General features: G+C 48.0%; 1 protein-coding gene across 1 annotated transcript; it reads right to left on the bottom strand.

Annotated features, from left to right (window-relative positions):
- Positions 1-19,888: 19,888 nt before the first annotated feature.
- On the bottom strand, positions 19,889-100,620 carry LOC142245470 (uncharacterized). The gene is given in 5 exon segments (XM_075318196.1): positions 19,889-21,335; positions 43,232-43,238; positions 68,063-70,012; positions 88,725-88,833; positions 100,495-100,620. Coding segments are annotated over 4 exon segments (2,913 nt in total). The 5' UTR covers positions 88,786-88,833; positions 100,495-100,620; the 3' UTR covers positions 19,889-20,440.
- Positions 100,621-105,463: the final 4,843 nt, after the last annotated feature.

Here is a 105,463-nt window from a genome sequence, read left to right as displayed (position 1 = left end):
CAGTATTATTGATGTTCTGGACGGACCGTTCAAATAAGGTGTATATAGTGTGAACAGAGGTTGCTGGTACATGAAGTAAGAGATAGTGAGGGTGAATTTAGTATCTATCACCCACGTGACACCTCTTCCTGGTAGGACAACCTGGTCTGTGGACTGAGATGGAAATTCTGTGTATTCTGTGGATGTGTAAAATCGCTGGTCCAGAAGAGGAAGTGGATTACGGCATAGCAGACATCCAGATTGACGTGTTAGTTTTGGGTTGTATACCCTTGAAGCATGGGGTCTAATCAGTCCACACCTGTCAAGTTTTGTTAAATAAGCGAGGGATCTTGAAAGATAAAGATCTCCTTATGGATGCTGAGGCATGGTATAGAACGTCAAAAGATGTTAGAAAATTGGCATAGTAGATATTTCTATATTGCACCAGATCAGAAAATGGCATCTCAGGAAGTGGCCAAGCCCATTAGGAAACAACGCCCCCCTCCTTATAAGTCGTCCCCAGAGGGTTGGACTTGTGTAGTTTGTCCCCCTGCCCACCAAACGCCCTCCCTAGCCTGCCCAGACGTCATTTCAGGTTGGGCCACACCTAGTTCCCTTTTCCGGCCATCTTAAGTCCCAAGGCCACTGGCCTATTTGTTGCTGGAGCAGCAGAAGACACCGAGGGGTGTCAGGAAGATGACAATGATTTAACAATGATCCACCCCACCACCAACACTGTCCCTAGTAGAGGTAAACCACAGGTGCTGTCCTATTTGAGGACGTCAGGCCACACATGGCATCGCACCATTATTCCGATAGTCCCAGACAAGAACGCCCTAAATATGTGACATGGAAGCCCCAAGAGGCTGCAGTCCTTGTGAAGGAACACTGAGATATATACACCTATGAGTGACGTGTCATCAAGAATTGATGTTTGATACCTTGGACCTGATGTACAGGTGCAGTGTTAAGGAAAAAGTGGGTGAAAGAGCCCTGACTGTTAGACTGTTACCTGGTACGGTTTTCCTGCTAAGCAGTGAGTTGAACGTTGTATGCGTACTCACTGGTCTTGTTTTAGTGGATGTCAATGTATTCTTACCTAGAATTGAATACATTGGGGAAGACCCCTAAACTTTGGTCTTAATCGGAATTATTGAGTATTCGATAGACCGTTCTCATGGAGGTGTATGTATATCGTGAATTCTCTCTCTGACATAATATCTCATATATAGTTTTCCCTGAAAGATGTTTTCACCCAGATTAAAGCTGGGGATTCTTTCTGGCCAGTAATGGAGCCAGGTTTGCAGTGAGGGTGTATGTACCTTATCACCCAAGTGACACTGGAAGATGTTTTATGTATAATGTACGCAGTTTTTGGTGTGAAACACCGTAGGAGAGTTGAAAAGAAAGAAGGAAAAAAAAAAACAGGGAAGTGTTAGTTTCCATTTCAGTCCTGTGAATGAAATTCGGTGAAGTTTAGTTGTAAATGACACACGTATGTTGAAATGGAGAATTCTAGATGTGAATTGATGAGTAATTCTGAATCTAGCAACTGCACTATGTGTATTTTACCTGTCTGTGAAAATAAGAAATATAAGCTGATATATAGGGTGGACTTGTGTCCACGTAAGCCCACCCCATTATTTCCTGTTCTGAATGTAGATTTCTTTCTGTCACTCAGCCCTGGGTGGGGTATGGTATGGGGATAGTTATTGCAGGGGCTGACAGGAGATAGGGATACGCTGGAGGCTCGGCCCTGACCACCATCAGGTCTACCGTCGAGATGAGGGCGAGTACAGGGTCCCTAGTTACAGGGTCAGCCCAGGGGTCCCTATATAATCCATATTCCCGGTGACAGATTGAATACCTCCTGAATGTAGATGTCACAATACATGACATCTTTCTTTTCACTCCCTCCCAGGACTCTTCAGACGCCATTTTTGGCCAACACCTACTTCCTCTTTTAGCGGCTGTTTCTTATCGGTAATTATCTTTAGTGGACGTTTTAACTCAGACACTACATAGTTCATTTTTAGACGCCATTTTAGTCCAGCCGACACCCAGTTCCCCATTTTTGTTTTAGCAGCCACAGCCACTGCTCTGTTTATTGCTGATGTAGCAGGGACTGCAGAGGGGGGAGACAGGGACCTGAAACACACACTCCGTTTTTGGTCATATATGCAGTTGTTCCCCATTGTGTTCCCACTAATGAACCTTAGCAGAGGTTATTGCTGATAGTCCTGTGGAAACTTTTCCCTTCACTTTTGCATGTTTGTTTTTGCTGTATGTTATACAATTTAGTAGACCATATAGACTGCTCACTATTAGTCCTGGTGGACAGTGAATATTTTTCTGCCTATGGCAGTTGCTGCTTAGCCTGGTTTGAGATATTCTCACTTGTATGTTATCCTGCCTGATATCTTGCACAATCTCAGTTCCCTGATAGAGAGGGTGGAGGTTCATGTGGTCCCAAGGGGACATTGATCATCAGGAGTTGACATATATTAAAGTTTTCGTTGGCAGCACCCAGTAATCCTTTGTGTCTTAGTTTGCAGGGTCTGACAGGAGATAGGGATACGCTGGAGGCTCGGCCCTGACCACCATCAGGTCTACCGTCGGGATGAGGGAGAGTGCAGGGCCCCGAGTTACAGGGTCAGCACAGGAGAGGTAGAGTAGATACGCTCCACTGCTTTTTCCTAGTTGTGTAGATGTAGTCAGGGGGTGCTGCTTGGTAGTTTCCAAACCCTCTTGTGCTCTTTTCTCTTTCCCCGGGATTTTAGGGGATTTTAGTTTTTAGAATTTCAATGTTCTCCTGACCCCAAAGTTACACCTATTGCTCTTTCTTACAAATCTGGGTATAGTCCTTTGTATCAGGTCTCCGAGAGCCCATATGCAAACAACTACAGCTGGTAACACCTGAGTTACAGTCAGTCACCTGAGTTACAGTTACAGTCACCTGAAGAGTATAATCATGTCATCTCCAGCCCAGAAGTCATTCTACATGTTTGCAATAAAAACCTACCTAAAGCACCAGTTGAAGATCAGTGCCCGTATGACATCACTGCTCCCTGACAAAGTCACCAACTCCCGGTGTGCGGTCCTTAATCCTGCTGAACTTCTCCCTCTTCCAAGGGGGGAGTGTCCCACCTCTGACACCTTGGTGGAAGAGGTAGTCGACTCTGGCATAGCTGAAACTCTGGATTCGATACCGTGACGGATACACCTTTGGACCCTGACTTAACATCTTTGCGGATGGATCAAGATGTGCATCAAGAAGACGGTTCCACATGGGTATGGTGCTGGTAGCAGAAGACGCTGTGCTGATAGAGCAGTCGCTACCCGCATGCCTGTCTGTGAAGAAGCAGATGTATGTGCTCTCGCTGAAGCCTGCAAGATGGCAGCCAGCATCTACTCTGTGGAGGATAAGAGACTTGATCACTGACAATGGAACTGTACGCCGCCATGAGGCCATAGAAGAACGGATGGAAGCTTTGCTATTGCCAGACAGAGTCGCGGTGAGCAGGGTTGAGGCCTACATTGGAGGAGTCAAGGGAAGCAGTAAGAAGTGCCCTCACTGACAGAACATCCAAAGAAGCCCCAAGACCACTTACGAGAGAAACAGTCAGTCAATCTGTGCTTTTCGAATGACCCAGATGTGAAGAAGAAAGGAAGGATGGAAAGTCTTGAGAAAACGTTGTCCTGACCCTACAAGAGCAAGTCCCAGAAGAAGAGGACTGAGATAGGGTGCAGCTGTGGGCTCCCGGAGACCATAGAAAGTGGCTAGTGACCTGCTTTCACTGCCAGCCAAAGAGAGATGGCAGGCCTTAGACACAGAACTGACTCTACACACCCCATACCAGCCACAGAATAGAGGGAAGGTTGGGAGGATGGGGCAGTGTAGAAGGCAAGGGCATGAGAGTCTTCGCTTGCATTGTTCAGTGTCAGACACACCACAGCAGGGATCACTAGGTTGAGACCCTATGAAATCCTGTTTAGAAGTACCCCCAGATACTTCAACTAAGCTTGTTGTTTGTTTAAACATGTGCCTAATACACGTTTTTGAGTTTTCTCCTCCAGATCCAACCAGATCTAGATTTCTCTCTCTTTTCTTTTTCTCTCTCCTCTTTTCCTCTCTCTTTTCTCTTTTCCTCTCTCTCTCTCCCTCTCTTCTCAATCTTTCTCTCTCTCTTTCTCTCTCTCTTCTCTCACTCTTTTTCTTTCGGACGAAGATCCATGCATTCCACTACAAAGAGATGTCGGACCTGCCTGAGACCAGGAGATGGCTGTCTTCCCTCTTCTACCCGATACTTTGTGCCAGGATGATGATATCTAAGCATGTGGACTGGAAGACGACTCTACATCCCACCTTTGATGTCCCACCATTACCGCCTGAGGACTGAGGATCATGAGACTCTGAGTGAACCCAACCCTGATAAATATTAGCCAATTAAAGGACTACTGCCACGTTCCTGAATAACGTGGGCCAGCGGAACATAGCCATGAGGACAGTCTAGAGAATACGATCAGGATCTGGCTTCCTATGCATAGTCTGTTGGGTGGGGAGATTCATCCACAAGGGATGGGGTATCTCGTATGTGAGTGAGGTAACCATCGGCAGTAGGACAGATCAATAGACTCGGGAAAAGTAAGGAAAGACTTTTTGGCTATCTCCAAAGGGGGGACTGTTATGGACAAGATTATCATTATTATGAGTATATAGGAGTTACATGGAGATATCCATAAAGAACAAGATTTAAGATGTTGTTTGAACTGTACCCCACATATCTCTTGGCATAAGACTCAGACAGACAGTCTGGGCTATTCTTGTGACCAGTGAATCATGCTGACATTGCTTAATATAAATGAGGAACCAAGCACATTACAGTAAATTGTATATCACAGAATAAGCTGTATCTAGTTTATCCAATAGGAGACGTGTTACGTATTCTTGGCACCTAGCCAATAAGGTTATATATATTTGTAACACTTCCGGAAATAAATCAGTCTTACTTTCTATTCATATCTGAGTACGTCTCTCTGGTGTGAGTGAAAGAGAGGGTAATGCATGCTACCACGAGTGACTCATAATTTGGACTGCAGACAGTTTAAGAGGGATGCATGATTAGATTGCATCAACCTAAATTACGGCCTTATCACAGGGTGTCAGTGTCTGCCTGCGCTGCCGCGTGACAAGCTGCTGATACTGCGGGCAGACACTGACACGCTGCAGTGCAGTGTCAGTGTCTGCCTGTGTCAGTGTCTGCCTGCGCTGCAGGGTGACAAGCTGCTGACACTGCGGGCAGACACTGACATACTGCAGGCAGGCAGCGGCGGGGCCGGAGCGGGACACAGACTGCACGGGCACCCGCCGGACGTCACACGGAAGCGCTTCTGTGCGGCGTCCAGGGAGTGTGACGTCTGTGTTTACTCTGCTCCGCTTCCTCTTCCTGGCAGAATGACATCCCTCCCTGCAAAACCGCAGGGAGCGGTGAGCATTACCTCAGGTAAATCGCGGCTATACCGGGGGTATACCGCACATCATTTGCTACCTGCGGTATACCCCCGGAATTTCGCGATTACATTACAGTGAATGGAGTGAAATTCCGGGGGTAATCCGCAGGTACCTGCGGAAAATAATGGACATGCACATTTTCTCAAGAAAGTTTCTCGAGAAAATTTTCTCAAGAAATTTTCTTGAGAAAAATCCGCACAGTGCGCACAGCTATTTTTTTTTCTCATAGGATTTGCTGGGAAATGTCTGCACAAAGATTGCAGACATTTCTCAAGAAATTTCCGCAGCAAATCCGCGGGTAAATCCGCGGGTAAAACGGCCTAGTGCGCACAGGGCCTAAATCTACCCTCAGGATCCACCAAAGAGTCGATCACGGAGAACACCAATGACTTATGGAGAGCAATGGAGACCCCCCCGGATTTAGCAGTCGGGTTAGGGCTGTGAAACCATGTTGTGTAAAATCTATCCCTAAGAACTGGGACCTGGCCTGCTTTAAAATGGGTCTCTTGTAATAATAACACCTGAGTCCTCTGTTTATGCATAGCATAAAATATTTGCGATCTCTTTTGCGGCACATTCAACCCTTTACAATTAAGGGAGCCAAAATTAAGTTGCGTCATGCCGAGCACTGGGGTCCCACACCTAAGGATAGGGGTGAAGAAGGGGAAAGAGAGATGACCAGAGTAAGGAGCAAGAAATGCAGCAAGAATCAAGAAAAGATTAGGCTGTGAAATAGAGAAAAAGAAAAGGGAAAACAAAGATTACAAACTGTAAGCCCAACAAATGCGGTAATTCCTGGGTATTGCTTTCAAGCGTCACTCAATCCGCGACGCGTAAACCCAAACCAGGCGTGTACTTTCCAGGACGGAAGCCCCCCCCTCCCAGGCCTCATTATAAAACCCAAACCACAGACAAACCCCAGCTCAGATGCGCACCCTGCAATCCCCCCCCCCCACGACCCACCCCCCTCTGGGGAAGGAAGGGAAAGAGAGGAGAGAGGTAGAAAGAGAAAAAAAAACAAAAAAAAAAAACAGGGGGAAAGGAAAAAAGGGGGGAAGAAGGGGAGGGGAAGGAGAGAGAAAAAAAAAAAAAAAAGGGGGAAAGGAAAAAAGGGGGGGAGGAGGGAAAAAAAAAAGAGGGGGGAAAGGGAAAAAAAAAAAAGAGGGAGGAAGGGGGGGGAAGGAGAGAAAAAAAAAAAGGGGGGGGGGTACGGGGGGGGGGAACAGAGGGCCACAGGGGGCAAGAAGAAAGGAGGAAGAGAGAGGTCGAGGAGCACGGGCCCGAAAAGAGGCGATAAAAGGCCAAAGGGGACACAGAAGGAGGAAGCGGAAGGAAACATGAAAAACGGGGGGGTGTTAATCATAACCATACATGTCCTATATGAAACTGCTAGGAATTCTGTAAAAGCATGAAACTACAAGAATCGGGGGCAGGAGGGCAAAATTGTAGCGGCAGAGAGAGGGAACCGTTTCGACTCACGTCAGTTATTATATCTAGCGTTAAACCTCTCCCATGACTTCATTAACTTAAACTTAGCCCCTCAATCAGCCCTCCGCATCCAACCCCCAAATAACAATACTACTCAAGTACAGTATAAAGTGTGAGAAGCATACAAGCCCCGTCTTGACGAACATCAGTCCTTGGTAGATGGACGACCTCCTCCTCCCATCTTCCTCTCCCCGCGATAACTTCTTGGAGGACGCTGAGGAAGTCCCCGCGAGAATTCTCTTGGAATAGAAGGCCAGTCCTCGATTTCAACTCTGGGGAGATTCAAGGCCTCCGAAAAGGGTGTCAGATCCTCTGGTGAATAAAGAACGTGCATTCGGCCGCCACTGCGGACTTGAAGGCGAAAAGGGAAGCCCCAGCTGTACACCAAGTCCCGTGACCGAAGGAGCTCCAACAGAGGCCGTAGTTCTCTCCTCCTCTGGAGAGTAAGACGAGAGAGGTCGGGTAGGATTTGCAACTTAATCTTTTGGAAAAGGATCGGTACCCCTTCCCGGAGCGTCAGCAGAATAGACTCTTTTTGTAAATAATGGTGGACCCGACAGATCACGTCCCGCGGGAACTCCGAGTCCGCTGGTTTGGGTCCCAAGGATCTGTGTGCTCTATCAAGTTCGATCTCTGTGGCTGGAGGGAGCCCCAATATCTTGTTGAAGATTCTTTGGAGGACACGTGGGAGTTCCCTGGAATCAACGGACTCTGGCATACCCCGTACTCTTAAGTTGTTGCGTCGTCCTCTGTTCTCTGCATCGTCCAGTGCTTCAGTCAGGTAGTGGAGCTGGCGAGATTGGATCTCTAGCAACTCTTTATGAGAGGATAAGTCCTTCTGCATTTCTTGTAATTGGGTCTCCTGAGACAGGACCCTTGCATCTAGATTCTGCACACTGGAACGCACTTCTGTCAGCTCTGACCTGCACGCCTTCTCCAATCTGGAGATATAGCCTTCCATGTCCTCTCTGGATGGGATGCTGATGATTCTTGCTCTGAGCTCCTTTAGCTCCCTCATGACACCGGAACCTTCCTGTCCCAGCCCCAGAGTGCTGACATGTTGAGAAATCTGGCTGGTGGAGTGCTCCATACTCTCCATATCTTCTATATTAGCTCTGACCTCTGTGCCTGTCACAGCAGCTGCAGTGCCACTGAGTAGCAAAGGGCTGGAGGTCCAGGGAGCCCCATCCTCCTGTCCCTCCTGGAGCTTCATTAACAGTGAAGGGCTCAGGGGCAAAGTCAGATCCCTCTCCCCTCCTCCAGGAGAAGCTGCAGTCTGCAAGGCCCAGAACTCTCACCTGCCGCCCGTCCACCTCCTCTGCCAGGACCTGCTCCCCATGCTGTGAAGACACCAGAGCCTGCTCCCTCCGAGTACCTGGCTCCTCAAACCCCAATTCTCCAGCTGCACAGGATCTGTCACCGTCTGGATTCCTGCCTCCACCTTCTGCTCCTCGGGCTGTTCTCTGCTGTGGGCCTCTGACATGTACTCTGTGCGCCCCCTCCCCCGCTGCATAGCTGACAAGGCCAGTGGCCATCTTACTTCCCTCCTGCTCCATCTGTGCCACTGTTGGTTTAGCCAGATATCGCTGGATGATGCCTCGATTCTGCCTGGAAAGGTGTCCCTGAGCTCCCCTCCACCTCCTTGTGCTCATAGTCCAGATAGAGGGTCGAAAAAATTAATGTAGTAGCTGATTTCCTGGGAGATAAGGGGGAGCTGAGGCAAAAGCACAACCTCACTCCCTCATGGCCAGGACACGCCCCCCCGCTCAGTTAAATTTTAATAAATTTTCAACATAAAAGTGTGGGTCAATTATTATTCAACCCCTAGGTTTAATATTTTGTGGAATAACCCTTGTTTGCAATTACTGCTAATAATCTTCTTTTATAAGACCTGATCAGGCTGGCACAGGTCTCTGGAGTTATCTTGGCCCACTCCTCCATGCAGATCTTCTCCAAGTTATCTAGGTTCTTTGGGTGTCTCATGTGGACTTTAACCCCTTCACGACCATGGACGGATATATCCGTGATGGAGCATGTCCCGTTAAGCCCCGCCCCCTGCCGCGGGCAGGCGGCGGGGATCGGCGCACATATCAGCTGTTATCAACAGCTGACATGTGTGCCTACATGTTCCGAGTGGAATCGCATTCCACCCGGAACATTAACCCCTTACATATCGCTGCCAAAGTCTGGCAGCGATATGTATATGCGCGCGGCCATGTTTTTTACTTACCGCCGCCCCCACCGGAAGTCATGTGAGCGATCACGTGACTTTCAGGGGTTGCCATCGTAGCACAGGGTCATGTGTTGACGCCTGCAGCTATGACGTTTTACTTTCGTTTTCACCCGGCTGGGAGCAGGGTGAAAACAAAAGTGACTGTATCTGCTGGTTACAGCTGTATAGCTGTGATCAGCAGATAGATAAGAGCGATCGGATTGCTGATCGCTATAGCCCCCTAGGGGGACTAGTAAAATAAAAAAAAAAAAAGTAAAAAAAAGTTTTAAAAAATAAAAAAAAAACAAAAAACCTAAAAGTTCAAATCACCCCCCTTTCTCCCCATTGAAAATTAAAGGGTTAAAAAAAAATAAAATATACACATATTTGGTATCGCCGCGTTCAGAAATGCCCGATCTATCAAAATATAAAATCAATTAATCTGATTGGTAAACGGCGTAGTGGCAAAAAAATTCCAAACGCCAAAATTAAGTTTTTTGGTCACCGCAAGTTTTACGCAAAATGCAATAACAGGCGATCAAAATGTAGCATCTGCGCAAAAATGGTACCATTAGAAACATCAGCTCGAGACGCAAAAAATAAGTTGTCACTGAGCCATAGATCCCAAAAAATGAGAACACTATGGGTTTCGGAAAATGGCGCAAAACGTACGCCACTTTTATTGGACAAACTTCTGATTTTTTTTAACCCCTTAGATACAAGTAAACCTATACATGTTTGGTGTCTACAAACTCGCACCGACCTCAGGCATCATACCCACACATCAGTTTTACCATATAGTGAACACGGTGAATAAAACATCCCAAAAACTATTGTGCCATCACACTTTTTTTGCAGTTTTTCCCCACTTGGAATTTGTTTGCTGTTTTCCAGTACACCATATGGTAAAACTTATGGTTTCATTTAAAAGTACAACTTGTCCCCCAAAAAACAAGCCCTCATATGGCAAGATTGACAGAAAAATAAACAAGTTACGGCTCTCGGAAGAAGGGGAGCAAAAACAAAAACGCAAAAAAGGAAAGTGCCCAGGGGCTGAAGGGGTTAATCTTGAGCTCCTTCCACAAGTTTTCAATTGGGTTAAGGTCAGGAGACTGACTAGGCCACTGCAACACCTTGATTTTTTCCCTCTGGAACCAGGTCTTGGTTTTCTTGGCTGTGTGCTTTGGGTCGTTGTCTTGTTGGAAGATGAAATGACGACCCATCTTAAGATCCATGATGGAGGTGCGGAGGTTCTTGGCCAAAATCTCCAGGTAGGCCGTGCTATCCATCTTCCCATGGATGCGGACAAGATGGCCAGGCCCCTTGGCTGAGAAACAGCCCCACAGCATGATGCTGCCACCACCATGCTTGACTGTAGGGATGGTATTCTTGGGGTCGTATGCAGTGCCATTCAGTCTCCAAATGTCACGTGTGTGGTTGGCACCAAAGATCTCGATCTTGGTCTCATCAGACCAGAGATCCTTGAACCAGTCTGTCTCAGAGTCCTCCAAGTGATCATGAGCAAACTGTAGACGAGCCTTAACATGACGCTTTGAAAGTAAAGGTATCTCACGGGCTTGTCTGGAACGGAGACCACTGCGGTGGAGTACGTTACTTATGGTATTGACTGAAACCAATGTCCCCACTGCCATGAGATCTTCCCGGAGCTCCTTCCTTGTTGTCCTTGGGTTAGCCTTGACTCTTCGGACAAGCCTGGCCTCGGCACGGGTGGAAACTTTCAAAGGCTGTCCAGGCCGTGGAAGGCTAACAGTAGTTCCATAAGCCTTCCACTTCCGGATGATGCTCCCAACAGTGGAGACAGGTAGGCCCAACTTCTTGGAAAGGGTTTTGTACCCCTTGCCAGCCTTGTGACCCTCCACGATCTTGTCTCTGATGGCCTTGGAATGCTGCTTTGTCTTTCCCATGTTGACCAAGTATGAGTGCTGTTCACAAGTTTGGAGAGGGTCTAAATTAGTCAGAAAAGGCTGGAAAAAGAGATAATTAATCCAAACATGTGAAGCTCATTGTTCTTTGTGCCTGAAATACTTCTTAATACTTTAGGGGAACCAAACAGAATTCTTGTGGTTTGAGGGGTTGAATAATAAATGACCCTCTGAATAAACTTTTCACAATTAAAAAAAAAAAAAAAAAGAAAAGAAATAACATTCTTTTTTGCTGCATTTCACACTTCCAGGCTGATCTACAGTCCAAATGTCACAATGCCAAGTTATTCCGAATGTGTAAACCTGCTAAATCTGCAGGGGGTTGAATACTACTTGTAGGCACTGTATAATAGATACAAGATAGATAGATGGATAGCTATATAGAGGGATAGATAGATACATGATAGATAATAAAGATACATGATAGAGAGAAAAATATATAGATACATGATAAATAGATTCAGACATGATACATACATGATTGATATATGGATAGATACATGATAGACAGATACATGATAGAGAGAACGATATATAGATACATAAATAGATACATGATAGATGATACATGATAGATAATAGAGGGATAGATATATAATAGATACATGATAGATAAATACTGCATCTCTTTGTAGGTGAAGGAAAGAGATTAATTTGTTCCCATAAAACTACTATAAAGAAATGAGAAAAAAATACAAATAAAAAATAAATAAAAAAACATTATATATATATATATATATTTCTTTATTTTCACTACCTTGGATTAACCCCTTCACGACCGGCCGATTTTTCGTTTTCGCCATTCTTTTTCTGAGACGTAACTTTTTTATTTTTCAGTCAATATGGTCATGTGAGGGCTCATTTTTTGCGGAACGAGCTGTACTTTTCAATGAAACCATAGGTTTTACCATATATTGTACTGGAAAATGGCAAAAAAAATTCCAAATGCAGAAAAATTGCAAAAAAAGTGCGATAGCACTAGTGTTTTTGAGATATTTTATTCACTGTGTTCACTATATGGTAAAACTGATGTGTGGGTGTGATGCCTCATGTCAGTGCGAGTTCGTAGACACCAAACATGTATAGGTTTACTTTTATATAAGGGGTTAAAAAAAAAACGGAAGTTTGTCCGAAAAAAGTGGCGCACGTTTTACGCCATATTCCGTGACCCGTAGCGTTCTCATTTTTCGGGAACTATGGCTCAGTGACGGCTTATTTTTTGCGTCTCGAGCTGACGTTTTTAACGGTATCATTTTTGCACAGATGCTACGTTTTGATCGCCTCTTATAGCATTTTGCGCAAAAGTTGTGGCGACAAAATAAAAACGTCGTTTTGGCGTTTGGAATTTTTTTGCCGCTACACCGTATACTGATCAGATTAATTGATTTTATATTTTGATAGATTGGGCGTTTCTGAACGCGGCGATACCAAATGTGTGTATATGTTTTATTTTTTTAACCCTTTAATTTTCAATGGGGCGAATGGTGGGTGATTAAAACTTTTAGGTTTTTTTTTATTTTTTAAAACTTTTTTTTTTATTTTACTAGTCCCCCTAGGGGGCTATTGCGATCAGTAATCCGATCGCTCTGCACTATCTGCTGATCACAGCTACACAGCTGTAAACAGCAGATACGCTCTCTTTCTTTTTCACTGTGTCATCACATGACCCTGTGCTACCATGACAACTACCGGAAATCACGTGATCACGTCACGTGACGTTGGGCTGCCGCCTGCAGACCGCGGGCAATAACGTTATGACCGCTAGGACGTAATTTTACGGCCCGCGGTCGTTAAGGGGTTAAACCAGGAACTTTCAAACATGTGTCCAGCAGCCCTTCTAGCTTTTTTCTTTGCTGTTCTAGCTGTTGAGCCACTAGGATTGATGATGGCAGAAGGAGGATTTTAGATATATGAACCTAGAATGTAGCCTCTGATTACACAGCAGATTACACAGGACATAGAGCTCCACTGTACAGAGCAGCATCTCTGTGTCCTGTATTCTAGAGGGATAGGAAAATTATTTTTTTTCTTCTAATAAAATTACTAAAAATAATAAAAAAAAAAAATAGAATGTCATTTTATTACACTTTTTTTGTAAAATAATAAACATCACAAATCAGCAAATAACATGGACAAATTTGGTGTCCCTGTAATTGTAACAAGAGCAACACAGCGATCAGATTATTTATGAGGATCGGTAAATGGCATAAAAAAATAGCACAATTTATTATTTTTCTTTATTAACCCCTTCACGACCATGGACGGATATATCCGTCATGGAGCGTGTCTCGTTAAGCCCCGCCCCCGCCGCGAGCAGGCGGCGGTCGGCACACATATCAGCTGTTTTCAACAGCTGACATGTGTGCCTGCATGTTGCGAGTGGAATCGCTTCCACTCGCAACATTTAACCCCTTAAATCTCGCTGCCAAAGTCTGGCAGCGAGATCTATATGCGCGCGGCCATGATTTTTACTTACCGCCGCCCCCACCGGAAGTCACGTGCGTGATCACGTGACTTTCGGTGGTTGCCATCGTAGCACAGGATCATGTGATGACGCCTGCAGCTATGAAGTTTCACTTTCGTTTTCCCTCGGCCGAGAGAAACAGGAGGTGACTGAATCTGCTGTTTACAGCTGTATAGCTGTGATCAGCAGATAGATAAGAGCGATCAGATTGCTGATCGCTATAGCCCCCTAGGGGGACTAGTAAAATAAAAAAAAAAGTAAAAAAAGTTTTAAAAAAACCCTAAAAGTTCAAATCACCCCCTTTCCCCCCATTGAAAATTAAAGGGTTAAAAAATAAATAAATATACACATATTTGGTATCGCCGTGTTCAGAAATGCCCGATTTATCAAAATATAAAATCAATTAATCTGATTGGTAAACGGCGTAGTGGCAAAAAAATTCCAAACGACAAAATTACGTTTTTTAGTCACCGCAAGTTTTACGCAAAATGCAATAACAGGTGATCAAAACGTAGCATCTGCGCAAAAATGGTACCATTAGAAACGACAGCTCGAGACGCAAAAAATAAGCCATCACTGAGCCATAGATCCCAAAAAAATGAGAACTCTACGGTTTTCAGAAAATGGCGCAAAACGTACGCCGCTTTTATTGGACAAGCTTGTGAATTTTTTTTTAACCCCTTAGATACAAGTAAACCTATACATGTTTGGTGTCTACAAACTCGCACCGACCTCAGGCATCATGCCCACACATCGGTTTTACCATATAGTGAACACCGTGAATAAAACATCCCAAAAACTATTGTGCCATCACACTTTTTTTGCAGTTTTTCCACACTTGGAATTTTTTTGCTGTTTTCCAGTACCATATGGTAAAACTTATGGTTTCATTTAAAAGTACAACTTGTCCCGCAAAAAACAAGCCCTCATATGGCAAGATTGAAAAAAATAAAAAAAGTTACGGCTCTCGGAAGAAGGGGAACAAAAACGCAAAAACGGAAAGTGCCCCGGGGCTGAAGGGGTTAAAACCCATACATTTTTTTTTTTAAAAATGTATTGTTGAGGCCGTGTTCACACGTAGTGTAAATGCTGCATTTTTTTCTGCAGGAGTCCGCACCACGAGCACAATAGCAATCTTCTCTGATTATTGGGTGTTTGCAGTATTTTTTATGCATTGTTCCCCTTATTTGATACATGTTTGTTGCAGATGTGAATCCTGAAGCTTATAACGAATAAAAAACACCAAAACCGCAGAGTTTAGCAATGTCTTTAGACGCAAAAGACGTCTCATCCACTTTGCTTGGACAGTTAGTCCATGTTCACATGTAGTGTAAATGCTGCATTTTTTTTCTGCTGTTTTTTTGCACATTTATTCTGCTGTGTTTATCTCTCCAAGCAAAGTGGATGTGATTCTATGAGAAGATGCCGCTGAACTCTGCGGTTTTATTGTTTGTTTTTTTTCCTCTACAGGTTTCTATGTGGAGCTTAAAAAAATGCAACAAAAAGCTTCTCTGTACTATAAAAACACTTAAAAACGCAGATTCACATCTGAACCAAAAACACATTAAATAATGGAGAAAAGGCATAAAAAATCCGCAGCAAAAATGGAATAACCAGAGAAGATTGTTATTGTGTAGTTTGGTGCAGACAGCGGCAGAAACAAAAAGAAACAGAATTTATGCAGCGTGTGAACACGGCTTTATAGGCACAAATAAGCAACAAGTCACATAGTGACACACATAAATATAAGAAAATTCTGGCTGCTATGACTATGAATAAACAGTCCGAGGCACCTGCTGAATGACCCTTACTGGCAAATGGGTGTGGCTAGTGGCGTGGTCAAAATTTGCTGCGACGCGTGTAGCGCACCGCAGACTTTATCCCACTTTCCTTTCTTCAAAAGTTGGGAGGTATGTCTAAGGTGTTTGATACTTCAACTTTCGAATTGGTAACACACGTAAGGGATGGATTGAAAGTCTGTTAGACGGTGCTTCAATCCCGCAGTCGACCCGAGAAATTCTGACCTGCCTAGTAAAGATCTACTTATTTATCCATGAAAGGACCTGAATGCTGATCCAGCCTTCAATCAAGATTTCAGTAGAAGTGTCTGAAGAAAGTCGTGCCTCTGCTGAAAGATGCCATTCCATGAGTGATCGTACTCCAAGAAGGAGGTGCTCAAAGAGACTACAGATTATGACATCCGGAAAGTCCCATCATGCCAGATGTACCCAAAGCCCTGTAGAAGCAAGGTGCAGAAAAAGAACAGAAATGCTGGCAGGTTAAGGGGTGTATAAAAGTCGTGAGCTGTTAAACTGGAGCCACTCCAGAGTCTGACCAGTCAAATTTGGAAGAAGACTATTTTGGGAGAGGCGGATATTGGCAACGGCAAAAGAGAAGATTCAGAAAGACAGACTGTATTCTGTGGATAGAGACTGTAGATTCCGGTGAACGACAGGAAAAAGATGAGATGGGTGATATCTATATACCTAAGTGCCATATTTTACTTCATTCCATCATGAACGGTTATCAAGAATAGAGTTGAGTAGACAAATATGTCCCTACACTTCCCTCATGTGATTCTTTTCGGGTCAACAATACCGGCAAGGGGATTGTAGATGGTAGTGTCACCCAATAATATCAATGTATATGTGTGTGTATATATCTAAAAAATATAATTATATATATATATATATATATATATATATATACCGTTTCCCCAAAAATAAGACATCTCCTGAAAATAAGACCTAGTAGAGGTTTTGCTGAATTGCTACCGTGTTTCCCCGAAAGTAGGACCCCCCCGAAAGTAAGGCAGGGTGGGGGTTTCGGGGGGGTCCGCCAATGTAGGGCACCCCCCGATTGTAAGGCAGGGTAGCGGGGGGGGGGCCGGGGAATGTAAGGCCGCCTATGGGTGGTGGTCGCGGCGTAATGTAAGGCCGCATATGGGTGGGGGTCCCTGGGGAAAGTACAGGAACTTACCGCTGCCGCTGTTCCCTCGCTCCATCCAGGCCTTCTCCAGTCTCGTGCCACCCGTGGTCCGCCTCCGGTGAATGGCCCCCGCAAGGCTCCCTGCTGGCCATCAGCTCGAGCTGTGATTGGCCAGTCAGCCGGCTCGCAGCTGATTGGCCCTCAGCTCGAGCTGCGATTGGCCAGTCAGCCGGCTCGCAGCTGATTGGCCCTCAGCTCGAGCTGCGATTGGCCAGTCAGCCGGCTCGCAGCTGATTGGCCCTCAGCTCGAGCTGCGATTGGCCAGTCAGCCGGCTCGCAGCTGATTGGCCGAAATCAGCCGCGACGTCACCGCCTGCAGGCTCGCTCCGATTTCGGTAAGTTCCGAAACTCTGTGTGTGTGTGTGTGTGTACGTGTACGGTATGTGTATGGGTGCCGTATGGGGCTGTATGTGTCAGTGTGTGTGTGTGTGTGTGTGTACGGTACCGGTACGATATGTGTGTGGGTGCCGTGTGGGGCTGTACCGGTACCGTATGTGTCAGTGTGTGTGGTGGCAGAGTGGGGGGCAGAACCACTGTATGGGGAGGCTGCAGGGGGGAGGATGGGGTGGATGCCGGATCTCAAACAATGGGGAGGCTGCAGGGGGGAGGAAGGGGTGGATGCCGGATCTCAAACAATGGGGAGGCTGCAGGGGGGAGGAAGGGGTGGATGCCGGATCTCAAACAATGGGGAGGCTGCAGGGGGGAGGAATGGGTGGATGCCGGATCTCAAACAATGGGGAGGCTGCAGGGGGGAGGAAGGGGTGGATGCCGGATCTCAAACAATGGGGAGGCTGCAGGGGGGAGGATTGTCATTTTTTTTCCAATGTAAGGCCTCCCCCGAAAGTAAGGCAGGGTGGGACTTTTGGGGGTAAAATTAATGTAAGACAGGGCCTTACTTTCGGGGAAACACGGTAAATAAGGCCTCCCCCGAAAGTAAGACCTAGCAAAGTTTTTGTTTGGAAGCATGCCTGCCGAACAGAACACCAGGGCATGTTGTAAATGGAAATAATGGTAGTTACAAGAAATTCTTGATAGGATTCACAGCTAGTCTGTTTATGCTGGTTTGTGATGACAACTACTGTACAGTATATAATAGATGTTAATTTATTTTTTTTTGTTCAACAATAAATGTGAATTCTTCTTCATGGAAAAATGAGACATACACCGAAAATAAGACCTAGCTCATCTGTGGGAGCAAAAATTAATATAAGAGTGTCCTATTTTCGGGGAAACAGGGTATATACAGTGTAACATATAAATACAGTTAGGTCCAGAAATATTTGGACAGTGACACAAGTTTTGTTATTTGAGCTGTTTACAAAAACATGTTCAGAAATACAATTATATATATAATATGGGCTGAAAGTGCACACTCCCAGCTGCAATATGAGAGTTTTCACATCCAAATCGGAGAAAGGGTTTAGGAATCATAGCTCTGTAATGCATAGCCTCCTCTTTTTCAAGGGACCAAAAGTAATTGGACAAGGGACTCTAAGGGCTGCAATTAACTCTGAAGGCGTCTCCCTCGTTAACCTGTAATCAATGAAGTAGTTAAAAGGTCTGGGGTTGATTACAGGTGTGTGGTTTTGCATTTGGAAGCTGTTGCTGTGACCAGACAACATGCGGTTTAAGGAACTCTCAATTGAAGTGAAGCAGAACATCCTGAGGCTGAAAAAAAAGAAAAAATCCATCAGAGAGATAGCAGACATGCTTGGAGTAGCAAAATCAACAGTCGGGTACATTCTGAGAAAAAAGGAATTGACTGGTGAGCTTGGGAACTCAAAAAGGCCTGGGCGTCCACGGATGACAACAGTGGTGGATGATCGCCGCATACTTTCTTTGGTGAAGAAGAACCCGTTCACAACATCAACTGAAGTCCAGAACACTCTCAGTGAAGTAGGTGTATCTGGCTCTAAGTCAACAGTAAAGAGAAGACTCCATGAAAGTAAATACAAAGGGTTCACATCTAGATGCAAACCATTCATCAATTCCAAAAATAGACAGGCCAGAGTTAAATTTGCTGAAAAACACCTCATGAAGCCAGCTTAGTTCTGGAAAAATATTCTATGGACAGATGAGACAAAGATCAACCTGTACCAGAATGATGGGAAGAAAAAAGTTTGGAGAAGAAAGGGAACGGCACATGATCCAAGGCACACCACATCCTCTGTAAAACATGGTGGAGGCAACGTGATGGCATGGGCATGCATGGCTTTCAATGGCACTGGGTCACTTGTGTTTATTGATGACATAACAGCAGACTAGAGTAGCCGGATGAATTCTGAAGTGTACCGGGATATACTTTCAGCCCAGATTCAGCCAAATGCCGCAAAGTTGATCGGACGGCGCTTCATAGTACAGATGGACAATGACCCCAAGCATACAGCCAAAGCTACCCAGGAGTTCATGAGTGCAAAAAAGTGGAACATTCTGCAATGACCAAGTCAATCACCAGATCTTAACCCAATTGAGCATGCATTTCACTTGCTCAAATCCAGACTTAAGACGGAAAGACCCACAAACAAGCAAGACCTGAAGGCTGCGGCTGTAAAGGCCTGGCAAAGCATTAAGAAGGAGGAAACCCAGCGTTTGGTGATGTCCATGGGTTCCAGACTTAAGGCAGTGATTGCCTCCAAAGGATTCGCAACAAAATATTGAAAATAAAAATATTTTGTTTGGGTTTGGTTTATTTGTCCAATTACTTTTGACCTCCTAAAATATGGAGTGTTTGTAAAGAAATGTGTACAATTCCTACAATTTCTATCAGATATTTTTGTTCAAACCTTCAAATTAAACGTTACAATCTGCACTTGAATTCTGTTGTAGAGGTTTCATTTCAAATCCAATGTGGTGGCATGCAGAGCCCAACTCGCGAAAATTGTGTCACTGTCCAAATATTTCTGGACCTAACTGTATATATATGTTATATATACACACACACACACACACACACACTGTAAACTGGTTGTTCCCTGCGGTTTTTGACCATTATCTATGGCAAAACCCGCAGGTACCTACAGAAAAGAAGTGACATTTACATTCTTTTTGCTGCAGAAATCCAGCAGCAAAAGCTGTAGGTGAAAAAAAACGCACTGTGCGCACAGCATTTTTTTTTTTACCATAGATTTTGCTGGGGAAGGACTGCAGCAACCTTATGAACATTTTCTGCAGCAAAACTGCAGTAAAAAATGCAGTGTGCACACAGGGCCTTATACATGCTCTGTGCATGGTCTGAAGCGCAGGAGCCTTCAGATCATGCGCAGTGCGCTTGTGAATCTGACAGGCGTACAGCCGGATAAAGCTGCGCAAATGAGAAGTGCGCACGATTTTCAGGAGCTGGCGTTGACGTTGCTCATGTAAATCCATGGTATCATGCCTACAGGGGCGGGTTACTACAGAAAGAGGGAAAAAAAAAGACGGGGTGAAGCGATGCCCAGGGGACTAGTCATTCTGCTTATTTACATATGCAACATGCAAGTTATAAAACTTTTTTCTTTTTTACAAATTCATTTTACACAAAATTACAATACAGGGATGGGTAGGAAGGGGTTTCTAGGCCACACATCACCCTGCTTGTAGGTTACAAGGCATATGGGACCGGATAGGTTCCCTTTAATTAATTGCTTGATCAAATATAGGAGGGTAATTTTCACATTGATAATTTTGTGCTGCTGCCGAAGGTTAGTAGAAATTTACAAATGGTCCCCGGCAGTAAAAAGGTTCCCCACCCCTGGTTTATACATAAAAGTCAAAACATATAGACTTAAATGTATGGCTAGCATAAAATAGAACACGGCAGGTAAAAAAAAAACATTGTCAGAAAACAAAAAAAAATGGGTTTTGTCACCAAAGAGTTAAAATAGCTTCTTCCCAGTGTGAGTTCTTTGATGTCTAGCAAAGTGTAATTTCCTAATAAAACATTTCCCACATTCTGAACATGAAAATGACTTCTCTGTGTGAATCTTCTCATGTGTACGAAGGTTACTTTTCATATTAAAACATTTCCCACATTCGGAGCAAGAAAATGGCTTCTACCCTGTGTGAATTCTCTCATGTGTAAGAAGATTAGATCTATTCTGAAAACATTTCCCACATTCTGAACATGAAAATGGCTTCTCTCCTGTGTGAATTCTTTCATGAGTAAGAAGATTACTTTTGAGATTAAAACATTTCCCACATTCTGAACATGGAAATCGCTTCTCCCCTGTGTGAATTCTTTCATGAGTAAGCAGATTACATTTGACATTAAAACATTTCCCACATTCTGAACATGAAAATGGCTTCTCCCCTGTGTGAATTCTCTCATGTATAAGAACAGAAGGTCTATTTGTAAAACATTTCCCACATTCTGAACATGAAAATGGCTTCTCTCCTGTGTGAATTCGCTCATGTTTAAGAAGATGTGATTTGATATTAAAACATTTCCCACATTCTGAACATGAAAATAGCTTCTCTCCTGTGTGAATTTTTTCATGAGTAAGAAGAGAAGGTCTATCTTTAAAACATTTCCCACATTCCGAGCATGAAAATGGCTTCACCCCTGTGTGAATTCTCTCATGTCTAAGAAGAGAAGGTCTATCTTTAAAACATTTCCCACATTCTGAGCATGAAAATGGCTTCTCCCCTGTGTGAATTTTCTTATGTGTAAGAAGAGAAGATTTGTCACTAAAACATTTCCCACATTCTGAACATGAAAATGGCTTCTCCCCTGTGTGAATTCTCTCATGTGAAAGAAGATAAAATTTGGTACTAAAACATTTCCCACATTCTGAACATGAAAATGACTTCTCCCCTTTGTGAATTCGCTTATGTTTAAGAAGATTAGATTTGATATTAAAACATTTCCCACATTCTGAACATGAAAATGGCTTCTCCCCTGTGTGACATATCTCATGTCTATGAAGATGAGATTTGCTATTAAAACATTTCCCACATTCTGAGCATGAAAACGGCTTCTCCCCTGTGTGAGTTCTCTCATGTGTAACAAGAGAAGATTTCCTAATAAAACATTTCCCACATTCTGAGCATGAAAATGCCTTCACTCCTATGTGAACGCTCCAATGATTAGCAAATTTCTTTTTATCTGTAAAACATTTATCACATTCTGAGCATGAAATTGTTTTCAACCTTGTGTGCGCTCTTTGATCTTTCACATTTCTGACACTATTATTTTTCTTAACAGTATGTGGTGGATTAGGAGATAGTTCTTTAACAGGATCAGATGATCGTTCTTTCCCTTGATGGACTGAGAGTATATTTGAGATGTTTCCATGCTCTTCATATGTATCTTGTGTGATGCTACAATCATCTGCTTTACAATATGAAGGTATCAGATGTCCTTCGGAGCTGCTGGTAAAGTCATCTGCCAAGAAGAAAACGTATTTCATTTTTAAACAAAATAAACTTAAAAATTATAGTACTCTAAATATGAAAATTACAAATATAAGAAAGTAAAAAAAATGTCATAGAAATTGTAACATTCTATTAACTGTCTAAAGTGTCATTAAGAAAATGTGATGATTGCCTAAGGAATAGATTGTAATAATGTGGATTTACTGATCACTGCTCAGTGCAAACATCACATGTCAAAGAATAAAACATTTGTCATTGATCGAATATTTAATACGAGCGTAACATTTATCGTTGTTGGCAACATATCTTTGTGTAAATAGAGAATGTTCTGCTATATAAAAATGCATAAGGGAACAGAAAAACCATCAGTATACATCAAAATGAAAGTTAATGAGCCATAATAAACTTCTTATATAATCAGTTACCGTATTTTTCGGACTATAAGACGCACCGGACCATAAGACGCACCCTGGTTTTTGAGAAGGAAAATAGGAAAATAAAATTTTAAGCAAAAAAATGTGATGATGACACACTGTTATGGGGCGAGGATCTGCTGCTGACACTGTTATGGGTGTAATGTCCCCAAATTCTCTACTAAGGTACCCCATCCTGGTAATGATCCTCCTGCCTTGTATGTATACGTCCCTCATCCCGGTATAGCCCCCTTCCTGCTATGTACTGCCATCCTGGTATGTGCTCCCATCCTGCTATATACCCCATCCTGGCATATGGCCGCATCCAGCTATATACCCCCCATCCTGGTATATGGCTGCATCCTGCTATATACCCCCATCCTGGTATATGGCCGCATCCTGCTATATACCCCCATCCTGGTATATGGCCGCATCCTGTCCTGCTATATTCCCCATCCTTGCATATGGCCACATCCTGCTATATACCCCATCCTGGCATATGGCCACATCCTGCTATATACCCCCATCCTGGTATATGGCCGCATTCTGCTATATACCCCCATCCTGGCATATGGCCGCATCCTGTCTTGCTATATTCCCCATCCTTGCATATGGCCGCAACCTGCTATATACCCCATCCTGGCATATGGCCGCATCCTGCTATATACTCCCCATCCTGCTATATACCCCCATCCTGCTATATACTGCCATCCTGGTATATGCCCTTATCCTGATATATACCTTCATCCATCCTGCTATATACCCCTATCCTGCTATACGTCCCGCATCCTGTGGCACACACACAAAAAAAACCCAACACGTTCATACTCACCTTTCCTTGCTCCACGCAGCATCGCTCTTCCTCCTTTCTGTGCCGGCAGCAGCGCTGCTGACCTGTGTGGAGCTGTCCACGATCCCTGCAGCATCTCTCATCTTCCTGTCTGTGGCGGCCGCGGCTGTGTGTGGACATGTGCATGACGTCATCGCTGTGAGCACCGCTAGTCTCCACACAGCCACGGCCGACACAGACAGGAGGACATCGCGGTGCTGCAGGGGAACGGTGAGTACACTGATTCACTGCACTCCACACTGATGATGATGTGCGGGGGGCAGTGAATACAGCAGCACATGATCACTCCAGGCTGTAGTTGCCAGGGGTGATCATGCGGGCTGGCTGTTTACTATGCGCGCACCCCCCCGCACATCATCCCGCCCACCTGTCAGCGCCGGCTTCAGCGCTGAGAGATGGGCGGGAGGATGGGTGTGCATATGAAATGAGCTGGCCCACGTGGTCACGGCAGACGCCGCTGCAGCCTGATCGTGCCCCCGATGACCTGCTCCACCGCAGCACTCTCATTCCCCGCAGCCCTACATTCAGACTATAAGATGCACCCCCCCACACTTTCCCCCAACATTTGGGGGGGGGAAAGTGCGTCTTATAGTCCGAAAAATACGGTATATTCTCCCTGCAGCCGGTCGCTTTCAGTCTTCAGGGACTGAATCCCCATGATGTCTGCTATAACTTTAGCTGAAATTCGTGGATTCTCCAGTATGAGGTTGTGTACAGCATCGACGATCTCCAAAACAACAACCACTCTCAGTTGTGCAGGACGTTCCTCATCATTGGTGCTGTAGTGACCCATTTTAAATTTGGCAACCCAGTTCTTAACTGTGGAACATGAAGGGCATTGATCCTCAAAAGTCTGCGACATATCACCATGAATATCCTTCGCGGACTTCCTTTGCAGAAACAAGAATTTTATCGCTCCTCTGCTCTCAGTTGCTGTGATTATCGCATTAGACTCCGCATGTGTAGGACACTGTTGCCATAAGCAACAAACACAAAATTTTGAAAACATATTAGACACATAAGGCTTTCATGTGATGTAACATTCGCTACCATGGAAACGGAAAAAGATCACATAGCCAAAGACTTATCAGCAGCCCCTTGTATCAGACGTCTCTCTCTGAGCAGTGACTGTTACAGCTCCTTGCACCGCCTCGGTGACTACCTCAAGTTGCACAGTGCAGGGTGGAGGAGCCATATGTTCATGTATTAGGAAGCGATGGCATTGCAGCACACATACGGCTGGATAAACCCAGGGAATTTTCTGCTTTCTCTTATAATCTACTCCTGGCTGTGACTATGTCACGAGTGGTTCACAGCCTGATGTGACCTCAGAGGGGATCTGGGACCAGAAGGTCACAGTGTGTTGTTGATCGCAGATCCGCTTCTGCCTGCTTGTCGTTTACAGAGTTGGAAAGTATTTAATTCCTTCTGGCAGTGAAAAGGTTAAGGTTGACTTATATGCTACAGTGATCTAACAGATATTTGTAATCTCAGCTGCAACCACTCCCTTTTACTACAAGTATCCTTTTCCTCACTCTTTCCTATGTCGGCTATAGCTCATACCTATACTGTCTACTTGGAAGGAGCCAGTCCCTGAAGAAAGCTGAGGTGTCACTTCAGTTGCAGCTGAAGTTCCTGCTGGAGTGTTATTTGTTGTGTCTTTCCTCCCGTTTGTCTTTCCTACCTCATGTTGTCTTATTGCAGTAGCAAGACTAGTGTCTTATTGGCCTTCACTTATCAGGGTGATTTCAGGGTCAGCGAGAGCTTAGGCACGTGATCATCATGCGGAGGGAAGGACTTGTCGAGAGACGGTAGGAAGGGCAGTGATCAGCCTCACGTAAATGCTGGGAGGTGACCCCATTCCCCTCTTCCTAGCACCAGGGCCCTCCATTGCAGCGTTAATTTGGTGTTCTCCCTGTGCTAAGCAGCTCGCAAGGTGAATTCCCGGATAAGGCGCAACAGGTGAAGTCATGCCGTGACAAACTATGAGGCAATTACCTTAACCCCTTCAAGACCCATGAGAGATCTATCAGTCATGGATCGTGTGAGGTTAATCCCCGCCCCCTGCTGTGGGCAGGTCGCGGCGATCCGCGCACATATCAGCTATTTTCAACAGCTGACATGTGCCTGCATGTTACGAGTGGAATCGCATTCCATCCGCAACATTTAACCCCTTACATCTCGCTGCCAAAGTCTGGCAGCGAGATGTATATGCGCGCGGCCATTATTTTCACTTACCGCTGCCGCCACCGGAAGTCACGTGCGTGATCATGCAACTTTCGGTGGTTGCCATGGTAGCACAGGGTCATGTGATGACGCCTGTAGCTATCATGAGTCACTTTCGGTTGAATCAGAAAGTGAGCATATCTGCCGTTTACAGCTGTGTAGCTGTGATCAGCAGATAGGGCAGAGCGATCGGATTGCTGATCGCTATAGCCCCCTAGGAGGACTAGTAAAATAAAAATAAAGTAAAAAAAAAAAGTTTTAAAAAATAAAAAAACCTAAAAGTTCAAATCACCCCCCCCCTTTAACCCCATTGAAAATTAAAGGGTTAAAATAAAATAAAAAAATGTACCCATATTTGGTATTGCCGCATTCAGAAATGACCGATGTATGAAAATATAAAATCAATTAACCTGATTGGCAAATGGCATAGCGGCAAAAAAATTCCAAACGCCAAAATTACATTTTTTGGTTGCCGCAAGTTTTACGCAAAATGCAATAACAGGCGATCAAAACGTAGCATCTGCGCAAAAATGGTACCAAAAAAATGTCAGCTCGAGACGCAAAAAATAAGCAGTCACTGAGCCATAGATCCCAAAAAATTAGAACGCTGCGGGTTTTGGAAAATGGCGCAAAACATACGCCACTTTTATTGGACAATCTTGTGAATTTTTTTAACCCCTTAGATACAAGTAAACCTATACATGTTTGGTGTCTACAAACTCGCACCGACCTCAGGCATCAGAGTGACATCAGTTTTACCATATAGTGAATACTGTGAATAAATCATCCCAAAAAACTACTGTGCGATCACACTTTTTTTTGCTTTTTTTCCAGTACACTAGATGGTAAAACTTATGGTTTCATTTAAAGTACAACTCGTCCCGCAAAAAACAAGCGCTCATATGGCAAGATTGACGGAAAAATAACAAAGTTACGGCTCTCGGAATAAGGGGAGCAAAAACGGAAAACGCTCTGGGGCTGAAGGGGTAAAACTGTTTTTTTGTTTTTTTAAGAGAACCAACCAGCAGGATTTTGCTATATCAGGTAAAGGCAGTACCATGCAGGCACTAAGATGCTGAATCCAGGCATACCTGTTATAGAAAGGTCCGAGGGTTGGTTGATAAATATCTTTAATCAAAGTTGCAGAAAAGCAGTGCACTTAGATTGACGTGTGCAACATGGGGGGGTCTTTGTGGGTCGGGTCTTCGGCGTTAGATTCCTCCTCCGTCATCCTCCTGAATTGACCCCTTTTCTTTGCTGTTGTTGGCGGTGCGTGCGCAGTGCCACAGTACTCAGGTCTTCATTAAAATGGCACCGGAGTCCGCACATGCGCGTACCGCGATCTGTAGCACCATTTTCTTGAACACACTGTGATTAAGACTATGAGAAGCTTTGGCGCATACACAGATTTTTTTATTATACATCTGTGTACGCGCCCCTGCTACTCAGTCTTCACCGCAGTGTGTTCAATAAAGTGGCGCCGAAAATCATGATACGCGCATGCGAGGACTGTAGCGCCATTTTAATGAAGACCTAAGTACAGTGGCACTGCGCACGCACCGCCAACAACAGCAATGGCAGCACAATATTCAAATAAAGAAAAGGGGGCATGCCAGGTCACCGTCAATCAAAGTGCAGTGCTTTTCTGTGACTTTGATTAAAGATATTTAATCAACCAACCATCGGATCTTTCTATAACAGGTATGCCTAGATTCAGCATCTTACTGCCTGTATGTCACTGCCTTTACCTGATATAGCAAAATCCTGCTGGTTGGTTCTCTTTAAAGGGGTTATCCGGCTTATTTTGACTTTTATTATTTCTCTATTGGACTACATTGGGGCAGGTAAGTAGAGATCACTTACCTTCCCTGCTGTCAGTCCCTCTACCCCGGCTCAGAGTGGTCATGTGACCGCTCCTGCCACGATTTTGCCGCTTCCGGTCATTTCATGTCAACATGGGCAGGACCATGTTGACATGCAAATCTGGGAACAGCTTGTTGCCGCCCTGCTGGGCGGGTACAGTGCGTGAGTCCCCGCCCCCTTCCCTGCATCCTCCCCCGACACTGCTGTGGGACCCATGAACTGAGGGCAGGGGCCTGGCGGCAGCTGCCCACGGTGTGACCGCCAGCATCGGGCCCCCTGCTCAGGATCGCACATTGAGAGGGAGCGCAGCGCTTCTTCTCATCACTGTCCCGGTGTCTGTGTCTGACAGTTCAGGACAGCGGTGACGTCACTACTGTGCTGATATGTCCAGACCAGACAGCGGACGAACGTGCAGGAGCGGCGGGGACCGAGGAGGGGTGAGTATGTATTCCCTACATGCGTTCCCTATGGGGGTGGGGGGTGGGGGGGTCGGTACAGAGCGCCTTGTGTGGGGGGAGGGTTGCAGAGCCCTGTGTGTGTGTGCGGTGCAGAGCCCTATGTGTGTGTGCGGTACAGAGCCCTATGCGTGTGTGCGGTGCAGAGCCCTATGCGTGTGTGCGGTGCAGAGCCCTATGCGTGTGTGTGGGGAGTGCAGAGCCCTGTGTGTGTGTGTGGGGAGTGCAGAGCCCTGTGTGTGTGTGGGGGGGGTGCAGAGCCCTGTGTGTGTGTGTGGGGGGTGCAGAGCCCTGTGTGTGTGTTTGCGGTGCAGAGCCCTGTGTGTGTGTTTGCAGTGCAGAGCCCTGTGTGTGTGTTTGCGGTGCAGAGCCCTGTGTGTGTGTTTGCGTTGCAGAGCCCTGTGTGTGTGTTTGCGTTGCAGAGCCCTGTGTGTGTGTTTGCGGTGCAGAGCCCTGTGTGTGTGTTTGCGGTGCAGAGCCCTGTGTGTGTGTTTGCGGTGCAGAGCCCTGTGTGTGTGGGGAGTGCAGAGCCCGATGTGTGTGTGGGGAGTGCAGAGCCCGATGTGTGTGTGGGGAGTGCAGAGCCCGATGTGTGTGTGGGGAGTGCAGAGCCCGATGTGTGTGTGGGGAGTGCAGAGCCCGATGTGTGTGTGGGGAGTGCAGAGCCCGATGTGTGTGTGGGGAGTGCAGAGCCCGATGTGTGTGTGGGGAGTGCAGAGCCCGATGTGTGTGTGGGGAGTGCAGAGCCCGATGTGTGTGTGGGGAGTGCAGAGCCCGATGTGTGTGTGGGGAGTGCAGAGCCCGATGTGTGTGTGGGGAGTGCAGAGCCCGATGTGTGTGTGGGGAGTGCAGAGCCCGATGTGGTGGGGAGTGCAGAGCCCGATGTGTGTGGGGAGTGCAGAGCCCGATGTGTGTGGGGAGTGCAGATCCCGATGTGTGTGGGGAGTGCAGAGCCCAATGTGTGTGTGGGGCACAGAGCCTGATGTGGTGGGGAGTGCAGAGCCCGATGTGGGGCTGTTATTTCCAATGCTGTAGTGATAACAGGTCAGTGCTGGGGAAGAATACTGACAGGGAATGTGTGTGCAGAGGGCGAGGCTGGACACTGAGGCAGGGATGGACACTGAGGCCGGGCAGGGGGTGGGGCTGGATACTGAGGCCGGGCGGTGCCAGCTGTGACTGGGAGGTTTGGCACAGAAGAGTTCAGTCTGCTGGAGCTGAATGTAAACAAAGAGCTGCAGAGAATAAAGGGTGAATTCAAGAGGAACAAAAGTTAGAAAACAAAAAATAACAATGTAGGGGTGATTTATATGACAATACAGCACAGATTAGCTTACCAAAAATTTTAGAGTTTATGTCGGACAACCCCTTTAAGCTCTGCCCAGTTCAGTATATCAAATTACTACTGCTACATACGTTACATATTAATCCTGGAGCCATGATGGATATCATAGAAAAAACTAAATAAGGTTTCTTGTGTCATTGATGATCTATCATCTCAGTTTATTCTTAAATCCATATGGTAGATGCACAGCCAGGGTTATCACACATACCGCTTTCACACTGTCAGCCATATATAATCCGTATTTTAGCTGAATGAGAGAAATTATGGCAACAAAAATTGAGAAAAAAAAAAAAACACAAAACAACTGCTTCTGGGGCTGCTCATGTTACTTCAGGGGCCGCTCAATAGCCTTCATACATATGCACTTCTTTCCCTGCCCACCGACAGTTGTGGCGTCTCTGATTGGTAGCAGTCAGACCGCGCCCCACCCTATGTGACAGCGTGTCTGACTGCTTTCAATCACAGACGCTGTGTGTGTCTAGATTAGTATCAAAATTAATTTAAAAAAATGGGGGTAGGGTCGCCCATATTATGATACCCAGCACAGATAAAGGCTGTGTATCAACATAAGAGGAACCATATACGACTTTTTTTTAATTATTTAAATACATATCCCAATTTTGAAACCCAGAGATGATAAAGCAGACAGCTGATGGCTGGTATTCTAAGGCTGGGGAGGCCCATGCTTATTGGTCCCGCCCAGCCTAAAAATGTTTGCACCAGATTTCTGCACCAAATTTGCATCTCATGGCAGAAAACTGCACCAAAAACGTCATCAAAACCGTTTTTGTGCGTTTGTTTGCCAATAGATGTAGATTTGATGCTGAAATTTATACACCATACTCCTGCACCAAATCTGCAAGATATGATACGATATAAGATGCCAAGCTATGCATGTCTGTGCACTCAGTAACCGTTACCTGAGGTGAGGCCACAGAGTTTAATGAGGTCACCTGAGGTCAGGATACCTGTGGTCATAGGTTAAGGACCATGGGAACCTCCAGCTGTGACCGCAAATAATTTGAGTGATGTCACTGTTCATCGTTGCGACCCAGTCTTTGCCTAAAGCCCACAGTGTGTGGTCATGTTCGTTGTGGGATATTGTGTGGACTACTTCAGAACTGGGTGTTTTACGGATTAATAAATTGGTGAAAAAGGGTGTTTTTTTGTATTATATTTCAAATACATGATTTTTTTGGTGTTTTGTGTTTATTTCTTTTCACTTACACATTAGTAATAGGGGGAGCAGAGTCACACAGATGCCTCTACGGCTTAGTAGCAGCCGAGCTGTCATTAACCCCTTATTACCCCAATTGCCACCACACCAGGGCAATTGGGATGAGCTTGGTAAGGTGCTGGGATTGTGCCTCTACAGGATGCGACAATCCTGGATGGCTGCAGGCTGCTATTTTTAGGCTGGGGGTCCAGCCTGAGAATACCAGCTCCTAGCTGTCGGCGATATCATGGCTGGGTATCAAAATTGAGGGGAACCGCATGCAGGTTTTTAAAAATGATTTATTTAAATAATTATAAAAAGCCGCATGCGGTCCCTCTTATTTTGTTACACAGCCAAGATAAGCACATGGCTGGGTGCGCAGCCTGTAGCCGTATGCTTTATCTGTGCTAAGTATCCTAATATGGGGGTACCCTAAGCCAATTTTATTTATTTTTACACCAATCCAGACACTTACACAGCATCTGTGATTGAAAGCAGTCCGACACGCTGTCACACAGGGTGGGGGCGCAGTCTCACTGTAACCAATCACAGACACCGGGACTGCCAGTGGGCGAGGGAAGCAGTGCATATGTATGAAGGATAATGAGCGGCCCAGGAAGTAGCGTTACAGCCGTGTGGGAGACTGGTAAGTATAATGCGCTTGCTGAAATCCTCCTATCTCTTCTACCACCATTTTAAAGCGCCTGATTCAGGTCCCTATAGACCTGGTTGCATCCGCCGATCCCGGGTATCTGCGGGTCCACCCATCACTAGTCATTACTCCTCGCCGGGACGATTACCTGTAGGATCCTCCTCTTTGCGCCGTTCATCTCCCCACGTATCGCTTTCTACTTTCTCCATTATGGCTTCAGGATGAATCTTCCTCGGATATTTGCCTGGATTTCAAAACTGTGAAAATAATAAATGTAAAAGTCACAGACGGAAGGAAAACTCTTGTGGAATGTTCCAGATGGATGCTTTTATTAGAATCTCGTGTGGGACCTAAGCCACCAATCGGTCAACTTCACCCCCTCCTATATCACCAGTGCTGCCCTCAGAGTCAGTACAGCGGCACCTAGTGGTAGAAGCAGGCGTCACTGGAGCAGGGTCCGGTAAGTGTACCACATTACAACAAAGTGATTTATTTCATTATTTTGTCTTGACATTTCGGATGCCCTACCATTTATTTTTTTTTATCAAATGTGAATTGTTTTGTTTGGAAATGTTGTAGTTTTGGGGTATAAAGTATTATTTTGTTTAATGGAATCCGAAACTTTTTTTTTAATGGCGTTCACTTGTGCTATTAATCTGATGTTCGACGGATCATCTGTTCCTTTTTTATTTTTACATGCAGCTCAGTATGGTCTAAGCCAGGGGTGGGGACCTTTTCTGTGGCCCCTGGGCAAATTACCGGGGACCAAAGTGCTTGGGCTAGCAGCCGCAACTTGCTAGATGCTGTCCCTTTAAATCCCCATGTGCACTGCGAGATGTGCACGCAGCGTTCATTAATGAACTCTGCATGGGCAAACAATTAGGTCCTCATGCTGAGAACTTAAGAACGATGCGCTCCCGTCCCACCATCCTGAACATGCCTCACCCCCCACCCAGTGCTGTATGCCACCACCAATGCTGTGTGCTCCTTTAGTGATGTCCATGATCCCCCAGTCTGTGCCCCAGCCTCTCATGTGATGTATCCATGTCCCCAGCCCCTCCTGCGATTGTGTAAAGCGGGGACATGGGGCGGTAGTCGCAGGCGAGGGATCCCTCAGGTAGGCGCCCCGCCCACTTCACAGGAAAGGTGTTGTGGCTCGCAGGAGGTCACTTCTCACCATTGTCTTGGGCAGGCCAGGAATGAATCGTGGAGGAAATGGAGACGGAGACTGATAGTCCTTATTACACAACAGTTCTTTACTACAGATTCTGGAAGGCAACTTTACACGAGAAGTAGTGGGCACATCTCATAGTACGTTTCATTAGTATTAAACACCAACAGCCGCATTTCCTCTAAGTTCACCTCAGCTGTTATTAATGTGGATGCTCCCTGTCCTCCTGCCACTGCCCGGTTTAGCACAACGGAGCCATTTGAGAGAGTCAATCCAGTCCCCGTGCAGTTCCACGTCCACCCAGCAACAGGGAGTAGTGACTCTAGTATCTGCCACACTGGTCTCGCATCCAACTCCAGTCCCTACCCACAAGAGGAGCTACAGCCGACAACCAGTCCTAAATTTTCGTTTTGGGTTACAACCACCCTCCGTGTGTCCATATGTTTTCTCACTCTTGTAAGTAGAGGTATGATGGGGGGGAGAAACAAGTCTTCCATTTGATTGGAAAGTCTTACACACATTCTTAACACCTGTCCTTTGTTGCTCATCCCCCATCCTGTAAAGTCGCCTCCAGGGGAGGGATCAGGATAATTACATTTTATGGCGTTTCCTGTTGATGTTCTCCCTGCACCTCTGGATTGTGATGTGGAACTTCAAGGAAATGCAATTCCCAGACACAATAAGAAAATAACAGTCACATGAATCCTATTACAATGCAATGACATGTCCCATGACTCCTGTCCCCTTTTTTATTGTATAAATTGAACATGATGCACACATGACATATTAAATATTTGCAGACCAATATGAGATGTCAGAGCTGAGATCCAGTACCGTATATACCACTTACATTTACCATAGGGGCTGTCAGGGGCGTTGGTAAGGTCAGAAAAGGTCAAAAAGCCATGAGATATTTTGCCACTGATCCTCCCACCCAAACAAAAATGTAATACAACAGTTTGCACTCCAGTATACAGCCCGCACCCCATATACCCCCATATACAGCCTGCACCCCATGTATCCCCCATATACAGCCTACACCCCATGTATCCCCCATATACAGCCCGCACTCCATATATCCCTATATACAGCCCGCACCCCATGTATCCCCATATACAGCCCACACCCCATATATCCCCATATACAGCCCACACCCCATGTATCCCCCATATACAGCACACACCCCATGTATCCCCCATATACAGCACACACCCCATATATCCCCATATACAGCCCGCATCCCACATACAGCCCGCATCCCATGAATCCACCATATACAGCCCGCACCTCATATACCCCCATATACAGCTCGCATCCCATATATCCCCCATATACAGCCCGCATCCCAATATAATCAGAATAAACTGAAAAGTAAGGAGCGCTGATAGTGTATTACCATCAAATCAGTGAGGTGGATCAGGAAAAATACACTCACCTGAAAAGGTTGTGATAGTCACAACCACTGATAGAGCATTGAATGATGGCGTCTTCTGCAGCCCCACATGGATGTGCATACAAATCAGGGTGAAGAGGGGGTTAATGCCGCGCATCAGCCAAAATGAAATTGTAGCACATTGATGTTATAAACGTATTCTTTTATTCCATCGGTCTACGCGTTTCGAGGATATACCTCTTCTTCAGGACCAGTGCATCAACTGGTCCTGAAAAAGAGGTACATCCTCGAAACGCGTAGACCGATGGAATAAAAGAATACGTTTATAACATCAACGTGCTACAATTTCATTTTGGCTGATGCGCGGCATTAACCCCCTCTTCACCCTGATTTGTATGCATATATCAGAATAAAAGGAGAAACACGAGTATATGTGCAAAATGCAGAATTTTTATTAGAGATGATCACACGCATGAACAGCATGAAACGACACATTAAAAACTACCAAGAAAATCAAAGATTAAAGGGGGGTACATGGTGCGGGATCGATAGACCGGAAACTTCATACTGTCCAATCTCAAATTAGCCGTGGGAGAGGTGAATAAACCCCAATAAAAGAGGAAATGAGATATAAGACATGAAACATAGTGGCGTTGATCGAGCTCCATATACATGATTCAATAAAGTGCCAACACACACGTAACCAGAGGGGTTCCAACTGTGTAAGAAATGGTAGAATATTCTATCATTTAGAACTTCATACAGCACAGCGGCAATAACAGGGGAACCACAATAAGGCTCGGTGTGTGTTAAAATATCACCTGCTCTCTCAAAATGTAATAGTTACATAATTATTGTGTTGCTTTGACTGTATACACAGGCGGCTCCTGCACATCTATATTGCGCACCATTACTGGGATGTACAATTATAGTAGTTTGCAGTAATGGGGTGTTTGGTGAAAACAAGTTATCACCGATCCACAGGTAAGGTTGATGATAACTTATTGATCGGTGGAACCTGACCAGTGGAAACCGCACCGATCGGAAGATTGGGGAACTTTTTGCAGCGGCAGCTGGGATGTGTGACCGCAGCTCCATTCATCTTTTTGGGGCAGCCAGATAAAAACAACAGCAGCGCTCGCAGCCACTGAGGGAATGAATGGATCAGGAGTAGAGTCGGATACAAGCTCCAGTGTAAGGCTGGAGTCACACTTGCAAGAGACTCGCGAGAGTCTCGCATTGCATCACCCGGCGTGGCCCGCCGCTCTGCGGACAGGAGCGTCTCAGCTGCATAGAAATACAGGCAGCCAACCCGCTCCTGTTAGAGAGTGTGGCTGTGCCGGGTGTTACAATGCGAGACTCGCACGAGTCTCTCGCAAGTGTGACTCCAGCCTAATGGGGTAAAATGTGCTTATTTTCTGATCAGTGCAGATCCCAGTAATCACACCCCACTGATGAATAAGTTATCACTATCCTTGGGCCACGTTCAGACGTTCAGTATTTGGTCTGTATCTTACATCAGTATTTGTAGCCAAAACAAGGAGGGGGAAGAATACAGAAGTGGTGCCCATGCTTCTATTATACTTTTTCCCTGATTTTACCGTTCCTGGTTTTGGCTACAAAAACTGAGGTAAAAAACTCACTGAATACTCATTGTGTGCACGTGGCCTTAGAAAAGGTGATTACTTGTTTTAACCGGAGAACCTCTGTATTTGCTGCAGTGTAATAATCACAGAACAGGGAGGGGTTAAACGTTCAAGTATTTAATTTCTATTGGAAATAATCTTCCCCTTAGAGAGAAAAAGTGACCTCCATACACAGCACAATCCACTATACCAAAACCAATAATAGCACATACAAGGGAGAAATACCGCCACACCATGACCAGACCACATATTACCACCACACAGTGACCGAATACAACCACATACAAGGGAGAAATACCGCCACACCGTAATCAGATAACATATTGCCACCACACAGTGACCAAATACAACCACATACAAGGGAGAAATACCGCCACACCGTAATCAGATAACATATTACCACCACATAGTGACCAAATACAACCACATACAAAGGAGAAATACCGCGACACTATGACCAGATAACATACTACCAACACATAGTGATCAAAAGCAACCACATACCAGAGAGTAATACCACCACACCATAATTAGACCACATAGCAACCGAATATTACCACATACAAGGGAGAAATACCGCAACACTATGACCACACCACATAAATCACCAAATAATACTACATACAAGAGAGTAATACCGCCACACCATAATCAGACCCCATAGTGACCGAATTCAACCACATACAAGGGAGAAATACTGTGACACTATAACCACACCACACAATGACCAAATAATACCACACGAGACAAATATCAGTACAACATGACCAAACAACATATTACTACCACACAAGGACATATACTACAATAATGATCATGAATAAGAACTACAACACTAATAACACTAATATTATCATCAGTGCCATAATACACAGGAGCTCTGTATATAGTGTACAGGTAATACAGTGCTCACCAGTGACATTATACACTGTATACAGAGCTCCTGTGTATAGTATATGTGTGTGTACATGGAATACACTGATTTACCAGTGTCGTCTCTAGCTGAGGTTATTCATCTTCGCTTTTTCTCTTCATCCGGCGCTGACCGCCATCACTTCTTTCTGCCATGACGCGACTCTGCAGAAAATAACAGTCACCTATAGCCAATCACTCCCAGAGCACATTCCTCACTATTTCCCCAATTTCTACACTATGTCAGACTCTTGTCCTCCCATTGGAGACAGGATCCTCAACATTAACTTATATTTCATCAGTAATAATGTCCCCTAATTTGCCCCTACAGTAATTATGCCCCACGTGCCACCATAAACTAATAACGTATGTCCCTCATCCTGGCCCCTTTTATTTAATAATGTCCGGGAAAAGAAGTGGAATGAGAAGGGGTTGTTAATTGCTTCCTGCACAAAATATCCCCCTACACACTGCTCCTCTCCAAAATAGCCCCACAATGTGCCCCTTTCCATAATGTCCCCCAAAAATTTGCCCTTTGTATAATATCTCCCCCATACTACATCCCTGTATAAATTCCCCCCCCAGAGCAACTTATTATACTATGTTGCCTTCCGCAATCCTTGATGCCTCATAATGCCCCCCACTGCCCTATAATGCCCCCCACTTACCCACCATATGCTCCATAAAGTCCCCCACTGCTTCTTAATGCCCGTTGTAAAATAACACTGCTCCTCGCCCACCACAGCCCATGTAAAATTATTGTACGTCCTCTTCCGCTCCTCTGGAGCGCTTACCAGTGCCTGCGCGTCCTCCTCTTCATCTCTGCAGCAGCGATCTCGGTGATGACGGCATGTCGGTGCAGGACTGAGGCGTGCTCCTCTGCCTCAGTCCTGTCACATTCTTCTCCTCTGCAGCCCCGGCCCCGGTGATGATGTCCCGTCACGGTGCGGGGCTGAGCAGCGCTGCTCTGCCTCCTGTCACTGGCCGCACTGTACAAATGTATGCGCGCCTGAAAGACACCCATACATTTGAATAGGGGCACGGTCTCCAAGTCCTGCACACCTCATCAGTGCAGGCCTGGGGACTCCCACAGTGCACCGCTAGGACCTTTGGTGAGTCACATGACACACATGTGATGTCACTAAAGGTCCTGCAACTGCGGAAACTTCAGTGATCGTACAGAACTTGTATGATCACTGAAGTTTATGATTGAAAGGATGGGGGCCCCTTAGAGCGTGGGGGCACTGGATGAGCTGCCCAGTCTGCCCACCAATAAACGCCGGCTCTGAGACACAGGCAGCCCCGCGGCCCTGTACAGCCGCCCCGCATTATAGAAGGCACGGGGGCCTACTGAAGGCACGGGGGCCCACTGAAGGCACGGGGGCCCACTGAAGGCACGGGGGCCCACTGGGGGTTCGGGGCCTACCGGGGCATTCCCTGCTACCCCGGTGGGCCAGAAAGACCCTACATATACCCCTATATACAGCCCGCACCCCATGTATCCCCCATATACAGCCCACACCCCATGTATCCCTATATACAGCCCACACCCCTTGTATCCCCCATATACAGCCCGCACCCCATGTATCAGTAGTGTGGGTGAAATATAATCCATCAAAAGTAATCTGACAGGTGCCCCACCCCCTATCAAAATATATCAAACTGTCATGTGGCACGCCCCTTATCTATCAAAGTGTATCAAAATGTGTTCTCTTTTATTGACTAGCAATATATTTATTGGTTTTTGATATCAAAATCCTGCTGGTGTAATTCACAATCTATAATATTAGTTAGTATTATAGAATGTGAATTACACTACAACTTACAATTATCAGACACATCAGCAGTTGTGGAGAAGGTATACAGAATTGCTTACAAAGCGCTTCTCAACATTTGTGCTTATAGGGTCCGAATAACATTTTCTGTAAAAAAGCCCCGGTGCTGCCCATACAATGCTGCGTCAGTCTGATAACCCCCTTTATCCTGCGTGTACCCATAACTAACAAGAAGTGATAAGATGGAAATGTCGTCCATACAGATGTGTGGAGAGATTACATGCCACAAGTAACAGGGGCAGAAACTGCAATGTGTGCAAAGAGGAATACAGAATAGCACACACTATTATTAGTTACTAGAATATTACTATAATATCATATTAGAGTTGTATTTAATTCTACTAGTGTAATTCACATTGTATATTAGTTAATATAATATTATCCTGCTAGTGTGATATTAGCTAATATATTTTCTAATATTATTCACACTGTATCCCCATGTATCCCCCATATACAGCCCACACCCCATGTATCCCCCATATACAGCCCACACCCCATGTATCCCCCATATACAGCCCGCACCCCATGTATCCCCCATATACAGCCCGCACCCCATGTATCCCCCATATACAGCCCGCACCCAGTGTATCCCCCATATATAGCCCGCACCCCGTGTATCCCCCATATACAGCCCGCACCCCGTGTATCCCCCATACACAGCCCGCACCCCATGTATCTCCCATATACAGCTTGCAACCCGTGTATCCCCCATATACAGCCCGCACCCCATGTATCTCCCATATACAGCTTGCAACCCGTGTATCCCCCATATACAGCCCGCACCCCATGTATCCCCCATATACATCCCGCACCCCATGTATCTCCCATATACAGCCCACACTCCATGTATCTCCCATATACAGCCCACACTCCATGTATCTCCCATATACAGCTTGCACCCCGTGTATCCCCCATATACAGCCCGCACCCCATGTATCCCCCATATACAGCCCGCACCCCGTGTATCCCCCATATACAGCCCGCACCCCGTGTATCCCCCATATACAGCCCGCACCCCGTGTATCCCCCATATACAGCCCGCACCCCGTGTATCCCCCATATACAGCCCGCACCCCGTGTATCCCCCATATACAGCCCGCACCACGTGTATCCCCCATATACAGCCCGCACCACGTGTATCCCCCATATACAGCCCGCACCACGTGTATCCCCCATATACAGCCCGCACCACGTGTATCCCCCATATACAGCCCGCACCCCATGTATCCCCCATATACAGCCCGCACCCCATGTATCCCCCATATACAGCCCGCACCCCATGTATCCCCCATATACAGCCCGCACCCCATGTATCCCCCATATACAGCCCGCACCCCATGTATCCCCCATATACAGCCCGCACCCCATGTATCCCCCATATACAGCCCGCACCCCATGTATCCCCCATATACAGCCCGCACCCCATGTATCCCCCATATACAGCCCGCACCCCATGTATCCCCCATATACAGCCCGCACCCCATGTATCCCCTATATACAGCCCGCACCCCATGTATCCCCCATATACAGCCCGCACTCCATGTATCCCCCATATACAGCCCGCACTCCATGTATCCCCATATACAGCCCGCACCCCATGTATCCCCCATATACAGCCCGCACCCCATGTATCCCCCATATACAGCCCGCACCCCATGTATCCCCCATATACAGCCCGCACCCCATGTATCCCCCATATACAGCTCGCACCCCATGTATTCCCCATATACAGCTCGCACCCCATGTATCCCCCATATACAGCCCGCACCCCATGTATCCCCCATATACAGCCCGCACCCCATGTATCCCCCATATACAGCCCGCACCCCATGTATCCCCCATATACAGCTCGCACCCCATGTATTCCCCATATACAGCTCGCACCCCATGTATCCCCCATATACAGCCCGCACCCCATGTATTCCCCATATACAGCTCGCACCCCATGTATCCCCCATATACAGCTCGCACCCCATGTATCCCCCATATACAGCTCGCACCCCATGTATGCCCTGTACCCTGATCTCCTCTCACCAGTGTCCCGTCTTCGTCACGTGCTGCTGCTTCCCACTCTGGAATAATCTCGTCTACAGAGGAGCTGCCGCCGGGAGGGGTGACGTCACAGGAAGGGGGCGGAGTCCAGAGCACAGTGCTGTGGAGACTGGAGAGATCACGCTGAGGAGAGGGCGAGGGATAGGGCTGGGGTGAGGGGCTGTGAGGCTGGGGTGAGGGGCTGTGAGGCGGGGGTGAGGGGCTGTGAGGTGAGGTGAGGGGGTGTGAGGCTGGGGTGAGGGGGTGTGAGGCTGGGGTGAGGGGGTGTGAGGCTGGGGTGAGGGGCTGTGAGGTGAGGGGGTGTGAGGCTGAGGTGAGGGGGTGTGAGGCTGGGGTGAGGGGCTGTGAGGCTGGGGTGAGGGGCTGTGAGGCTGGGGTGAGGGGGTGTGAGGCTGGGGTGAGGGGCTGTGAGGCTGGGGTGAGGGGCTGTGAGGCTGGGGTGAGGGGCTGTGAGGTGAGGCTGGGGTGAGGGGCTGTGAGGCTGGGGTGAGGGGCTGTGAGGCTGGGGTGAGGGGCTGTGAGGTGAGGTGAGGCTGGGGTGAGGGGCTGTGAGGTGAGGCTGGGGTGAGGGGGTGTGAGGCTGGGGTGAGGGGGTGTGAGGTGTGGCCGGGGTGTGAGGCCGTGTGGCCGGGGTGTGAGGCTTTACAGCCTCTTTCTGAACTTTCTTGACGCCTCTATGAATTTACAACAAAAAGAGAGCGCTCATCCAAATGTAGATACAATTATAGCTACATCCTGTATGTGAGGGGAGACATTTGCCTGCATTACACTATAATATATAGTAGTAACCAGGTGCATATGAAACAAATGTGCTCAGCTGTAGGCTGGGAGAAAATTGAATTATATAGTATAAGGAACTCTATAGGCCAATATTGTCCGAGCATAAACTATATGTCCTAAGCAGAGTTGTCAGAATTGCATGGAGTTCTCCCTTGTACAAAGTGTCATCCAAGCGTTTTGCCAAATGTCTTCATCAGGAGTAGGCGTCCCCAAGAGTGCAGGGGTTTAAAAAAATGTTAGGTTGAAAAAGATGTTCTCCTATAGGAGACGGCTGGGCATGGGATGACCCATGAGTTATCCGAGAGGACCCGGAAACTGGCCAGAGTCCGCGTCATGTGACCCGCGATATCAGGAACATGTGACCCGACATCACAGGGCACATAGATACTGGCGCTAAGGAAGTCCAGGGAGCGCATGCGTTCTTCTGAGCCCACTCATAATAGAGATAAAATGGTTATATATAACTCTGGCCAAACTACGGAAACAGATCAGATATAAAAAAAAAATTAAAATGATTGGTGCAATATTGGAAATTGGCCACAAGATGGCGACAACAACCCAAGAAAATGAAAAGAATGGTAGAAAAAATTACAGGGACGGTGCCGGTAAAATATATCTTTGTACCATGTTAGGCTAGTTTCACACTTGCGTTGAACGGCATCCATTGCATTGCATTGTGTGACGGATGTAACGGATGCGTTGCATATAATGGCACAACGGATGCAACGGATCGTACAAAACAACGGAAAGCTTTTTTTTTCTTCTTTTTTTTCTTTACAGTTTTACCGGCGGCAGACTATTGTGAACAATCTCCTGAGCACCTATGGGAGGTGATGCGAGGTCTTCCCTCCTTCATATTGTGAACAATCAGCTGATCACCCAGCAGCCAGGCGCTCAGCTGATTGCTCTCAAAAGCCAGCTGCCGGGCACTCAGCTGATCGCTCTCAAAAGCCGGCTGCCGGGCACTCAGCTGATCGCTCTCAAAAGCCGGCTGCCGGGCACTCAGCTGATCGCTCTCAAAAGCCGGCTGCCGGGCACTCAGCTGATCGCTCTCAAAAGCCGGCTGCCGGGCACTCAGCTGATCGCTCTCAAAAGCCGGCTGCCGGGCGATCAGCTGAGCACTCTCAAAAGCCGGCTGCCGGGCGATCAGCTGAGCGCTCTCAAAAGCCGGCTGCCAGGCACTCAGCTGATCACTCTCAAAAGCCGGCTGCCGGGCGATCAGCTGATCGCTCTCAAAAGCCGGCTGCCGGGCGATCAGCTGAGCGCTCTCAAAAGCCGGCTGCCGGGCACTCAGCTGATCGCTCTCAAAAGCCGGCTGCCGGGCACTCAGCTGATCGCTCTCAAAAGCCGGCTGCCAGGCACTCAGCTGATCACTCTCAAAAGCCGGCTGCCGGGCGATCAGCTGAGCGCTCTCAAAAGCCAGCTGCCTGGCGCTCAGCTGATTGTTCGGCCACCGGAGAGACAAAATAGTTTCTGTGATTTAAAAAAAAAAAAAGATGAGCATGTGCAGTGAAAAAATAAAGGATTCCGCTGCTCAAAAAACGTTACATGCTGCGTTCCTTCCGCCCGGCGGAAGCAACGTAGCATTGTCCAGCGGAAGCAACGCAGGTACTTTTGGCACAATCCGTCATCCATACAAGTCAATTGGAAACAGCAGAATCCGTTAACGGATTCCACTGTTTTCCAAAAGGGCGGATTGTGACTCAAGGTAATTAACGCAAGTGTGAAAGTAGCCTTAGGCCTCCTTCACACGTCCGTGTCTCCAGTTCGTGTTTGGTCCGTTGCCTCACATACGGGAGACACGGGCACACATAGACCCATTAAAATCAATGGGTCTGCGCTCACGTGCGTGTTCTGCCATGGACCGTGTTTCCGAGTGGAGCATACGTGTGCTCCACACGTAGACATGTCCTTTTTTCTCCGGCATCACGGGTGTCACACGAAACGCAAATGTGTCACATGGAACGCAAACTGACCACACAGATGTGAAATGCACCGGAGAAAACACACGTGCATGTGAAAAAATAAAAATTTCAATACTCACCTTCTCCAACGCTGCTGTCTCTGCCGCTGCTGTCACTTGCTTCCGACCGCCGCTCATTATACTCCTTGCATATTCAGTTCACTGAGGCCGGAAGCAGCAGCAGCAGCGAGGAGTTGGCAGGACCGGAGACCGAAGATCAGCACTACGGACAGCATCGCCAGGGACAGGTGAGCAGAAAGTTCCCGTTCTCCGTGTGTTATCACGGAGAACACACATGTGCCATAAACGGCACACGGAGGGCAATATGCACCTTTGACACGTCTGAAAAACGTGCGTGATTTTCACGGACGTGTGAAGGAGGCCTTAGCCAGTAGAGATAAAAAACATTGTTTAAAAGAACAGAAAGTCCTCAGTGGCTGATACCTTTTAATGGCTAACTGAAAAGATGGTAATAATAGCAGCTTTCCAGACTATGCAGGTCTCTTCATCAGGCATGGTATAACACAAAATCTGAAGAGTCTCATATTTATACATAATGTCTTTATGTATATTTATTTATACGTATATGTATTATACATTATGTATAAATGTGTGACTCTTTAGATTTTGTGTTATACCATGCCTGATGAAGAAACCTGCGTAGTCTGGAAAGCTTGCAATTATTACCATCTTTTCAGTTAGCCATTAAAAAGTATCAACCACTGAGGACTCTCTGTTCTTTTAAACAATTTTTTTAGGAAAGGTGGCGTGATTTTTATTTTTGTATTTATAATTATGGATTATATATTCAATTATTTTTAATACAAAATGACATGCACTGGTTTAACAGTTTATGGGGTTTTTTTTCTACAGTTACTGGAGCTGCCATTTTCATTTGCTGGTGAGTAAGTTGTCTGAGCATAACACCTGAAATACTGCAGCCCCTGGACATGGGAGACTGTGGTCGGAGTCCAACCGCATCTCCTACATTGTGGCTGCCTCCTGCTGTGACCTAGGCTCATCCCTGGGCAGCCCAGGTCACAGATGTGGGAGGAGATGGGCGACATTTTTTTTTTTTAGCCCAAAGTTAAGGCTGGTTTACACACAACAATCTCGCTAGCGATGTGACACACCAGATCGCAGATAAGATTTGCCGAGGTCGCTCATGTGACCGCCGCATAAAATACGACCTATGATCAATCTCGGCAAATCGTATGTGCGACCTGGCGTGTTACATCGCTAACGAGATCGCTAGCGATATCGTTGTATGTAAAGCGGCCTTTAAGGCCACTTTACACACAGAGATAAATCTTTGGCAGATCTGTGGTTGCAGTGAAATTGTGGACAATCAGTGCCAGGTTTTTGGCTGTGTACAAATGGAACAATATGTCCATGATTTCACTGCAACCACAGATCTGCCAAAGATTTATCTCTGTGTGTAAAGTGGCCTTTAGTCTGCGAGCTACAATTTCGTAGGTAGCAGAGCCTTGTGTGTCTAATGTACAGGTAGCAGAGCTGTGTGTGTCTAATGTACAAGTAGCAGAGCTGTGTATGTCTGTAAATGTACAAGTAGCAGAGCTGTGTGTGTCTGTAAATGTACAGGTAGCAGAGCTGTGTGTGTCTGTAGATGTACAGGTAGCAGAGCTGTGTGTGTCTGTAAATGTACAGGTAGCAGAGCTGTGTGTGTCTGTAAATGTACAGGTAGCAGAGCTGTGTGTGTCTGTAAATGTACAGGTAGCAGAGCTGTGTGTGTCTGTAAATGTACAGGTAGCAGAGCTGTGCCTGTCTGTAAGTGTACAGGTAGCAGAGCTGTGTGTGTCTGTAGATGTACAGGTAGCAGAGCTGTGTGTGTCTGTAAATGTACAGGTAGCAGAGCTGTGTGTGTCTGTAAATGTACAGGTAGCAGAGCTGTGTGTGTCTGTAAATGTACAGGTAGCAGAGCTGTGTGTGTCTGTAAATGTACAGGTAGCAGAGCTGTGCCTGTCTGTAAGTGTACAGGTAGCAGAGCTGTGTGTGTCTGTAGATGTACAGGTAGCAGAGCTGTGCCTGTCTGTAAATGTACAGGTAGCAGAGCTGTGTGTGTCTGTAAATGTACAGGTAGCAGAGCTGTGTGTGTAAATGTACAGGTAGCAGAGCTGTATGTGTCTGTAAATGTACAGGTAGCAGAGCTGTGTGTGTAAATGTACAGGTAGCAGAGCTGTATGTGTCTGTAAATGTACAGGTAGCAGAGCTGTGTGTGTCTGTAAATGTACAGGTAGCAGAGCTGTGTGTGTCTGTAAATGTACAGGTAGCAGAGCTGTGTGTGTGTAAATGTACAGGTAGCAGAGCTGTGCGTGTCTGTAAATGTACAGGTAGCAGAGCTGTGCGTGTCTGTAAATGTACAGGTAGCAGAGCTGTGTGTGTCAGTAAATGTACAGGTAGCAGAGCTGTGTGTGTCTGTAAATGTACAGGTAGCAGAGCTGTGTGTGTCTGTAAATGTACAGGTAGCAGAGCTGTGTGTGTCTGCAAATGTACAGGTAGCAGAGCTGTGTGTGTCTGTAAATGTACAGGTAGCAGAGCTGTGTGTCTCTGTAAATGTACAGGTAGCAGAGCTGTGTGTGTCTGTAAATGTACAGGTAGCAGAGCTGTGTGTATCTGTAAATGTACAGGTAGCAGAGCTGTGTGTGTCTGTAAATGTACAGGTAGCAGAGCTGTGTGTGTCTGTAAATGTACAGGTAGCAGAGCTGTGTGTGTCTGTAAATGTACAGGTAGCAGAGCTGTGTGTGTCTGTAAATGTACAGGTAGCAGAGCTGTGTGTGTGTGTCAGTAAATGTACAGGTAGCAGAGCTGTGTGTGTCTGTAAATGTACAGGTAGCAGAGCTGTGTGTATCTGTAAATGTACAGGTAGCAGAGCTGTGTGTGTCTGTAAATGTACAGGTAGCAGAGCTGTGTGTCTGTAAATGTACAGGTAGCAGAGCTGTGTGTATCTGTAAATGTACAGGTAGCAGAGCTGTGTATCTGTAAATGTACAGGTAGCAGAGCTGTGTGTCTGTAAATGTACAGGTAGCAGAGCTGTGTGTTTGTAAATGTACAGGTAGCAGAGCTGTGCGTGTCTGTAAATGTACAGGTAGCAGAGCTGTGTGTGTCAGTAAATGTACAGGTAGCAGAGCTGTGTGTGTCTGTAAATGTACAGGTAGCAGAGCTGTGTGTGTCTGTAAATGTACAGGTAGCAGAGCTGTGTGTGTGTCAGTAAATCTACAGGTAGCAGAGCTGTGTGTGTCTGTAAATGTACAGGTAGCAGAGCTGTGTGTATGTGTAAATGTACAGGTAGCAGAGCTGTGTGTGTCTGTAAATGTACAGGTAGCAGAGCTGTGTGTATCTGTAAATGTACAGGTAGCAGAGCTGTGTGTGTCAGTAAATGTACAGGTAGCAGAGCTGTGTGTGTCTGTAAATGTACAGGTAGCAGAGCTGTGTGTGTCTGTAAATGTACAGGTAGCAGAGCTGTGTGTGTGTGTGTAAATGTACAGGTAGCAGAGCTGTGTGTGTCTGTAAATGTACAGGTAGCAGAGCTGTGTGTGTGTCTGTAAATGTACAGGTAGCAGAGCTGTGTGTGTGTCTGTAAATGTACAGGTAGCAGAGCTGTGTGTGTCTGTAAATGTACAGGTAGCAGAGCTGTGTGTGTCTGTAAATGTACAGGTAGCAGAGCTGTGTGTGTCTGTAAATGTACAGGTAGCAGAGCTGTGTGTGTCTGTAAATGTACAGGTAGCAGAGCTGTGTGTGTCTGTAAATATACAGGTAGCAGAGCTGTGTGTGTCTGTAAATGTACAGGTAGCAGAGCTGTGTGTGTCTGTAAATATACAGGTAGCAGAGCTGTGTGTGTCAGTAAATGTACAGGTAGCAGAGCTGTGTGTGTCTGTAAATGTACAGGTAGCAGAGCTGTGTGTGTGTCTGTAAATGTACAGGTAGCAGAGCTGTGTGTGTGTCTGTAAATGTACAGGTAGCAGAGCTGTGTGTGTCTGTAAATGTACAGGTAGCAGAGCTGTGTGTGTCTGTAAATATACAGGTAGCAGAGCTGTGTGTGTCTGTAAATGTACAGGTAGCAGAGCTGTGTGTGTCTGTAAATATACAGGTAGCAGAGCTGTGTGTGTCAGTAAATGTACAGGTAGCAGAGCTGTGTGTGTCTGTAAATGTACAGGTAGCAGAGCTGTGTGTGTCTGTAGATGTACAGGTAGCAGAGCTGTGTGTGTCTGTAAATGTACAGGTAGCAGAGCTGTGTGTGTCTGTAAATATACAGGTAGCAGAGCTGTGTGTGTCTGTAAATGTACAGGTAGCAGAGCTGTGTGTGTCTGTAGATGTACAGGTAGCAGAGCTGTGTGTGTCTGTAAATGTACAGGTAGCAGAGCTGTGTGTGTCAGTAAATGTACAGGTAGCAGAGCTGTGTGTGTCTGTAAATGTACAGGTAGCAGAGCTGTGTGTGTCAGTAAATGTACAGGTAGCAGAGCTGTGTGTGTCAGTAAATGTACAGGTAGCAGAGCTGTGTGTGTCAGTAAATGTACAGGTAGAACCACATGGTCCACATGTTTATCACCGGGTCATGTAGGATAGCCTCCCATATATCTACGTTATTCACTTGTACCCAATAAAGAATACTAATGATGCTAGTAAATCCATTAAAAATTAAATTTTTATTGTACAATTTATAAAACCATGACACTTGGCATTATAGGGCGAAAAATAACTGCAAATCTGCACCCTCCATCCGATGGGGAGGGGGTGGGGTGGGGTGAAGAAACACTCAGCCTGTAACAAGTATAACCAGGTTTATACTTATAACTCTATACTGGTCCAAATACCATACATATTACTAATGGTCCAAAATACATTTCTTCTAGTGACCTGTTAGTGATTAATCTGGGCCCATATGGACAATCTCTAACCCAAGTAGCCCCATAAGGAGCACTCACTAATCAAAGTAACCAGTCGGTATACACACCCAAAGAGTTGGAAGTTGATAGCCTTCACCACATTGATCACAATGACCCGCAGCACATATGGTTATGGCCAGTGGCGTAACTAGAGTTTGATGGGACCCGGTGCAAAGTTCGGACCTGCCCCCCCCCCCCCACGTACACCGACACTCAGGTTACGAGATAATGACACTGACACTTGGCTTTTACCCACAGCATCCAGGTTTCCTATGATCTGAAATCCCTCTTTCAGCACCCAGCTTTCCCATGTTCTGATATCCAACTTGTCCTTGGCACCCAGCTTTCCCATATCAGAGCATGGGAAAGCTGGGTGCTGAGAGAAGATGTATAGCAGAGCATGGGAAAGCTGGGTGCTGAGGAAAAGAGCCTTTTTCCCTCAGCACAAAACATTCTCATCCCATGCTTGTATATTTGTCCCCCCTCGTATATAGTTCTCCAAATACTATAATGGCCCCCACATAACCTTCCATATAGTATAAAGGGTCCCACATAACACTTCATATATTAGAAAGCACTTCCATAGTCCTCCATGTATTTATAATTCACCTCAGTTCTCCATATATTATACTGCACCACATAGTCCTCCATGTTTTATAACGCACCCCCATAGTCCATGTATAAGGTAGCCTCCATAGTCTTCCATATATTAGAATGTAGCCCCCACAGTCCTATATGTATAATAATGCAGCGCCATAAACCTTCATTTTGTATTATGCAGCCCCATACTCCTCCATGTATCATGTACCCCTATATTCCATGTATAAGGTGTCCTTCATGTTTATTATGCATAATCCTCCTTGTATCATGCAGCAAGTACCCTCAGGCCTCCATGTAACATGCAGCCAGCCACCCCAGTGCTTCCATGTGTCATGCAGCCAGCCCCCCCAGGGCCTCCATGTGTCATGCAGCCAGCCCCCCCAGGGCCTCCATGTGTCATGCAGCCAGCCCCCCCAGGGCCTCCATGTGTCATGCAGCCAGCCCCCCCAGGGCCTCCATGTGTCATGCAGCCAGCCCCCCCAGGGCCTCCATGTGTCATGCAGCCAGCCCCCCCAGGGCCTCCATGTGTCATGCAGCCAGCCCCCCCAGGGCCTCCATGTGTCATGCAGCCAGCCCCCCCAGGGCCTCCATGTGTCATGCAGCCAGCCCCCCCAGGGCCTCCATGTGTCATGCAGCCAGCCCCCCCAGGGCCTCAATGTGTCATGCAGCCAGCCCCCCCAGGGCCTCCATGTGTCATGCAGCCAGCCCCCCCAGGGCCTCCATGTGTCATGCAGCCAGCCCCCCCAGGGTCTCCATGTGTCATGCAGCCAGCCCCCCCAGGGCCTCCATGTGTCATGCAGCCAGCCCCCCCAGGGCCTCGATGTGTCATGCAGCCAGCCCCCCCAGGGCCTCCATGTGTCATGCAGCCAGCCCCCCCAGGGCCTCCATGTGTCATGCAGCCAGCCCCCCCAGGGCCTCCATGTGTCATGCAGCCAGCCCCCCCAGGGCCTCCATGTGTCATGCAGCCAGCCCCCCCCAAGGCCTCCATATGTCCAGCAGCCAGCCTCCCCGCACCAAGGCCTCCATGTGTCCTGCAGTCAGCCTCCCCCACCAAGGCCTCCATGTGTCCTGCAGTCAGCCTCCCCCACCAAGGCCTCCATGTGTCCTGCAGTCAGCCTCACCCACCAAGGCCTCAATGTGTCCTGCAGCCAGCCTCCCCGTGTACTCACTGATTTATAAAAAAAAATAAAAAAGCAAGTACTCTCCTCTCTTCTCCTTCCACCGCTGCTCTGTCCTCACTTCTACTTGTTTCACCGCTGCTCGTCCTCACCTCTGTCCTCATTCCCCCGTGGCTCCGGTCGGCGTCCTCCTGTCCTGCGCTCTGTGCTCTCACCACACACAGCAGTCGCACAGGAGTGACGTCACCGCGCAGGCACGGGGGAAGAATGATGATGCATAGAGTGGCGCCGACCGCTCTATGCAATATCATACCAGTGTGTGATGACGGGGGCCCGGTGTCAGCGGCGGCGACCGGGTCATATAATGGCCGCGTGGTCTGTGGCAGAACAGCGCAGCTCCTCTCACAGAAAGTAGCTGACTGCTGATCTGCCGGGCGGCCGCGGGCCCCTAGCCTCCCGGGCCTGGTCGCAATGGTGAACACTGCGACCGCGGTAGTTACGCCCCTGGTTATGGCAAAATAGAATCGTATACAAAGTAAGCCCGTATGTAGCAGGGAATTATCATCAACTGCGGTAGCTAGTTGATGATAATTCTCTGCTACATATGGGCTCACTTTGTATAATCTGAAGCTAATGTCACACCAATGACATTAGCTTCAGATTAAAGTCATTGGTGTGACGCCACCCGCGGGTTGCGGTTAAGATGGTGTAACTGCCGCTGCTGAGTTGGTTATCCCTAGAGCTGATGGTAATGGCAGCTGTGGTGGTAGGCCCTCCGCAGGTAGGGCTGAGCCCCGGGGGATGTATGGTGGAGACTTTCACCTAAGAAGGGAGGCCACACCGTGGGTTGTAAGTTAACAGTCTTTACTCACAGTTGGGCCCTTGGACAGCTGGTTCAGGTCCCTGTAGTTCCAGTGCCAGTTTGATGACTCGGTTTCTCTGTCCCCGGCACCCTCAGTGTGGTTGGGTCCCCGTAGCTTGGAGCTGGTTTGGCGCCCGACTGTCTTTCGGCAGTCTCCTCGTCCGTACGGCGGGCAGTGTGGACCCTGTAGGGCCGGTCCGTGGTCCCGAACCCTGATCCGCTCGTTACTTTTGATGCCCCTGGATCTGTGGGTCAGTGAGGTTCGTGGTGGTCCCCTCACTGTGCAGGTATTTGCCAGGCCGCGTGAAGGTGACGCCTGGCCTAGGGCCCTGTGCCCCGTCTGTGCTCTGGTCCCAGTGGTTCTCGGGTGTACCTACCCTGGCGACCACTCTCCTGTGCCCCGGGTCACCGTTACACGACCCAGCTTTAGGCACATCTCTCTACACTTCCACTCTCTTCACTTCCCTCTGCTTCACTAACTGTCCCCTCCCACCAGGCTGTCTAGTCCCCTGGACTGGCTCCGCCCTCTAGGTGGCCATCCCTTTTATGTCTGACTAGCCAATTACCCCTGGTGTGGAGTGGAAACTGGGATTTTGGTGTGTGCAGATGTCACTGGCACTGGTGTTCCAGGTCCCTGGGGGTAGGCCCTGCATCCTGGTGAAGATTCAGTATCTAGTAGTGCCCTGAGTGGTCCAGGGGAGCTACAGATCTAGTAAATCTGTAATCTACTGTAATTAGCATAAATAACAGAGGCGGGGAGGAAGGACAGACAGGGGCGGGAATAAGTAGCAAAACCCGACCCACCTATTAGATATTCTGTAGCTGCTATCAATGAAAAAAACCCAGTGCATTTATCAAACTTTACTTGCCTGTATTTCAGAAAGTATACATCCGATCTCACAAATAAAGGTATGTATAGAATTAGCATGAAAGCACCAGTATAGCACTGGCTTTAGTTTATATAGGGATTTCCTGGAGGTTGTTGCTCTTTACATATAAAAGCCCCTTCTGTAGCCTTCAGAGAGTGGGGTTGTGAAGGTTGCAGCTGATGAGCGCTCGCTGATAGTCTGTACACTCTCAGGACATAGACGCTGGCCCAGGAGGTAAATGTGGCACCCCAGGGTTGCCACAGTAACAACACAAAGGGTTAACTCCCCACACACAACACCAAGACCTCCTGGCCAGAAGGGGGAGACCAAGCTGCTTCCCTGTACATTCTGGTGGGGGGGGAGGAAATGGTCAGAAGGAGTTTCAGTTTGGAAGTTCAGGGCAGAGCACTGAGGAGAAAGGATCTGTAGGTTGGAAGCTGGCTTTAGCTCACCTCAGGATCCACTGACCAATTCCAGGCCTAGCTGAGGGTCTGAGGAAAGGAGAAAGCGTACACAGAGGAACATTCCTGGGAGACAGAGCATTGCTGAGATTATCCCAGTGGAGCACACAGAACGGATGCTGGATCCGAGACTGCAAGTTACATACTGCACAGTTACCACCAGAGAAGTGAAGATTCCAGATCTTTCACCTGTACCACAGACACAAGCAACAAGCGCAGAGTTCAGGAACATACTAGTAAGGACTCGAGTTGCCTGTCATGTCGGTACCGAGGAGCACAGGGCCGGCTGCATAGTTCACAGCAGCAGGGCCACAGACACACAGTGCAGGCAAGGAAGCCAAAACGGCCCGGCTGGGTGGGAGAAACCCTGAACCCCTCACAGACTCCGTGGACAGTACTCTGCTGAATACCATCATCAGTAAAAGACAAAGAAACTGCAAAACCGTGAGTCTGCCTGTTTATTGTGCTCGTGTCCTGCACTCTCCCCATAGACTAACATACTGCCCCGGGGAAAAGGCTCTACCCGTGGGGAGCCGTCCCATCTCAAGCTGCCTTCCATCACCCCGGAGGTTCTGCAGCAGCGGTGGTCATCTCTGATCACATTCCACGGGTGGCGTCACGAATATAACCCCCCTTTTTATTGTGGAACCAGGGAGCACGGACCGGGTCACGACACCGTGATCCCCTTTCCAGAAGCAACCCCTTGGCCCGGTTCTGGGTATCCCTTTAAACCCTGGCGACACAACTTTGGCGTCACGAACAGGATGCGGACTGGACCCGGCTGCAACCCGGGTGACGTGCGCCTGTAAAGACTTATTGCATCGCATAAAAGACTTGCACTGTGAATTGTTGCAACAAAGAACGGACTTTAAACTTTGCAAAGATACCTGGAAAAATCCAAAAACATCATTGGTAACATTTTCCAGGCGCCATCTTTAATCACGCCATTACCTGCTACGCGCGGGAAAACATCGCGCCTAAACTAAGACTCCGCCTACCGCTTGCAGAGGAGGTGCGCTCGGTGCTGCGACCCAAACGAAAACGCAGAAAAGTGTCCCAGGCTTGCTGTCAAGAAGACTGGTGAAATTAACTAAGGGGGCGCAAAGATGTCGCAGCAGGGAGACGCTGTTGTACCCGGCGGTGCAGCGGCACCTATCATGCCGTTCCTGATGCCGTACACCCCGGGTGCAGTGTGGCTGCCGCAGTACTCAGGTGAGCCCAACACCCTTAATGACTTTATCGGAAAGCTAAAAATCTACTACAGCATGTACCCCCTGACAGAAGCTCAGCGTGTTGGTATGCTTATGGGACAGTTAACTGGCAATGCCCAGCGGGAGGCTACATCCTGGCCGGACGATGCAAAGGACACTGTAGAGCATATAATAGCTGGACTAAAAGCAGCTTTTGAATCCACTGCTGGCAGCCGGGCTAAAATGAGGTTCTTTGGATGCAAGCAAAAACCTAGAGAGAGCGCAAGAGACTTTGCCTTAAACTTACAGGAGGCGCTCAGAGCACTTAAATTAGCAGAACCTGCCTTAGCCCCTGGAGCAGATAAGCTGCTGATAGACCAATTCCTGGATGGACTCTCATCCCCTTCCCACCGGGGACAACTGAGCATGATGGTGATCCAGGATCCAGGACTAACATTTGCCCAGCTAAAGGATAGAGCCATCCGCCTCCAGCAGGTGGAGGAGCCGCAGGATATAGACTCTGTTCAACACCTTACAGTGGCACCCCAGCAGCCAGTAGTGCCGGTGACATCGGCCATGTCAGCGGCTGTTGCTAACCACCTGGAGCCGATCACTAATGAGGCTCTACATCAAAAGCTTGAAGCCCTTACAGACACTGTTGCTTCCATGGCTAGAATCGTCCAGGAGCTGCGTGGATCCAAGTCTGCACCCAAGATTGAGCTGGCGACCAGCAAGGAGGATGTCCCATGGATGAGGCCTAGGAGATACCAAGCGACGAGAGGACGACCCAGCGACCGCTACCAGCCGGATGGACAGCCCATTTGCCGCCGTTGCAACGAGCCAGGTCACTTTGCCCGTGAATGTGCTTTAAATGGGGATCCCCTGGGGAGGCGGGCCGCTCCTCAGGAATGAACTCTCAAGGTCCTTCACCCTGGCACGACAAGTATGTGGGAGGACGTCCAGTCATCCCCATCGTGCTGGATGGCATTCCGCTCAACGCCTTGCTGGACACTGGTTCCCAAATATCATCAATTCCGCATGTCCTTTATAAGAGGTACTGGGCTGATTCAGACGTTAGCAGTGGTCCATCTAATGTTGCATTGAATATATGGGCTAGCAATGGTGAATTAGTACCACAGGTTGGTTTCAGAGAAATGACCATTAAGATTGGGAGAGTAGAATTGCAGAATCAGGGTATTATCATTGTTGATGTTGACCGACGAGAACGTGAACCAACTATGCTGCTAGGAATGAATGTAATTGAAAATTGTTTTGCAGAGGTAATTACTGTCTTGCAGCAGATCGTCGAGACTGCCAAACCTGGGCAACAGAGACTCCTGCAGAAGGAAATTAAAGCCTTGATGCTGAAGCAGCAGGTAGAAATGTCAGGAGGTGAAATTGGCAGTGCAAGGGTAAGTGACCCAATACCTATTGTAATTCCTCCCAAAACAGAAATGCTGGTCTGGTGTAGAGCCGCAATAGGCATCAGAGGGCGAGACTATCAGGCCCTGGTAGAACCCGTGTACTCAGACAGTAGGCCCACTGTACTGACGGCCAGAGGAATAGTTGAGGTACACAGGGGGAGAGTGCCAATACGCCTTCTAAATTGTGGGGAAGATGAGGTCACCCTACCTAAGTATGCTACCATGGCTAAGCTATATACGGTTGATAACAACGCCATCACCACCGTTGAGCCCTTGAAGCCGTCAAATCAGGCGGAGGACAATGGCTCAGAGGGAAAGCTGGAGGATTGGTGCCAAAAGCTACATGTAGGTACCGATTCTACACCCTCCCATCAAAAGCATGGAGTATACAGGGTAGTGAATGAATATGAACAAATATTCAGCAAACACCCATTAGACTTTGGGCAGATCAAAGGGGTAGAGCACACTATACCCACAGGTCACCATCCACCCATAAAGGAGAGGTATAGACCAGTACCACCGGCTCACTACCAATGCGCCAAAGACATGCTCAAAGAAATGAAAGAAGCAGGGGTAATAAGAGACAGTTGTAGCCCCTGGGCAGCCCCACTAGTGCTAGTTAAGAAAAAAGATGGGACCATGAGGATGTGCGTAGACTACAGACGGATCAAACGCATTACACACAAGGATGCATACCCATTACCTAGGATAGAAGAGTCATTGGCTGCATTAAAATCCGCTACTTACTTTTCCACCCTAGATCTGACTAGTGGGTATTGGCAAGTTCCTGTGGCAGAGGCTGATAAGGAGAAGACAGCATTCACCACGCCGATGGGCCTCTGTGAGTTCAATTGTATGCCGTTTGGACTCTGCAACGCACCTGGAACCTTCCAGCGACTGATGGAGTGCTGCCTAGGACATAAGAACTTTGAAACTGTCCTCCTGTACCTGGATGATGTCATAGTCTACTCCAAGACCTATGAACAGCATCTACAAGACCTGGCAGAAGTGTTTGAAGCCTTATCCGGATACGGCATGAAAATCAAGCCATCCAAGTGTCACCTTCTAAAGCCAAGGGTACAGTACCTGGGACATGTCGTGAGCTCAGAAGGGGTAGCACCAGATCCTGAAAAAGTTACCGTGATCAGAGATTGGCCGAGACCCACCAGCGTGAAAGAGGTGAGGCAATTCCTGGGACTGGTAGGCTACTATAGAAGATTTATAAAAGGGTTCACGAAGCTAGCAGCTCCCCTACAAGACATCCTGGTAGGACAGTCAAAGAAGTCTGCAGCCCGAAATCCTCCTTTCCAGTGGAGTGATGAGAGAGAAGAGTCCTTTAAGAAGTTGAAGTGGGCACTGACAGGAGAAGAGATCCTGGCATATCCAGATTACCATCAACCCTTCATTTTGTATACGGATGCCAGCAACGTAGGACTGGGAGCAGTATTGTCTCAAAAGCAGGAAGGCAAGGAGAAAGTTATTGCTTTTGCAAGCAGGAAGCTCCGGCCTACAGAAAGAAACCCAGAGAATTACAGCTCCTTCAAGTTAGAACTACTGGCAGTAGTTTGGGCTGTAACAGAGCGTTTCAAACACTACCTGGCAGCTGCAGAATTTACCATCTTTACTGACAACAATCCGTTGACCCACCTGGACTCTGCAAAACTAGGTGCGCTGGAACAGCGATGGATAGCCCGACTGTCAAACTACAACTTTGTCATCAAGTACAGGGCAGGCCACAAGAATGGGAATGCAGATGCCTTATCCCGGATGCCACACTCGGGGGACGTGGAAGAGGAACCGGAGGGACTGGAAGAAATTGAGCTGCCGGCCTTTCACCATCCTAAGGTGGGACAGTATCAACCGAGTGTCTACCAAAAACAACAGCAGGCAACTCTCAACCCATTAGCACACCACGGATGGGCTGACACACAAGACAGCGATCCAGCTGTGAAGCTAGTGAAAGAACTGCTTACACAACAAGGTGCATACCCTAATCAGAATGCCCCAGCTGAGACACAACATCTCTGGAAAGAGAGAGGTAAATTGTTCCTGTACCAAGGGAAGCTGGTCATTTTGGTTGGAAAAAGTTGGAAGTGCTCTTAAGAGAAAGATTCTACTGGGTTGGCATGAGAAAATCAATTGAAGATTGGTGTAGAAAATGCGGACCGTGCAACCTCAGAAGAAAGGATCAACAGAACCAGAGAGCTCCACTCCAGTCCATAGTAACCAAGCAACCACTCGAGCTAGTCGCATTAGACCACGTCAAGTTGTCACCAAGCCGGTCCGGCTATGTCTATGCCTTAACCATCGTGGACCATTACTCACGCTTCTTAGTGGTGGTACCCGTGAAAGACCTTACAGCTAGAACAGCAGCTAAAGCATTCCAGACGTACTTTTGCAGACCCCATGGTTACCCAGAACAAGTCCTTGCAGATCAAGGTCCAGCTTTTGAATCACAGATTTTCCAAGAATTCTGCAACATGTATGGCTGTAAAAAGATCCGCACAACAGCATACCATCCCCAAACAAATGGCTTATGTGAGAAGATGAACCATATTGTGATTGACCTGTTGAAGACCTTACCAGAGTCAGAAAGAAATCAATGGCCAGAGAAATTGCCAGACTTGGTGGACTTGTACAATCATGTCCCGGTGAGTTCTACAAACTGCACCCCCGCTTACCTTATGCGTGCAAGGCCCGGTAAACTGCCAATTGATTTAGATATGGGAATTCTGAAGCCAGATGCAGAAGTTCAAGAATCCAATTGGGATACCCTACGTCAGCAGCAGTATCGCCAAGTACAAGAGTGCGTAGAGAAAAGTCTCCAACAAGCTAGGGGAAGACAAGAGAGAAACTTCAACCAGCATGCTCTAGCAACCCCATTGCAACCTGGTGACCAAGTTCTCAAGAGGAAACGACGCACAAACAAATTGGATAATCAGTGGGAAACCACCCCATATACAGTCTTACCATCAAGTATGGATAATCCCAAAGTGTGTCTCATCAGTAAGGATGAAGGAAGGACATCAGCTGTCGTGTCAAGAGATCAACTCAAACCGTGTCCTGAAACCCTGAAGACACCAGAAGTCACCTTACCCATACAGGTACAACCTGTCAAGAAGGAAGAAGATGTGTTCCATACAGTCTTAGGAGATTTCCCAAAAACATGGCCAAATTACTATGGAGCAGTAGTAGTCCCAATGATCGCCTTCCCTCAAGTGGTGGAACCACAATCAGAACCCATACCACAAGAAGTCTCAAGACAAGAAGAACTGGAAGTCGAAACCGTAGAGGAAGAACAGATTCCTGGTCCCAGTGAGCTTGCCAGTCCTACAGTCAGCCCCCCATCCTCACAAGTACCAGAAACACCAAATAGGTACACTTCCACCCACACCATTATGCTAAGTACACCCAGTACACCAACAGTACGCAGATCACAGCGTAGTACTCAGGGTCAGATACCAGCAAGATATAAAGACTAATGTGGAATTGCATATAAAATGTACATATGTTATAATGTTTATATGAAAAACCGTAACAGTTTAGTGTACAGTAAAGGTGAGAGAAGAGTGGTGTAAGGTGGCAGCACGGAGAGTTACAACTTGATCACATTGTTGGTGGCCCGAGGGCCGTGAGGCCTACTGCACTTATGACCAGAGTAGAGACACCTTTAAGAAGTGTTTGTTGATTGAAATGTTTATTTAATTGCAACGTTAAGACCAAAAGCCCAGTACCTACAGAGACTATACTGTATGAACACTTATATATTTTTGAACATTTTGGACTCTTTTTGAGCTTTAAGGTTTTTGTATTTTTTCCTTTTGAGACTCTGTATTTATATATACACTTGTTGTTCATAACTTGTTTGTTTGTTTCACAGTCCCGGAGTACTGTTCTTCACTAAGGGGGAATGTGGCACCCCAGGGTTGCCACAGTAACAACACAAAGGGTTAACTCCCCACACACAACACCAAGACCTCCTGGCCAGAAGGGGGAGACCAAGCTGCTTCCCTGTACATTCTGGTGGGGGGGGAGGAAATGGTCAGAAGGAGTTTCAGTTTGGAAGTTCAGGGCAGAGCACTGAGGAGAAAGGATCTGTAGGTTGGAAGCTGGCTTTAGCTCACCTCAGGATCCACTGACCAATTCCAGGCCTAGCTGAGGGTCTGAGGAAAGGAGAAAGCGTACACAGAGGAACATTCCTGGGAGACAGAGCATTGCTGAGATTATCCCAGTGGAGCACACAGAACGGATGCTGGATCCGAGACTGCAAGTTACATACTGCACAGTTACCACCAGAGAAGTGAAGATTCCAGATCTTTCACCTGTACCACAGACACAAGCAACAAGCGCAGAGTTCAGGAACATACTAGTAAGGACTCGAGTTGCCTGTCATGTCGGTACCGAGGAGCACAGGGCCGGCTGCATAGTTCACAGCAGCAGGGCCACAGACACACAGTGCAGGCAAGGAAGCCAAAACGGCCCGGCTGGGTGGGAGAAACCCTGAACCCCTCACAGACTCCGTGGACAGTACTCTGCTGAATACCATCATCAGTAAAAGACAAAGAAACTGCAAAACCGTGAGTCTGCCTGTTTATTGTGCTCGTGTCCTGCACTCTCCCCATAGACTAACATACTGCCCCGGGGAAAAGGCTCTACCCGTGGGGAGCCGTCCCATCTCAAGCTGCCTTCCATCACCCCGGAGGTTCTGCAGCAGCGGTGGTCATCTCTGATCACATTCCACGGGTGGCGTCACGAATATAACCCCCCTTTTTATTGTGGAACCAGGGAGCACGGACCGGGTCACGACACCGTGATCCCCTTTCCAGAAGCAACCCCTTGGCCCGGTTCTGGGTATCCCTTTAAACCCTGGCGACACATAAATATCCTTCAGTAATAAAGCCTGTAGTGACCGGTGGTTTTGTGGATGCTCAGTAGTTCTTTTCACATGACTTTCTCCCCTCAGCATTGATATAATGATTGCGCTATATTAATGCTGCTGCAGGGATTAAATCCAGTGGTTTTTAATGCTTAAACAGCAGCAATTAGAGCGCGCCCCGGCTGCCGCTCTTAGGGTTCGCTCATGTGAGTGTATAACTCGGACGAGGGCTGTCTGATGGTTTATTGGATAGCGCTCACTCCGGTGTTATTCTATAGGGCAGCGCCGACCAGAGGTTTTTTCCAATCAGAATGAGAAAAAAAAATCCCAGTGTATATCGGACGGCGCGCACCCATTGAAGTCTATAGGAGCGTGTAAATCATCGGACTGTATTCTACTGTTATCAGAGTGCTTTCAGGCAGGGCTGCCACTAGGAATTTCAGGGCCCCATACTGGCAAAAGTTTGGGGCCCCCTTGAGGCTCCGCCCCAGCTCCGCCTCCACCCCACGAATCTTCCACAGTCCCACTGCCACTCTTGGAAAACTTCCCTTCTGGACTACAGCCTCACCAATCACACATTAACCCTTTACACTGAACACCGTATCACACACACAGCAATCAGATTTTGTTTTGGCCAAAAGATTTTTTTTAAGCCTGCCTCCACGACAAGGCAGACTCTTTTGGCCGGGCCCTACTTTACTCTAACTTTTTTTTTTTTCTTTTTAAATCTAACTTCTTTGGTATACATTTATTTTTGGTATATCTTTTTTTTTTTCTTTAAGGGAATGTGTCACATAAATTTTTTAAACAAATTGAAACCAAATTGTGATAATGCTGACTTGTGGATTTAGACCTAAGTAACAACCCCTTCAAAGGGAATCTGTCACCAGGTTTTTAACACCTAATCTGAGCGCAGCATAACATAGGGGAAGAGATCCTGATTCCAGCAATTGTCACTTATTGGGCTGCTTAGTGTAGTTTTGATAACATCACTGGTTAATCAGCAGGAGATTATCATTACAGGGCTACTTGTCATGCTGCAGGTAGCCCAGCATATTCATGAGCTCTGTATAACTGCTAGATCTGCAGCAGAGAAAACATGGATTTTATCACAATGAAAGCAAACAGCCCATTAAGTGACACACCGCTGGAATCAGGATATCTGTTTCTACTTTATGCTGCTATCAGATGGGGGAGCAAAAACCTGCTGACAGATTCCCTTTAAGGCTCTTTCAGCAGATAGATAGAATCATAGATAGATTGCTAGATAGATAGATAGAGGGATAGATGGATATGTGGCACCCCTGAGGCTTCAGTCACCACAGGGTACTGCACCTCACTTAAGGTGCAGTACTCATCCTGGATCCAGAGGAGGTCGGTACCAGTTCCACAACACAAACTCATATACACAACCAGGTTGCCCTCCCCATTGGGGACCAGGCTAGGGTCGGGTCTTAAGCTAGTAACCAAACATGGGGGGCGGCAGCCACTAGTGACAGGGAACCGGGGGAGGAGCAGCCACCAGGGGGAGTTAGGAGCTTACACAACAGTTAGTGTTCTCCAGCAGGAGAGAACAGGAGCGGACCGGTGCGGTTCAGGGTGCAGAGCCTTAGGGTGGAACAGACTTCACGTTGTATCACCAGAATCTGCAGGACAGGGGGATTGCAAGTCCCTCTGACCACCACGAGATCCCGGAGCACAGTGCCACATAGGGTCCGGAGTCGTGATTACAGTCAAGCCCCACAGCGGCCCGGCGTCACCTACACACGGGACAGGAGCTAACACTACACGAACCGGGATCCCCAAGCAGCATCAGGCTCAGGGATCCATCTGTAAAGGCGCAAGAAGGAAGGGCCCATCGACCACCGTACCGGTTCTAACCTCCAACGGATCCGGGATCAGCTGGGGCCCATCACGACTGGAACCACAGCAGCTGATTCAGCCTTTTGATTGCCGTTGTCTCGCGCTTCGGCACCAACGGCCACTACTCTCCTCATCATCCTCCCCGATGCACCGCTCCACCTGTGGGGAGCAGAAACATCCTTGCTGCAACACCATCCGCCCCGGAGGACAGAGACAGCAGCGGCGGCTGATCCCTGGCCATGTACCACAGGTGGCGTCACAAGACTATCATCCTCATCATTCCCCCACCATCATCCAAATCCCCTTTTATTGTACACCTCGGGGCCACGAAGCCGAGCAGGGCCACCTGTGACATCCCCCTGGCCCGACATCACCGGCCCGGCGACGAGTAACATTTAACCCCTGCCCCATGGGTGCTACAGATAGATGAGAGACGGAGGGACAGAGGGACGAAGGGACGGATAGATGGAGGGACGGATAGACAGAGGGACGGAGGAACGGAGGGAGGGATAGACGGTGGGGAGGTCTCACAGCAGGTGGGGGGGGTCTCACAGCAGGTGGGGGGTCCCACAGCAGGTGGGGGGTCTCACAGAAGGTGGGGGGGTCTCACAGAAGGTGGGGGTGGAGTCACAGCAGGTGGGGGGTCACAGCAGGTGGGCGTGGGGTCACAGCATGTGGGGGTGGGGTCACAGCAGGTGGGGGTGGGGTCACAGCAGATGGAGGAAGGTGAGAGGTGGGGGGGCAGCAGATGAGGGAGGGGGCAGCGGCTGATGGGGGAGGGGGTGGCAGATGGAGGGGACGCAGCAGATTGGTTTAGTGCTGCTGTATCAGGGGCAGTGACTGCTACAGCCGGCAGCTGAAGGGTGGGGGCTGGGGCAATGGCGGCTGAAAGGAGACAGTGTCTTAATTTTACCGATCGCTCCCCTCACCTTCCACAGATGCTGGAGTGAAGCTGAGGGGAGTGGTCACCGGCCCCAGATCCACAATGATTGGAGAGATCGGTCACAAGGCCGATCTCTCCAATCAGAGCTGGGGGCGGGTGAAACTGAGGTCACCCAGCTCCAGCCAATGATCGGTGCTACAGCTGCACTGATCAGGGCTGGATTTTAATGTTACAACCATTTTCAATGGTTGGAACATTACAGTGGCTGTGATTGGCTGACAAACGCCGCTCAGCCAATCGCAGCCTTCTTAGGTCCGGGAGGAGGAGTCCGGGAGGAGACACTACCCCTCCTGAGGTCAGGCAGAGGGCCCCTCCTCCCCGAATCTAAGAAATTTGCAGCGATCGCAGCCACCGGGGCCACGATCTCGCCATGACGTACTGGGTACGTCATGGGTCCTTAAGTACCAGGGAGCTATGATGTACCCAGTACGTTTTCAGGCTCTAGGGGCCTGCTCCCGCTTGGGGCCCCTGTGCTACTGCAGGTGCTGTCAGTGCAACGTCCCCACCCCCTGCCCATGGGGCCCGGTGAGCAGAGAAATGAAAGGGGAGGGGCCCGGGCTGTCAGCGTGTCCAGGCCCCGCCTCCAGCTCAGTGCACGACCATAAAAACAAAAAAGTGAGCCGGAGTATTAGATGGTATACATGGAACTTGTGAGACCATGTTCACACTGGCCATGAGACAAAGAGAAACCAAGGAAAAAATTGTGAAAACATACCCTGCTGTAACTAAATAAAAGCATAGTGCATATAAACATAGGGTACTTAGTAAACACTGTTTTTGATCAAAAAAAGCATAAAGCTATCCCACCAAACGTCAAGGTGTACCCAGTTGGGATAGTACCTACACTCTCTAATATTAAAACCTTACCATGGGTCTATAATAGGCCTCAATGTGGCTAAGGGCTGAGAGCGACCGGGTCCCAACAGGACACACACAGTCAGGGGGATTCACAGAATGAAATGTCCAGCTCGCTGAGAAGGGGGCCACTCCCTGTTTGTACTGAATACAAAAAAACTACATAAAAACAAAAAAGTGAGCCGGAGTATTAGATGGTATACATGGAACTTGTGAGACCATGTTCACACTAGCCATGAGACAAAGAGAAACCAAGGAAAAAATTGTGAAAACATACCCTGCTGTAACTAAATAAAAGCATAGTGCATATAAACATAGGGTACTTAGTAAACACTGTTTTTGATCAAAAAAAGCATAAAGCTATCCCACCAAACGTCAAGGTGTACCCAGTTGGGATAGTACCTACACTCTCTAATATTAAAACCTTACCATGGGTCTATAATAGGCCTCAATGTGGCTAAGGGCTGAGAGCGACCGGGTCCCAACAGGACACACACAGTCAGGGGGATTCACAGAATGAAATGTCCCGCTCGCTGAGAAGGGGGCCACTCCCTGTTTGTACTGAATACAAAAAAACTACATAAAAACAAAAAAGTGAGCCGGAGTATTAGATGGTATACATGGAACTTGTGAGACCATGTTCACACTGGCCATGAGACAAAGAGAAACCAAGGAAAAAATTGTGAAAACATACCCTGCTGTAACTAAATAAAAGCATAGTGCATATAAACATAGGGTACTTAGTAAACACTGTTTTTGATCAAAAAAAGCATAAAGCTATCCCACCAAACGTCAAGGTGTACCCAGTTGGGATAGTACCTACACTCTCTAATATTAAAACCTTACCATGGGTCTATAATAGGCCTCAATGTGGCTAAGGGCTGAGAGCGACCGGGTCCCAACAGGACACACACAGTCAGGGGGATTCACAGAATGAAATGTCCAACTCGCTGAGAAGGGGGCCACTCCCTGTTTGTACAGAATACAAAAAAACTACATAAAAACAAAAAAGTGAGCCGGAGTATTAGATGCCCTTAGCCACATTGAGGCCTATTATAGACCCATGGTAAGGTTTTAATATTAGAGAGTGTAGGTACTATCCCAACTGGGTACACCTTGACGTTTGGTGGGATAGCTTTATGCTTTTTTTGATCAAAAACAGTGTTTACTAAGTACCCTATGTTTATATGCACTATGCTTTTTAGTTACAGCAGGGTATGTTTTCACAATTTTTTCCTTGGTTTCTCTTTGTCTCATGGCCAGTGTGAACATGGTCTCACAAGTTCCATGTATACCATCTAATACTCCGGCTCACTTTTTTGTTTTTATGTAGTTTTTTTGTATTCAGTACAAACAGGGAATGGCCCCCTTCTCAGCGAGCTGGACATTTCATTCTGTGAATCCCCCTGACTGTGTGTGTCCTGTTGGGACCCGGTCGCTCTCAGCCCTTAGCCACATTGAGGCCTATTATAGACCCATGGTAAGGTTTTAATATTAGAGAGTGTAGGTACTATCCCAACTGGGTACACCTTGACGTTTGGTGGGATAGCTTTATGCTTTTTTTGATCAAAAACAGTGTTTACTAAGTACCCTATGTTTATATGCACTATGCTTTTATTTAGTTACAGCAGGGTATGTTTTCACAATTTTTTCCTTGGTTTCTCACTGCACGACCAGCCCGCCCTGCGAAGTGTACTGTCAACGCCCCCTGCGCTGGGGCCCGGGGAGCAGAGGCATGAAAGGGGAGGGGCCTCTCGCCATGTCCGGGCCCCTCCTCCTGCCTGCTGCTCACAGGGCCCGCTACAGGAGTTCCACTAGTAATGCCCTGATGGCGGCCCTGCTTTCAGGTTTACCCCGACACTAACAACAGTTCTCCATCTTCTCCTCACTTGTGATATGATTCTCTTGCATGAGAAAACTTGTGTGACCCAGCCTTACAGAAAGATGTTGGCTGTGTATCACAGCTGGCATCTGCTGGATGTTATGAATATGGGAATTATGTTGTGTGTGTGTGTGTGTTTCAGTGTCAAGTACAAAGAATTAAAAAAAGATTTGAAGAGATTGGAGATGTTTTTGACAAGCCCAGGTTCGGTAGACCCCGCAAGACAACTGTTCAGGAGGAACGTTTGATGCTTAGAAAATCGAAAGCCAGCCCATTTTCCACTGCAAATCAAAAAAGTCCGTGGAGCCTCTGTTAGGAGTCTCGACACAGAAACCAGCCAGATATCCCTCCGGGAAGGACCCAGCCATGGAGTGACTCTTTTTAGGAGACCACCATAACCACCATATGAAGTGGCCCTTTTAGTCAATATCCAACTTTTTGACAAGTTTAAAGATATGACAAAAAGAGCTACTGCTTGGCTGGGTCCTTCCCGGAGGGATATCTGGCTGGTTTCTGTGTCGAGACTCCTAACAGAGGCTCCACGGACTTTTTTAATTTGCATATTTCCCAGGGGGCAATGTACCTAGAATTTCACTGTATTGAGCGCCCTCGCTGGCTGCCGGCAGTGTTTTCTTTAGCTGGTCTCCCCGAGATCAGTGATTGTTTTGTATCATTTTCCACTGCAGCAGAGCTCCAACAGGCCTGGTCACCTCAAGTCCCTGTGTCAACTAGAACAGTTTGTAGGATTCTGTCTCGAAATGGCCTCCATGGTTGAATCAGTGCCCAGAAGCCAGCACTAAACAAAAGGCAATTAAAAAACGTGTGGTATTTACCAAATCCCACAGCCTGCTAAACAGATGGACGCTGGAAAAGTGGCAGAAGGTGGATTTCTCTGATGAATCTTCAGTTGAATTACACCACAGCCGCCGCAAATACTGCAGGAGACCTACTGGAGCTCGTATGGATCCAGAAAACAGTTAAGTTTGGTGGTGGAAAGATCATGGCCTGGGGTTACATTCAGTATGGGGGTGTGCGAAACATTTGCAAGGTGGAAGTCAATATCAATCGCCTAAAATATCAAGAAGTACTAGCTACCTCTTACATTCCCAATCATAAAAGGGGTCAAATTCTGCAGCAGGATGGTGCTCCATCTCATACATCCATCTCTACAACAAAGTTCCTCCTGGCAAAGAAGATCAAGATGCTCAAGGACTGGCTAGCCAAGTCACCAGACATGAACATCATTGAGCATGTTTGGGGTAGGATGAAAGAGGAAGCTTGGAAGACAAAACCAAAGAATCTAGATGAACTCTGGGAGGCATGTAAGACTGCATTCTTTGCTATTCCTGATGACTTCATCAATAAGTTGTATGAATAATTGTTGAACCGCATGGATGCAGTCTTTCAAGCTCATGGAATTCACATTAAATATGGCTCTAATAGCACCACAACTTCATTCACCAATGTTATGGAACATATCTTTGTATTAGAAGGTAATTATTTGTTTGAATTTCACATTACTTTCTGTAGGCGACAAAACTTTTGTCTTGCCAAAATCTGACCTTTCTGTGTTCATTAAATAATATTTCAGCTTTGCGTCAAGTTTATTTTCATAACCTAAACCAAATTTGGGAAGGTTTCAGCTTTAAAAAGAGTAATTTATAAAACCAATGGATGAATTAAAGTCAGTTATAAGCTTTTATTTACATAACATGGATAAGCAACAGAACTTCTGTCAGGGACTGTACAATGCATGGCTGAGAGGCACTTGGTTATTGTCCCACCCAATACACAATCACGGTACGCCGATGGTTTATCATGTTAACTGGGGATCTATAAAGGTCACCGTGCCTGTCAAAAAGGTACTGCTAAGAAAGGCAATCCATGGCTAGCGTTCATCAGATAATTATTTTTGCTATATACAGCAATCCTTTAGTACAAGCAATCGGCTGATGGAGCATTAATTACCCTAATGGAACTACTGAATACAGTAAACAAAATATATATATTTTTAAAATCATAAAGTTAATATGAATCACCCTTCTTTTCCCACAATAAAAATAGAGAAAAAAAAAACCACATCCACAAAAGTATGGTCTGTCAAAATATTATATTAATTATGGCACTCACTGATAGGGTTAAATCTAAATACCAGTTTTTATTTTTTTTTGGCTCCAGCAAACAAATGCAATAAGTGATGAAAACATTGTATTTACCCCGAAATGGTAAAAATAAAACCACATCAGCTCAGGACGCCAAAAATAAGCACCTGCACAGCTCTAACAACCTAAAAAATGAAAATGGTATGGATCTCAGAAAATGTTGACATAAGCACTACAGCCCCCCACACACAGTATATGATGGTTACCACCCCAGGCCCCTCACACAGTATGATAGAGGTCCTGGTGATGGTGGTCCCCACAGTCCTCCGCATAGAGAATGATTGTTGCCCCTACAGCCCCCACACACTATATGATGCCCCCCACACCACTGTAGGGCATCCACTGCCTCCCCACACATAATGATAGTCCCACAGTTTTCATTCCAATAATTCCATCTTGCATTATTTGTTATGAAGCACCCGAAGGGTTAAACTTCCTGAAAGCAGTTTTGTATACTGTGTGGGGTGGTATTTTTACAGTGATATCCCTTTAAGGAAATTTCCAATACATAGGCCCCTCAAAGTCACTTCAAAACTAATAGGTCCCTAAAAAATAAGTTGTGTAAATTGCCCTAAAATAATCAAAACTAAAACTTGCTGCTAAATGTTCAATCCTTTTGGCAAAATAAAACGACATTTGAAGGATAAGGGTGCTTTCACACTGCGATCCTCTCCCCGTTCATTGGTCCATTCGGAGCTTCCGTCTGAATCCCCCGCAAATCAGGATTCGGACATATGCACCGACGGAATCCCAGTGTGCTCTGTCACACACCATTTTCGGGAGTATAGACCTATTGGAGGCTGACGCCCAGCTGTAGTAGACTGTGTCTGGGTGTCAACCTCCAGTATAATCAGTGACCCCCATCAGCACATACGTCCAAATCCCGTTTTGTTTGGGGGGGGGGGTGTTTGGACGGAGGCCTCGACAGGACCACTGAACGGGGAGAGGAATTCAGTATAAAAGCACCCTTAGGCTGATGTAGTAGACAGACGGTAAATGTTATGCATTAACTTGTTTTATGCAGTATAGTCATTTGTTTTATGGGTATAAACATACAAAGTTTGAATATTGGAATCTTTTCGTTTATACATAAAAGCCAAACATATCGACTTAAATGTATAGCTAACAAAATACAACACAGCAGTTAAAAAACCATTGTCAGATAACAAAAAGAAATTGGGTTTTGTCACCAAGGGGTTAAAATGTCTTCTTACCAGTGTGAGTTCTTTGATGTCTAACAAGGTGTAATTTCCTAATAAAACATTTCCCACATTCTGAGCAAGGAAATGGCTTCTCCCCTGTGTGACATCTCTCATGTATAAGAAGAGAACATTTCCTATTAAAACATTTCCCACATTCTGAACATGAAAATGGCTTCTCCCCTGTGTGACATCTCTCGTGTAGAAAAAGAGCTGACTTCTGAGCAAAACATTTCTCACATTCTGAGCATGAAAATGGCTTCTCCCCTGTGTGAATTTTCTCATGTCTAAGAAGAGAAGATCTATGTGTAAAATATTTCCCACATTCTGAGCATGAAAATGGCTTCTCCCCTGTGTGAATTCTCTCATGTCTAAGAAGAGAAGATCTATGTGTAAAATATTTCCCACATTCTGAGCATGAAAATGGCTTCTCCCCTGTGTGAATTCTCTCATGTCTAAGAAGAGAAAATCTATGTGTAAAACATTTCCCACATTCCGAACATGAAAATGGCTTCTCCCCTGTGTGACATCTCTCGTGTAGAAAAAGAGCTGACTTTTGAGCAAAACATTTCCCACATTCTGAACATGAAAATGGCTTCTCCCCTGTGTGAATTCTCTCATGTGCAAGAAGAGAATCTTTCCTAATAAAACATTTCCCACATTCTGAACATGAAAATTGCTTCTCCCCTGTGTGAATTTTCTCATGTATAAGAAGAGAAGAACTATTTGTAAACCATTTGTCACATTCTGAGCAAGAAACAGGCTTCTCCCCTGTGTGAATTCTCTCATGTCTAAGAAGATGAGATTTGTCTTTAAAACATTTACCACATTCTGAACATGAAAATGGCTTCTCCCCTGTGTGAATTTTCTCATGTCTAAGAAGAGAAGATCTATCTGTAAAATATTTCCCACATTCTGAGCATGAAAATGGCTTCTCCCCTGTGTGAATTCTCTCATGTCTAAGAAGAGAAAATCTATGTGTAAAACATTTCCCACATTCCGAACATGAAAATGGCTTCTCCCCTGTGTGACATCTCTCGTGTAGAAAAAGAGCTGACTTTTGAGCAAAACATTTCCCACATTCTGAACATGAAAATGGCTTCTCCCCTGTGTGAATTCTCTCATGTGCAAGAAGAGAATCTTTCCTAATAAAACATTTCCCACATTCTGAACATGAAAATTGCTTCTCCCCTGTGTGAATTTTCTCATGTATAAGAAGAGAAGAACTATTTGCAAACCATTTATCACATTCTGAGCAAGAAACAGGCTTCTCCCCTGTGTGAATTCTCTCATGTCTAAGAAGATGAGATTTGTCTTTAAAACATTTACCACATTCTGAACATGAAAATGGCTTCTCCCCTGTGTGAATTCTCTCATGGTTGAGGAGAGAACATTTCTTATTAAAACATTTCCCACATTCTGAACATGAAAATGGCTTCTCCCCTATGTGAATTCTCTCATGTCTAAGAAGAAGACATCTGACATTAAAACATTTCCCACATTCTGAGCATGAAAATGGCTTCTCACCTGTGTGAATTCTCTCATGTTTAAGAAGAGAATCTTTCCTAATAAAACATTTCCCACATTCTGAGCATGAAAATGGCTTCTCCCCTGTGTGAATTCTCTCATGTGTATGAAGATAAGATTTGCTAATAAAACATTTCCCACATTCTGAGCACGAAAATGGTTTCTCCCCTGTGTGAATTCTCTCATGTGCAAGAAGATGAGATTTGAAATCAAAACATTTCCCACATTCCGAGCATGAAAATGGTTTCACTCCTACGTGAATTCTCCAATGATTAGCAAATTTCTTTTTATCTGTAAAACATTTCTCACATTCTGAGCATGAAATTGTCTTCAACCTTGTGTGTGCTGTTTGATCTTTCACACTTCTGACACTATTGTTTTGCTTAACAGTGTTTGATGGATTAGGAGATAGTTCTTTAACAGGATCAGATGATAGTTCTTTCCTATGATTGGCTGAGAGTATATTTGAAATGTTTCCATGCTCTTCATATGTATCTTGTGTGATGCTACAATCATCTGCTTTAAAATATGAAGGTATCAGATGTCCTTCGGAGGTGCTGGTACAGTCATCTGCCAAGAAGAAAACAAATTTGACTTTTAAACAAAATAAACTTAAAAATTATAGTAATCTAAATATGAAAATTAGAAATTTAAGAAAAAGTAAAAAATGTCATAGAAATTGTATGTAACATTCTATTAATAACTGTCTAAAGTGTCATTAAAAAAATGTGATGATTGCCTAGGAAATCAATTGTAATGTGGATTACTGATCACTGTTCAATGCAAACATCACATGTCAAACAATAAAGCATTTGTCATTGATTGAATATTTTATACTGGCGTAAAAATTATCGTTGTTGGCAACGTATCCCTTTGTATAAATAGAGAATGTTCTGCAATATAAAAATGGATAAGAGAACAGAAAAACCATCAGTATACATCAAAATGAAAGTTAATGAGCCTCAATAAACTTCTTATATCAGTAAAGCTGGGTTCACACATAGCGACAGCGACGTCGCTGTTACGTCACCATTTTCTGTGACATAACAGCGACCTTGTAAGTCGCTGTTATGATCGCTGCTTAGCTGTCAAACAAAGCAGAAGCAGCAGCAATCATAACGACACGCGTCGCTGTGCTACATGTGCAGAGAGCAGGGAGCCGCGCTTAGCGCTGGCTCCCTGCACTCCTAGCTACAGTACACATCGGGTTAATTACCCGATGTGTACTGCAGCTACATGTGCAGAGAGCAGGGAGCCGCGCTTAGCGCTGGCTCCCTGCACTCCTAGCTACAGTACACATCGGGTTAATTACCCGATATGTACTGCAGCTACATGTGCAGAAAGCAGGGAGCCGCGCACACTGCTTAGCGCTGGCTCCCTGCTCTCCTAGCTACAGTACACATCGGGTTAATTACCCGATGTGTACTGCAGCTACATGTGCAGAGAGCAGGGAGCCGCGCACACTGCTTAGCGCTGGCTCCCTGCACTCCTAGCTACAGTACACATCGGGTTAATTACCTGATGTGTACTGCAGCTACATGTGCAGAGAGCAGGAGCCGGCACTAGCAGCGAGAGCGGCGGAGGCTGGTAACGAAGGTAAATATCGGGTAACTAGGGAAAGGTCTTCCCTTGATTACCCGATGTTTACCCTGGTTACAGCTTACCGCAGCTGCCAGATGCCGGCTCCTGCTCCCTGCTCGCTTCATTTCGTCGCTCTCTCGCTGTCACACACAGCGATGTGTGCGTCACAGCGGGAGAGCGACGACCAAAAAATGAAGCTGGACATTCAGCAACGACCGGCGACCTCGCAGCAGGGGCCAGGTCGTTGCTGGATGTCACACACAGCGACAGCGACGGGACGTCGCTGCAATGTCACAGAAAATGACGTAGCAGCGATGTCGTTGTCGTCGTCGCTGTGTGTGACACCACCCTTATATTCTCCCTGCAGCCGGTCTCTTTCAGTCTTCAGGGACAGTAGAGGGTTGTATCAGACGTCTCTCTCTGAGCAGTGATTGTTACAGCTCCTTGCACTGCCTCGGTGACTACCTCAAGTTGCACAGTGCAGGGTGGAGGAGCCATATGTTCGTGTATTAGGAAGCAATGGCATTGCAGCACAGTGCAGGGTGGAGGAGCCATATGCAGGGTGGAGGAGCCATATGTTTGTGTATTAGGAAGCGATGGCATCGCAGCACACATAAGGCTGTGTTGTTGATCGCAGATCCCTTTCTGTGTCTGCTCGTCATTTACCCTGAGTTGGAGCGTATTAAAATGTCTTCTGGCAGTGAAAGGGTTAAGGTTCATGTATATGCTGCAGTGGTCTAACACGTAGTTGTTAAAAAGGGAACCTGTCAGGTGCAATATGCACCCAAAACCATGAGCAGTTCTGGGTGCATATTGCAAATCCCTGCCTAACAACTTACCAGCGATCCCAACAACGATACAACCTGATAGGGATCGCTGGTAAGTTGCTAGGAGGTCGCTGGTGAGATGTCACACTAAGCGACGCTCCAGCGATCCCACCAGCAACCGGACCTGGCAGGGATCGCTGGAGCATCGCTACACGGGTTGCTGGTGAGCTGTCACACAGGCAGATCTCACCAGCAACCAGTGACCAGCCCCCAGCGCCGCGTGGAAGCGATGCTGCGCTTGGTAACTAAGGTAAATATCGGGTAACCAACCCGATATTTACCTTGGTTACCAGTGCACACCGCTTAGCGCTGGCTCCCTGCACTCCTAGCTACAGTACACATCGGGTTAATTACCCGATGTGTACTGCAGCTACATGTGCAGAGAGCAGGAGCCAGCACTAGCAGCGAGAGCGGCGGAGGCTGGTAACGAAGGTAAATATCGGGTAACTAGGGAAAGGTCTTCCCTTGATTACCCGATGTTTACCCTGGTTACAGCTTACCGCAGCTGCCAGATGCTGGCTCCTGCTCCCTGCTCGCTTCATTTCGTCGCTCTCTCGCTGTCACACACAGCGATGTGTGCGTCACAGCGGGAGAGCGACGACCAAAAAATGAAGCTGGACATTCAGCAACGACCGGCGACCTCACAGCAGGGGCCAGGTCGTTGCTGGATGTCACACACAGCGACAACGACGGGACGTCGCTGCAATGTCACAGAAAATGACGTAGCAGCGATGTCGTTGTCGTCGTCGCTGTGTGTGACACCACCCTTATATTCTCCCTGCAGCCGGTCTCTTTCAGTCTTCAGGGACAGTAGAGGGTTGTATCAGACGTCTCTCTCTGAGAAGTGATTGTTACAGCTCCTTGCACTGCCTCGGTGACTACCTCAAGTTGCACAGTGCAGGGTGGAGGAGCCATATGTTCGTGTATTAGGAAGCAATGGCATTGCAGCACAGTGCAGGGTGGAGGAGCCATATGTTTGTGTATTAGGAAGCGATGGCATCGCAGCACACATAAGGCTGTGTTGTTGATTGCAGATCCCTTTCTGTGTCTGCTCGTCATTTACCCTGAGTTGGAGCGCATTAAAATGTCTTCTGGCAGTGAAAGGGTTAAGGTTCATGTATATGCTGCAGTGGTCTAACACGTAGTTGTTAAAAAGGGAACCTGTCAGGTGCAATATGCACCCAAAACCATGAGCAGTTCTGGGTGCATATTGCAAATCCCTGCCTAAAGGCCCAGTCACACTAACAACTTACCAGCGATCCCAACAACGATACAACCTGATAGGGATCGCTGGTAAGTTGCTAGGAGGTCGCTGGTGAGATGTCACACTAAGCGACGCTCCAGCGATCCCACCAGCAACCTGACCTGGCAGGGATCGCTAGAGCATCGCTACACGGGTTGCTGGTGAGCTGTCACACAGGCAGATCTCACCAGCAACCAGTGACCAGCCCCCAGCGCCGCGTGGAAGCGATGCTGCGCTTGGTAACTAAGGTAAATATCGGGTAACCAACCCGATATTTACCTTGGTTACCAGTGCAGACCGCTTAGCGCTGGCTCCCTGCACACCTAGCCACAGTACACATCGGGTTAATTACCCGATGTGTACTCTGCTACGTGTGCAGGCAGCAGGAGCCGGCTTCTGCGGACGCTGGTAACCACGGTAAACATCGGGTAACCAAGGAGTCCTTACCTTGGTTACTCGATATTTACCTTCGTTACCAGCGTCCGCCGCTGTCACACTGCCAGTGCCGGCTCCCTGTTAACTGCACATATAGCCACAATACACATCGGGTTAATTACCCGATGTGTACTGTGGCTACGTGTGCAGAGAGCAGGGAGCCGGCACTGACAGCTGAGAGCGGCGGACGCTGGTAACGAAGGTAAATATCGGGTAACCAAGGTAAGGGCTTCTTGGTTACCCAATGTTTACCGTGGTTACCAGCGTCCGCAGAAGCCGGCTCCTCCTGCTGCCTGCACATTTAGTTGTTGCTGTCTCGCTGTCACACACAGCGATGTGTGCTTCACAGCGGGAGAGCAACAACTAAAAAATGGCCCAGGACATTCAGCAACAACCAACGACCTCACAGCAGGGGCCAGGTTGTTGCTGGATGTCAAACACAGCGACATCACTAGCAACATCGCTGCTACGTCACAAAAGTTGTTCCTTAGCAGCGATGTTGCTTAGTGTGACGTGGCCTTAATTGTCCCTGTATACACTAGCAGAGATAAAGAGATCTTCAGATTCAGAAAAAGTATTTCTAAAGATCTTTTATCTTATGTTAATGAGTCTCAAGGGCGTTATATCCCCTGACTAGTCCGCCCTCTTAGCATGTTAGTATGCCAACAGGGGCGTACTAACATGCTATTCAAGTAAGGATCACCAGCAGTGCCGCGCGTACCTGTGTTTGCTGTGACCGCATTTCTGAATACCCAACACTTCTGGTCATGCGATGTATGAATGGAGTATGGAGTATGAAGCCGGGTGTACGCGTCTCAGCTTCATAGAGGTCTACTGCGCATGACTGGAATGCTGGGACATTGAGAAGAGCGTTGATAAGAGGGCGGACTAGTTGTGAAACGGAGAGGTTAGCATACCTCCCAACTTTTGAAGAAGGAAAAGAGGGACAAAGTTTGCGGCGCGTGTAGCGCGCTGCGGCAAATTTTTAGGCCACGCCCCCTAACCACACCCATTTCACAGTCACGCCCATATCCACTCCCCATCCACACCCATTCAGCAAAACCACAGACAGGCGGCGGGGGGGGCGCCCGCACAGACAGGCGGCCGGCCGACCGCACGGACAGGCGGCCGGCCGACCGCACAGACAGGCTCCGGCCGGGGGTGAGGGAGGGGGGAGGGAGGGAAATCAGCGCTGGGGAGATTTTACTGTACCAGCAGCAGCAGCACAGCGCTCCTCTCTGTTATGCCACGTCTACTGGGATGGTAGGAGGGAAAAGCAGGGAGGCGGAGAGAGAGTGGGTGGGCGGAGCCTGGGAGCCGGCCGTCCCGCCCGTGGCAACGGGACAAACAACATAAAGCGTGAAAGTCCCGCTGTATCCGGGACGGTTGGGAGGTATGAGGTTAGTCCCAGGATATAGCGGGTCACGAACGAGGAACGAGACCAGACTAGGTTTAAACGCAAACCCGATAAAGGCAATGGGGATGTAAAGCAAATGTTAACACAAAGAAATGTACTGAACCGGGATCAGCGTGTTGGGCTAAGGACTGACTCCAATAAGACAGGAGCCAACAGGAACAGTTTACCTAACCAGGAACTTCTGGAAACACTACAAGGTGTAAATCACTGGGTGTATGAATGAGCTGTCCCTGGACCAGCACACCAATTAGCAATCTTATCAGAAACTCTAATTTCCCGCCCTTCCCCCACTCATATCAGTAACAAAGAAAAGTAACCCGGGGTTACCACTTGCTAGCAGAAATACACAAACAGTAGTGCAGCAATGGCTGCTGCATAGTATATATTAGACCTGGTCTGGCGCCAAACCACTATTTAGTCAGTGTGCACATGTACCGCCCCGCGGGCTTGGCTGCGACCGCCGAGCCGCTCGGATCCATGCTCGTACTGCGGGTGGTGGCTCGAGCCTCTCATGGACCCGGGGGTCACGTCGCTCTGCAAGGGAGTTGGCGCTACATGCGGGGATGCGGGTGTTTGGTTTGGGGGATGATAGTTCGTGACGCCACCCACGGGTTGTGGTGATTGTAGACACCACCGCTGCGGTGAAGGTATGGGGACTCCCGGGAGCGGTGTAGTGGTGCAGCTAGGTGTTGACCCCTCCGTGGGTAGGGGATGTTGGTCCCGGGGCCCGGTAGGCGAGGGTCGGGGTGCAGGGTGAAGTGTTGCGGTGCGGTGCCTGATGGCACTGGTGTACTCACTCTGACACAAGACACTGGAGTCGCCGGTAAACCAAACGGAGTGATGAACGGGGCCCGCAGCCGGCTGCAGCTTTTCCAGATTAGGTTGGTGGTTACCGCCTTTCTCCTGCACCTCTATGTGTGAATGATGATTCCTGTGCCTAGACACCGGTAGTCCGCTCCCCAGCATGTAAGTGTCGTAGGAGCCCGTTTGCCCGCAGACGCTGGCCCTTTGGATCTCTTGCCTTTGACGGTGGCACTTATCTGGAATGGTTGGGCTGTTGCCTTCAATCTGGACTTAGGTGGGAATGAACCCCTGAGGTTCAGGCCGCAATTAGTTAATTCGACTATAAAGGTAGCTACTAGCCTAGTTCGGGGTCTGAGTACCCTGCCTGGTGCTCCAGTTGGTTCCCCGGTTCGGTTCCGGCGGGCCACTACCCTGTCCCGGTCCCTTACGGTTCCACCGGTCGTCTTCCCATTCTCCTGCAGGCGGCCACCACTGTCTGCCTCCTTGCCAATGGCGACTGGGCTCCGACCCAGCCACCTGAACAGTCTATGGCAGGCCTGGGCTCAGGTCTGCCCTTTAACTTGACTGCACTGCTCTAGAACTAGACTCATACTCCAACTGTGTGTTTTCCCGCCTCCAGGCCTGTGAACTCCTCGGTGGGTGGAGCCAACCCCCTGGCTCCACCCCCCCTGGTGTGGACATCCAACCTGGAGGGTGGTGACAAGGTTTTTGTGTTTGACTGGTGTTACCTAACTGGAAGAGGAGAGTGGTGTTGTGTGTGACTACCTGTGACGAACTGGCTAGTCCAGGGCGTCACATTCCCCCTTGGTTTAATGCAGACCGTCCGCGGGCTGCCCGTCCATCTCCGGTTTATTTTTGTTGTAAACTGCAAAAAGATAATAAAACACATGTACATTTATAATAACATATTTACATTTTCAAGAATACTTGGTTTTTCTTCCCTTACGGGAGGCACATTACTTTTAACGTTGCAAAACATTTTTATTAATAACAAGGGAACGGGTCCATGTCCTTCCGCTTTCCCACCCAAGCAACCTTGCCCTGATGCTACCCCTAAGAAGTGGGCAGCACCCCTTTTCCCCAGTCTGGAAACAGGAACTTGGCCAGGCCACCCAAGCGGGAACGGGTACGTTGCTTCGCACCCGGCAGTCACTCAGAGGCCCCACGTCTAGGGGACCCCTGACCCGGAGGATGGTCACCGGTTCTGATGGTGACCGGACCCCAGCCTGCTCTGCTGCGGGTCCTCCCTCCAACCAGCCTCTCCGAAGACCGGCTACACGGGAAGGGCAATAAGAGCACTATTTACAAGCCCAAAAGTTATGGGGTGGCTTGCTAGTTCTCAGCCTTGTCTTTAGAATGGGGGCAATAAAAGTCCCAACAGGGACGGGCTCTTCAGTAGCTGGTTCCGTTACCACAAACAATGTAGGTCCCAACGGGGACTTGCAGTGGGGTCCCAACGGGGACTTCAACATGGCAGCTGGGGATTCGCTGCCTTAATCTTCAGCACTTTCATCCTCCACTTCGTACTCCGCCTCGACGGTGACTCCGGGGCTGTATGGTGGGGGAGGGGTCTGGGAGCGCCTCGGGCCTTCATGCCGTGCCCTTCTCTGCACGCTCAGGGAAAACCAGCCCCTCTCTCCACAGTGGCGGGTGTAGGTGACCAACTCTCCGGGGATCAGGTCATGGTCCGGGTGGCCCATAGGCAGGTGGGGATACACGTCCCGTCGGGACACAAACACTTCTTTTTCCAAGCCGGGCTCAAACAGGAACCCCCACCCCCTGTCGGGGTCAAAGCGTCGGACCTGGCCCTCGTACCTCGCACAAGGAAGGTGGCACACCTCAGGTTCTCCTTCTCCTTGATCGTGCGGGCCAGGACCTCGGCCTTCCTCTTCTCCCGGGCCTCAATTTCTCGGCCTAGCTGGCTCTGCTGCCGCTCCCAATACGAGGCGTCTACGTGCCCTTTGGGCGCGCGCGGGTCGGGCCCAGCTGGAGCTCCCCCGTGCCAACCACGATTGGCACCTTCTTTTGGGAACCCCGCTGTGTCGTGGCCTGGGGCGCTGCCCTGCAGCATCAACCCTGCGCCGCTTCAGCCGAGGCCTGGGTGTGGGGAGCGGCCAGCTTTACCTGCCGGGCGGGCTTCCGGGTATCCGGCACCTCCGTCTTGGCCGGGCAGACTGCCGTGGCCGGGACCTCTTCAGGTGTGGTCGCTTCTGGGAACAGTAGGGCCTCCTCGGAAGCGGGATTCCTCCGGGAACCCTCCTTCCATGGAAGCGGAACGGGTGAGGGCTGTGCATACGATCACCCGCGGGCTGCTTCTACGGGCGGGTCCTTATGGGCAACTGGGATGGACTCCGCCGCCGGTGTCAGGGGCGGCAGACCAAGCGGGGGAGCAACAGTGACAGATACGGGCAGCAGAGGGGGTGACAGGAGAATCGGGGGAAGACCGGGTCCTTCAGCCGCAGCGGCCGGTCCCTCAAGGACATAGGGGCGTGGGTCGCTCACCGTCTCCTCCAAAATCACCCCCATCTCGAGTGCCCGCACGGCCACGGCGATCTCCCCCATCTCGGCCGTCCACTGCTCCATCAGTTACCTCACCTGAACCTGCAGCCAACAGAACATGAGGGTCGTCCGGGCTTCCACCCACGTCGATGCTCCAGGCGCGGGCTCCGGGAATTCGGGCCTGTCGGACGGGCCAGACATGTTGTATGCTCGGGTTCTAGGAACAAGACGGGTGGCGGGGTCCTGGTGTCCCTGCCCTTTATCCCCTCAGTCACATGAGGCCGGATCTTCACCCGCCGCCCCTTGGTCTTTTCTGAGCACTTCACTTGCTTTTTGCACTGCTCCGCTCTCGGGGGGTAGGGCTTCGCTTTCGCGCCCTTTCTGCTCAGGGAAGACGGCTCGGGCGGGAACTCTTCGTGCCCAAGATGGCAGATCTTCAGATTTTTCAGCGGGACGCCACTGACGGGGACTACAAGGCGCACTTCCACTGGTACTGGATTGGTTCAATCCTGTTCATGACGCCAGAAGAGTCGATGTGTACCGCCCCGCGGGCTCGGCTGCAACCGCCGAGCCGCTCGGATCTGTGCTTGTACTCCGGATGGTGGCTCGAGCCTCTCACGGAACCGGGGGTCACGTCGCTCTGCAAGGGAGTTGGCGCTACACGTGGGGTTGCGGGTGTTTGGTTTGGGGGATGATAGTTCGTGACGCCACCCACGGGTTGTGGTGATTGTAGTGTGAGGTAGCAGCGTTGCTTGGGCAAAAACGTGAGGCAGTGAGGCAGCAGCATGTTCACACCAACAGTCTATTTATTGTTGCAGCATAAATAGATCCAATTTCCCACTGTCAAAGTCTCTTTCGGATCACAGCCGGTGCATATAGACAAATTCTTTGCATCAAAAAGTCTTGTTACCTTAGGACCCCATTAACCGCAGGGATCTGTGTAAGGTTCTCCTAGGCTCACACTCTTGGCCTGTGTTCACTCCACACAGAGCCAGCTCCGATCACACAGCATGTGGTAGCTTCATCAAGCCTGGCTCTCAACTGAGACACACCCTGCTGTGCTCTGCAAGATTTAAACGAAAATGCTGGACATGAGGATTGCTACAAAACCTGGACTGGGAGGATGGATCTGTCTCCCTGTTACCCTTTGTGCTATACTCCCCGTAATAGCTATAGCAAACTCAGAGGGTTTCCAGACACATTCTGGGGGACACATAGCGGTCTTCAAATATTACCCCTGTCACTGCCTCACATATCCCCCCCCCTCAGTTCAAACGGGCGGGGTTGAACATTCGCCAACATACAGGGGGCCCTGGAGAGGGCATCTGCATTGCCCTGCAACCTATCAGCCCGGTGTTCCACAGAAAAGTGAAAGTTCTGCAAGGAGAGAAACCACCTGGTGACTCTAGCATTTCTCTCCTTAGCATTCCTCATCCAGACCAAAGGGGAGTGGTCTGTCACCAGGCGAAAGTGTCGCCCCAGCAGGTAGTAGCTTAGGGATTCCAGAGCCCATTTTATGGCCAGGCACTCCTTCTCCACTATGCTATAGTTCTTCTCTGCCGGGGTGAGTTTTCTACTCAAATAGGTGATCGGGTGCTCTTCTCCATCTACCTCCTGGGACAGAACTGCACCCAGACCCACCTCAGAGGCATCTGCCTGTACTATAAACTCCTTTTGAAAGTCAGGGTTGACAAGGACAGGCTGACCACATAGGACTACCTTTAGCGCCTGAAAGGCTTCCTCTGCTTGTGTATTCCAGTGGACCATGACCGACTTCTTCCCTTTTAAGAGATTGGTCAAAAGCGCCGACCTTCCAGCAAAATTGGGTATGAATCGTCGGTAATACCCCATTATACCCAGAAAGGCTCTTACCTGTTTTGTGGTAAGGGGACGAGGCCAGTTTTGAATGGCTTCGATTTTGTTTACTTGTGGCTTGATAACCCCTTGGCCTATCACATACCCCAAGTAACGGGCTTCTTTGAGACCCATAGAACATTTGTTTGGATTCGCTGTCAGATCAGCAGCTCTGAGCGAATCCACTACCGCTTGTACCTGAGATAAGTGGGTGCTCCAGTCACTGCTATAGATGATGATGTCATCCAAATATGCGGAGGCATATGGTTGATGGGGTTCTAACACTATGTCCATTAATCTCTGAAACGTGGCCGGAGCCCCATGTAAACCAAAGGGCAACACGACATAGTGATAGAGCCCCCCTGGCGTGACAAAAGCGGTCTTTTCTTTTGCCGCCTCTGTCAGCGGCACCTGCCAGTAACCTTTAGTGAGATCGAGAGTCGTGAAGTACTGGGCCCGTCCCAGTCTCTCTATCAGCTCGTCGACCCTGGGCATGGGATACATATCAAATTTCGAAACCTCATTTAACTTTCGGAAGTCATTACAGAATCTTAAAGAACCGTCTGGTTTCGGGATCAGCACAATGGGACTGGCCCATTCGCTCGTGGATTTTTCAATAACCCCTAGTTGGAGCATCTTTTTTACCTCCTCCGCAATGGCTTGCCTACGAGCCTCTGGTACCCGGTATGGCCTCAGGCGTACCCTTACTTGAGGCTCGGTGACAATATCATGGTGGATTACGTTTGTTCGGCCGGGTAGGCTTGAGAACACATTCGTACTCCGCTGTACTAACCTCCGAGACTCCCGTCTCTGCTGTTTTGAGAGAGAATCCCCTATCCTCACTCCTAATTCATCATCAGGGGACTCCTCCTTTGTTGTTGTCAAGGCACCTGAAAAGGTTAGGTCCAACGTTACGTCAGCCACCATACATTCCCTGTCTTTCCACGCCTTCAGCAGGTTTACATGGTAGATTTGCTCTGGTTTTCTTCTACCTGGCTGATACACCTTATAGTTTACTTCCCCTACTTTCTCCCGGATCTCATAGGGACCTTGCCATTTGGCTAAGAACTTACTTTCTGCAGTAGGTATTAGGACTAAGACACGATCTCCCGGTTTAAAAGACCTGATGGAGGCCTTTCTATTATACTGAGTACTTTGGGCTGCCTGAGCATCCAGCAAATGCTCTTTAACAATGGGCATTATTGCCGTGATACGATCCTGCATACCCATAACGTATTCCACTGTGCTTTTGTGAGGGGTGGGCTCCTGTTCCCAAGTTTCCTTAACAATATCCAGCAGTCCCCACGGATGTCGGCCATACAGTAACTCAAATGGCGAGAACCCGGTGGAAGATTGTGGGACCTCGCGGATAGCGAACATTAAATAGGGCAATAACATGTCCCAATCTTTCCCCTCTTTGGAGACCACCTTTTTCAACATAGCCTTCAGAGTTTTATTAAAACGTTCCACTAGACCATCAGTCTGGGGATGGTACACTGACGTGCGCAGCTGCTTGATCTGGAGGAGTTTGCACAGTTCCTTTGTAATTTTAGACATAAAGGGAGTGCCCTGATCGGTCAGGATTTCTTGGGTAACCCCACGCGACAGAACATAGCAAACAATTCCCAAGCAATAAGCCTCGCCGAGGTGTGACGTAGTGGAACGGCCTCCGGATAATGCGTCGCGTAATCCATCACTACCAGGATGTGCTGGTGACCACGGGCTGATTTTACAATGGGTCCGATCAGATCCATAGCAATCCGCTCAAAAGGCACCTCTATAATGGGTAAAGGTATCAGAGGACTCTGGAAACGGTGCGTTGGTGCGGTCAACTGACAAATGGGGCAGGACTCACAGAACCTCTCCCGGAGCTGTGCTGTTCCAAAATTATCTGGAGACACGTTCATCTCCGGGATTGCCTCGGGTGGCTCAACCTCTCCTGCCATTACCTCTAGGCGGAACCTGGCAGGGTTACACTCTGTCCCTATACTGGTGACCCCTACGGCAGGTATCCCTGAGTCGGGATCGTCCGGCTCAGGGCCTGGTTCAATCATACACCTCGGAGGGCTAGGTCGCCTCCCACATAATGTCCAGAACAGGGGCAAGTCTCTTCCCAAAATAACATCATATGGAAGTCTTTTCATCACCCCCACTTCATGTTGAACCTCTCCACACGAGGTAGCAATGGTGACCCTTTCCATAGGGTATTCACATAGGTCTCCATGAATACAAAGTACCCCTACTTTATGTCCCGTAGGGTTTTCCCCGGAGACCAAGGAGGCATGTACAAGAGTCACTACACTTCCTGAGTCCAACAAAGCCTCTGCTGTATAGCTAATAACACGTACTTTGCAGAGATGGGGCTCCTCCCCCATAGTAACAGTGCTTACGGTACAAACAGTATGGGCATACATTGATACCCGGCGAGCGTACCGGCAGTCCATGGGTTCTGATGTGAGTGGGCACTGTGCCATCACATGCCCGAGCTGATGGCACCGCCAGCACATAACAGCAGAGGTGTCCCTGTTTCGGGTGTCTGACTTTGGGGAACCGGGACTCTGGCTGACCTTAGTCTGAGGTTTACTCTCTGCCAGGGCTGAAGACGGGGCAGCACCCGAGGAGGGACGGGAGTCTTTTACCAACTGTGAAGGGGGCGTATCCCTACGGAGTGCCCGCCGTGAAGCAGAGTCCCGGACCAACTCCTGGGTAGCTGTGTAGCGTTCCACCACATTCACTAGCTGGTCTAGGGTACCGGGATCTCCCTGTCGCACCCACCGTTGAATGGGGGCTGGCAAAGTCCGCACAAACCGTTCAATCACCACCCGCTCAATCATCTGTCTGGGGTTCAAGGTCTCCGGCTGGAGCCATTTTTTTACAAGGTCCAGTAAGACATGGGCCTGTGAGCGTGCAGGTTTTCCCTCCACAAAGGACCACTGATTCACTCGCTGGGCCCGGAGATAAGTGTTAACCCCCATTCGTGCAAGGATCTCACCTTTCAGTGTGCCATAGTCCTTGACATCCTCCGTGCTGAGATCCAGGTAGGCTTTTTGGGGTTCACCTACCAAGAACGGGGCCACGACATCAGTCCAACGGTCGATAGACAATTTCTCTCACTCAGCGGTCCTCTCAAACACGGAGAGAAAGGCTTCTGGGTCATCCTCTGCACTCATCTTCGTAAGTGCCGCCCTTACTCTGTCCTGGGCCGCAGGAAGGACTGGATGACCTGGAGTTACCACTGGGAGCGCTTCTCGCAGAGCAGAAAGCTGCTTAGTCAACAAGCTGTTTGTCTCCTGTTGCTGGACTAACGCCCGCTGGAGCTGGACATTGGTTTGTTGCTTCTGAGCATTAGCCTGTTGCTGCTGAGCATTAGCCTGTTGTTGCTGAGCATTAGCCTGTTGCTGTTGTGCACTGGTTTGTGCAAAAGCCTGCTGTAGTTGAGCAGTAGACTGGGCCAGCTGCTTTACAAGATCTTCCATGGTGGCTGCTGAGTTAAACTGTAACTTTGCAGGCTTGATCATAAACATGTGAAAACTGGGTTGTTGCCCGTAGCAACCAGGCTGCAACGCCTGTAAGCTTCGTGGACCCGCCGATCCACCGCAAACAGTCAGTAAAAAAAATGTATTTTTTTTTTTTCCGGGTAAGTACCTCTTAGGCCATTGCCCTTAGCAACCAGGCTGCCATGCCCGCATTCTCCACCATAATGTGAGGTAGCAGCGTTGCTTGGGCAAAAACGTGAGGCAGTGAGGCAGCAGCGTGTTCACACCAACAGTCTATTTATTGTTGCAGCATAAATTGATCCAATTTCCCACTGTCAAAGTCTCTTCCGGATCACAGCCGGTGCATATAGACAAATTCTTTGCATCAAAAAGTCTTGTTACCTTAGGACCCCGTTAACCGCAGGGATCTGTGTAAGGTTCTCCTAGGCTCACACTCTTGGCCTGTGTTCACTCCACACAGAGCCAGCTCCGCTCACACCGCATATGTTAGCTTCACCAAGCCTGGCTCTCAACTGAGACACACCCTGCTGTGCTCTGCAAGATTTAAACGAAAATGCTGGACATGAGGATTGCTACAAAACCTGGACTGGGAGGAGGGATCTGTCTCCCTGTTACCCTTTGTGCTATACTCCCCGTAATAGCTATAGCAAACTCAGAGGGTTTCCAGACACATTCTGGGGGACACATAGCGGTCTTCAAATATTACCCAGGTAACTGCCTCACAGTAGACACCACCGCTGCGGTGAAGGTATGGGGACTCCTGGGAGTGGTGTAGTGGCGCAGCTAGGTGTTGACCCCTCCGTGGGTAGGGGATGTTGGTCCCTGGGCCCGGTAGGCGAGGGCCGGGGTGCAGGGTGAAGTGTTGCGGTGCAGCACGGTGTGGTGCCTGATGGCACTGGTGTACTCACTCTGACATAAGACACTGGAGTCGCTGGTAAACCAAACGGAGTGATGAACGGGGCCCGCAGCCGGCTGCAGCTTTTCCAGATTAGGTTGGTGGTTTCCGCCTTTCTCCTGCACCTCTATGTGTGAATGATGACTCCTGTGCCTAGACACCGGTAGTCCGCTCCCCGGCGTGTAAGTGTCGTAGGAGCCCGTTTGCCCGCAGACGCTGGCCCCTTGGATCTCTTGCCTTTGGCGGTGGCACTTATCTGGAATGGTTGGGCTGTTGCCTTCAATCTGGACTTAGGTGGGAATGAACCCCTGAGGTTCAGGCCGCAATCAGTTAATTCGACTATAAAGGTGGCTTCTAGCCTAGTTCGGGGTCTGAGTACCCTGCCTGGTGCTCCGGTATCCAGTTGGTTCCCCGGTTCGGTTCCGGCGGGCCACTACCCTGTCCCGGTCCTTTACGGTTCCACCGGTCGTCTTCCCGGTCTCCTGCAGGCGGCCACCACCGTCTGCCTCCTTGCCAATGGCGACTGGGCTCCGACCCAGCCGCTTGAACAGTCTATGGCAGGCCTGGGCTCAGGTCTGCCCTTGAACTTGACTGCACTGCTCTAGAACTAGACTCAGACTCCAACTGTGTGTTTTCCCGCCTCCAGGCCTGTGAACTCCTCGGTGGGTGGAGCCAACCACCTGGCTCCACCCTCCCTGGTGTGGACATCAAACCTGGAGGGTGGTGACAAGGTTTTTGTGTTTGACTGGTGTTACCTAACTGAAAGGGGGGTGTGGTGTTGTGTGTGACTACCTGGGATGACCTGGCTAGTCCAGGGCGTCACACACACTTGTCCGCAAAATCAAAAAGATATATGCCAGGCCTCAGCTCAGGACTTACTGTTATGCATATTTATCTCCAGGGGGTCTCCGGGCAAAGGGATATCCGTTCCATGTCTGGCTCTGCAACAGTTCTGTAAGGCACCGACAATCACCAGGGACAGTTCTCCTGAGGGCTTAAATCACAATCTGATAGGAAGGCCTCATATCAAGATCACCTCTGGGTTCAGATCTGCAGTAATTTTCTCTCTCAGACAGCCGTTTATATCCTCTCACAAGCAGCTGAGTGGACTCTGCTCACACAGCAGTCAGCGGCCTCTGTCTCTCTCACTCTAGGTCTGCTAGCACTGAGCAGGACAGCGGCAGCCATTTCTCTCTCCAGTCTCTCTGCTCTGAGTGCCTCCTCTCCTTCCTCTTCCAGGCAGCACAGACCTCCCCCTGGTGGCTGGGTGGGGAGATTTCCCCTGACTCATCAGGATCATCAGCCTTCTCACATAGTCGGGGGGATATAACACCCTTGGGACTAGTCCCAGTGCTCACTAGCATAAGATAAAAGATCTTTAGAAATACCTTTTCTAAAGATCCCTTTATCTATGCTAGTGTATACAGGGACAGTTAGGCAGGAATTAGCAATATACACCAAGAACTGCTCGTGGTTCTGGGTTTCATATTGCACCAGACAGGTTCCCTTTAACTCAGCTGCAACCACTCCCTTCTGCTATAAGTATCCACTTCCTTACTCCTTCCTATGTCAGCTATAGCTCATACCTACACTGTTTATTTGGAAGGAGCCAGTCTCATTGGTTTTTTTTTAGTCTCTTGTATTCAGTACAAATAGGGAGTGGCCCCTTCTCAGTGAGCTGGTCATTTCATCTAATGCTTCCCATGACTTTGTGTCCAGTTGGGACCCAGCCACTCTCTGCCCTTATTCAGATTGATGTCTGGTGACACATGGTGAGGTTTTAATATTGGAGAGCGCAGGTGCTGTCCTGACTGGATACACCTTGTCGCGGTGGGATGGCTTTACGCTTTTTTCATCAAAAACAGTGTTTACTAAGTTCCCTATGTTTATTTATATGCATTATGCTTTTATTTTAATTACAGCAGGGTATATGTTCATATTATTTTCATCTTTGTTTTTTTATGTCTTATCGCCAGTGTGACCATGAGCTGACAAGCTACATGTACACCAACTCATACTCCGGATCACTTTGTTGTAGTCTCTTGTATTCAGTCTCCGGAGGAAGCTGAGGTGTCACTTCAGTTGCAGCTGAGAAGTTCCAGCAGGAGTGTTATTTGTTGTGTCTTTCCTACCTCATGTTGTATTATTGCAGTAGCAAGACTAGCGTCTTATTGGTCTTCACTTATCAGGGTGATTTCAGGGTCAGTGAGGGCCTAGGCATGTGATCGTCATGCAGAGGGAAGGACCCGCCTAGAGACATTAGGGAGTGCAGGGATCAGCCTCAGGTAAGCATTAGGAGGTGGCCCCAATCCCCTCTCCCTAGTGCCAGGGCTCTCCATTGTAGCATTACCCTGGTGTTCTCCCTGTGCTAAACTCACCAGATGTATGACCGGACCAGGCGCGACAGGTGAAGTCATGCCGTGACAGACTACGAGGCAAATATCTTAAAACTGTTTTTTTTAAAGAGAACCAACCAGCAGGATTTTGCTATATCAGGTAAAGGCAGTGCCATACAGGCAGTAAGATGCTGAATCCAGGCATACCTGTTATAGAAAGATCCGATGGTTGGTTGATTAAATATCTTTAATCAAACGTGTGCAACATGGGCAGGTCTTTGTGGATCGGGTCCTCGGCATTAGATTCCTCCTCCGGGATCCTCCTGGCATGGCCCCTTTTCTTTATTTGAATATTGCACTGACATTGCTGTTTTTGGCGGCGTGTGTGCAGAGCCACAGTACTTAGGTCTTCATTAAAATGGCACCGGAGCCCACACATGCGCGTACCGCAATCTCTCGCACCATTTTCTTGAACAAACTGTGATTAAGACTGAGAAGCATTGGCGCATACGCTGATTCTTTTATATATATATATATATATATATATATATATATATATATATATATATATACAGTACAGACCAAAAGTTTGGACACACCTTCTCATCTCTAGAACAACTGTTAAGAGGAGGCTTTGTGCAGCAGCCTTCATGGTAAAATAGCTGCTAGGAAACCACTGCTAAGGACAGGCAACAAGCAGAAGATACTTGTTTGGGCTAAAGAACACAAGGAATGGACATTAGACCAGTGGAAATCTGTGCTTTGGTCTGATGAGTCCAAATTTGAGATCTTTGGATCCAACCACCGTGTCTTTGTAGAAAAGTTGAACGGATGGACTCTACATGGCTGGTTCCCACCGTGAAGCATGGAGGAGGAGGTGTAATGGTGTGGGGGGGCTTTGCCAGTGACACTGTTGGGGATTTATTCAAAACTGAGGGTATACAGAACCAGCATGGCTACCACAGCATCTTGCAGCGGCGAGCTATTCCATCTGGTTTGCGTTTAGTTGGACCATCATTTAGTTTTCAACAGGACAATGACCAATAAATTGGTGAAAGAGGATGTTTTTTTCTATTGTATTTCAATAAAGGATTTTTTTTGGTGTTTGTGTTTCTTTTCACTTACACATTAGTAATGGGGGGCAGGGGAATCACACAGATGCCTCGCATTACTAATCTAGGGCTTAGTAGCAGCTGTGAGCTGTCATTAACCCCTTATTACCACCGCACCAAGGCAATCGGGATGAGTTGGGTAAGATGCTGGGACTGCGCCTCTAAAGGATGCGACAATCATGGATGGCTGCAGGCTGCTATTTATAGGCTGGGGGTCCAGCCTGAGAATACCAGCTCCCACCTGTCAGTTATATCATGGCTGGGTACCAAAACCGAGGGGGAACACATGCCAGTTTTTAAAAATTATTTATTTAAATAATTTTTATAAAAAGCTGTATGCGGTCCCTCTTATTTTGTTACACAGCCAAGATAAGCACACGGCTGGGTGCTGCAGCCTGTAACTGTAGGCTTTATCTGTGATAAGTATCCTAATATGGGGGGCCCTAAGCCAATTGTTTTATTTATTTTTACACCAATCCAGACACTCACACAGCGTCTGTGATTGAAAGCAGTCAAACACTCTGTCACATAGGGTGGGGGGCGCAGTCTGACTGTAACCAATTACAGACATGTATGAAGGATAATTTGAGAGGCCCCAAAAATAGCGTTACAGCCATGTGGGAGACTGGTAAGTATAGTGAGCTTGCTCTAATCCCCCTATCTCTTCTACCACCATTTTAAAGCGCCTGATTCAGGTCCCTATAGACCTGGTTGCATCCGCCGATCCCGGGTATCTGCAGGTCCACCTATCACTAGTCATTACTCCTCGCCGGGGCGATTACCTGTAGGATCCACCTCTTGGCACCGTTCATCTCCCCACACATCGCTTTCTCCTTTCTCCATTATGGCTTCAAGATGAATCTTCCTCGGATATTTGCCCGGATTTCAAAACTGTGAAAATAATAAATGTAGAAGTCACAGACAGAAGGAAAACTCTTGTGGAATGTTCTAGATGGACGCTTTTACTAGAATCTCGTGAGGCTTCTGAGCCACCAATCGCTGTCAACATCACCACCTCCTATATCACCAGTGCCGCCCTTAGAGTCAGTACAGGGGCACCTAGTGGTAGAAGCAGCCGTCACTGGAGCAGGGTCCGGTAAGTGTACAACAATATGACACAGTGATTTCTTTCATTATTTTGTTTTGACATTTCGGATGCCCTAACATTATTATTAATTTTTTTTAATCAAACATGAATGGTTTTGTTTGGAAATGTTGTATTTTTGGGGTACATAGTATTATTTTGTTTAGTGGTGTCCAAAGCATTTTTTTTAATGGCGTTCACTTGTGCTATTAATCTGATGTTAGACAGATCATCTGTTCCTTTTTTATTTTTCTATGCAGCTCAGTATGGTCTAAACCAGGGGTGGGGACCTTCTCTGTGGCCCCCGGGCAGGTTTTCCGGGGAACGAAGCGCTCAGGCGGGCAGTTGCAACTTGCTGGATTCCATCCCTTTAAATCCCCATGTGCGCTGCGAGGATGCGCACACAGCGTTCATTAATGAGGTCCACACACTGAGAACTTACTTTGTGGGCAGGGTTAGCACGTGATGTGCTGCCGTCCCACCATCCTGAACATGCCTTCCCCCCAGTGCTCTATGCCACCACCAGTGCCGTGTGCTCCTCTAGTGATGTCCATGATCCCCAAATGCTGTCTGTGCCCCAGCCCCTCCTGTGATGTATCCATGTCCGTAGCTCCTCTCGTGATAATGTAAAGTGGGGCCAGGAGGCAGTAGTTGCGGGTGAGGGATTTCCTCAGATAGGCGGCCCCACTTCACAAGAAAACTGTTGTGGTCCTGGCTCGGTGTGTGGAGAGGTGCGGTGCTGTTCATTTTTCTTAGGAGGGACGCTTCTTGCCACTATCTTGGGTAGGCCAGGACCGGATTGTGGAGGAAACGGAGACTGATAGTTCTTATTACACAACAGTTCTTTAGTACACAGTTTTTGGATGGCAACGAGAAGTAGCGGGCACATCTCATAGTACGTTTCATTAGTATCAAACACCAACAGCCGCATTTCCTCTAAGTTCACCTCACCGGCCTACCATAACGGAGACGTCTTTGAGGGTCAATCCAGTACTGCATACTCGTGTCGCATTCAACTCCAGTCCCTACCTACAAGGGGCGCTACGGCCGACAACCAGTCCTAGATTTTTCTACTGGTTCTCATTTTGGGTCACAACCACCCTCCGTGTGGCCATATGGTTTTAGTTAAAAGAAAAAAGTTTTGGTACCGTGTTAGGCTGCTTTCACACATCTGGTTTGAGCAGTGCGGCTCAATCCGGCTGTGAAACCTATGCAACGGATGCGGTGAAAACACTGCATCCTTTGCATAAGTTTTTTACATGCGGCCCGCCCGGTTTTTGCCGCTTGCGGCACGCTACTGAGCATGCACAGTGGACAAAACCGCATGCGGCGGCCGGATGCAGTTTTTGACGCATCCGGCATCCATAGGGATGTATTGGAAAAAGCGCCGCATCGGCCGGATGCGGCGCAATGCGTTTTTTTGTGCCGGACGAAAAAATGTGCCAGGCAACGTTCCATCCGGCCGCCGCATCGGCTAAATCTGCCGCATGCGGCAAAAACCGGACGGAACGCAAGCACATGCGGCACAATACGGCACTAATGTAAGTCTATGCAGGAAAAACCGCAACCGGCGGCAAAAAAAAACGGTTGTGTTTTTCCTGCAGAGCGCCGTATTGTGCCGCACGGCAAAAACCGGATGTGTGAAAGCAGCCTTAGGCCTCTTTCACATGTCTGGAAAACCACATACGTTTTGCATGAATGTGTAAAAGTTACGCATGGCCCGCTAACCGTGATAACACACGGAGAACAGGAATTTTATGCTCACCTGTCCCTGGCGTTGCTGTCCGTGATGCTGATGTCTCCCACGCTGCTGCTTCCGGTCCTCGGTGCAATGAATATGCGATGAGCATAATGAGCAGGGGTCGGAAGCAAGTGATAGCAGCAGCAGAGACAGCGGGGCTGGAGAAGGTGAGTGTAGAAATTAATTTTATTTCACAGAAACGTGGTTTTCTCCAACACGTGTCACACTTATGTCACACGGAGCACATCCGTACGGTCCATGTGACACCCTTGCTGCTGGAGAAAAATGGACATGTCAATGTGTGAAGCACACAGACACATGTATGCTCCACACAGAAACATGGTCCTTGTGAAAACACGCACGTGTGCGCAAAACCATTGATTTTAATGGGTCTATGTGTGGCCGTGTCTCCGGTACGTGTGAAAACCTCACATGTACTGGACACACGGATGTGTGAAGGGGGCCTTAGCCAGTTGAAAAATGATTGATTGCTCTCAGTAAGAGAAACAAAATAATAACCTTGAAGCTGTGATACCTTTTAATGGCTAAAATAAAATAAATGATGTTACAAAGCAAGCTTTCCAGACTTCTCAGGTCTCTTCATCAGGCATGGTATAACAACATATCTGAAGAAACACAAATATCTACACAGAGCAGAGGTAAGGTATAATAAAAGATGTCAGGAGTAGAGCTGCTCGGACTCGCAAAAAAAAACGGGAACGGCGGGACCCTGCTAAATGGAAAAAAAAACCCTGATCCGCTCCAGAATCCGGTACTCATATAAGTCAATGGGGACCAGAATCCGAAGACTAAAAACGTCGGTGGAAGGGATAAGGGGGTAGGAGGGCGTGCAGTGTACTCACCGAGGCTATGTCATGGCGGCATTCTCCTTCCGGGTCACGCTTTCCCTTCCGGAGCCGACAATTGAATATTTACTGCTTTGCCCGCTCACCGGCGCGTGTAATTGGTTGCAGTTAGATGCGCCCCCACCCTGATTGGCAGTGTGTCAGCTGACTGTGTGCCGCCCCCGCGTCAGCAGCCGGGCTGCTCGGATCCGGATCCACAATGGCTCGAGGGGTCTCCGGACCCGAGGGACAGGGTTGCGCGGCCACTCGGAATAAAGGGGGGGAATATTTACAGGGGATGGTGTGGAAAGTTCGTGTCGCCACCCCTGGTGCGTGGTAACATGGAGTACCACCGCTGCAATTGGGAGTACCCGGTGCCGATGGTGTGGGCATACAGGAGTTTATCCCTTCCACGGATAGGGGGGATGCCCCGGGACTTGGTGATGGTGATGGGGAGGTGCCGTTGGGCCGGTAAGGGTCACTTATGTGCTCACTCAGTCCAATAACACTGACACCGACAACTGAGATAAACCAAAGTTCTGGTCACCGCTGCCGCTTGGAGGGAGCACGCCTGGATCCCGTGCCCGTTGGTGTTGCCTGTTAGTCTGTGACCTTTACCTTGGCACCTAGTGTGCTGTTTGGTCCCTTTAGCATGAAACTAATCAGGTCCCGATCACCAGTGTGGCTAACTGGGTGAGCTTGCTCTCAGAGTTCACGCTTGGGATTTTCTGGACTATATAGTGGGAAGTCCTCTCCCCCTCGTTGCGCTAGTACCCCGATTTTGGAGCGGGTGGAGAATGGATCTTGAAGGCTCCGTCCTCGTCCGGTAAATTGTCAGGACGCCTGAAGCTACTCTCTGACCTAGGGTCCACGTACCCCGTCATGCCCTGGCCCCTGCCCGGTGATGGCACAAGGCCACCGGATGTCATCCTCGACAGTCCGTGCCCCTTGTCACGATCCCCTGCAACCGGGGTCCAGCTCCTACCAGGCCCAGACCAACGTCTGCCACCTAGTAGTCTCAAGGAGGCCAGCTCCTGACCTCTCCTCTTGAGAGTCACTCCTCAACTGTCTGTATCCTGACACTCCTGACCTCCCCTTAACCAACCCACCAAGTGGTAAACCCTATTCCCTTCAGGCTGGCCACTGATGTGTCTGGTGGGTGTGGTGCAAAGTGCTCCTAGGATTTTGATTAGCTTGTTCTTGGCAACTGCAAAGGTCAGGGACCCGTAACCAAGGAGGAGGTGGATATTGTACAGAAGGGCAGATTGCACAATACCCTGTGACGACCTGATAGGCCAGGGTGTCACAACTTTAACCAATTACAGGTCCCAGGACGGCCGGTGGGCGGGGAAAGCAGTGCAAGTGTCTGCGGGTCAGTATCGTGGTAAAAAAGAAATAAAACAATCGGCGCAGGGTCCACGTATTCTGATGACAGCACAGATAAAGCCCGCAGCTGCAGCCCCCAGCTGTCGCGCTTTATCTGTGCTGTGTATCCAGTGCCCGCCCACAGTCACACGTGCGAGGGACTCACATCACATCACCGGGCAGCTGCACACTCTCCTGACAGGAGCGTACAGCTCTATAGAAACACAACGGCCGACCCGCTCCTATTAGAAGAGTGTGCAGCTGTACTGGTGATGCATGGCAGACTCGTGCGAGTCCCTCGCAAGTGCGACTCCGGCCTAAGAGAAACAGCAAGCATTTTTTTTTCTTTATTATATAACTAAATAAATAATAATAATAATAATAATAATAAAAAAAAAATCAATGTGCGGTCTCCCCCAATTTTGATACCCAGCCAAGATAAAGCCAGCCGGGGGTTGGTATTCTCAGCCTGCAGCGGCCCGGTATTGCCACATCTCTTAGATGTGACAATCCCGATGCTTTACCGCCTCTTCCCGAATTGACCTGGGGCTGTGGCAATCAGGGTAATAGCAGTGGTTAATAACAGCGCACAGCTGCTACTAAACCCTAGGTCATGATGGCACAGGCGTCTATGAGATACCTGTATCACTAGCCTGTACATGAAAGTAAATAAGAACAAACACAGAAAAAAATCCTTTATTTGGAATAAAATACAAAAACATACCCTCCTTCACCACTTTTAACCCCCAACACATCCCTCCAGGTCCGGCGTAATCAACACGAGGTCCCACGGATATTCAACTCTGCTACATCTGAATATCACAGTGAGCGGCCTTAGAGCACGACCGCTCTCTGTGAGCTCCAGAATGAGCTGATGTCACTCAGGTCATTTGCGGTCTCAGCTGGAGGTTTCCACGGTCCTTCACCTGTGATCGCAGGTAATCTGACCTCAGGTGGAGGTCACGGAGTTCACAGATCTGCATCTCCTAGCAGAAAAGCACAGTTTTTTTGGCTAAGAGATGCAGATTTGGTGCTGAAATTTTTACACCATATTCCTTCATCCAATCTACTCCTCTTGGCAAAAAAAGTGGGGTTTTTTACAGCGGTTTTTGCTGAGTTTTTTTTTTGTCAGAAGGTGCACATTTGGTGCTGAAATCGTCTGCACCAGAGCATTCTACTTCTATGAGCTGTGGCGCAGCTAAAATACTGTTTTGCCATTGCTCCACTCACCACTCGTGACCTAACATGGTTCTGTAGTGTGTTTCAGAACCCACCTATACCTTCTTCCAATCAGGTTTGCATGATGCAATTATCGAATATGAGCTTAAGGCTGGACTCACACGAGCGTATGGCATCCGATGCGAGAGCATCAGATGCGATATGCTAATGTCCCCCGGCTCAGGCTCTGCTGCGAGCGTGAGCCGAGTGTCATGCGACTGTAACCCGATCTTGCGATCGGGTCACAGCTGTGAAGCTGAGTGCGGGTGCAGCGGAGGAGAGGGAGGGGTTAATTCTCTCATCTCCTCCACTGTCAGCCTGTGCGTATATCGCACTGCACTGGGATAACATCCGAGTGCAGTCCGATGTATCTCTCGCATCCATTCACTTGAATGGGTGCGAGGGATACGGCTCTCGCAGAAAATCGCAGCATGCTGCCGCTTTTCTCGCATCCAGAATCTGGATGCGAGAAAAGCTGACCAACAGCTCAACCTCATTGCCTGACATTGGTCAGAGTGCAATGCGAGAATTTCTCGCATTGCACTCGTCCGATTTTCACGCTCGTGTGAGCGTACCCTTAGGTTGTAATGCATATGTCAGTCCTATGTACCTTGCTACTGTGACTTGATACTTAGTCTATAGATATTTAAAGCTGTGGCTCAGAGTAAATAACCTTGAAAATAGCACTGAGCTGTCAGCAGGCTGACTAATTCCAGCAGGTGGTTGCCAAGACTCTTCAGATCCCATACCTAAAGTTTAACCCTATACATTCAAACCATAATGACTTAAATCTAGTCCATTATGACTCAAATATTCATGAACAATTTCACTATTTTACAAATTTTTACACCATATTCCTGCACCCAATCTACACCTCCAGGCAAAAAAGTGGGTTTTTTATGCATTTTTTTTGCCACGGTTTTTGCTGCGTTTTTTTTTGCTAGGAGGTGCACATTTGGTGCTGAAATCATCTGCACCAGATTTCCATCTCCTGGCAGAAAAAAAAATAATTTTTTTTTGCATTGTTGGGCCAAGGGATGAAAATTTGGTGCTGAAATTTTTATACCATATTCCTGCACTGAATCTACTCCTTCTGGCAAAAAAACGCGGGTTTTTTTTACCGCTTTTCTTGTTCCGGCTTTTTGCCGCGGTTTAGTGCCAGGAGGTGCACATTTGGTGCTGAAATCATCTGCACCAGATTTTAGCACCAAATTTCCACTTCCTGGCAGAAAAAAATATTTTTTTTTTGCATTTTTGGGCCAAGGGATGAAAATTTGGTGCTGAAATTTTAAAACATATTCCTGCACCCAATCTACTCCTTCTGGCAAAAAAACCCGCGTTTTTTACGCATTTTTTTGCCGCTTTTATTGTTCCGGCTTTTTGCTGCGGCTTTGTGCCAGGAAGTGCACCATTTGGTGCTGAAATCGTCTGCACCAGATTTCAGCAACAAATTTTCACCTCCTGGCAGAAAAAAAAATTTTGTTGCATTTTTGGGCCAAGGGATGCAAATTTGGTGCTGAAGTTTTAAACCATATTCCTGCACCCAATCTACACCTCCTGGCAAAAAAAATGCATTTGACGCACTTTTTTGCCACGGTTTTGTGCCAGGAGGTGCACATTTGGTGCTGAAATTGTCTGCACCAGATTTCAGCACCAAATTTGCATTTTTTTTGTTACTTAAAAAAAGCAACGTGCGGTCCCTCCAAATTACATCTTCAGCCAAGATAAAGCCAGCTGGAGGCTGCTATTCTCCGCCCGCAGCCGCCTGGTATTAGATGTGACAATCCCGGTGTTTTACCGGCTCTTCCCGTTGCCCTGGTGCGTTGGCAATCGGGGTAATTGCAGGGGTTAATAACAGTGCACAGCTGCTACTAAGCCCTAGGTTAGTGATGATACAGGTGTCTATGTAATACCTGCATCAGTAACCTGTAAATGAAAGTAAATAAGCACAAACACAGAGAAAAATTCTTTATTTGGAATAAAATACAAAACGCACCCTCCTTCACCACTTTATTAACCCCCAACACCCTGCAGGTCTGGCGTAATCCACACGAGGTCCCACACTGCATCCATCTCTGCTACATGTCACAGCCATCGGCCATAGAGCACGACCACCGACTGTGAGTGTAGCCTATGACTGACCCGCGATGACTGCAGGTAGGCGCTGTCACAGGCTGGGGGCGCATCTGCCTGCAACCAATCACAGACAACAGGACAGTCGGTGGGCAGGGAAAGCACGGAAAGCTGTACTGCGCAGTACAGGAAATGAAACTCTCACTTAATTCTGTGATTTCTTTATTTTTCAATTAATTTCCCCAGTGCCGGATCCGGATCGTATACCCGCAATCCCAGGCCCAGGACCGGCACCTGGGCATCTTTGAAACCGCGCGGATCTGGACTTTTAAAGTCTGGATCCGCTCAGCCCTAGTCACATTCATGGTTTAATAAACAAGTAAATATGTGGGACTTAACAATAATATCCAGGGACATATTGTTGAGGAGGGCCATTAGATCAAATACTTAATTAACCTCGAGACATAGGGTGTTGTGGAAAATCACCGATGAAATGTGTTAGTTCACCTTACGTAGTCAGTTCAGATATATCATTGTGTGACACACATCAAAGATGGCCACTGATGATGTCATAGACCCGCCCACCGACGACACCACGGATCTGCCCACGATCACGTCATAGACCCAACCACCAACGACATGGATTTGCCCACAATGATGTCATAGACCCGCCCAAGATGACATCATAGATCTGCCCACCAACAACATTGATCCACCCACAATGATGTCATAGACCCACCCACGATGACATTACGGATTTGCCCACCAATCAGCCCATGGACTAACCCATTGTTCAACCCACTGACCAATGGGTATATCTGAACATGCCCATTACAGAGCTCACCACACACCATGCCCTAGTTTATATAATTTACAACTCTGATGAAATAAAGCGCTCTCTTGGGCCAATCTCTGATCAAGGAGAGATTTCACATCTGACTCTTTGTCTGGTGTTAATTCTTCCACGCGTGCACTTGATCAATACCAATTATGTCAGGAGCAGGCAACTGCTGAACATTCTAGAGTGTTCACCCTAACAAAATCTCACAAAATAAACAAAACCTATTAAGAACCATGAATGAACGAGCCTGATAATTAAAAATATATTTTTATTGAGTAATTATTTAAAAACATAAACATGTAGAAGACAAAATGAGGTCACAATCTCAGGTGATCCTCAGGTGATCAAAATTACTGGTCTATAAATGGCATGAATGCACAACAGGTATGTGTCAGAAAAACCTATACCTCAAAAAACATAGTGAAATGACATGGAGATATAAATCAGAAAAAGAGTGGACCCCTATTAAAAATAGAGGAAACCCACATTAGTACTAGAACAATGGTAAAAATGGTAATTAACAAAATGGCAGTCCTGCAGAGTATAGCCAAAAGCCATAGGAGCCAGCCATAAAGATAAATAAGACACAAGAAAGATAACAACCTGAGGGTGAGGTGATACCCCTACACGTGTTTCGCAATAGCTTCTTCCAAGGGAAGAAGCTATTACGAAACACGTGTAGGGGTATCACCTCACCCTCAGGTTATCTTTCTGGTATCTTGTGTCTTATTTATCTTTATGGCTGGCTCCTATGGCTTTTGGCTATACTCTGCAGGATTACCATTTTGTGGATACAATGGGCATTTGCCTTTGATCCCTGCTTAAGTCCTTTTGTCATTTTTTCTTTGTCTCCACATTATTACTGCATTGTGGCTTTGGGAATAGGGCTTTACAGTACTAGCTCCGGTTTGGGCAGTCTCATTTATTTCTGCCAGTTTTTGATTTTTCCATTGCCATTACTTAATTAATTTTTTGGTATCCTGCGATTGGGGTTCATCTCCCTCCAGCCTGACCTATATCCTTTCTTTTCCATTTCATAACTTTTCACATGATGTCATGTGTATTTATCGCCATCTAATGGATATAATGGGCATTATAATGGGCATTGGCCTTTGATTCTTTTATTTGCTTCTGCATTTTTTGCATTCTTTCAGCTGCTGACATAGCTTTATAGTATTAGTCTTCATTGGGGCAGCTTTATGTGGCATTCATATGTGTTGTATTTTTCTAGTACTGATGTGGATTTCCTCTATTTTTAATAGGGGTCCACTCTTTTTCTGATTCATATCTCCATGTCATTTCACTATGTTTTTTTAAGGTATAGGTTTTTCTGACACATACCTGTTGTGCATTCACGCCATTTATAGACCAGTAATTTTGATCACCTGAGGGTATCTGATTGTGACCTGATTTTGTATTCTACATGTTTATGTTTTTAAATAATTAATAAAAAATATATTTTTAATTATCAGGCTCGTTCATTCATGGTTCTTTATAGGTTTTGTTGCTAAGTGAGTGGAGCCATTACTTATGACTTTTGGTCTAAAATTGGTTTTCTTATCTCACAAAATAAATAGCAATAAAATACAGTGGAACCTTGGATTACGAACATAATTCGTTCCGGGAGTGTGCTCTTAAACCAAGTTACTCTTATATCAAAGCGAATTTTCCCATAGGAAATAATTGAAGCGCAGACAATTCGTTCCACAACCCAAAATATTTACTGTATTTATACAAACATATTACAGTAATACAAAATAATGTACTGTATTAATAAAATGATTACAGTCACTAATACAAAATACTGTACAGTAAAAGCATATAAAACAAATTAAACTGCACATTAGCTTACAATAGAATTGTTGGTGTGCGGGAGGTGCAGTATAAGCAATGTGCTGCACTGGTTATCAATAAGAAAGTACAGTACCTACAAATGCAAATTGATAGCTATGCTATATAGTATATACTGTACAATGGTATATGGTGCACAGTATATAGTACATATGTACAGAAAGTTACCTCCAGAGCGGGTTAGAGCGCAGTGAAAGGACAGAACCGGAAGCGTGCATGGTCAGTATTTGCTCTTCTTGCAAAGCATTGCTCTTAAAGGGAACCTGTCATCATTTTTTTTCCCTATTAAACCAAAAGTAACACCTTTTGCAGCTCCTGGGCTGTATTCGATGAAGGTGCACCTTGTTGCTGACCCCCCTTGCAGACCCCAAAAAGAACTTTATAAAATCTCACCGTTTCCTATGCAAATGATCTGTGTTGGCCAGATGGGTGGGCTCATTTTCGTCTTGTGTCCTTCCTTCTGGCCTTGCTCACCATCCCCCTGTCATGATTGACATGGATGACGACATTGCCGTCATCATCATGCTGCTGGCGAAGTCTCGCACAGGCGCAGTTCGCTGTGCTCCTATCGTGGGCCTGAGCAGAAAGTTTCCTTCACACGCGCCGCTGATGTATTTGCGCAGGCGCGAGATTATGGGCAGGTACGAGGATGTCGCTGGTGAGGTCATGCACAGCGCCGCCCATAATTGCGCGCCTGCGCAAATAAATCACCAGCGCGTGCGAAGGAAGCTTTCTGCTCAGGCCCACGATAGGGGCACAGCGAACTGCGCCTGCGTGAGACTTCGCCAGCAGCGTGATGATGACAGCGGTGTCGACATCGATGTCAATCATGACGTGGTGAGATTTTATAAAGTTCTTTTTGGGGTCTGCAAGGGGGGTCAGCAACAAGGTGCACCTTCATAGAATGAAGCCCAGGAGCTGCAGAAGGTGTTTCTTTTGGTTTATTAGGGAAGAAACTGGTGACAGACCTATAAACCAAGTTACACATTTTTAGAAAGCTTTGCTTGTCTTGCAAAATGCTCTCAAACCAAGTTACTCTTAATCCAAGGTTCCACTGTATATAGATATACACAATCCTATACATGATAAAAAATCATGGTTAGTTAAATAAATTGTGAAAGGTGCGGGCACTCGGGTGCGTTTGAAACCGCGCAGATCTGGATTTTTACAGTCCAGTTTCGCCCATCACTAATCAATATGCAATAGTGTCTGTTTTTCCGGTGTTACATTTGCTGTTTAGAGCAATATATTGCAAAAAAATCACGTATCATATTAACCTCGAGACAGGAGTCTGGAAATTTGCCGCACTTCAGATAAGGATCTTGCGCTTTTTACCCTAATCTATTTTAGAAGAGCACATTGCGGATCTTTGCATTCATCGTCCAGACTGCCCATATATTATCAGAGAACAACATACGTACATGAGTAGATAATGAATACAGACAGTAAAGATTACTAATAATATTCAGCTGTTAAAAAATCAATAAGACACTTCGCTATGAACATTCTCTCTCTTGTCCCGTCTCTCTCTTACCTAGTGTCTTTCGGCTCGGCTCTCTCTAATGTCGGCTCTCTCTAATGTCGGCTCTCTCTAATGTCTCTCCTTACTTCTTTTCTCTTCCTCTCTTCTCTTTCTCTGACTTTCCTGCTGTCTCTGGCTTCTCCTCTCCCATGTGGCACAGTCTGTGCAGCTGTTGGAGGATGGTGAGGGGCTGCTCTGGTGACTGCAGCTGTCCTGAGTCTTTTTTTATCTCTCTCCCTGTGTCAGGCCTGTAGTGCTGAGTGCAGTTGTCGCGGGCGGGGAGGAGGGTGTCAGCACTGCGCTCACCCCACTGCTCGGGTCCGGCTGCTGCTGCTCTGTGGTGGCTCGAGCGGTGGGCCGGATCCCGGGGGTCTCGAGCGGCGCTCCTCGCCCGTGAGTGAAAGGGGTATTTGGGTGTGGGGATTGTTTATTGTCCGTGACGCCACCCACGGTTGTGGTGATTTGTTGACACCACCGCTGCTCTGTATGGGGATCCCGGGAGTGATGGTATGGAGCAGCTAGATGTTAGTCCTCCCCTCCGTGGGTAGGGGTTGGTTGTCCCGGGGCCCAGTGATGAGGTGGGAGATGCAGGGCTTGGTGGGCGCAGGGACGCGGGGGCAGCGCTGTGCCTTGCGGCACTGTGGTACTCACTCAGCCTGAGATGGTGACACAGTTCTCGGTAAAACACACGGCTGGAAAGACGGTTCCCACGGACGGCTGCACTTGCTTTTCCCCAGTAGTTGACGGTGACGGTCCCTTTGTCCTGCACCTGAGATGATGATGGTTGCGATGGGTTCCCACCAGTAACCCGCTCCCCGGCTTGGATATGGGCCGGAGGAGCCCTACTTTGCCTGCAGGCGCTGGCCCTGAGAAACTGGTGCCCTGGCGGTGGCGGTGTCTCTCCGTTACGGTTGGACTGTTGCCTTCAATCGGGACTTAGTTGTTGGGAGACAGACGTCCCCTTCACTGACGGATTTGGCAAATTATGGCGACTCCTAGCCTTGCCGGGATCCGAAAGGCCCCTGCCCTGGTGCTGACTGTTCTTCGTATACTGCTCCAGACCACCGGGTCACCACCCGTCCGCGGTCCTTCCAGCAACCTCCGAGCAGTCCCCCTGCAGACTATCACCGCCGTCTGCTGACCTTGCTGTCACTGTCCGGGGCACACACCCGGACCAACTTCAGGCTTTACAACTGTCACTACTCCTACTTTCCTCCTTTACCACTTCACTTCACTTCCTTTCACTTTCACCTCCTAAACTCATCTGCCTAGTTTTTCCCGCCTCCAGAGCTGTGAACTCCTCGGTGGGCGGAGCCAACCGCCTGGCCCACCCCCTGGTGTGGACACCAGCCCCTGGAGGAAGGCAACAAGGATTTCTGGTTAGCCTTGGTGTTCCTAACTGGGGTGTAGGGTGTGGTGGTGTTATGACCTGTGACCCCTGGCTTGCCCAGGGCGTCACACGGTCTCTCCCTGTGTCAGGCCTGCAGTGCTGAGTGCGGTCTCTCCCTGTGTCAGGCCTGCAGTGCTGAGTGCGGTCTCTCCCTGTGTCAGGCCTGCAGTGCTGAGTGCGGTCTCTCCCTGTGTCAGGCCTGCGGTGCTGAGTGCAGTCTCTCCCTGTGTCAGGCCTGCAGTGCTGAGTGCGGTCTCTCCCTGTGTCAGGCCTGCAGTGCTGAGTGCGATCTCTCCCTGTGTCAGGCCTGCAGTGCTGAGTGCGATCTCTCCCTGTGTCAGGCCTGCAGTGCTGAGTGCGATCTCTCCCTGTGTCAGGCCTGCGGCGCTGAGTGCGATCTCCCCCTGTGTCAGGCCTGCAGCGCTGAGTGCGGTCTCTCCCTGTGTCAGGCCTGCGGTGCTGAGTGCAATCTCTCCCTGTGTCAGGCCTGCAGTGCTGAGTGCGATCTCTCCTTGTGTCAGGCCTGCAGTGCTGAGTGCGATCTCTCCCTGTGTCAGGCCTGCGGTGCTGAGTGCGGTCTCCCCCTGTGTCAGGCCTGCAGTGCTGAGTGCGATCTCTCCTTGTGTCAGGCCTGCAGTGCTGAGTGCGATCTCTCCCTGTGTCAGGCCTGCGGTGCTGAGTGCGGTCTCCCCCTGTGTCAGGCCTGCGGTGCTGAGTGCGATCTCCCCCTGTGTCAGGCCTGCGGTGCTGAGTGCGGTCTCTCCCTTTGTCAGGCCTGCGGTGCTGAGTGGGGTCCCTCCTTGTGTCAGGCCTGTGGTGTTGAGTGCAATCTCTCCTTGTGTCAGGCCTGCGGTGCTGAGTGCGGTCTCTCCCTGTGTCAGGCCTACGGTGCTGAGTGCGGTCTCTCCTTGTGTCAGGCCTGTGGTGTTGAGTGCAATCTCTTCTTGTGTCAGGCCTGCGGTGCTGAGTGCGGTCTCTCCCTGTGTCAGGCCTGTGGTGCTGAGTGCAATTTCTCCTTGTGTCAGGCCTGTGGTGCTGAGTGCGGTCTCTCCCTGTGTCAGGCCTGCGGTGCTGAGTGCGGTCTCTCCCTGTGTCAGGCCTGCAATGCTGAGTGCGGTCTCTCCCTGTGTCAGGCCTCCGGCGCTGAGTGCGGTCTCTCCCTGTGTCAGGCCTGCAATGCTGTGTGCGGTCTCTCCCTGTGTCAGGCCTGCGGCGCTTAGTGCGATCTCTCCCTGTGTCAGGGCTGTGGTGCTGTGTAAATTAAGAAATATCGTCTGGAACACCATTCCATTGCAAAAACCCCAAATAAACTTCACCACATGGAGAGAAGGCATGCACACCAGTGACCATGCAAGGGGAACACACTCAATAGCAGAAATTGCTGTGTGAATACTGGCCTGAAAAATACAATAGCTATACGTGAGAATGAAAATATGACAATGGAATCTGTATAACTGCCATGAACATATGAATAAAGAGAAACTTAGCTATTGATCAATGCAACAGAGCCCCAACACCTCGTCATGGTATTCTCTTACATTAGGGTCCCTAGCTAATGTGTGTCCTCTCATGCAGTTAAAAACCTTACCCAAGAGGGTAGGTCCCACATCCCCGCGAGGATGCAGTTCCTGGTAGTGCCCTGGTGTGTCCAGGGGCGCTACACCTCCTGTCTCTCTCTTCCCTCCTGTCTTTCTCTCTTCCCTCCTGTCTTTCTCTCTTCCCTCCTGTCTTTCTCTCTTCCCTATCTTTCTTCCCTCCTGTCTTTTTCCCTCTTCCCTCCGGTCTCTCATAAGTTTTCTCTCTTTCGTCTGCTGTCTCTTGTTACTCTTTTCTTTTCCTCTGTTTTCCTTTCTTTCATCTTCCTGCTGTCTCTGGCTTCTCCTCTCCCATGTGGCGGCACAGTCTGTGCAGCTGTTGGAGGAGGGTGAGGGGCTGCTCTGGTGACTGCAGCTGTCCTGAGTCTTCTTTGACTTCACCATGTGTCAGGCCCGCAGTGCTGTGTATGGTCTCTCCCTGTGTCAGGCCTGCAGTGCTGAGTGCAGTCTCTCCCTGTGTCAGGCCTGCGGTGCTGAGTGTGATCTCTCCCTGTGTCAGGCCTGCGGTGCTGAGTGCGATCTCTCCTTGTGTCAGGCCTGAAGTGCTGAGTGCGGTCTCTCCCTGTGTCAGGCCTGCAGTGCTGAGTGCGATCTCTCCTTGTGTCAGGCCTCCAGTGCTGAGTGCAATCTCTCCTTGTGTCAGGCCTCCAGTGCTGAGTGCGGTCTCTCCATGTGTCAGGCCTGCGGTGCTGAGTGCGGTCTCTCCCTGTGTCAGGCCTGCGGTGCTGAGTGCGATCTCATCCTGTGTCAGGCCTGCGGTGCTGAGTGCGGTTTCTCCCTGTGTCAGGCCTGCGGTGCTGAGTGCGATCTCACCCTGTGTCTGGCCTGCAGTGCTGAGTGCGGTTTCTCCCTGTGTCAGGCCTGCGGTGCTGAGTGCGATCTCACCCTGTGTCAGGCCTGCGGCGCTGAGTGCGGTTTCTCCCTGTGTCAGGCCTGCGGCGCTGAGTGCAGTTTTTCCCTGTGTCAGGCTTGCGGTGCGGAGTGCGATCTCTCCCTGTGTCAGGACTGCAGGAGCGACACCATCTACACTGCTGGCCAAAAGTATTGGCACCCCTGCAATTCTGTCAGAGAATACTCAGCTTCTTCCTGAAAATGATTGCGATCACAAATTCTTTGGTATTATTATCTTCATTTAATTTGTCTTCAATGTAAAAAATAAAAAAAAAATTATCATAAAGCCAAATTGGATAAAATTCCACACCAAACATAAAAAGGGGGTGGACAAAAGTATTGGCGCTGTTTGAAAAATCCTGTGATGCTTCTGTAATTTGTATAATTAACAGCCCCTGTAACTTACCTGTGGCACCTAACAGGTGTTGGCAATAATAAATCACACTTGCAGCAGGTGACATGGATTAAAGTTGACTCAGCCTCTGTCCTGTGTCCTTGTGTGCACCACATTGAGCATGGAGAAAAGAAAGAAGACCAAAGAACTGTCTGAGGACTTGAGACTCCAAATTGTGAGGAAGCATGAGCAATCTCAAGGCTACAAGTCCATCGCCAAAGACCTGAAAGTTCCTATGTCTACAGTGCGCAGTGTCATCAAGAAGTATAAAGCCCATGGCACTGTGGCTAACCTCCCTAGACGTGGAAGGAAAAGAGGAGAGATTTCAACGCAAAATTGTGCGGATGGTGGATAAAGAACCTCGACTAACATCCAAACAAGTTCAAGCTGCCCTGCAGTCCGAGGGTACAACAGTGTCAACCTGTACTATCCGTCGGCGTCTGAATGAAAAGCGTCTGTATGGTAGGATACCCAGGAAGACCCCACTTCTTACCCCGAGACATAAAAAAGCCAGGCTGGAGTTTGCCAAAACTTACCTGAGAAAGCCTAAAACGTTTTGGAAGAATGTTCTCTGGTCAGATGAGACAAAAGTAGAGCTTTTTGGGAAAAGCCATCAACATAGAGTTTACAGGAAAAAAAAAATAGACATTCAAAGAAAAGAACACGGTCCCTACAGTCAAACATGGCGGAGGTTCCCTGATGTTTTGGGGT

The sequence above is a fragment of the Anomaloglossus baeobatrachus genome, chromosome 7 (assembly GCF_048569485.1).
Source record: "Anomaloglossus baeobatrachus isolate aAnoBae1 chromosome 7, aAnoBae1.hap1, whole genome shotgun sequence".
NCBI lineage: Eukaryota > Metazoa > Chordata > Amphibia > Anura > Aromobatidae > Anomaloglossus > Anomaloglossus baeobatrachus.
This window is presented reverse-complemented; position numbering and strand designations above follow the sequence as displayed.